Raw genomic sequence first — 123,544 nt, forward strand, 5'->3', positions numbered from 1 at the left:
ACGTGAAATTAGAATAAGAGGATATAAGGATGTGATTAGAAGAGTTGTAGAAGAATTGAGGTTCTATCAGAAGTTTATTTGGGCAACAGATGAGGCAGAATTTTATCTTCGATTCAATATTAATATTAAACGGAAAAATTAACGAGACTTCAACAGAATTCCAAAAGACTTAAACGGAAGAAAAAAAGTTAAGGGCAATGATAAATTTTAGGAGAATTCAAGGAGGTCAAGATCAAAATGTCAAGATTAAGATTAAGATCAAGGGGTCAAGATCAAAATCACGATCCAGTTGAAAACTGGAAGAATTCTAATAGAAGATAAAAATAAGAATATATACACTGGGTTTTAGAAGCGGGAATTGGCGTAGTAGATCAGATATGGAGACAGATGGAGACAATTCTGGAAAGTTAATTTAAAAGTTTGTCCGATTAGTAAAACTAAAAGACGTGAAATTAGAATAAGAGGATATAAGGATGTGATTAGAAGAGTTGTAGAAAAATTGAGGTTCTATCAGAAGTTTATTTGGGCAACAAATGAGTTAAAATTTTATCTTCGATTCAATATTAATATTAAACAGAAAAATTAACGAGACTTCAACAGAATTCTAAAGGACTTAAACGGAAGAAAAAAAGTTAAGGGCAATGATAAATTTTAGGAGAATTCAAGGTCAAGATTAAAATGTCAAGACTACGATTAAGATCAAGGCGTCAAGATCAAAATCACGATCCAGTTGAAAACTGGAAGAATTCTAATAGAAGATAAAAATAAGAATATGTACACTGCGTTTTAGAAGCGAGAATTGGCGTAGTAGATCAGATATGGAGACAAATGGAGACAATTCTGGAAAGTTAATTTAAAAGTTTGTCTGATTAGTAAAATTAAAAGACGTGAAATTAGAAAAAGAGGATATAAGGATGTGATTAGAAGAGTTGTAGATGAATTGAGGTTCTATCAGAAGTTTATTTGGGCAACAGATGAGGTAGAATTTTATCTTCGATTCAATATTAATATTAAACGAAAAAATTAACGAGACTTCAACAGAATTCTAAAAGACTTAAACGGAAGAAAAAAAGTTAAGGGCAATGATAAATTTTAGGAAAATTCAAGGAGGTCAAGATCAAAATGTCAAGATTAAGATTAAGATCAAGGGGTCAAGATCAAAATTACGATCCATTTGAAAACTGGAAGAATTCTAATAGAAGATAAAAATAAGAATATGCACACTGGGTTTTAGAAGCGAGAATTGTCGTAGTAGATCAGATATGGAGACAGATGGAGACAATTCTGGAAATTTAATTTAAAAGTTTGTCCGATTAGTAAAATTAAAAGACGTGAAATTAGAATAAGAGGATATAAGGATGTGATTAGAAGAGCTGTAGAAAAATTGAGACAGAATTTTATCTTAGATTCAACATTAATATTAAACGGAAAAATTAACGAGACTTCAAGAGAATTCTAAAGCCTTAAACAGAACCTTTAGTACAATGCTAGAGAAAAAGATAATTAAGTAGTTTCGTCCAAATTCTAGAATATTCCATTAAGAAAGAAAAGAGAGGACTCGGGTCTCTCGACCTTGAGTCGTGGGTGCGATTCCCGTCCTATTGAAAACCTAAATTACTAAAATAAAATAAAAAAAATACCCTATAGAAGACAATATGTAGAAAAATTTTGAGGTTCTACACGGAGTGTATTCTAAGAAAAGATAGGGTAAAAGTCCAGAAGAAGAAATTCAACTCCAGAACAAAGGTTGAAGAAAGAAGATAACTATCAAGTTTCGTAGAATTTCTAGAAAAAAAAAATTACCCTGCAGAAATGAAAAATTGACAGCCAGTGGTTTCAATGTGAAAAGTTGTCATGGAATTCAAATAAGCCAGTACTTTACAAGCTTTGTAAAATGAAAACAAATATGGTTACTTGTTTACTGTAAATGTTTAGGACCTTAGAATTATGCGTAGTGACCTGATCTAGTCTGCTTTGTGCTACCCTACTCTGATTAACATGATCAGACTGTTCAAGAAATTTACGAACAAAATGACATATTGTTAATAAAATAGTTTGATAAATAAAGGCAGAATGGAAGTTTTGCGAACATTTAATATTATTATAAATAATCCAAAATTAAATTCTCATATAAAATAAACCAATAAAACCACAAATTAGCATAACAATTCTTAAAATTGTTGACAGATCCTGACCACACAACTCAGTAATTTTTAGCATCTGAATCATTAGCTTTTAACATAAAACATTTTATTAGTTATTTACACAAAACTTCTCTTACCTCTAAATAAATAAATAATGTTTTGCTAATTTTCTGTGGTTTCTACATAAATATAAATGTTTCCAATAAATCCGTCGTGTAAAATGTATTACATAAAATTCAACGATAGCTGATTATTGGAATCTAGATCTAGATAATTTAAAGATAAAAATATAAGAAAATACCGTGAAAATTTTAAAATCACGGAAAATCGGAAACGAAAAATAAACCAATAAATAGTAATTTTGAGGTACTTGAACTCAACCAGAAAAATTTGCAAAAACGTAAATCCTAGATGGCAGTTCAAGAAAGTTCCGCATTTTCTGAATCTAAATTAGCAACATTTGTTTAAAAATGGCAGAAATTTTGCAACGCAGTTGCGTAACATTCAAAGAAACCAGCTCGGAGCTTGATTTACGTTATATCATTCACCACAAAAAATGAATATTAATAATAAATAAATAATAAAAGAATATTAACGGCGTTTCTCCTTACACAAATTTATAGCCACCATATTTCTAGTATATTTTCGTCGGACTACCGTTTACCCGTCCATCAATTTATCATCAAAACCAGTAACCCGATATTCCTCATTAAATTCCACAACCACGCAAATAAATTTTAAAAAATGACCCGAGTCCCCAATTCCTCGACGATAAAGTTATAAAAACTTTCATTAATAATTATGGAAACCCACAGGCGAATATTTACGACACCTAACCGTCTCTCGTAACTTATTCCCGATTAAGACATCCATATTTTGTCGAAATTAATTAGACACAGTTGACACGAGATAATCTTCCTGGCGCACCCACATCCCTTTTTTCGTCTTCAAACAACCAATGATTCATTAAATCCGCTAGCAGACGCCCATAATAGTCGTCTGTTTACCATAATTGAGTTAAAAAGATGAAAAGGCCACAAAGCGACATTGTTCGGTAATTACCCGAACAGATGATCCATTAACGTCGAAAACGAGCTCTGTGCCCAAAAACAGAGCCTTTCTGTCAATCCACCATTAACAATTATGGTTTTAATGCGACGTCAAGCGTCATCGTGATTATCACATACTCTTCTGTTTGATTATACAAGAAAATGTTTGTTTGAAGTGGCAAACGTTCACATGGTGAGAGTAAACACTTATGGGAGCAGAGTCTGGGTGGATTTTTCGCACAATGGGAGGAACACTTGTTCTGCACCCTCATGCCATCCCACATCCGGGTCATAGAAATCTCACAGCACAAAAAGGAATTTGCCCTTATCCAATTAAACCTCTCAAGTTTTATAAGTCCGTAAATAGAATCTAAATCAAGATGTGTTTACTAATCGAGTGATTTAAATTGTTCTGTTGTGATCATTACGATAGATGAGGTCGTTACACTCCAGAGGGTGGTCGCTGCTTTTGGAAAGGTCAACCGGGATTATCACCAAGTGATAAAAACTTAAAAAATTCGAGTAATTAGTTTGGGAGAGAGAGGATGTTATTAGTTACTAATTTACTAAGAATCGTGTGCCTTTTGCTCGCTTTATCTACGATCTTGTAACTGTTTTCTTATCTTCTACAAACTTCCTCTCTTTTGTTCCTTTCATTTTTCGATCCATCGATTGTTCGCGGATTTAAACATTTGAAGCGGACGTTCCAAAGTGAGTCATTGATTCCGTTTGATTAGCCTCTCGTTTGTAAATTTATTATGTAGATGGATGGATTAATGCGTAGAAAGATTCTACAAGTTTTTTTCGTCTGGTTTATCTCTGATCAAGGTAATTTTTCTGTAAGAGAATCCTGAAACTTAATGTGAATATTCGAAAGGATCGTGTTGCAAGGCGTTTAACGATCTGATGAATACGGCGAGAGATTGTGAAACCAAAAGTGTTGGGACGGTTTATTAATGGGTGCAATTATTGGGAGGATATCTTCGGTTAATTGAGCGTGATTTATTCAATTAAACACGTGGCCTTTCACTAAAAAATTGTCCTGAATATTTTCTTGTTATTGATTTGCAAAGTGGAAGAGTTTGAGCGTTCTGCCAGGATGTTACCTGTTGTTTATAATATCAGTAGTGATCTGAAGGTTGCTACAAATTTCTTTGAAGGAACAGTTTAGAGTGGAAGCATCTAGGGGGTTTCTAGGCAACACAGTTTTGTTCTTTAATTGGGGAATCATTTATCGAAGTCTGAAACTTACACCTGTCGCGCAGTGTTTTCGTGTGTTAAAATAAGATCGCACCCTTCTTTAACAGCAGTTGTTTGAACGAATACTTGAATAAAGAAAAAACTTTAAATTTGAAAATGAGATAGACGTTTCCTCTACATTCGTTAGGGGTATTTTCAGGAAATTATGACAGACGGATAAAATAGGGAGATGGGTGAAGTTCAAACTCCCTTTTAAAAATTTCGGTTCTAATATAATTAATCATCGGCTAAACGAAATAAATAAACACAAAATTGGTCGAAGGTTAAGCACGTAGAAATTGCCTGACGATTTTGTTTCCTCAAAACAAGGAAGTTATTCTTATTTTATTATTATTATTAAATATAGGCGGGCGCAACATTATTGTATTCTTAAATTTTCGTGAAAATGGGCTGACTCGTTCTTGATTTGATCAATAAAAAATAGTAATTCTAAATTTCTGCGAAAATCTGGATGCCTAGGGTAAAAAATCAAGGCGGATCCATAAAACACAAGTATAAGAGTATGTTATTTTATTAAATTTAAATGACATTTACAAAAAAAATGAGGGTACGTCATGAAAATGTTGGTGGTGATGATTAGACCAATTAGTTAGCGTTTTACCATCTAAACGACACTGCTAACATACATATGAAATTTAACATTCGGTCCAGTAGTTTCGGAAATTATCTGTTAAAAAACTCCAGAAATGTTACCTCTGAAGCTTTTTCTAGTGTTTTCTAGCGTTTCCGGTACCCATCGGGCCCGAAAACACCAAGGAAACCATCTAATTTTAACCAGAAATCTGATTTTTGTCGAATTTTATGGCTTCTGAAGTATATTTCGACTTGTTCTCATGATTCTGATCGACATGATGTACCCACTTAGGATATGAAGAATCCACTTATTTTGCGAAAAAAAGACGACTAGGTTAATTTTCCTCATTCTGGCCTTTGTAGACTGAAGACATTCGTTAAAAACTTGAAAAATTTTACATTTCAAGCTTTTTCTTGTATTTTTTAGCGTTTCTGGGTTTTTAAAATCCACACATAGAGACGACAAGCGAAAAGGGGGGAGACCTAATTTTTCGTACTCTAGGGGTCATGAAACGTTGAGAAAAGAAGAAAATAACCAGTCGCCCGATGGACAATACTTTCTTGCTTTACCTTCTACACAAATATTTTTGCATTTTTTTTTAATACATTGTGCTTAGACATTTATTGAAAATCAGCTAAGTATTTTTATGTTAAGCAAAGATCAAAAGCAATGTAGCCATGAAATACTTTGCGAGGATTGTTTAGTTCCCATTTCGCAAGCTAAATCACCGACTCTGTACTTTTACGTTTTCACGACCTTTCACAACCACTACAGTACGAAGAAATAGGTCTTCCGTTTCCGTCTGTCTGTCCATCTGTCTGCCATCCCGGATTTTTATTAGATAATCTCCGAAAGTACTGGGCCGATTGTTGTCAAATTTTCTGTTTGTACCAGAAATATCAAGTAGATGGTAAAACGCTCACCAAAATTTGTCTAATCATCCCCACCAATTATGTGAAAAAAATTGATGACGGCAGCTCAAAATTTTGCCGAATAAATCTTATCCAAAATGTCCAAAATATGATGAGTCTATACTTGTGATTTAACATTCCATTCATAATTTGTGGATTTACTTAGTTAACTCAAAAAAAATTAATGTCAGTCAATTTATTTTTTTGCAAAACTGAATACTTTGAAATCTTGCAGTCGTTGTAAAGTTATTGTAAGCATGGTAAATTATTAATCAAAATATATCTTAATATATATAAATCTCGTGTCACAATGTTTGTCCTCAATGGACTCCTAAACCACTTAACCGATTATAATAAAATTCGCACACCATGTGCAGTTCGATCCAACTTGAGAGATAGGATAGTTTAAATCTCAAATTATAGTCGCAATTTTAATTTATTGCTAATTATTTGTCTGTTATTATTTGACAGTCACAATTATCTGTTAACTCCAAATGATTCTAACAGATGTCGATACCTTTCGACTGAGTTGAGTAAGTAATCAATAGATGGCGCTGCTATGGTAAATCTACGAACGTGTCATATAAGCTACATTTTAACAGCATAATTACCACGTGTTGTTGACGCTATAATATTAATTAAATTTATTTTGTAGTGAACGTGTCTGTTATTATTTGACAGTCACAATTATCTGTTAACTCCAAATGATTCTAACAGATGTCGATACCTTTCGACTGGGTTGAGTAAGTAATCAATAGATGGCGCTGCTATGGTAAATCTACGAACGTGTCATATAAGCTACATTTTAACAGCATAATTACCACGTGTTGTTGACGCTATAAAATTAATTAAATTTATTTTGTAGTGAACGAAATATTGTGTTCAACGTACTTCCCCTTCAAATCTCAATCCAGTGAATTTGTATACCAACATCAACATTTTCGTCTTTGTTCGTAAATAATTTCATTGTACTAAAGGGTTATAGTAGTAGAAAGTCAAATAAGGAGATCACCATATGTTTTTACAAATACCATCTGTGTGAAAAAGCATAGTGGACTCCGTGACTGATGTTCTCTTATTGTTCCTCTTAGATTGTTTACTATAATGTAATATAACAAAAACTTTAGCCACAGCAACGCGTGGCCGGGTCAGCTAGTCTATAATATAAAAAAATGAGGGAACGGGTGGGTGGGCGGGGCTAAGTTTGACTCTTTGCTACAGAATCTTTTATAAGCAAACAATAGGAACACTCACCCACCCCCTCTTCATTCCAGTGATTACTCTTAATTTTGTTCAGTCGTTTGCCACAATCAGTCTTATCTTAGCAAGTACTAGCCCCCCCCCCCACCCTTTATTTTCTTACAGGATATGTCATTTAGCAAAATCAATCTTATTTTAGAACATACTAGACCCGGCCACACACACTATTCTCATTCTAACGATTTTACCTCTCTTCAATTATTGAGATCCACCTTTTATTCCGAGTAGACAAAATGAATCACTGAAATGGAGACCGGGTGGGTGGGCGAGGCAAATTATATGTTCTTTTGCAAGGTGAGAATAGGAACTAACAGAACGTAGGCGGTTAAAAAAAGCGTTAATCGTATTTTTTTTTTGTTCTACTACTTATTTGCTATTACATTTATTTCTTATTTCTGAAGAAAAAAATGGGAGAATGGGTGGGTGGGCGGGGCTAAGTTTAACTTTTGCATTTAGAATCTTTTGTAAGCAAGCAATAGGACCTCTTTATTCCAGTGCTTACTCTTAATATTGTTCAGTTATTCATCAAAATCAATCATCTTATCTTAACAAGTAGTTGCCCCTCCCACCCACCCTTTATTTTCTTAGAGGATATGTCATTTACCAAAATCAATCTTATTTTAGAACATACTAGACTCGCCCACACACACTATTCTCATTCTAACGATTTTATCTCTTTTCAATTAAGATCCACCTTTTTTCGGAGTCGACCAAATGAATCACTGAAATGGAGAACGGGTGGGTGGGCGGGGTAAATTATACGTTCTTTTGTAAAGTGAGAATAGGAACTAATAGAAAGTGGGTGCCCAAAAAAAATGTTAATCGTAATTTTTTTGTTCTACTACTTATTTGCTATTACATATATTTCTTATTCCGGAAGAAAAAAATGGGAGAACGGGTGGGTGGGTGGGGCTTAGTTTAACTTTGGATTTAGAATCTTTTATAAGCAAGCAATAGGACCACGCACCCACCCCCTCTTCATTCCAGTGCTTACCCTTAATATTGCTCAGTCATTTACCAAAATCAATCTTATCTTAGAACATACTAGACCCGCCCACGCACACTATTCTCATTCTAACGATTTTATCTCTCTTCAATTGAGATCCACCTTTTATTCGGAGTAAACAAAATGAATCACTGAAATGAAGGCCGGGTGGGTGGGCGGGGTAAATTATATGTTCTTTTGTAAAGTGAGACTAGGAACTAATAAAACGTAGGCTGTTAAAAAAAAAGCGTTAATCGTAATTTTTTTGTTGTACTACTTATTTCCTATAACAATTATTTCTTCTGCATTTTTGTTTTTTTTTTACATTGTGCTTAGACATTTATTTTGTTCAAAGTCATCTATGTATTTTTTGTGTTAAGCAAAGATCAAAAGCCATACAACCATGAAATATTTTGGAAGGATTGTTTTGTTCCCATATCGAAAGCTAATGCATTTTGAAACTACGTCTTTTTAAACCATTAAGTATTTTTTTCTTCCCGACTTTCATGATCCTTCTACTTCTGAATCTATAAGTTCTTCTAAAATCACTACTATTCCACAAACATGAATGTCTCAGGTCAAAATATCTTCTAATCGTCCTCAATCTGTTTATCTAGATTTTCAGTTCAATGCTCTTCAGACGATTCTTTTGCTTTCGATGGATTTTTCTAGGACCTTTAATAACCTAGAAGACCTAGTGGATTTCTTACATTCCTCACAACTTCAGAAATTTTACGTTTCGAGCTTTTTCTTATGTTTTCCAGCGTTTCCGAGTTTTTAAAATGCACACATAGAGATGATAAGCGAAAACGGGGGATCTATTTTCTCGTACTCTAGGGGCCATGAAACGTCGAGAAAAGATGAAAATAGCAAGTCGCCCGATGGACAATACTTCCTTGGTTTACCCTCTACACAAATATTTTTGCAATTTTTTAATACATTGTGCTTAGACATTTGTTCAAAGTCATCTATGTATTTTTAGTGTTAAGCAAAGATCAAAAACAATACAACCACGAAATACTTTGGAACGATTATTTTGTTCCCATTTCAAAAGCGAAATCACTTTGAAACTACGTCTTTTTAAACCATTACCTATTTTTTTAATTCCTGATTTTCATGAACCTTCTACTTCTAAATCTATAAGTTCTTCTAAAATCACTACTATTCTACAAACATGAATGTCTCTGATCAAAATATCTTCTAATCGTCCTCAATCTGTTTATCTTGATTTTCAGTTCAATGCTCAAAACGGCACTTCAGACGATTCTTTTGCTTTAGATGGATTTTTCTAGGATCTTCAATATCCTAGAAGATCTAGTGGATTTCTTACATTCCTCATAACTTCAGAAATTTTACTTTTCAAGCTTTTTCTTGTGTTTTCTATCGTTTCCGGGTTTTTAAAATCCACACATAGAGGGGACAGGCGAAAACGGGAGACTTATTTTTTCGTACTCTAGGGGCCATGAAACGTCGAGAAAGGATGAAAATTTTGAGCCGCCCGATGGATAATACTTCCCTGGTTTACCCTCTATACAAATACTTTTGCAATTTTTTTTTTAAACATTGTGCTTAGACATTTGTTCAAAGTCATCTATGTAATTTTTGTGCTAAACAAAGATCAAAAGCAATACAACCCCAAATACTTTGGAAAGATAATTTTGTTCCCATTTCGAAAGCTAAATCATTTTGAAACTACGTCTTCTTAAACCATTAATTATTTTTTTCTCCCTGATTTTCATGGGCCTTCTACCTCTAAATCTATAAGTTTTTCTAAAAATCACTACTATTCTACGAACATGAATATCTCTGGTCAAAATATCTTCTGATCGTGCTCCATTTGTTTACCATGATTTTCAGTTCAATGTTCAAAACAGCACTAAATGATTTTGAAACTACGTCTTTTTAAACCATTAATTATTTTTTCTCCCTGATTTTCATGGGCCTTCTACCTCTAACTCTATAAGTTCTTCTAAAATTACTTCCATTCCACAAACATGAATGTCTCTGGTCAAAATATCTTCTAATAGTCCTCAATCTGTTCATCTTAATTTTCCGTTGGTAAATGTTGAACGGTACTTCAGACGATTCTTTTGCTTTTGATGGATTTTTCAAGGACCTCTAGTAACCTAGAAGATCTAGTGGATTTCTTACTTTCCTCGACTTCTTTTTGACCTTGACCAGACGATCAAGCAGCTAGGTGTTCCGATTTCTTCTTTTTTGGAGAATCCGGAGATAATTCTCCCTTCTTCGCTACCTTTCGAGGGATTTTCAACAACCCGAGAAGATTTTGTGACTTTTTATCTTGAGATTCTTGACCATTACTTGTCTATTTTTTTATTCTTGAAATGCTATTGACTCACCCTCATAAACGGGGGTTCCATGTCTGTCTTACGAATTTTCAACCTTACAAAACTCAAGGCGGATTCATAAATTGCTAGTGGAGGAGTATGTTATTTTATAAAATTGGAATGGAATTTGATAAACAAAATCAACACGATTTTTCTACCATATATATAAAATTTGACAACAATCGACACAGACGACAGATAGACGGAAACGGAAGACTATTTTTTCATACTCAAGGGGTCATAAAACGTCGAGAAAACATGAAAAAAGAGTTCTTTGGATGGACTCGTTACAAAAAACTTCCTTAGTTTACCCTCGGGAAGTAAGAATAAGAAAACTTTGACCTGACCTGACCTGACCTGGCCTTATCCGACACAGTCGTTTACTTTTATGAAGATATTTGTAGCAGTCTAAATTTTTTTATATTTCTCTAGTTTTTGGTGGCCCGTCTAATGAACTTAGCTTTACTGTATTGACCAAAAAATTCCATAATAAATAAGAGAACTGACCTTTTATACTGTGCATCATGTGTGAGAGTTGCGTACTAAATTCCAGCCAAAAGTAAAACCTACGATTGTGATGTGTCTCCTTTTTAAAGCACACACCACACCAACTATTCATCGAGGAATCCATAACCGATATTCATTCCATTACAAAAAGTCCTACAATGACTCAACTACCATCACATTTTTTCCCTTTTCCACCTTATCCTCCCTTTGTTTCACCACTCCATTTTTTCCCCGTCAGTTCCGCTCCGCCGCCTCCATCTCACCGACTCTTCTTTCATCCTCGCCTCCAACGCCGCTAACAAGAAGAAAGAGAATCTGCAGGCACGCGTTGTTGGTCTCTTTAATGGCATTAACGGTACCACTTTTTCCGTGAAACTGCTATAATGATAATTGAATCGCTTCATCAACTCTTAACAGAGCGCCAAAAAAGCGGCTTTTTCCCCATTTTGTCGTCGCAACGTTTGGAACCCATCGACCATGCACGTTTCAGTTTTTGCGAAGATCGCTGACCCTGAAAGAACTAAACGTTCTCGTTCTCCGCAAAACCACATCGGAGTCCTGTCATAGGTTAACCTCAGCCGTCTCGGAAACTTGTTGACATCATCATTATTAATCAAGGAACACACAGATGTGCTTTTTGCCGACATCATGAGATAACCATCGTATTAAATGCACGTCTTATTCACTAATAGGATTTATCCAGTAACGAACTGGAGGCAGTACAAAGCGCTGTTTCATTACAGGATTAGTGAAACTGGAGAAAAAACTAATTAGGACGTTCGGGTTCGTGTGTGAATTCGGAGGAAAAAAAATGTTGGTTATTTGGAGCGATAATCATCTTAATGTTTCGTAAATACAGCCGAGGTGCGTCGGGGACAAATGGGCAATCGGCTGTCTCTGTCTGTCTTGCGACGTGATCGACTTGTTCGTTGACGGCTGGGAGATCGAGGTGGAGATTGGCGTCGAGCCCCGGTGACTTATGGAGTGTAAGGTGTACAAGAAAATGTGGACAGAAGATCGGTATTTTAGATAAAAACTGTCTTAATGGTACAATAACATAGGTTGAAGCAGCAGGACTGGAAACCTGTTGATTTGAATTTTTATTTAGGTGATTAATTTTGATCATTACATGTCTTTACTTGTTCCATGGTGACTTTTACGAGATATCGACTGGTTATGGTGTCGTTCATGGGCAGGTAAATGAGTGGGCGGTGACGATAAATGATGCGAGGAGTATATTACTTCTAATGGTCTTTGAGTTTAACGGTTGGAAATGGTACGTTTGCGAATTTTTCTAGTTTTTGATCAACTGACGATCAATTAAATTAATCGTCGTCGTCTGAGCGTGTCGGTAGCCGGTTACTAATTTGGTGTAAACGACTAAACCCAAGTGGGTAATAAAGTTTATTTAATTGAGTTAGTGGGTAATTACGTTATTATTGTGACACGCTATTTGGTTTAAAGTTTTGCGAACATGTGTCTTAAATCTGGTTCTTGCTGGTTTAACTTTACGCCGCTGGTTTTTGTTTGTAACATAAACATTTGAGTGAAATGAGCTTAAAATGTGTTTAATTAATGGCTTCATTGAAATAAAAAAGACTTTCGTCTTTTTTTGACGAGGTTACAAATTATTGTTTTCACAATATGTCGGCACGAAATCTGGGACGGACTACGAAACATTATAAAGAATCTATAATGAACCGTGAAAAATTCAAGCAATAAATTGCTTAGAAATTCCGGTATTTCCAGGTACATTTAACTAATTTGCAATGCAAGCTTAAAAAGTTTCATATAAAATGCGAAGTTTGTGGATAATATCAAAACCAGAGTTACCAATTTTCCTTACTGCAAAAACGCTGCATAAAAGCTGAACACATTTGAGAAAACATTAGTAATGTCTGAAATTTATTGATTAATTACCAAGGAATAATTATAATAATTATTAGTTTGATATTTAAGTTTACTTCTATCATTAGACAATAATGGAAGTTCTGACAGCATATTTCTTGGTACTAAACTTTGAATCTATTTTTTACTGTTTTCTAAATTTTCAACAAATGGACAGTCAGGCGGACAGGCAAAAACCAATACCAATATACAGCGTGTTTTTTCTACACTGATCCGTTCAATTTAACTAAAAACTACTGTAAGCCTAAGAAACAAATTTGGATACAGAGAACTTGTAAAGAAAAATCTAGATGAAATAAAAATAAATTGGATCCCAGAATTTAAGTGGGACTTGCTGTTGACGTTGAAGTTCCCGTTGCAGCTGCTGTTACCATTTTAGATATGTTTTAAGTTTCTTGTTGTCGAAATAAGTCTACACATATTAAGAAAAAAAAAAAAGGCAAAATGTAGCCCCGCCCACCCGCCCTATCTCAATTCTGATGATTTTTTTATTCTTCCTGAGCCAAGGGGGTGGAGCTTAATTGCAGAATCCTTATTTCTCTACAAGAATACTATGTATTTAACAACAAGCCAAAAATTAAGCCCCACCCATATCCATTCCAGGCTCACTTGTAATGAATTTTTCATTCGTTGTCAGACCGAGCGGTGGTGCCTAATTGCAAAATCCATATTTCCTTACAAAAATATTTACCATTTTAAACGTATTTTAAGTTTGTAAGAAAAAAAAATCATGACAATTGACATGGGGTGGGTGGGAGGGGTTTATATTTAGCCTTTTTTCTTAATATATATAGTATTCGTTGAACAACACGATACTCAAAAACATATTTTTAATTTCTTGTAAAGAAATAAGTATTTTGCAGTTTAGCTACGGTTTGGTTCTCGACGAATCAAAAAAATCATCACAATTGAGACAGGGTGGGTGAGCGGGCTTACATTTTGTCTTTTTGTTTTAATATGTGTAGACTTCTTTTCACAACAAGAAACTTAAAATATGTTTAAAATGGAAAATTTGTATAAGAAAATACAGTATAACCTCTATAATCCGGCCCACCCGCCTTTTATTTTCTTAAAGGATAGGTAATTTGGCAAGTGCTAGCCCCACCCATCCGCCCTTTGTTTTCTTAGAGAGTAGATCATTTGCCAGAATCAGTCTTATCGTAGCGAGTACTACTAGATCTTTCGATTTTTCAACTTTTGAATGTTTCAATTTCTCGCTTTTTAAATTTTCAATTTTTTTTTATCTATCTTTCGATTTTTGATTTCTCTGGACAAGTGAAAAAAACTTTCGATTTTTTAATTTTACAGTTTTGACAGTTTTCCTATTTCTCAATTATTTGATTTTTAAAAATATCCAGTAAATAGATGTTTATTTTTTTTTATTTTCGATTTTTGATTTTGTGTCACCGCGTTTTGGAAGTAATCTGCTATGTTTACCATAACTTTAAAATATGAAAATTTTGTTTCTAATTTTCAATTTTTGGATTTTATCGGTTTTTCAAAATTTCGGTTCAAATAAATTTATTCTTTTAGTTAAAAAATCGAAAAATGACAAATCGTGAAAAGGAATAATTTTAACTTGAGAACTTGAAAAATTAAAAATAAAAAAATTCCAAAATTGTAAAGTTAAAACCTGAAAAATCAAAAGATTGGAATTAAAAACTGCAAAATTGTCAAAGAAATTGTCAAATGAAAGATTTAAAAGTTGAAAAATCTAAAAACTAAATTCCATATTTCAGTTTTTGATTTTCCGATTATACAGTTGTACAATTTTCCGATTTTTCATTTATTCGATTTTTCAATTTGTCATTTTTTTATTTTTAGCAAGTACTGCCCCACCCACGCAGCCTTTATTTTCTTAGAAGAATAAGTCATCTGCCAAAATCAGAGTTATCTAGACAAATACTAGCTCCGCCCACCCACCCTTATTTTTTAGAAGATATTTCATTGGCAAAAATCAGTCTCATACTTGCCAAGATAGAACTGATTTTGGCAAATGACCTATTCTTTATTTTCTTAGAAGAGTAGGTCATTGGCCAAAATGAGTCTTATCGTAGCGAGTACTACTATATTTTTCAGATTTTCGATTTTTCAACTCTCGAATTTTTCAATTTCTCGCTTTATAAATTTTCAATTTTTTGATCGATCTTTCGATTTTGATTTCTCTGGACAACTGAAAAAAACTTTCGATTTTTTAATTTTACAATTTAGACAGTTTTCCTATTTCTCAATTATTTGAATTTTAAAAATATCGAGAAAATAGATGTTTATTTTTTTAATTTTCGATTTTTGATTTTTTGTCACCGAGTTTTTGGAAGTAATCTGCCATGTTTACTGTAACTTTAAAACATGAAAATTTTGTTTCTAATTTTCAATTTTTGGGTTTTTCGGTTTTTCAAAATTTCGGTTCAAATAAATTTGTTCTTTTAGTTAAAAAATTGAAAAATGACAAATCGTGAAAAGGTATAATTTTAACTTGAGAACTTGAAAAATTAAAAATCAAAAAACTCCAAAATTGTAAAGTTAAAACCTGAAAAATCAAAAGATTGGAATTAAAAACTGCAAAATTGTCAAATGAAAGATTTAAAAGTTGAAAAATCTAAAAACTAAATTCCATATTTCAGTTTTTGATTTTCCGATTATACAGTTGCACAATTTTACGATTTTTCATTTATCCGATTTTCAATTTGTCATTTTTTATTTTTAGCAAGTACTGACCCACCCACGCAGCCTTTATTTTCTTAGAAGAATAAGTCATCTGCCAAAATCAGTGTTATCTAGACAAGTACTAGCCCCGCCCACCCACCCTTATTTTTTAGAAGATATGTCATTTGCAAAAATCAGTCTCATACTTGCCAAGATACAGGCGCGGATACAGGATTTCGTTTAGGGGGGGGCAATTTTTGTAGTATTTTATCTCCCAGAAATGCGTTCTAAACAAAAAAAATTATAAAATTTTAACTAGTATACTCTTTTTCACATAATATGGGTGACATTTGGTTGTTTTCGTTACACGTATAGTGTACAGTAGAACCTCGATAATCCGAATTAATTGGGAAAAAGGTGTGTTCGGATTAACGATTTGTTCGGATCAGCGATTTTCCCAAAAATCTGAAAGGAAATTGAATAACAACTTCATATACAGTTGAAAACAAACTTCAAGAAATAAACCTTAATTTTAATAAACAAAATTAAAGAATTCTTAAGCAACAATGGATAACAGATACATTCTAAAAAAATATTACTCCGTGACCATAAACACGCTATCTTTTTGGAATCAACACGCTGGAATCTATACCCTGAATTTTTTCAGAATTACTTCAGAATTTTTCAAAAATGTAATTTTCCATTATCTATTCTCGACGATTTGCGAAATTTAACTACATATATTTTCTTGTAGATTTTGGACCTCAGAAGTCACTTCTCTCTTCATTTCTTCGATAACTTAAACCTTTTTTCCAGATTCGTCCAGTTGAAATACTTGTGGCAATTTTTTAAAATTTCGAAAAATTCGAATTTCACACCGAATTTTCGAAAATATTGCTTGGTTACCATTAACATGCTATATATTAGGAATCAGCACGTCGGGATATACGTATCCCTGAATTTTTTCAGAATTTTTAGGAAATTTTTTCAAAAGTGAAATGTTCCTCATGCAAATTTCGACCCACTTTCGACGATTTTACCTAAATATCTTTTCTTGTAGATTTCGGGCCTCATTTATTCGGTAACTTCAACCTTTTTTCCAGAATTAGATAATTAATTCAGTGCATTGAAATATATCATTTTTTAAAAATTTCAAAGATGTGCAAGTAGGTGCGTGTTTCCAAGTTCAGAAGAAGCATCGACTTCAAATAGCCTGTGTTCGGATTACTGGATGTTCGGATAATCGTGAATTCGGATTATAGAGGTTGTAGCTACTGTATTTACAAAATGAAATGCGATTTCAAAATTTTGAAATTGGTCAAAATAAAGTACCTCGGTCGTGTGTCAGGGGGGGGCAATTGCACCCATTGCCCCCCCCCCCCTGGATCCGCGCCTGCCAAGATAGGACTGATATTGGCAGATGACCTATTCTTTATTTTCATAGAAGAGTAGGTCATTGGCCAAAATGAGACTTATCGTAGCGAGTACTACAATATTTTTCAGATTTTCGATTTTTCAACTTTCGAATTTTTCAATTTCTTGCTTTTTAAATTTTCAATTTTTTGATCTATCTTTCGATTTTGATTTCTCTGGACAACTGAAAAAAACTTTCGATTTTTTAATTTTACAATTTAGACAGTTTTCCTATTTCTCAATTATTTGAATTTTAAAAATATCGAGAAAACAGATGTTTACTTTTTTAATTTTCGATTTTTGATTTTTTGTCACCGCGTTTTTGGAAGTAATCTGCCATGTTTACCATAACTTCAAAAAACATGAAAATTTTGTTTCTAATTTTCAATTTTTGGGTTTCTCGGTTTTTCAAAATTTCGGTTCAAATAAAGTTGTTCTTTTAGTTAAAAAATCGAAAAATGACAAATTGTGAAAAGGAATAATTTTAACTTGAGAACTTGAAAAATTAAAAATCAAAAAATTCCAAAATTGTAAAGTTAAAACCTGAAAAATCAAGATTGGAATTAAAAACTGCAAAATTGTCAAACAAATCGTCAAATGAAAGATTTAAAAGTTGAAAAATCTAAAAACTAAATTCCATATTTCAGTTTTTGATTTTCCGATTATACAGTTGTACAATTTTCTGATTTTTCATTTATCCGATTTTTCAATTTGTCATTTTTTTATTTTTAGCAAGTACTGCCCCACCCACGCAGCCTTTATTTTCTTAGAAGAATAAGTCATCTGCCAAAATCAGTGTTATGTAGACAAATACTAGCCCCGCCCACCCACCCTTATTTTTTGGCAGATATGTCATTTGGAAAAATCAGTCTCATACTTGCCAAGATAGAACTGATTTTGGCAAATGACCTATTCTTTATGTTCTTTGAAGAGTAGGTCGTTGGCCAAAATGAGTCTTATCGTAGCGAGTACTACTATATTTTTCAGATTTTCGATTTTTCAATTTCTCGCTTTTTAAATTTTCAATTTTTTGATCTAACTTTCGATTTCGATTTCTCTGGACAACTGAAAAAAACTTCCGATTTTTTAATTTTACAACTTTGGCAGTTTTCCTATTTCTCAATCATTTGAATTTTAAAAATATCGAGAAAATAGATGTTTATTTTTTTAATTTTCGATTTTTGATTTTTTGTCACCGGGTTTTTGGAAGTAATCTGCCATGTTTACCATAACTTTAAAACATGAAAATTTTGTTTCTGATTTTCAATTTTTGGATTTTATCGGTTTTTCAAAATTTCGGTTCTAATAAATTTGTTCTTTTAGTTAAAAAATCGATAAATGACAAACCGTGAAAAGGAATAATTTTAACTTGAGAACTTGAACAATTAAAAATCAAAAAACTCCAAAATTGTAAAGTTAAAACCTGAAAAATCAAAAGATTGGAATTAAAAACTGCAAAATTGTCAAACAAATCGTCAAATGAAAGATTTAAAAGTTGAAAAATCTAAAAACTAAATTCCATATTTCAGTTTTTGATTTTCGGATTATACAGTTGCACAATTTTCCGATTTGTCGTTTATCCGATTTTCAATTTGTCATTTTTTTATTTTTAGCAAGTACTGCCCCACCCACGCAACCTTTATTTTCTTAGAAGAATAAGTTATCTGCCAAAATCAGTGTTATCTAAACAAGTAGTAGCCCCGCCCACCCACCCTTATTTTTTAGAAGATATGTCATTTGCAAAAATCAGTCTCATACTTGCCAAGATAGGACTGATTTTAGCAGATGACCTATTCTTTATTTTCTTAGAAGAGTAGGAAGAGTAGGTCATTGGCCAAAATGAGTCTTATCGTACCGAGTACTACTATATTTTTCAGATTTTCAATTTTTCAACTTTCGATTTTTGATTTCTCTGGGCAACTGAAAAAAACTTTCGATTTTTTAATTTTACAATTTTGGCAGTTTTCCTATTTCTCAATTATTTGATTTTTAAAAATATCGAGAAAATAGATGTTTATTTTTTTAATTTTCGATTTTTGATTTTTTGTCACCGCGTTTTTGGAAGTAATCTGCCATGTTTACCATATCTTTTAAACATGAAAATGTTGTTTCTAATTTTCAATTTTTGAATTTTTCGGTTTTTCAAAATTTCGGTTCAAATAAATTTGTTTTTTTAGTTAAAAAATCGAAAAATGACAAATCATGAAATGGAATAATTTTAAATTGAGAACTTGAAAAATTAAAAATCAAAGAACTCCAAAATTGTAAAGTTAAAACCTGAAAAATCAGACGATTGGAATTAAAAACTGCAAAATTGTCAAACAAATTGTCAAATGAAAGATTTAAAAGTTGAAAAATCTAAAAACTAAATTCCATATTTCAGTTTTTGATTTTCCGATTATACAGTTGTACAATTTTCCGATTTTTCATTTATTCGATTTTTCAATTTGTCATTTTTTTATTTTTAGCAAGTACTGCCCCACCCACGCAGCCTTTATTTTCTTAGAAGAATAAGTCATCTGCCAAAATCAGTGTTATCTAGACAAGTACTACCCCCGCCCACCCACCCTTATTTTCTTAAAGGATCTGTCATTTGCAAAAATCAGTCTCATACTTGCCAAGATTAGACTGTTTTTGGAAGATGACCGACTCTTCTAAAAAAAAAAGGGTGGGTGGGCGGCACTAGTACCTTTCTTAGAAGAGTAGCTCATTTGTCAAAATGAGTCTTATTTTGGCAAATACTAGCCTGGCCCACTCGCCTTTTATTTTCTTATAGGGTAGGTTATTTGGCAAGTAGTATAGTGTAAAATTTCATTTTTGAAAAAGTTATCTAAAAATTCTGAAAAAATTCAAATAATCCGCCATTTTCCAGACACCCGGTATAGTGCTCCAGGGTTATAGATCCCGACGTGCTGATTCCAAAAATATAGCATGTTTATGGTAACGAAGCAATATTTTCGGAATATTCGGTATGAAATTTGATATTTCAATGGACGATTCTGGAAAAACGGTTTAAGTTATAGAAGAAATGAAGCCAGAAGTGACTTCTGCGGCCTAAAATCTACATCTAAAATTAAAAAAAGTGTATGAAGTTGCTATTCAATTCCCTTTCAGTGTTTTTGGGAAATTCGCTGATCCGAACAAATCGCTAATCCGACACCTTTTCCCAATTAATTCGGATTATCGAGGTTATACTGTATCGATTTTGCAATTAAGCTCCGCCCCACAATTGCAAAATCCATATTTCCTTGCAAAAATGTACCATTTTTTTTAATTTCTCGTTGTGAAACGATGGCTATGTATATAAAGAAAAAAAAAGGCAAAATATAAGCCCCGCCCACCCGCCCTATCTCAATTCTGATGATTTCTTATATTCGTCGTGAGTCTTTTTTGGGGCGAAGCTTAATTGTAAAATTCTTATTTTTCTACGAGAAATTAGCATGTGAAATATGTTCTTAAGTAATTATGTTATACAAAAGAAAACCAAAAGAGAAGCCCCACCCATCTGTCTCGATCTCAAACGTGATGAATTTCATTCGTTGTCAGACCGAGGGGCGGAGCGTAATTGCAAAATCGATATTTCCCTATACAAATTTACCCTTTTAAACATGTTTTAAGTTTCTATTGTGAAAAGATGACTACACATATTAAGAAAACAAGGCAAAATAAGTCTTGCCCACCCGCCCTATCTCAATTGTGATGATTTTTGTATTCGTCGCAAGCGAAGGGGGCGGAGCTTAATGCAAAGTCCTTAGTTCTCTACAAGAGATTTCTGAGTATCGTGTTGTTCAAAGAATACTATGATGCATACTAAGAAGCCAAAAATTAAGCCCCACCCATATCCATCCCAAGCTCATTTATGACACATTTTTCATTCGTTGTCAGACCCAGGGGCGGAGCCCAATTGCAAAATCGACCTTTTCTACAAAAATTTAAGTTTATAAATCGACCTTTACGGATTCACCGAAAATGAAAACAACTTTAACTTTTCTCAAGGAAGCTACAAATTATTGTTACCATAATACGTAAATATGAAATTTACAACTGACCAAGTGCAAGAACCACAAGGAATTTTTGATAAACCACCCAAAATTCTAATAATAACTGCTTCGGGAATTCAAGATACTTTAACGAATTGGCAACACAAGCACAAAATTTCTCATATGAAAGGCAGTTTTTATGACTTTTATTATGAAAATCAGAGCTGCCAATTTGAGTGATTTTCCTTATTTCAAAAACACGACACAAAAACAGAAAAGAATTCTTGAGCAAAACGATTAGTGTATTCTACCAATTTATTAAAACTAAGTACTTATTCTGTCGTTACCTACTACTACCATTAATTTGACATTTAAGTCCACTATTCATTTTCGGTGATAATGAAAGTTTGAAGAGAAGATTTTATCGTCACTTCATCTCTAGCCCTATTCTTCACCGTTTTTCAAATTTTTAGAAAACGGACAGACAAACGGACATGCAAAAATCAATGACAGCACGGATTAACGCCGAATTTTCTCTTTTAAAGAATATGTAGGCTGTTTTTTCTACACTGATTTCGTAAGTTTAAATTTAATTGAAAACTTACAATTTAATATCTAAGTTGAATAATCATAAATTGGACTATAATAGTCACGGTTTCATCAAAAATGAAAACAACTTTAATTTTTCTAACGCAGAAACAAATTAATGTTTTCAATATACTTTAGTACGAAATTTACAGCAGTCTACAAAGTATCCACAATAAGCCGCAAAATAACTTGTTCAGGAATTCACACTACTTGTAACGAATTGGCAACACAAGTCAAAATCTTCGAAAACTTGTGACTTCAATGCACAATCAAGGGACAATTTAACCCTGAAGACCACGCTTAAACGACACTCAACGCAGATTTTACATTTTTGTCAAATTAGCCACCCATGCTCAAACCTCGAATTATTTCACACTGTGCAAATGGCCGTTCTGCTTATTCATCCTCGATAAATATTAAATATGGTGGTCTCCGTAATGACCATAATGGGCCTGATTGTTGGGAAGGCCAATCTGTGATCTATTAAGCCTCTCTTCCTTGAAAAGTAAATAATAACAGGTGTTCTAAATTAAGATTTGAGCGCTGCTATTGTAAAAACCTTATCGCGTCCAACATAATGGCGATTATTGTTTTGTAATTTCGGAACCGGTACTCACAAAATCCTCTCGACGTGTCCAAATATTAGTACCTCTAAATTACCGCCCGTAATTCTCGTAATTTTTTCGTATTTCCGAAAGACCATTTTTCGCTTTGAATCACACGCCTTCCGCTAATGTGTGTGAATCGTACTACAACGGGTTTAGAATACCTGCATAAATTACGTTTAATGAAAACGCTATTAATTACAAGCAATTTGCGCTTGTTTTTTGATGATGGTTTGAAATTATAGAGGTATGTCATTCGATAGTTCGCACATAAAAATTAAAGAGCACGGAACAATGTCTGGTGGCATTCGCCAGCGATCTAGGAACAATGCGAAAAATGCATTTGGTTCAGGAACTTTAATGGTGGCCGTTGAGAGAAGACCGTTAAAATAGTAACATAAAATTCCATGGGGCCGTGTAATTCGAAATGATATTTATTATAGCAGGAATGTGTAATTTCCGCGAAAATTAGTGCGGAAATCTGAAAAATACGAACGTCTTGAGTGAGTAAATACGTTTTGCTATGTAAGTTATTGGGAGCTATTTCACGCTTGTGGTTTCAACGAGTCAAAAGAAACGGAAAAAATTAAATTTTTACTCTTCGGAAATTCGAAGTGCTTTTAACGAAATGGCAACATCGTACGAAATTTCTCACATTATTGACGAACAAAATTGATCTTGAAGGATATTTATTTTTCACACTTTTTCCCATAATTTAGTTCCATACACACATCCACCTGCCCATTTCTTAACCCATTCGCAAAACTCCCATGCACCCTTTCCTCAAACCACACATTTCCACACCTGTTTCTACCTCCCAAACTGCGTTCCCATGCCTTTCCAACAATGGGCTATTTTTTCCCCGTAACACAACACTCGGACCGAATCCTTTCCACCCGAATAAATAAATAATTCAAGTGAGGGTTGAAACCGCCAGGTAACGCCATGGCGAAAGTGACACCTTTTGTACAAACACAAACATCTCCTCTTTTCATCATTTTTATCGTAAGACTGCATCGCAGCGCATTAAAGACGTATAAATTTCAGGACTGGTTTTCCTGTCAGACTCATAGAAATGTGCAAAATTAATGTCTTCACAGTTCATAAAGTAACCGACACAGATTTCAGATAATATTAGCGGGTTTTATGTGTTCATTTAGAAGCGTTTACAATGGGCAAGGTGTTTGGTCGGCATACAGAACGTTTGTTCGAGTGAAAATGATGTTGGATGGTAAATAGAAAATCGGACAAGGTTTAGGCTTGTTTCTTTGTATTTGCGTTTCCTATTGCAGCATATAGAGTGGAGGATATTAGCTAAAGGAATTTTTTCCCAATTAGCGACTAAAAGCTGTTTAGGTTTGTGGCATTGCGTCCGCAAATGTCAAGTTTGATTATAAAATGAATCTATCAAAGACAAATTGTCAAAAAAACATGGCTGCTTTTGATCGTGTTTTTTATTCATAAAATATGACGATTTTAAGTAACTGTTGTAACGAAAACTATAACACTGTTACGTTTTAGTTGCAAATTTAGACAATAAAAATAATAAATAAACACATCTACTGTGTGTTTTTTAAAATTTGACAAAACGTTCGATTGTTACGTAGATATGTCATTTTAAATTTAGAAAATCGTAATTGACTCACCCTGTATGTTTTCGTCCTTCTTGAAGCCACATTGCACTAAACACGTAAAAACAAACTTCCAAAAATGTGTTTTTTGGTAAAACAAAGCACAAATTAAGTTTTCAAAACTTCGTCTGTCACTGATCGCGATAAATATGGTTGCGTCATCTGTCCGAAAAACCCTAAAAGTAATCCAGATCCCTGCATTACCGACACACGCAATTCATACATAACCCCACTTGTCCATTTTAAACGAACGTCAATTCTAGCAATGACTCATAATCAATAACAATCCTCCACAATGTTCAACTTCTTCTCAAAACCGGATCCCAAAGGTAACACAAACCTAATTACGAAAAATCACCAATTTAATTTATTTCAGAGGAACAGCGGCAAGTGGACCGACAACTACGTAAAGTGGGGCGAGATTTGGAAAGGGATCGTCGAGAACTCGACCGAGAAGAAAAGAAATTGGTAAACAAAACATAAAATAATTGACACAATTCACCGTCTGTTTGTAGGAACTAGAGATTAAAAAGTTAGCCAAAGAGGGAAACAATGAAGGCTGTAGATTACTCGCAAAACAACTTGTACAACTACGTAAGCAGAAAAATAGATCATATGCAGCTACCAGCAAAGTGAGAGGGATCTCCGCGCAGAACAAGTCAATGGGGGCTAACGTTAAACTGGCCAACGCCATGGGGGTCGCCGGAAAAACCATGTCCGACATGAACCGGATAATGAAACCTGAACAAATAGCAGCTAATGTGAACGCGTTTACTAAAGAGTCAATGAAAATGGATATGACGGACGAAATGAGTGAGTTAATGTTTTAAAACAAGAACATATTTTTATTCATGTTTTTTTTTTTAGTAAATGATGCCTTAGACGACATTTTGTCAGAATCCGGCGACGAAGAGGAAAGCGACCACATTATCAATCAAGTTCTGGACGAAATCGGTATTGAAGTTAGCGGGAAAATGGCGGGGGCGCCTCTGCCTGAAAAAGGAAGGATTGGGGAAAGTTCCAAAACCAACAATGGCCTTACTGATGAGGAAATTGAGGCACAGTTGGCCAAGTTAAGGGCTTAATTTTGTATGTTTAAAAAACACGTTGTTATATTTTTTGTTTATTGATCACATAAAGGCTTTGTATAAAATGGTGATAAAATAAAATACAAGATTAATAAATTAAAATATATACAGGTAAAATAAAGCGTTGAGCACTGGATACAGTTCAAACTTATAACTGAGATTAAATTAAAATTAAGTATGTCCTTTGCGAAGTTTTTATCGTATTAATTGGGTTCGCCTTTGTCAGAATTAATTTAATGTTTGGTCTTAAATTAACAACTGTAGGCCAAATTGAGAAAAACTTTTGTTCTACTTGTTTCAATGTCGTTTTTACTTATTTTACAATACTTTGGCAACAAATCTAATATAATACAGAAATATTATAGACATAGATTATAGAGTCGTGTCTGCATCTATATTTATCAAACCGTAAATGTCAAAAAGTTGTCCAATTCGAATTTTGAGCAAAACTTGTCATGGTTCATAATGTTACAATATATTTCGATTAGTGCAGCACTGGAGCTCTAACGCTCATATTTCGACAAATAATAATTAACAAAAATGCGAAAATATTGTATATATAATTTAATTGGTAAATTTAAAAATCACATTATCCGTATTTTCAACAATTCAGCATTTATACAGACTGCTTCACCTCAACTGCTTCATTAAAATTACGTACAAAATTTTGATCTTTTTTACACAATACAGAGTTAAGAATAATGTTAAAAAGAAATTCTTAAATCCTACGTACTCAAAAAAAAACTTTGTGTTTTGTTGTGTTTTCAAGAAAAAGTGTTATAAATTTAAAAAAGATGTCTTTCATTTCCAGCGGAACCGAAAGGCTATACTTAAAATGCATTTCCTATGCAAATAAATATTTTGGGGGTATTTTCAACGAATCAGTTAAATGACACACCCTGTATATGTATTACATTTTTTTTTATATCATTACCTTGCCCGTATATCGCTTCTAAAAAGGGCAAATCTTTCTATTAATGCAGCATTCCAGCTCTAATGTTCATATTTCGAGAAATAATGCGGAAAAACAGTTAATTAAATTGCTGAATTTAAAAATCACATTATTCGTGTTTTCTACAATTCTACATTTATACAGAATGTTTCACCTCAATTGGTCCATTAAAACTACTTCAGAAGCTGTGTTTTTTTTTTACACAGTACAGAGTTTTGAAAAATGTTAAAAAGAAATTCTTAGATCCTACGTCCTTAAAAATTTTGTAAAGTGATGAAAATTTGATGTCACTGTATTACAGAATGTTTTCAAGAAAAAGTATTATAAATAAATAAAAAAGATGTCTTCATTTCCAGCGGAACCGGAAGGTTGTAATTAAAATTATTCAGTTTCGAAATTAACGTTATTTTGTAAATTTCTTCTCCGAAATGCATTTCCTATACAAATAAATATTTTGGGGTATTTTCGACGAATCAATTAAATGAAACACCCTGTATATACAATTTTTTTATATCATTACCTTGGCCGTATATCGCTTCTAAAAAGGGGAAATCTTCCTATTAACGCAACATTCGAGCTCTAATGTTCATACTTTGACAAATAATGATAATTATTAACAATGCGAAAAAACAGTTAATTATATTTCTAAATTTAAAAATCACACACTGGTATTTTCTACAATTTTACATTTATACAGAATGTTTCACCTCAACTGGTCCATTAAAATTACTTCAGAACCTGTGTTTTTTTTTACACAGTATAGAGTTTTGAACAATGTTAAAAAGGAATTCTTGGATCCTACGTTCTTAAAAATTTTGTAAAATGATGGAAATTGTAACTGTATTAGATAATGTTTTCAAGAAAGTGTATTATAAATTAAAAAAAAAAGATGTGTTCATCTCCAGAGGAATCGGAGGGCTATAATTAAAATTATATAGTTTCAAAATTGACGTTAATAAAATTATTTTGGGGTATTTTCGACGAATCATTTAAATGAAACACGCTGTATATTACTATTTTTTGTCGTTGCTTTGTAAGAATATCACTTCTAAAAAAGACAAACTGTTGTTTGATCTTGTGTGTACTAAAATCGTTCCTTTTATGTTCCATTTTAGTCGGAAATGATGACAACTTCAGAATAAAATCAAATATATTTTTCGATCTCCTAGTATTAGTCTGGGACGACAGTTTTTGCAAATTTAACTGAATATAATGATAACTAAGTTCTATTTTTTAACAATAGGGAAAAAACCCTAAATATCTACATTTTATGGACAAGAAAATTTATTTACTTTTGAACTATATTAAAAACAACTTTCAAAAATGTGTTTGTTGTGTCAAGAACGTTTTACGTCAACTCATTCAAATTACCTAAAAAATATGTTTTTTTATACATTCCGATGAATGTTAAAAAGGAATTTTTACAACCGATGTACATGAATTATTATCAATTAAAAAACAAAAGTTGTGTTCATTTCCGATGAAATCGAAATTTATATTGTTTCAAACTAGACGTTATTTTGTAAGTCGTCGATAATAGATGCATTTTCTGTAGAAGTAGAAATTTGGGGGTGTTTCCGACGAATAATTTAAATGAAACAGCCTGTATATTACTATTTTTACATCATTACTTTGTCGGAATATCGCTTCTTAAATTGACAAACTGTTGTGTATTGTTGTGTGTAGTAAAACTGTTCATTTTATGTTTCACAATTTATCCGGAAGTGACGACAACTTCAAAATAAAATCAAATACATTGCCGATCTATTACTACTTATCTAGGAAGACACTTTTTGCAAATTTAACTGCATATAATGTTAACGAAGTTCTATTTTTTTAACTAATAGTGAAAAAGACCCTAAATATCTACATTTAATCTGAATTTTTTTAACGAATATGGAAGGGAAATACAATCTTCTGATCTACTTTTGAAAAGTATTAAAAAATATATCCAAATATTTCTACATTTATACAGAATGTTTCACCTCAACTGTTCCATTAATATTATTTCACAAATTGTGTTTTTTTTTTATACAATACAGAGTTCTGAAAAATGTTAAAAAGAAATGTTTACATCCTACATACTCAAAATTATTATCAATTGAAAAACAAAAGTTGTGTTCATTTCCGACGAAACCGGAGTGGCGATAATTAAATTTATATTGTTTCAAAATAGACGTTATCTTGTAACTTGTCCATAATAAATATATTTTTTGTACAAACATCAATTTTGGGGTGTTTCTAAAGAATAATTTAAATTAAACACCCTGTATATTACTATTTTTATATCATTTACTTGTCTGAATATTGCTTCTAAAATGGACAAAATGTTTTGTGTTCTTGTGTGTACTAAAACTGTTCCTTTTATGTTCGATAGTTTATCCGGAAGTGATGACAACTTCAAAATAAAGCCACATACATTTTAACAGTATTAAAAAAATATCCAAAAATTTCTACATCTAAACAGAATGTTCGACTTCAACCGGTACATCAAAAATTACTTCACAATTTGTGTTTTTTTTTTATACAATACAGAGTTCCGAAGACTGTTAAGAAATAATTTTTACATCCTACATACGTTTCCGACGTATCAGTTACAGTTAAATGAAACACCCTGTATATATCTATATATTTTTTTTCATTACCTTATCTAACTAGCGCTTCTAAAAAGGACAAACCGGTTTTTTTTTTTTGTTCTTGTGTATACTAAAATTGTTTCTTTTATGTTCTACAATTTAGTTGGAAGTGACGGCAACTTCAAAATAAATTCAAATAATCATTTTCCGATCTACTAGTACTAGTCTGGGAACACGTTTTTTGCAAATTTAACTGAATATAATGTTAACCAGGTATTTTTTTTAATAATATTGAAAAAACCTTAAATATCTAAATTTTATGGGTATCAAAATCTGAATTTTTTAACGAATATGGAAGGGAAATGCAATTTTCTGATCTTTCTTTTTTGAACAGAATAAAAAATATACCCATAAATGTAAATTTATACAGAATGTTTCACCTCAACTTAATTACTTCACAAATTGTTTTTTTACATACAATACACTGTTCCAAAAAATGTTAAAAGAGAATTTTTACATCCTACATACTCAAAAATATTATCAATTAAAAAACAAAAGTTGTATTCATTTCCGACGAAACCGGGACGTTATTTTATAAGCTGTTCATAATAAATGCATTTTCTATACAAGTAGGGTTTCTGGGGTCCTGTATATTACTTTTTTATATTATTACCTTATCTGACTGTCGCTTCTAAAAAGGACAAACCGTTTTTTTTTGTTGTTCTTGTGTGTACTAATATTGTTTCTTTTATGTTCCACAGTTTACCCGGAAGTGACGGCAACTTCAAAATAAAATCAAATACATTTTCCGATCTACTAGTACCAGTCTGGAAACACGCATCTTGCAAATTTAACTGAATATAATGTTAACTAGGTACTTCTTTTTTTAAATAATATTGCAAAAAACCTAAACGTCTACATTTTACGGGCCAAAAAATCTGAATTTTTTAACAAATATCGATAAGAAAGACAATTTTCTGATCCACTTTTGAACAGTATTAAAAAATACCCAAACATTTATACAGAATGTTTCATTCCAAATGTTCCATTAAAGTTAATTGAAAATTTGTGTGTTTTTTTTTTATACAATACACTGTTTCGAAAAATGTTAAAAGGGAATTTTTACATCCTACATACTCAAAAATATTATCAATTAAAAAGCAAAAGTTGTTTTCATTTCCGACGAAACCGGAGTGGATATAATTAAATTTATACTGTTTCAAAGTGGACGTTGGGATTTTGGGGTATTTTCGAGGAATCAGTTAAATGAAACACCCTGTATATTACTATTTTTTCTATTATTAACTTATCTGACTGTCGCTCCTAAAAAGTATAAACCTTTTTTAGTTCTTGCGTGTACTAAAATTGTTTATTTTATGTTTCGCAGTTTATCCGGAAGTGACGGCAACTTCAAAATAAAATCAAATACATTTTCCGATCTATTAGTACTAGTCTGGGAACACGCATTTTGCAAATTTAATAGAAATCTTGCCTGAATGCCGGTCATTTCCGGGTCAGTGGTGGGTCTTAATAATAAGTGCATTTTCTATACAAGTAGAGATTCTGGGGTATTTTCGAGGAATCAATTAAATGAAACACCCTGTATATTACTATATTTTATATTATTACCTTATCTGATTGTCGCTTCTAAAAAGAACAAACCGTTTTTCTGTTCTTGTGTGTACTGAAATTGTTTATTTTATGTTGCACAGTTTAGTCGGAAGTGACGGCAACTTCAAAATAGAATCAAATATACATTTTCCGATCTATTAGTACTAGTCTGGGAACACGCATTTTGCAAATTTAATAGAAATCTTGCCTGAATGCCGGTCATTTCCGGGTCAGTGGTGGGTCTTAATAATAAGTGCATTTTCTATACAAGTAGAGATTCTGGGGTATTTTCGAGGAATCAATTAAATGAAACACCCTGTATATTACTATATTTTATATTATTACCTTATCTGATTGTCGCTTCTAAAAAGAACAAACCGTTTTTCTGTTCTTGTGTGTACTGAAATTGTTTATTTTATGTTGCACAGTTTAGTCGGAAGTGACGGCAACTTCAAAATAGAATCAAATATACATTTTCCGATCTACTAGTACTAGTCTGGGAACACGCTTTTTACAAATTTAACTGAATATAATGTTAAGCAGGTACTTTTTTTTAAATAATAGTGAAAAAACCCGAAATATCTACATTTTATGGGCCAAAAAATCAGAATTTTTTAACAAATATCGGTAGTGTTAACGCCAATAAATATTGTCGGGATGTTTGAGTTTATTATATGTATCCGCCGCCTAGGCCAGCTGCGGCGGCACCATTTGAGGTGCCGGCCGACAGTGCCGAAAGGGGCGGCTTGTATCTTAGCAGTGCCGAACATGTGTAAACGGCACTAACAGTTGTACTGCAGTCGTCTGGACGAACAGACGTGTTTCGGGAAATAAATGTAGTTCTGTTAAACAACGTTTAATTTCCACACAAACGAATTCTTAAAAAGAATTAAACATTTTGGTCCTTCGAACCGTGATAGTGATTACGAGCTCAACACTGAGCATATCGCAAAAAGTGACGTGATGCAGCTGTGGTAGAAGATTCCCGCGCACGGATTCGCCACCCTTCACGACACAACAAATTACAACAATTCCTCCAAGAATGAACACATCGAAAGGTCAGGTCGTTCCAATTACTCCTAATCACGTATTCCTGTGAATTTTGCAAGCTTTCGTATCTATGTGGCGTTGCATGTTTTAATTATCAGGTCGGTGTTATTTTGTTCAAAATCTTTATAACTTTCGATAAATTACAAAACAACTACCATGCCAAATACGGTTAAAAGTTTAAAAAGCAAACGAGCAGGTGTAAAACAACGTCTTACGCGATTTCAGACATTCATCACTAATCCTAGAAATGTTGATCAAAAACTAGAAATTAGTAGGCGATTAAAGGATGTCGAACCGTGTATGCGTGAATATGAAGATTATCATTTTCAAATTGCAGAATTAGACCCTTCTCAGGTGCGGGACACGGATTTGATTGCGTTTGAAAACGATTATTACAAAATTATTACCGACGCCGAAAAACTTTTAGAAAAAACCGATGAAGCGGTTAGTTTGCCGGACGGTGAAAATTGCAATGTCAAACTACCAGACATAAATTTACCTTCATTCAGTGGGTCATTTGTGGATTGGGTAGGATTTCGTGACTCGTTCAAATCGCTAATCCATAACAATAAATTATTAAATGAAATCCAAAAATTTCACTACCTTAAAAGTAGCTTAAAAGACGAAGCATTGCAAACCATAGATCATTTAACCCCGTCAATTGCCAGTTACAAAACAGCTTGGAGTCTATTGGAAGACAGATTTGACAACAACCGTCTAATCGTACAACATCATGTTCGTGCCATTTTTTCGTTAGCACATGTAACGAAAGATTCAAAATCATTGAGGCAAATGATTCAAACCACAACAACACATCTGAAAGTGTTAGAATCGCTTCAAAGACCAGTCAAACAATGGGACGATTTATTAATACATATAATTTCGTCAAAACTAGATCATAACACGCTTATTGCATGGGAATCTTCACTTGGTCATGAAATTCCTACTTATGAACAATTAGAGAAATTTGTCGTTCAACGTTGTCAAACCTTAGAATCTCTTGAATCGGTATCAATTTCTACCAATAATAAGTTTAATACAAATGTGAACCAAAGTGCAAAACCTATTCAGAAAGGTTACATGACACGACCTGCAACTCATGTCTCCACAAGTTCAATACAATGTAGTATTTGCAATCAAAATCATCAATTATTTCGTTGTAAAAACTTTTTAGAAATGACAGTCGCACAACGTATCAATGAAATTAAAAAACATAAACTATGCCAGAATTGTTTTAAAGCTAATCATAAAGCAGACACTTGTACCCACAGTCAGTGTCGTAAGTGTAATAGAAAACACAACACGTTACTCCATATTGAAAATACTCCGGAAAATGTTGAAGGCTTAACGCCCATTAGTAGTCATTGTGTATCTCTGATATCTCAAACTGTCATTCTCTCCACAGCATTAATAAAAGTTTTTGATAAAAACGGTAAAGAGCATCAGTTAAGGGCATTGCTTGATAGCGCATCAACTTCTCACTTTATTAGCGAAAACGCAGCGCGAAAGTTAGGTCTACAAACAAACAACATTACGTTACCTGTGGTCGGAATTGGAAATAATTCGACAAATATTAGGAAATCTACTTCTCTTAAAATACATTCCAACTATAACCGATTCAGTGACACTTTATCGTGTCTAATAATTTCACGAATAACATCAGACTTGCCTGCCATTACATTCGATAAAACTGCTCTCAGTGTTCCAAAAAACATTAAATTAGCAGACCCTCAGTTCAATGTTTCATCTGAGATTGATATATTAATCGGTGCATCTCTATTCTGGAAATTATTATGCATAGGGCAAATCCAAAATTCTGACAAGGGACCAGTTTTTCAAAAAACTTACTTGGGGTGGGTAATCTCGGGAAATATTCCAGTAATCCAACCATCCGTTTGCAATTTCTCAGTCGCTGCTTTTGACGAATTTGATAACAGGGAGAATAAATGTTTATTGCAAGAGCATGTTGAATGTGAACGATTATTTAAACAATCAGTAACTAGAAATTCAAGTGGTTTGTTTGTCGTAAAATTACCATTTAAAAGCGATCCACCTTCAGTGGGTTTCACAAAACACGCTGCAATAAGTCGTTTAAAAAGTATAGAGCGCAAATTCTTGAGAGATCCCCAACTTAAATCCGATTACACTGCATTTATGCGAGAATATTTAGAAATGGGTCACATGCAAAAATTAAAGGAAGATGATGATGGAACACAGGTTTGTTGTTACATTCCACACCATCATGTTGTGAAACCAGACTCCGAAACCTCAAAAATACGAATTGTATTTGACGCATCAGTCAAATCCTCAAACGGGAAATCGCTAAATGACAACTTATATGTGGGAGAATCATTACAACAAGAGTTATTTTCAATTTTAGTTAGGTTTAGAGTTCATCAATTTATCTTGAGTGCAGATTGCGCTAAAATGTACAGAATGATCTTGGTTGATCCGGAACACTGCAAAAGATTTCAAAGAATTTTGTGGAGATTTAATTCAACAGAAAAAATTCAAACATATCAGCTTAATACGGTTACTTACGGATTTGCATCTTCACCATTTTTAGCTATACGATGTTTGCAAGAATTAGCTAAAACGGAAGCCGTTAATTTTCCAGACTCGTATAAAATCATTTTAAGAGACTTTTATGTTGACGATTTATTAACTGGTTGTGACTCTATGGAGAGTGCATACAAAATTCGCGACGAAGTAACTGAAATTCTCAGAAAAGGTGGATTTGAATTACGAAAGTGGTCGTCAAACATTAAAGAACTACTTCCAAAAAACTGCACACAGTCAAAAACAGTACATCTTATTTCTCAACCAGAGAAAAAAACGTTAGGTTTGTGTCGGAACAGCGAATCGGACACAATTAAATTTATTCCCAGTGATATTCCGTTCAGTAACAAAGCAACAAAACGCACAATACTTAGCACTTTAGCGCATGTTTACGATCCAGTGGGTATAATTTCTCCCACCATGGTCACCGTAAAGATTCTTTTACAGAAATTGTGGTCTTTAAAGTTAAACTGGGATGAATCTATTCCCGAAAATTTATATACAATGTGGGCAAAATTCTTACAAGAATTTAAAATGATGGAACAAATTACCATACCTAGAAAAACAATACCTCAACATCCCACCACAGTTCAAATTCACGGCTTTAGTGACGCCAGTCAATCTTCATACGGTGCATGTGTCTATGTTCGGTGTAAGAATGAAAACGAAACATATACATCACATCTACTTTGTTCGAAACATCGGGTAGCGCCTTTACGTGCCACAACAATACCGAAACTGGAATTGTGTGCTGCAGTTTTATTGGCAGAATTAATGAACAAATTACGAACACTTTTAGATATTAACGTTGAAAAATATTTCTATTGGACGGACTCGGAAGTTGTTTTAGCATGGCTTAAGACTGATCCAGCTAAACTTAAAATTTATGTCGCGAACAGAGTAACTAAAATACAAGAATTAAGCAAAATTACAGATTGGTCGTATGTCAAGTCCAAACAAAACCCAGCTGATATTTTATCACGCGGTATGGCGGTCAAACAGCTGCAGAAATCGTTTCTATGGTGGCATGGACCAGAGTTTTTATTACAACCTGCTAGTAAATGGCCATACAAAAATATCATTCAAGACGAAAATTTGCCAGAAATAAAGCCGTTATGTTGTGTAACACATATTGATGCAACTTTCGATTTTTTATCACGATTTTCGTCATTTACAAAATTAATAAGAGTAACCGCTTATTGCCTACGATTCATTCATTCATTTCAATTACGTTATAGTTCGAAATACAAAAACAACGATTCAACTTCTGATTCCTCGCGTAAAGCGCCCAGTAGTTTAACTTTATCCCGTAACGAACTCAATAATGCACACGACATTATAATCAAAATAAGTCAGCGAGAATCGTTTCACAATGATATTGAATCTTTGAAAAAAGGTAAACCATTATCACATCACAGTAAAATAATAAACTTAAACCCGTTTTTAGACCAAAAAGGACTATTGAGGGTAGGAGGAAGATTGAGACATGCACCCATTCAGTACGATCAAAAACATCAATTAATATTAGCAAAAAATCACAGTGTAACAAAATTGATAATTACATTGACACATATCACACATTTGCATGCCGGGTGTCTTGCAACACTTTACGCAATACGTCAACGTTATTGGCTAATTTCAGGACGAAACGCGGTGCGAAAAATTATACATCAATGCATAATTTGTTTTAGAGCTAAACCTAAGTCTTACCAACAACTTATGGGAGATTTGCCTGAGTCACGGGTCCGACCATCAAGACCATTTCAGTACTCAAGTATCGATTATGCAGGCCCAATATTATTAAAGAATGGTCGTGGTAGAACCACTAAAAGAATTAAGGGTTACATTGCAATTTTTGTTTGTTTCGCAACTAAGGCCACTCATATTGAATTGGTGTGTGATTGCACCACCGAATCGTTTCTAAACGCACTTAAGAGATTCGTCGCGCGCCGGGGGAAGGTTGACACAATTTACTCGGATAATGCTAAAAATTTTGTAGGAGCTGACCGAGAATTAAAATCGCTGTATAATTTATTACAATCACCAAATTTTCAGAAAAAGGTAATAGATCATTTAATAAACCAAAAAATTTGTTGGAAATTTATGCCACCACGAGCTCCACATTTTGGCGGTTTACACGAAGCCGCGGTCAAATCGGCCAAAAACCATTTACGAAGGGTGGTAAAAAATGCCGTACTTGATTTTGAAAGCATGTACACGCTGTTAACGATGGTGGAAGCTTGCATGAATTCCAGACCCTTGTCTCCCCTTTCCTCCGATCCAACAGACCTACAAGCATTAACACCAGGTCACTTTTTGGTTGGCGACTCGTTATTGGCATCAGCGGAAGCAGATTTAACGGAAGTGGCGCCAACAAGGTTGTCTCAGTACCAGAGGTTGGAGCAAATGAGGCAACATTTTTGGAAACGGTGGGCTGCCGAATATCGCAATAATTTGCAACAACGTTATAAATGGGCTACCATCTCCGATCAACCCAAATTGGGAGCCCTAGTACTCCTGAAAGAAGACGACGCGCCACCACTCCAGTGGCCATTGGGTCGCATTGAAGAACTTCATCCTGGGAAAGATGGTTTAACCCGGGTGGTGACTGTGCGAACAGTGCGCGGTGCATTTAAAAGGCCTGTTACAAAAATATGTGCGATTCCTATCGAAGGTGGAGTGCGTGAGTGACAGTATTTCAAACCATTTTGAACACCTTGTAACTGTTATTGTTGTTTTTCTCTTATTCATAGACATTAGAACAATACTATTGTAACATACATATTCGTTGAAACAGTGAACATTTCAACCCGGGGAGCAATGTTAACGCCAATAAATATTGTCGGGATGTTTGAGTTTATTATATGTATCCGCCGCCTAGGCCAGCTGCGGCGGCACCATTTGAGGTGCCGGCCGACAGTGCCGAAAGGGGCGGCTTGTATCTTAGCAGTGCCGAACATGTGTAAACGGCACTAACAATTGTACTGCAGTCGTCTGGACGAACAGACGTGTTTCGGGAAATAAATGTAGTTCTGTTAAACAGCGTTTAATTTCCACACAAACGAATTCTTAAAAAGAATTAAACAGATAGAAAAGACAATTTTCTCATCCACTTTTGAACAGTATTAAAAAATATCCTAAAATTTCTACATTGATACAGAATGTTTCACCCCGAATGTTCCATTAAAGTGAATTGATAATTTGTATTTTTTTTTTATACAATACAGAGTTCCAAGAAATGTTAAAAGGGAATTTTTTCATCCTACATACTCAAAATTATTATCAATTAAAAAATAAAGTTGTTTTCATTTCCGACGAATCAGTTACATGAAACACCCTGTATATTACAAGTTTTTATATTATTACCTTATCTGACTACCGCTTCTAAAAAGGACAAACCGTTTTTGTGTTCTTGTGTGTACTGAAATTCTTTCTTTTATGTTCCACAGTTTATCCGGAAGTGACGGTAACTTTAAAATAAAATCAAATACATTTTCTGATCGACTAGTACTTATCTTTTTGCAATTTTAATTCAATATAATATTCACTAAGTTCTATTTTTTTTATGTAATAGTGAAAAAAACCCTAAATGTCTACATTTCATACGCAGCAAAACCTAATTTTTTAACGAATATGGAAGGAAAATACAATTTTCTGATCTATTTTTGAACAGAATTAAAAAAATATCCATAAATTTCTACAATTATACAGAATGTTTCACCTCAACTGTTCCATTAAAATTACTTCACAAAGGGTTTTTTTATACAATACACTGTTCCGAAAAATGTTAAAAGGGAATTTTTACTTCCTACATACTCAAAAATATTATCAATTAAAAAACAGAAGTTGTCTTCATTTCCGACGAAACCGGAGTGGCTATAATAAAATTTATACTGTTTCACAGTGGACTTTATTTTGTAAGTTGTTCATAATAAATGCATTTGCTATAAAAGTGGAGATTTTGCGGTATTTCCGAAGAATCAATTAAATGAAACACCCTGTACATTACTGTTATTATCTGACTATCGCTTCTAAAAATGACAAACCGTTTTTTTTTTGGTCTTGTGTGTACTAAAATTATTTTTTTATGCTCCACAGTTGATCCGGAAGTGACGGCAACTTCAAAATAAAATCAAATACATTTTCTAATTGACTAGTACTTATCTTTATGCAAATTTAATTGAATATAATGTTCACTAGGTTCTATTTTTTTTTAACTAATAGTGAAAAAAACCTTAAATATCTACATTTTGTAGGCAGCAAAATCTGATTTGTTTTAACAAATATGGAAGGGAAATGCAATTTTTTGATCTACTTTTGAAAAGAATTTAAAAAACATCCATAAATTTCTACATTTATACAGAATGTTTCACCTCAACTGTTCCATTAAAACTACTTCACAAATTGTGTTTTTTTTTTATACAATACACTGTTCCGAAAAATGTTAAAAAGGAATTTTTACATACTACATACTCAAAATTATTATCAATTAAAAAACATAAGTTGTTTTCATTTCCGACCGTTTTTTGTTCTTGTGTGTACTAAAATTGTTTCTTTTATGTTCCACAGTTTATCCAGAAGTGACGGCAACTTCAAAATAAAATCAAATACATTTTTCGATCTACTATATACTAGTAGTTAGGGACGATATTTTCTGCAAATTTAACTCAGTATAATGTTAACTAGGTTCTATTTTTTTTAACTAATATTGAAAAAAATCCTAAATATCTACATTTTATGGACAAGCAAATCTGATTTTTTAAAATGAATATGGATAGGAAAGGCAATTTTCTGTTTGCTAAGAGTATTAAAAATATTAAAAACAATGATTGTGTATTATACATAAAATATATGGAGTGTCCTAACTTTTAATTTTTTCGGGAATGACTTCAACTTTTTTCTAAATAAAGTGCGTTTTTTAAGATCTCTAAATACAGTATTGCTTTAACTTTGCACTTGACATGTACATACCAAGTGCTATACGTACGAAGATACGTTATTCTGTTTGAAAAGAAGAAGTGGATGTCATTACCGACAAAACCAAAAGTGATACAACACATTATATGTATATTTCTTTGTGTTAATTAACCGCTCTACATAACAAAAGTCACACAAAAAGTGAGTTTTTTTTTAATTAAATATTATTATTACGTCTGCTATTTTTGCACTATACAAAAATAAAATATGAAGGTAAAAAAATTATTAAGGTTTTTTTTGTATCCATTGTCATACATTTTGATACATTTTAGTAAGTTTATTTGGCACTAGCACACTTTTAGGTTAGTGGATGATGTATCAAATCTAATTTTATATTTTAAAAATTTCAAATTCCAGCGGACTGACTATACCTAGTATTCACGATCAGAAAACAAAATATGTGGTTAATTTTCTATTACAAATGAGACTTTCAGTTTCACAGCCATCAGGAAAATACACTCAAAGTGAATAATCGTTTGTAAAATTTGTTCGACTAATAAATGAAATTACGTTTTCCTCAATTTGGCCCTTATAGTCGGGTAACTTGGTACTATGTACACAATTAAAAATTTAAAAGCAGCAACCACGTCGACTACGTGAAAAACACCCAAACACCGTTTTAATTTATACTAAAATACGGATTAGTTATTCTTAGCCAGCCCAGATCCCTTTTTTTTCCAAGTGTCGAGTGGACATTGCCGCTTACTCAACGATTTAAGACAACGAAAAATATTTACAACGAAATGTACAATCAGGCACTTGATTTGTCTAATTCAAGTCTGGCGTATTTTGCCTACTACTACGCAAATTATAACGACCCGAATGTGTTTCAGTCAACAAGTGAGGTCTCGAAGAGTAAGTTCTTCTACCTCTAACAGTCCTCTCTGAGTAAGTACCCGTACTACTTTCATCTAAATCTACTTTACTGTTTTTAAGGAACCCATTGTGATTTATACTTTCATTAACAAAGTCAAACTGTTCACTCCTAGGAGAGCTTTCTCTTATATAATTATTATTAATAGTACTCAGTATATCTAGAATTTTCGCATTTTGTGCGCTAATAACATGTAGGAACTTGTTATTCTCGAGACTGATGTCTCTATAACTGAAAGACTGATAAATAAAAAAGAAAATACTAACGCTAATAAAAAAGTACCGGCAGTACCAAATGTACGAATAAATGTCTTGGTACAACAGTTTCGTGTCAACAAGCGCATCCTCAGAAATCAAAAGATAGCAAATAAAACGCTCAATTAAAAAATTCATACACAAAATTAACAAAAGTGGAAACCTCGCCCCAGCACCCCGCTTCACCGAAGTAAAAATAAAAATAAACAACCCCGTCACTACATAAAAAATCACCGAGTCAAACCACGACACCTCCCCGATTACCCACGTCTGAAAACTCGCCACACTTTTCGTCAAAACATTCAAAATCTCCCGATGCGCCTTCGTAGAAGCATACAAATCCCCCAAAACCCCCTCTAGAAGCTTCTCCTGCCGCAGAATCTTCCTCTGCGTCTCCATACTCTCTTTCTGCGCCTCTAACAACTCCTCCTGGTTTTTCGCCGACATCTCCAACTGCTTCCCCACCTTAAAACTGCTCTCTGAGATGGTTTCATACCAAATCTGCCCCCTCAAAAACCAACAAATATTTTGCACGTGAGTGTAAAACTCCGTGTAGGCGTTGAACGCCCGATCAGTCATGCTGTTAATGCAAATGCTGCGCAAATTCGCCTTTTTGTCTAGTTCGCAGTTGTAAGTCTCGTGGCCTGACATTTCGAGGAAGCAGTTAGTGATGTGGAGGGCCATGTCGCTTTGGGTGTCTTCAGAGAGGTTTTTGCACCCGTCTTCGATGTGCTCGATGGCCCCCTTCCAACAGGTGCCGTATCGGGGTAAATTGCCCTTTTCTCTGAGCAGCTTTGGCGTGAGAATTAATTGAGGTGGTGAAAGTTTGGTTAGTACGTACCTGGTATTGGGTTCGACCTTGTTCTATCATCTCGTGGGAGTTGTTTCCGTCTACGAAGATGTCGTCGAAGGCTAGGACGTACACGAACACGTAGATTAGTAGGGTTTCGAGGATTTTTAGGAGCATTTTGTACGTTATTTTGGGGGGTTTGTTTATTTAGGTTATGTTGGAAATGACAGGCGGTGGTCGGATCGTTTTTGTACAGTGGTGTGTGAGAGTGATGCACCAACAAGTTGTGGTTGGGATAGGCAACCCAACATACACTCGTTGTCTTGATTCTTGATTACCTATCTTTTGAATTATGTTGGTAATCTGTGAGTAACCATTAAAATTCTCTATAATGACATAATTGAATTTATAGTTTCATTGTAAAACTGTCTGACAGAAAAAAGAGAACATTGTTAAGGGACGATGTTAAGTAAATTTAATCTTCAGTGACATAAAATTTGATCTGGGGACGAAAAATGAAGTCACATTTACACTGCCAAAAATTTAAATGTGTGATCTTGAAAGGGTTTTAGTGCATATAAATAAATACCATATAATCGGAAAAAAATGTCCTCTAGTATAGACGGTGAAATTTATTTTTAAAATAATTATGTTAGCATTACATTTATTTGACAATAACTGTAACTGTCAAACCGAACAAGGAACACGTTAGTACTGCCAACACCATTATTTTAAAAATAAATTTCATACCCTACTAGGGGACTATTTTTTCAATCATATGGTGCTAAATTACTGTATTTCTATTTGGTACTTTCCTATTATTGTTGAGAAAATTTCTAAATTTCAAGGTTACAACTTTAACTTCAACATTTTAATGATGATTAGGTTTTTTTTTTAAAGCGTTTTTTGTTTTATAGCAGCTACATTACAAAGTTTAGTCAATTTTTAAATTCAGAAACGGCAGAGTATTTAGTACGTGAAGAAAAATGAATTTAAAGTAAAGTAACGTCACGTCTAGTCAGGTCAGGTCATCTCATACTCTATGTTTACAGAGTCATCAAAATTTATTGAGAGGGATTATAGTGCCTGTTTTTGTCGTTAAGTTTAGCAATCTTATGACACATTCGTGTGAGGTTATGTCGCAATTAATTCAGTGGTGCCACAAGAAAATTGCTACAACTTTGATTATTCAAAGTGAATTTTTAAAGGTATTCTGCAATTTTAAGTGTGAAGAAATAACAAGTCTAAAATTCGAAACTTCTAATCTGTCTAAAATACTAATATTTTCTGCCAGACAAAAAATTAAAAAAAGACGCCACTGCGTTTTGAAATTAGAAATTTGAAACCACAAATCTAGCAGTTAATATTTTTCGACATCGTCATAAACCAAATTATACTAGATCAGGTTTACCAACTCTCCCAATCAATTTTTATGACCCTGTATAATTGAGGTTAAAAATACGTTAAGAAAATTAATTTTAAAGTGTAATAAGTCAGATCATGTCAACTCACGTCAAGCTAGGTCATGTCAAGCCAGTTCAGGTTAGCTCCGGTCAAGTCAGATCAAGTTTATGTTCGTGTTGAACGCAAATTTACCATTTTTTTTCATTGAATTGGTACCAATGAAGCGGCAGTCCTGTAAAAGATCTATTCTGTGAAAATTTTCTTGTGCTGCTATTGCCAAACCTGATTCAAATGCTTGACGTCATGCCACTTTGATGACATTTCCCTACTATTCAATAACAAATTTTAACGTAAATAAATTAAATGTCACTTTCAATCATGTCAGTTTTGACAACAGGAAGTAGGTAGAGTGACAGTTTTACCAATTTTGAGAAAAAATCATTAATACCAACTGAGTACTTGTTGATTAGTAACTGTTTCCTGTTATCACTCTGTATAATAGAGGTCAAAAAAGTACATGATGAAAATTAACCTTAAATGTAGTAGGACAGGTCATGTTAACCTGTCAGGTCAGGTCAGGTCAGGTTAGATCAGGTCAGCTCAAATCAAGTTAGTTAGAAAAATTATAATTATATTCACACCCTGTATATGTATACCTATTTATAATATAGTACAAAAATTCTTTGATTAAAATTAATATACCGAGTGATCATTATTAATGTTCGTGATTTTTTTGTCAGGTTGGCAACATAAATTTCATGAAGGCATACCTGATTGTGAGCTTGAAATTTATGCCACCAAGTGAGTAGCTGCAATTTTCTCATCACGTTTGTTAAGGGCACTCATGTCAAAACTAACTTCAGAATTACCAACACGAAAATTTGTTTTAATTATTAATAGTCTGCCGGTTATTATTTTCAAATTGCCATGTACAGTTGGCTCTAGAAAAAACGACAATGGAATTTTTGTACAATGTAAAATGTACCTGTCCCTTACTTGTCAATTTGACAAATCTGTTAAATATTTGTCATCATTTTGACACTAAATTTTTGCAGTGTCATTATTGTTCTAACCTGTTTCAGAATAGTCCCGTTTAAACTAAAAAAATTCACACAGTAATCTGTCATGCAACTTTGACAGTTCCCGTTGTATCAGTTTTAGGTCACCTAACGTCAAGTCAGGTAAGGTCTGGTCAGGTCAAGTGAGCTCAAAGTAATTAGAAAAATGACTGAGTCTATTGGCAATCCTGGATTTTTAGTTGAAATTGATATCATGATGTTTTTATGTATAATTTCCTCTGATAATTTATGATTGTCAGCTGTAAAGATTGATAGATTGTTGACATTTTTAATTTGCAAAATGTATCCAAAACATAACCTAAATTTATCGCATGTCATGATTGACATTTGTCACACAATTACTTCCGTTATGCCAACATAAACGCAAGAAAAATGTACATTTTTGTTTAAAAAGTACAGACCAGAGACTTTAAATACATAGACTGGCTGTTAGTAACATTTCTAATGCATTTTGGTGAAGCCACGGCGCATGGTAGTATGGACGCCATTGCTATAACTTTTATGTCAAATTAAGTGACGTGGTGGTTAGCAGCAGTAGTTTCTAGCACAGAACGTTTCTAGACCTCGAAATAAAAGTGGTTGTGTGTCGGGACTTACGAGATTGTTTGTAAATATGGCCATTAAAAATGATTTGGTAACTAAAATGTTTGCCTTAACTTTGCAAAGTAGGACCATACATTTTTTTTTTCTACATAATGAACATTGTTTAGTATGGATTAGTTGGACGTAAATAATTCTTATTTTAATTTATTGCTTAAATTAATTTTGAGAAATTATTTGACTCTCGGAATAGGTTATGAGTGCCGCTTAAGTACTGAGCGTGAAAAAGCTATCTCTTTAAGACAAAAATTCACGAAATTAATTTTGTTTCAAGGACATTAATATTTTTAAAGGAATTTACATATACATATAGATATTCTTATGCTAAATAAATAATTACAATTTGTTGTCTTTTTTATTTAACATTTTAAATTGCATTTTGTGACCGGAAAATTCAAATTTCGCGCACTTACGGTTATAAGCAATATGGCGGTCGAAAAACTTCACGTTTTTCCTGACACAGCCAGTCTATGTATTAAAGTCTCTGGTACAGACTCAGTCATTTCTGATCGCGCGGTAGTTTTAATAGAGTTAAAAAATTCTTCGATTAAAATTGTACAGTTTTCATTTTAATTAAAATTATTAACTATACAGTGTGTTGATTTCAGAGGTGAAATTAACATACAACCTAGTTTTGTTAAACGGACACCTGATATACTGAGTGGTCATTTGTCATGTTTGTGTTACAATATTTTAAACACAGAGTGACTATTAATGTTTGTGATTTTTTTTGTCAGGTTGACGACTTATTTAAAATTTTGTAATGGTATAATGGCCAAGTCAGTAGTCATATTCTCATCACGTTTGTTAAGTGTGCTCATGTCAAAATTGACAACTGTGAACTGACATACTAGCATTGCTGCCAATAATCCAGAATTACCAACACAAAAATTTGCTTTAATGATTTATTAATAGCGCAATTAACATACAACCTAGTTGTGTTAAACGGAAACCTGATATACCGAGTGATCATTATTAATGTTTGTGTTTTTTTTTGTCAGGTTGGCTACATATTTAAAATTTCATTATGGTATATCTGACTGTTAATTTCAAATTTATACCATCAAGTCAGTAGCTGCGATCTTCTCATCACGTTTGTTAGGTGCGCTCATGTCAAAATTGACAACTATGAACTTGTTGCCAATAATTCAGTACTGCCAACAAAAATTTTGGAATTTTAAATATCTTATTATTTTTCCATTTTTACTGAAAGTTGATTGAAAACAGTGATTTTTTGTCAGGTTGGCGACTTATTTAAAATTTTGTAATGGTATAACGGCCAAGTCAGTAGCTACCACATTCTCATGACGTTTGTATGCTGATGTCAAAATTGACAACTGTGAACTGACATACTAGCATTGCTGCCAATAATTCAGAATTACCAACACAAAAATTTGCTCTAATTATTAATAGTCATCCTGTATAATATTTTCAAATTGCCATATATCAGTTTTATGACATATTTTATTAGAGCATCGTCCCATTAATCTCTCTCTCTCTTTTTTGTTATATTTTCTGTATCCGAAGTTGATAGTTTTCACTACTTTTCAATTTTCTTCCGTAATAGGGACAGTAAATCATCGAGAAAAAAAAATCAAGAACATTAGAATAACTTGGCAACATTGCATCAGAATTTCAAAAATAAATAACAAATTTTATCATAAATTCAATGTCACTTTCAAAGATATCAGTTTTCACAACAGGGAATAAGGAAGTAAGGTGGAGTGACAGTTTTACCAATTTCAAGAAAAATTCATTGATACCAACTGAAACAATACTTGTTGCTCACTCTGTAGAATGTATCAGAAATGACTGAGTCTGTTGACAATCTTGGATTTTTAGTTGCAATTGATATCATGATGTTTTCTATAATTTCTGGTTGTCAGCTGTCAAGATTGACACATTGTTAACAATTTTAATTTGCAAAATGTATCCAAAACATAACTTAAATTTATCGCATGTCACGTTTGACATATTTGTCATACAGTTACGTCCATTATGCCAACATAAACGCAAGAAAAATTCACATTTACATTATTTACAAAGTACTGCCAACAGACTCAGTCATTTCTGATCACGCGGTACTTATAAGAGTTAAAAAATTCTTCGATTAAAATTGTACGGCTTTTATTTTTATCAAAATCATTAACTAAATATACAGCATAATGTTTGTGTTTTTTTTGTCAGGGTGGCAACATATTTAAAATTTCATGATGTCACACTTGATTATCAGTTTGCAATTTATGCCACCAAGTCAATAGCTGCAATCTTCTCATCACGTTTGTTGCCAAATTGACAACTATGAACTGACATACTAAGCATTGTTGCCAATAATTCAGTACTGCCAACTAAACAGTATGGAACGTTTAGTTGATTGACCAGTAAAGTAAGGTTAGAATTTAGAATGCGCGGCAGTTCATAATTCAAAAATTCTACCAGAGATAAATTATCTCTGATTCTACTATGGGTTTCTTATGGGAGCTTGATTTTACAGACAAAATACACCGCACAGGTAGAAATCTTAACTAGTTCATGCTACAAGCGATAAAGACTGTACAATTATCTTCCTGTTACTAAAGGTTTAACTATATAAAAAGCTTGTGTTAAAGAAATATCGCAAATTAAAAACAACGTTGTTCATCAAAGTAACGTACATCGTTTCTAATGCCTTGCGCATGAGTGAAACGGAAAATCCAGAAACACGCCGAACAGAAAAGGAACGCGAATATTTTGGAGGGTTAGTGACGTTTAGATCGTGAAAATCCCCAAAATATGACAGTTGATTTCGTATTTTCATCACAACAAACAATCATAATCACAATTTTTGGATGATATATTAGTTCTGTGATATTGGTTCACATAAGGTTGTATATGTCTGTGGACTGGTTTTATTGTATTTGTTATTAATAATGACAGAAAGACATGTGTTAACAATAGGGGCAATTACCAGTTTTTTTTTTGTTGACGATCGGAAATGCATTGTGAGCGGAGAAAATTCTTTGCAGTCAAATAATGCAGTGAAAGTCACTTGGTATACTGAATTAAATGTGCTTGAAGAGTTTATTCGAGCTAGAATGCGAAATAGCCAATGGTAAGTTAATGTATATTGATAAATTCTGTATCAAGTACAATTATGAGGTATTTTGTTTTATTTTGCATAGATAGTCCTTAAGAGAAGCAACATGTGAAACCACAAGAGGTGCATTTGTATGTCACCATTTGGCTACACCTGCCCTACACGAGCGTTATAATGTATTTTGGACCAATAATTTGCGTTCTTGGGACGTACATTTGAAGAAAAGTGAATCAGCCGAGGTCAGAGCTGTGATCTCTGAAAATTCTTTTAATCCCCAAGTCAACCTAAAAACAGCTAATAAGGAATGTTCATTTTATAAAGCGGACACTGAAAAATTGCTACTAATTCGAGTACTTTGGGCTAATTTAATTTTTTTTGTTATAAAAATGTTTAACAATGTTGAATGAAATAATTATTCTCATTCTCTAATCAATTATATTCAGTAACTATAACATTTTCTAACTATTGCGCGAATACCGCCAATCACTGTTTGCACAGGTTTGTTTGTGATTTTCTTCGTAGCAGGAGGCCACATTTTTTTAAATTCTCCAAGTCATGATGTTGTTCGGCCATCTTTTCTTAACATTGCTTTCATATTTGCCCATTATCGCTCAAGTGGACGAAGCTCAGGACAGTTGGGTGGTTTATCTTCCTTTTTTAAAAACTGTACATTATTGGAATTAAGAAGCTCCTGAGTGGCACCAGCGTAGTGAACCGAAGCCATATCTGGCCAAAACAATGGATGGTTATGATGTTTGCAATAAACAGGCGATAATCGCGTTTTTATACATTCTTTCCTGTAATCATCGCCCCCAATTGTTCCAATCGTAAAAAAAACTAAAACTTTTTGGCCCACAAGAACAAATCGGTTGCCACTCTAAGACTTTTTTCCCAAACTTTTCATTTTTTTTTTGTTTTCATGTCATCGAAGACATCTTCCCCTACGACTGCATTATAAAACTGGGAGCCGGGTAGTGTATTGCATTCCATTTTAACCTTCGTTTGGTTGTCCATCAAAACACAACGATTTTTGTTCCTGACCAAAATTGTTTATAACTTCCTGCTTTTTTTTTGAAACTGTATGCGCTGCTTTTCGCTTCTTTTTGGGATTTTTTGCTTTAATACGTTCTAATGTTATTCCGAGTTTTTATATTTTGTACAGTACCTACGGTACACCTTGCTTCTTCGGTATTTCCCGCACAGACATACATTTCGTTAATTTTAGCAGTTTAATGATGTCTTCCTCAATATTTTCGTTAAGCGGGCCTTTTCTCGGTCTGGATTTGAGCAAATCTTCTGAAGTATTAAACTCCCCAAACTTTTTGATTATTTGGAACACTGCTGATTTTGAACATTTAGTTATTTTAGGCAGTCCCCCCAACGGAAATTTTTCGTAGCATCACTTTTGCAAAGATAATTTTCTTGCCCCAATGGCGATTCGCTTCATTTTAAAAAGAAATAACGTTATTTTGAAAACAAAAATGGCATTTAATAGAGACAACTTAAAGCTTTCATATATAAAAACTAGAATAATTTAGATTAAAAATTAGAAAAGTGGCGTTACTTTAAAGGTGTCCGTTTAATAAAATGAACACTCCTTATTGAGGTACAACTTTATGAAAGCTTACGACAAACTGATGGGAGCGAAGCACTGCTTTGGCTATTGGGCCCTGAACCAGAAAGATCTGAAGAAAATCTACTTCACAGTGTCGAAGAACTATTAGTGTCCGAGGACTATTTAAATGGCTCATTAATATAACAGTTTGTGGGTCAGTTTTTCAACAAAAGTGAATCAGATTTTGCATTAGGCGGTGCAATTTTTTATTGTAGAATATATTTTTTTTGTTTTGAAATAAATTGGTCTTTAAATTGTGATTTTTTTTAAATGGGTGTTTCAGACCCAATTCGTACTAAAACGAAAGTGATTTTTACTTGTACATGAAAGGTTTAATCACGAATGCTAAGTTTTTCATTTTCTACCAAAAAGTGTGAAAAGAAAAAAGCTTGGGATTGATGATGATTCTTAAATCAAAATTTGGCAATTGATTGAAAACATTTGCAAATATGAGATCTCCTTTATGTATTATTTTAAATTCACAGCCGCATCTGTAGCATCTCAAAATCAAAGCCATTTATGTGGAGGGGGAAGTCAATGGCAGTATGAACCACTGTACGACATACGTTCGAGGCAAATGTAGTGGTAAAAGTTGAATTTAAATATTTATTAAATACCACCGGTTCCGTTCATGTTTGGTATCAAGATCAACAGTAAAAATATCAGTCTTAATGGTACAAGTAGTGGTATATATAAGAAAATTACTTTAATGGTAGAATTTAAGCGTTAAAGTGACGCCTCGATTTCACCCATAAGGATTACACGGGGAACTGAAATTCGGGTCTCGTGTTATGAACTGAGTTCAAATTTCGCGCGTCATTCACTTTACTGGTCAATTGAGAACGGTTTTTAGTTACAAAATTGTCTGAATATGAACGTTGACAAATTTATGATCAACAAGTAGTGTTTCAATAGAAAAGGCAAAAACTATATTTAAAATTTTAATTCGACGATGTCAAGTTATTCCAATTTTATTTTTTTTATTTGTGTTACAATATTTTAAACATGGAGTGACTATTAATGTTTGTGATTTTTTTGTCAAGTTGGCGACTTATTTAAAATTTTGTAATGGTATAATAGTCAAGTCAATATCTGTCATATTCTCATCACGTTTGTTAAGTGTGCTCATGTCAAAATTGACAACTGTGAACTGACATACTAGCATTACTGCCAATAATTCAGAATTACCAACACAAAAATTATTATTAATAATAGTCAGCCGGTATATTATTTTTAAATTACCACGTATCAGTTTTATAACATATTTTATTACAGCATCGTCCTTTTATTTTCTGTCTCTTTTTTGTTATATTTTCTATATCTGAAGTCTGAAGTTGATAGTTTTCGCAACTTCTCTTTCCGTATTAGGGACAGTAAATCAAAAAAAAAAAAGAAAAATTTCAACAACATTAGAATAACTTGGCAACATCGCATCAGAATTTCAAAAATAAAATGTGCCGCTAATAAGAGAAGGAAATCCTCTTAAAAAAACTCAGTTGTGGATGCTGAGATGATGTCATCAACTTTCAGAAGGGATCAATTATTAAATTTCAGTTAACATAAATGTCAATTTTTTGTGTAAAATTTGAAATAAACAGTAAAATTTGATTATCAAAGCTTTATATTGTGTTTGTATTGGGATCATCATAATTTTTGTTTTACTGTTCACTGAATTAAGTTGGCACCAAATAAAACTCCTTAATTAAATTTTTCACTGGCAAGTTGGTAGTACAAAAAACTTCAAATTTGAAATTTCATGACAAAAATGTCAAAATAAAATAAATAAAAACTACGTGTTTTGAATGAAAGGCATGATCATCCTAACCTCAATTTTTTAGACAGGACATTTTGCCACCAAAAAATCTCCCTAGACAATGTTGCCGTTTTTAATTTTTGAACAGATAATATATTATCTACGATATGTGGATCCGTTTCAGCTTTTTAGTCTTCATCACTAATTTGCAATTCTATTATAATAGTTGTGTTAGAATAATTCATATGTGTAACGGAGAGAAATTAAATTATAGCAAGAATTACGTCATCAATTTTTTCAGAGGAAAATAGACAAAGTATTGCAATTTAACTCTTCCATAGATTTTTGGTGCATATAAGTGCTCAATTTTAGTTTCTAATAGATGAATTTTGAGAATTTTTGTCAATTTTTAGACATTCTAGTACCATTGTAACACAGTTCCCATAGGTCAGTTACACCTAATACGTAACACCTCATCGCAAATCCATAAAAGTCAACCAACCTTTACATAACCCATTGTTTAACCTATCCCGTCCAACATTTACATCCGTTTTCAGTGCAAGTAGTACCTTGAACTAAATTTTTCCCTCACTTTAAGCCAGCTTAACTTTTTTTTTTAATTCGTAAGTAAAAGTGTCTTAATTTTCCAACACCACAAACAATACAACGGAATAATTGGATAAAAGAACATTCTTCCACATAGTACTAATTGAAAAATTTAATTACCACAAACAAAAAACAAAACACTCCTTTGTGACGTAACGTAATTCATCCATTTGTGTGCCGAAGAGATCGAATTTACATGCGATTTGGATAAACATGTAATGAATCATTGTCCATTTGGTTTAATTTAGAATAACCGAGGATGACGCTATAGCCATACGTAACGAGAATCGAGTGTTTTCGAGAATGGTACCAGTGAACACTTCCAAAGGAAAAGTACTTTAATCAGATTTCCCTAACTCATGCTTTTGTAAAGAAGAACTTACACAACAATAATGTAAGTTAAAAAATCTACAATCAACCTGATTTTTTTCTTTGTTCTGGTACTCATAACCAGACTTGCAGTACCGACAAAGCAACATCGTTTGCATACAATAACGAACCAAGCGCAAATTAAATTATAACGATAGCGATATAAACAATTGCTATTTAAATTTTCAGTACTAACCGAAGTACGACTTCTGAATAAAATCGCGTTTCTGATCTTTCACATTAACTGCATCTTGAATCACTTAATAACGTAATTGCTTGCAACAAACACCATTTCATAATGAGCCAATCCTTTTTTTTTGTTAATAATCGCAGCGAACCCAATTTTTGTGCAAAAATCTCTTACGACACACTAGAAATTGTCGATTTTGATGGCTTTCCCTTAATAGTAAAAATATTGCCAACATATGAGCACGTAAATATTTATCCATCATAACACACATGGCGGCTTCATATAGGAATATTACATTGTCGTAAATACCCCAGAACGTTCAAACGCAATGTTTACAAGAAAAAATCTTTCATTTTGATTGGTTATGTCAACGACTTAAGTCTGAACTTGACAGGTGGGAGAAAAACGCAAGGTTACTTAGACGAAGTCTATATAACTGCAATCCAGATAATCCTCGATGATTTTCCTTTAGTACCAATAGTGTCACAGTGTGATAATGCGTGCTGCCGTAAGTACCCACAAAATTTTACGTGTTTAGAAACTAACTCGTTTTCGATAGATCATCATTTTAATTTGTGCCGCCACCGTCCTTTCAACCCATGGGTACGCCATCGGGTACTCTGATCTCGTCAGCTCGGAAACTTCGTCTTCATATGGGTCCTACAGCCAGGGGTACACTACTGGTACCGGATATTCATCCATGTACCCAATGTACAGTGGGTACATGTCTTACCGTCCAATGGGGAATTACGGGTATAATGGGATCGGTTATGGTAGCATGTACAGGCCGTACTATGGGTACAGTGGTAGCTACTACAGGCCTTACTCCAACTACATGAGCTACAGTCCGGGTTACTACGGCGGTCTTTATGGTAGCTCGCTTGGTGGACTTTATGGTAGTTCGCTTGGTGGTTATGGAAGCTACTACGGAGGCTACGGTACCAACTGTGTAGGCATGTACCGACCAGGCTGCTACGGGTACTACAGCTACTATAAAAAATAACCATATTTTGTGATCATAGTTTAGGTTCGACTTTGTACGCCATTTTGTTATTACGATTCATTATAATAAAAGTTGAAAAATGTTTACGTACTTTCGTGGTACTATTACTACTGGTTACGTCGCAGATTAAATTTAGAGCGGAAATACTTAAATGGTATATTTGTTTAGTGAATTAGCGCCGATTTATTGTTATTTGGGGTTTTATGTTTATTTAATTATTATTTTCATGATGTTGTTAATGAAGTGTTATCATGTGGTGCTTAAAATTTCGGCATTGACAGTTTTAGAGGTAAATACTGAAATTAAATAAATAGAGCGGCGCAGAAGTTTTTAATGGCGGTGTTTTTGGGTCAAATTAGTTCGTAAAAATTATTTTCACGGGAGATTTGATCGTAAAGTTTGCAGGACCGGATTAGGTGTAGACGGTGTGTAGTAAGTGATCATGAAAGTAGAAAATTGGTTTGAATTTGAATTAGAACAAGAAATTGAATTATTGTTGAGTAAAATACTGAAGTTACAGATAAGTGAGTATAAAGCTTAGTACTTACCCTTTAAAGTAGGCTAATTAATTTTTAGTTAAAGTTAATTCCATAAAATAGAGAAAACACAAATTTTTAAAAATAAATTGTCACGCTATAAGAAGTACTCTTATAAAATAAAATCATTATAAAAGATGGCACATTAAGTTGGCTTTGGAATTTTGTGATTTGCCGCCTTGTTATGATAACTGTTGTAACCCAAACGTCCCGGTAAGCTTGGAAAAGCACCCTTAATAAATCAAAGTGCAAATTATTTATTTGTTCATTCTGGAGAGGTAAAATTTGGAAATCAGCTGTCTAAAAACTTTAAAAAAATTCAGGGTAATAGATCTCGACGTGCTGATTCCAAAATATAGCGTGTGTATAGTCACGGAATAAAATTTTCGAAAAATTCGGTGCGATATTCGAAAATTTTGAATTTTTAAAAAATTGCAGTGTTTCAATGGGCGATTCTGGGAAAACGGTTGGAGTTATTGAAGAAATGGGACAGCAAGTGACTTCTGCGGCCCGAAATCTATAAGAAAATGTATTTAGTTAAATTTCGAAAATCATCGAAAATGGGTAACATTGTAGAAAATTTCATTTGTGGAAAAGTTGTCTAAAAATTCTCAAAAAATTCAAAGTTATAGATCTTGACTTGTTGATTCCAAAAATATAGCGTGTTTATGGTCACGGAGTAAAATTTTCTAAAAATTCGCGGCGAAATTTGAAAATTTTGAAATTAAAAAAAAATGCTGTATTTCATTTGGCGATTCTGGCGAAATCTACAAGAAAATGTATTAAGTTAAATTTCGAAAATCGTCGAAAAAGGTATACATAGTGGAAACTTTCATTTATGAAAAAGTTGTCTAAAACCTTTCAAAAAATTCAGGGTAATAGATCTCGACGTGCTGATTCCAAAATATAGCGTGTGTATAGTCACGGAGTAAAATTTTCGAAAAATTCGGTGCGATATTCGAAAATTTTGAATTTTTAAAAAATTGCAGTGTTTCAATGGGCGATTCTGGAAAAACGGTTGGAGTTATTGAAGAAATGGGGCCGGAAGTGACTTCTGCGGCTCGAAATCTATAAGAAAATGTATTTAGTTAAATTTCGAAAATCGTCGAAAATCGGTAACAGAAAATTTCATTTGTGAAAAAGTTGCCTAAAAATTCTCAAAAAATTCAAAGTCATAGATCTTGTTTTGTTGATTCCAAAAGTATAGCGTATTTATGGTCAAGGAGTAAAATTTTCGAAAAATTCGGTGCGAAATTCGAATTTTTAAAAATTTTAAAAACTTTGATATTTTAGTGAAAATACGGTTGAAGTTACGGGAGAAATGAGGCCGGAAGTGACTTCTGCGGCCCGAAATATACAAGAAAATTTGTTTAGTTAAATTTCGAAAATGGTCGAAAAAATGCAGAAATGGAAATTTTCATTTTTGAAAAAGTTGCCTAAAAATTCTCAAAAAATTCAGAGTTATAGATATCGACGTGCTGATTCCAAAAATATAGCGTGTTGAGGGTCACGGGACAAAATTTTCGTAATATTCCGAGTGAAATTAGATTTTTTTTTAAATAGCGAATATATCGAAAATGGGTCGAAATTTGCATTATACATTATTATTTTAACAGTGAGAAATGTATGACGTGTCAAAAATTGTCACAGTTTTCAAAATCCTACGTTTAAAATATTTGAAATTTTAGGTCACCTGATGTTTTATTTTTGCCAAAATCACTTTTCTTAGGGGTTGCCTCATTTGCCAAATTCAGTTTTATTTCAGAAGGTACTAGCCCCGCCCACCTACCCTCTCTTTTCTTAGAGGATATGTGATTTGCCATAGTCAGTCTTATCTTAGCAGGTACTAGCCCCGCCCACCCACCCTCTCTTTTCTTAGAGGGTATTTCATTTGCCAAAATCACTATTAGCTAGTACCAGGTAAGATAAAACTGATTTTGGCAAATCACATATCCTCTAAGAAAAGAGAGGGTGGGTGGGCGGGGCTAGTACCTGCTAAGATAGGAGTGATTTTGGCAAATGAGATACCCTCCAAGAAAATAAAGGGTAGAAGGTATCTCATTTGCCAAAATCACTCTTATCTTGGCAAGTACTAGCCCCGCCCACCCACTTTCTCTTTTCGTAGAGGGTTTATCATTTGCCAAAATCAGTTTTATTTTAAAAGGTACTAGCCCCGCCCACCCACCCTTTCTTTTCTTAGAGGGTATGTGATTTGCCATAGTCAGACTTATCTTAGCAGGTACTAGCCCCGTCCACCCACCCTCTTTTCTTAGAGGGTATGTGATTTGCCACAATCAGTCTTATCTTGGCAGCTGCTAGCTCCGCCCACCCACCCACCCTCTCTTTTCTTAGAGGGTATTTCATTTGCCAAAATCACTATTAGCTAGTACTTGGTAAGATAAAACTGATTTTGGCAAATCACATACCCTCTAAGAAAAGAGAGGGTGGGTGGGCGGGGCTAGTACCTGCTAAGGATAAGAGTGATTTTGCAAATGAGATACCCTCTAGGCAAACAAAGGGCAGAAGGTATCTCATTTGCCAAAATCACCCTTATCTTGGCAGGTACTAGCCCCGCCCACCCACCCTCTCTTTTCTTGTAGGGTTTATCATTTGCCAAAATCAGTTTTATTTTAGAAGGTACTAGCCCCGCCCACCCACCCTCTCTTTTCTTAGAGGGTATGTGATTTGCCATAGTCAGTCTTATCCTGGCAGGTACCAGCCCCGCCCACCTACCCTCTTTTTTTTTTAGAAGGTATGTGATTTGCCACAGTCAGTCTTATCTTGGCAGCTGCTAGCTCCGCCTATCCACCCTCTCTTTTCTTATAGAGTATTTCATTTGCCAAAATCACTCTTAGCTAGTACCTACTAAGATAAAACTGATTTTGGCAAATGACATATCCTCTAAGAAGAGAAAAGGTGGGTGGGCGGGGCTAGTACCTGCTAAGATAAGAGTGATTTTGGCAAACGACATACCATTTAAGAAAATAAAGGGTGGAGGGGCGGGGGTAAAACTTGCTAAAATAGAACTGAGTAATATTAAGAGTAGTCACTGGAATGAAGAAGGGGTGGGTGGGCGGGGCTACTGCTTGCTCATAAAACTTGAAAAAAGCTAAATCAAGAACTGAATCGCTTTGGAGAGAATGAAAATAAAAAATATGACAAAAATGGAATGTTAATAGAAAGAACAGAGAAGTGATTAACCTCTAAATATACACCATAAAGATTTTTTTATAATTTTTTTTACATAACGTATTCTAGACTTATTTCCGCCATTTTCCAGACACCCGGTATAGTGTTCCAGGGTTATAGATCCTGACGTGCTGATTCCAAAAATGTAGCGTTTTAGGGTCACCGGGCAATATTTTCCAAATATTCGGAGTCATTCGATTTTTTTGAAATTTTTAAAAATTGCGATATTTCAGTGGGTGATTCTGGGAAAATGGTTGGAGTTGAAGAAATGACCCCGGAAGTGACATCTGCGGCCCGAAATCTACAAGAAGATTTATTTAGTTAAATTTCGAAAATCGTCGAAAATGTGTCGAATTTACATTAGTGGACAATTTCATTTTTGAAAAAGTCGTCTAAAAATTCTCAAAAATTTCAGAGTTATAGATCTTAACTTGGTGAATCCAAAAATATAGCGTGTTTAGGGCCACGGAGTAAAATTTCGTAGTATTCGGAGTGAAATTCCAATTTTTGGAAATTTTTAAAAATTACAATATTTCAATGGGCGATTTTGCAAGAAAAGTTTGAGTTATGGAAGAAATTAGGCCGGAAGTGACTTTTGTGGCCCGAAATCTACAAGAAAATGTGTTTAGTTAAATTTAGAAAATCGTCGAAAATGGTTCGAAATTTGCAAGTTAGTGTAAAATTTCATTTTTGAAAAAGTCGTCTGAAAATTATCAAAAAATTCACGGTTATAGATCTCGACGTGCTGATTCCAAAAATATAGTGTGTTGAGGGTCATATTTTCGAAATATTCGAAATATTTGGAGTGAAATTCGAAAATATACGAAATAAGTAATGGATTTGTTAATTTTGCGGTCATATGTTTAAAAAAATGACCAACAAGTGAACAAGTTTTGATGTAGACACACAGAAATGAGAAACTTGCCTTATCGTATTCTACGAGATGTGAAATAAAAGAAAGCGCGATACTATACATTCACTAAATGGATCCCCATTATAGTACAGCGTGATCAAAAAGTACTGTTTGAGTTGTTCATAGAAAAAAAATTGTCAAATCTGATTCAAATGCTTGGCGCCAAACATTTAGGGAAGTAACGTGACAGTGACAGAACTACCAATTTCAAGTAAAATTAATTGTTTCAATATAACGTATACTAAAACATTTCTGGCTCATTTTTTATCTTAGAACTGAATCTAAAAAATACAATTAATGGTTTAATATATAACAAATAAACGCGTTGAGAAAGAATTCAAGTTGCGTGAGTCTGTGACGAAAAGCGGCCTAAAACCAGCCCTGCAAATATGTATATATAGATCATCGTTTTTTTCGTGGAAGCGGCAGTTGATGTTATGTAAGGATTGCAGATTAGGAAAAGTCAGTGGGAAGTTACCAAAAAGAAATAATAGCGTGGGATTTGACCCACTTTTCACTATCCGCACATTAATAGGCATTTAAAAATTCTTCGATTATTAAATTAATGGACAATACACAACTCCGACACGATAAATGGAATGCGACACCTCTTAAATATCCCTCTTGACATAAAGAATTCGACAGAAAGTGAAACCACTCTTATCACACGCGAGAGAAAATGGTTCCGCCGGGGGAATCCCGAATGTCGCAACACAAATTTTCAAAAATGCAGAAAACTATGCCTTTAAGGCATCACTAATAGTGGCTCCACCACCACATGATATAATTTTTATGTAATCTCCTCCTATGACTCTCACTTCTGGCTTGCGAGATGAAATGCGAAATGCTTTCTTCATTCGATGTAGCGACCGCGCGTAATAACAACCTTTATTTCTCTAGTGGCTAAACAACCACCAAACACACAATGTTGCTAAAAACCGTAAGTAAATTCCGATTTTATTATCAAACCTAACTCAAAAGTCACTAGGTGTTCTACATCACAATATTAACGAAAATCGTTCTTGCGATCCCTCCGAACGACAAAGCTTTGTATGACAACCCCGAATCTCGAATCCACAAAAGACGCCGCCCTTGTAGAGGCCGAACCCCCGATGGACGCACCTTTTTTGATTGGTCCCTCCAATACGTTGACGTTAATTACAACTACAACTACAACATCAACTGTGGAGGCGGCGGCAATGGCCAGCACGGTGGAGGCGGCAATGGCCAGCACGGTGGAGGCGGCGGCCCCCAAAAACCCATCCTAAGCGGCCTACTACAAGGGGGTAAGTTCCACCACTTTGTGTATTTTTTCTAAAATTTTTCGTTGTCTAGACAATGGTGGTGGTGGTTCTCAACATCCCGTTTTGAGTGGGGTACTTCAAGGGGGTAAGTGGTTCTTTCCATCAGTTAATGCCATTGGTACTTGGTTCATGTTTGACGTACCCTTTCAGTAGGTAACGTTGTTTCTGGGGGTGACCACCCCGAAAACGGTCTTTTTGGCAGCAACGGACCAATCACCTTCGTCCAGTCGCAAGTGCAAGGCATTTTGGCAAACCCTCCCAATTTTGGCTCCGTTTTGCCCCAAAACGATGGTACTAATGGGGGAGGGGGGTTAGGGTCTTGGTTCCCGAGCGGTCTTTTCAACGGTCAAGGCATTCTTTCTTTGTTTGAAAACGGTTTGTTTAGCGGTATTTTTGATAACAATAGGCCGTCGAATCCGAGTTTTCCGAGCTCCCCGAGTCGACCCCCTAGTGTGCCGAGTCGACCACCCAGTGTACCCAGCAGGCCCCCAGTTATTATAACCACCCCCAAACCTGATGTCCAGGACCCCGACGATATTATTTATAATGACGAAAAGCCTGTACATGAAGATCATGATGATGTTTTTCCAGATCAGTACAACAGACCGGGTCAGTATCTAGTGGCTTCGAACCCGATTTTTGGGGACTATGTGTATAATTTAAATGGGAATGGAAATGGGTATAACAGGAATAGGATCACTAGGCAGTTTAACCGGGAGATAAATAGGCTGCACAGGGACTTTGTGTCGCTTTTTGGGATATAAGTAAGTAATTTTCATAAGCTAACCTTACCTTTTTGCTAAGTTTGTGAAAATTGCTTACTATTAAGCAAAAATTTCGTATCACTCACCTAAATTTGCTTGCTTGTCTACACTCTGCTTAGTTATGCAACCAATAATACACATTGATATGTCAAACATGTATATTAAATTGGCAAATTGTTACAGATCCCTATTACAGCAGACCTAGACCTAGGCCACAAAGACCATACCAAAACTATCGTTCAAACAGAATTAGGTTTACATAGGTACCTAATCTTCGTACAAAATCAAACGTATACATTATCAAAATAAAAACTACAAAACTATTTTTCGTTTTCTTCAAACTCGGAAGATTCACCCCTGTTGTACGTATCCAGGAAATTTTCAATCTCTTGTGGTTGGACACCCCCCATGAACGGCTTCAGCATGGGTCCAGACAAAGTAAAACTAGTCCCAACAGTCCCATCATCGTCTTTCTTGCGCTGATGCTGAAACATCTCTTGAGGATCGGTCACACCCTCTTTGTTAATCTTGACAGTCTGATTATACATCCTCTCAAACATCAAAGGGTTGATGGCCCCTAGAACATACCCCAAATCAGAATTATTAAGACCATCATCATGGGTTGACCCAGTCAATTCTTCATAGTGATTCTTCGACGCATCGTCTTTTTTGTCCAGATTGTCACCATTATCCCGAAGGAAGCTCTTTACGTCCGCTTCCGACGCCCGCCCCATGAACGGGTGCAGAAGCTCGGGCGAAAGAAACATTCTATCCCCTACAACTTCATTCTCGCCCGTTTTTCCGTCTTCTGTGCGTTCGTCGTTTTTTGGCTGCGGCTTACTTCCATCAAACAAGGTTTCAATAAAGCGCCCCATTTCCTTCGTCTCTTCTTTCTTCTTCTTCTTTAGGGTCGGTTTCTTCTTGTACTCAACTGGTGTACCTTGGACCATACTAGTCAATTCGCCCCTCATCTTCACGAGGAAATCGCGCAAATCTTTGGCCCCTACTGATATTTTCGCATCTTCCAAGGTACTAATCGCCTCACCAACAGTTTCCACATCGTCGTCATATTTGTGTCTAAATTTGCTATAAAGTTCGGCTAGTTTTTCGTCGGCGCGGCCCTCACTGATACCTCGAGGTCCAAAAACTATTTTCTGCAACTCTAGACTTTTCGGGTTGGGTTTGGAAATCCCGACAGCGTCCATCAAGTGTCCCAAACGAACAAAGTTGGGTCTGGAATCTGACGATTTTCGAGTTTCTTCGGCTAGATCTAGAATTCTTGGTGTTAGCAAAAGGGCCTTGTTGGGTCTTGGTCTACGGGTGTCTTGAAGAGCGGGAATTTGTGAGTATGGGATGATCAATCTGGGGGCTGAGTGTCTAGCCGTGCTAAACATATTTTTAGCACTGTGGGCCACATCACTAAGGTGGGCTGCCGTCTCTTGACCCGATTTGATGCTATTTCTTACCATTTGTCCGACTCTGGTGAAAGTATGAGAAGACGGGTCATCATCGGGTTCATTATCGTAAACACCACTTTCCGAAGATCTTACTATTTCGTAGTCCGAAGGTATGATCATGTTCTGAGGCGGTATTCTCATGGCAGAAAGAAGTGCGTTTTTTGAGGACCCAATCATGTGTTTGAGGTGGTACATCGGGGCTCTTTCATCTTCGAATGAGTGCTTGGTAGCGGTCCCAAAATTTTCAACCGTTTGTGGAACATCGAGCTTGACTTTAGGGTCACTGATCAATCGGGTAATAGGAATCGACCTTTTGCTGATCTTTCGACTCTTTTCTTCTAGATCTGTCAGCGTTCTGTTGCTTATGTCGGCTACTAGTTTCAAGTCTTCGTCGTTTTTTGATTGGTGTTGGAGCGACTCTACAATCTGGCGTTGTTGACCCAGAATTTGGTCCAGTTGTTGCTCGGTGGATCTCTTATAGCCCGAAATGCTTCTCCGGGCAGGAAAATCGAACAAGAAATTCGAAGAAATGAGGTCTTCTAAGTCGTCATTTTCGTCTCTTTGGCGACGCTGGTCTTCGATATCTTCGGCTTCTCTGTAGTGCCCTGATTGGCCGTAGTAGTGTGGTTGTTTATTGTACGTTGGATAGTAGACTGTGGTAAATTTTGGCTTCTTCGAGTGGGTGGGACTGGCTTCTCGGCTCATAAAAAGTGAAGAAAGTAGGTCTTCAGCTGAGGCAAGCTGATCATTCTCGTCGGCTTCTCGGTAGGGGCTGTAGTGCGATTTTTGGTGTTTTTTCTTGTGGTGGGTTGGACTAGCTTCTCTATCTTCGGCTAAAAAATCCCCTTCTTGTTCGGCTTCTCTGTATCGTCCATAAGTCGGACGTGGATAATAGGAGCTATAAGAAGGATAACTCTGATAAGGTTGGTGCTTCATCTTCTTCTTTTTCTTGTGTGTGGGACTGGCATGTCTGGATTGTCCCGACGGCACTTCTTCCTCATCCCCAAAATTTGCCCCGTCTTCATCGAAAGTTTCTTCTCCAGATCTGGACACACTAAAGCCTGGAATGGCCGACTGAAAATTGGGGGAATCCGGATGAGTAAAATGACTTGGGAGAGTGGAAGGATTAGGTTGACGTTCAGGACCCTGAGCTTCTATCGCATCGGGTGATGCCGCAGACTGCCTTACTTGGAAAACTGGTTGCGTCTGGGTTGAAATGACTGCACTCTGACTTGGTAAAGAATGACTTAGCGGCGACACGATTCCTCCGGGAATAATGGGCCCAATTCCTCTATGCAAACCCGAATTTAAACCTTGATTGACATTTTGGTTCTGGTTGATGTTCAAATTCAACCCGGGTGTGATTACTTGAGTCGCAGGTAAATGTAAACCAGAAGTAGAAATATGTGTTGGTGGAAAGGGAAGTCCGTGACCGTGAACAGTGGAGTGGAGGTGAGTGTGAAAACGGGAATGTAAATGAGGATCTGCCTCTGCATCCCTAGTTTGATCAGTGTCTTCAGGATCACCACCTTGAGTGTCGAATTTCACTATGGGGCCTCTATGTTCGGGTGCACCTGGCTGAGGACCCTTTGGCTTAGACGGCTTTCGTGTTATTACAGTAACGTTAACTGGTGTCGTTTCAGCTGGTAAAGTTTCAGCTGGTAAAGTTTCAGTTGGTAAAGTTTCAGCTTCTCTTAACCCATCAAACCCGCTCAAAATATCCCTCACGTCGGACAACTCTTCCAAGGCTCTGTCTAAGGGTCGTTCGCCTTGGGACTCCTCCAGCCACACATTCATTGCTCGAGCTTTATCATCAAACTGTTCACTTTCTCGTGGAACGCCGGGAAAAGCTTGGTCGTGGTCCCCAGAGAAGTGGTGAAAATCGTGTGATTCTTCTTCTGGTTCTGCGTTTCTTGCGTATTCGTCGTCTTCGATGGAGCAGATGTGGACGGGGATTGGTTCTGGGTCTTCGTATGCGTAGCTTTGGGGTGGTGGCGGCGGCGGTGGGTAAGGGTATGGTTCGTATTGTGGGGCGTATTGTCTTTTGGAACGACTGGGTATGGATGGTCGGCCATGGGTTGTGAATCTGGCAGGGTTTGCTCGATGTTTCGCACGGTTTGCAACAAGGCGGGCCCTGGCTTCGGTAATTCTGGACATGGCTTCTGCACGGTCGGGCGCAGAGAGAGCTGGTAGGAGGATGCTGAAGAGGAGAAGTGTGTGTAGCAAAATCTATGGAAAAAAAAACAGTAACTAACTAACGTTTATCCTTCAAGGCGTGGAGTTGAAGACGTAGATTGAAAGAACTAGAAAAAAGCTTTTGGACGAATTTATTTGAAAAAAGAGAAGAGTTGTGGGATTGGCGTTGAAGAAAGAAGTTGTAGTTAATGTGGTCAAGAAAATTTGAGAAAAACCCTATTACCAACTGGGAAAGTTCGATAGTTTAGAGTAAATCTGTTATTAGAAAATGCGCTGAATACATAAATTCAAAAAGAAATATTTGTAGAGGTCTGGAAATTATAGGTACTACAGTATCTGAAGAAAAAAAATTGGTCTACATTTAGTTATACAGAACTTCTCTCGCCCCTGATGCATTATAAAAAATTATAAAATTAAAATTTGAGAGTTAATTTTATGACTAAATGACTTTATAAAGGATAGATCTATCAATTTTTACAAATTCAAAGTTAAATTGCCAAATGTTATATGTATAATTTTGATTTTTTTTTCCTCAAAAATCTGGATGTTTGGGGTAAAATCTCAAAACGGATTCATAAACCACAAGTACAGGAGCATCTTATTACATAAAATTTAAATAACATTTACTAATGTGAATTTTTGAGATGACGTCATCTCATTGTTGGTGAAGACGACTGGACAAATTTTGGGTCCAGTAGTTTCGGAGATTTAAAAATTGAAATAGACGACAGACAGATGACAGACAGACGGAAACGGAACACCACCTTTTCCGTACTTTTGGAACAGGAGATTCTGGAAAACATGAAAGTAGTCGGACGCCCGATGGCCATTACTACGATATTTAAATTCGCTTACGTTCAGGAAGAAATAAAGCAAACTGTGACCACGAAGAAAAAATATATAAAAAATGGTGAGGTCATTTCAAGTCGCGGAAGGCAGGTCAAGTCAGGTAAGGTCACATCAAGTCAAGTCAGGTCACGTTAGGTCAGGTCATGTCAGATCAAGTCAGGTCAAATCAAGTCACGTCAGATTAGGTCACGTCAAACCAGGTCAGGATTTGTTCAAACTAGGTCAGGTTCAGTTATTTTATTTCGGTTAGATGAATAAAATAGGTTTGAGGATTATGGTGTTATGAGGATTTGGCGGTTGTGGTATTTTGAGGATTTGAGAATTATGATGTTTTGAGGATTTGAGGATTATGCTGTTTTGGGGATTTAAGGATTATGGTGTTATGAGGATTTGAGGATTATGCTGTTCTCAGGATCTGAGGATTTTGGTGTTCTAAGGATTTGAAGGTTTGTGATGTTCTGAGGATTTGAGGATTGTGGTGTTCTAAGGATATGAGGATTATGATGTTTTGAGGAGTTGAGAATTCTGGTGTTCTGGTGATCTTTTTACACGGGCTGTTTTTTAGGTCTAATTTTCAGAAATTTTGACTTCCATTTCCAAACAATCTGAACTGAACTGACCTGACCTGACATTAAGGAAAGGAAGGAAAAACTAAATAAGAAAAAATATATAAAAAACGAAATGAAGGAGATCGGTGGAAGAGAAAAATAATATGAAAACCTGAAAATTGAAATAAACCAAGAAGCGAAGAGATGGAAGGGATCGAATGAAAACCTTAAAGCTTTGACAGAAGCAAACAGAAAACTCCAAAATTTTCATTAAAAACCTATTAGTATCATTCAGTGGTTTATTATCAAATTTTCTCTATCATATTTGGAAAAAAAATCATGGGTGCATTTAAAAAAGAAAATAAGTAGTGTTTAAAATTTTGTAAACCCTCATTTTGAAAATCCTTGATATTTGTGAATATTTTTTAACACCTATAGTGCTATATTTTTTCGTTCTAAGGACAGCAAATGTCCAGAAAAAGTACACAATTGTTCGCATTTTTTTACAAGGACAATTTTAAGATGTAATTTTTAGAAATTTTGACTTCGATTTCCAAAATTTTGAAAATATCAATACTTTTCTAAAACAAAAACAACCTACCTTGATCTGACCTGAACTGACCCGACTTGACTATCCTGATCTGACCACAAAGGAAAGAAAGGAAAAAATAGGGAAAAATATTTACAAAGAAAAAAATGAAATGAGGAAAATAGGTGGAAGAGAAATAATCTGAAAAACGGAAAATTGATATAAAGCCAAAAAGAGACCTGATGAAAAGGCATTAATGCTTTGACAGAAGCAAACAGAAAGGTCCAAAATTTTCATTAAAGACCTATTAATATCTTTCAGTGGTTCATTATCAAATTTTCTTTATCATATATGGAAATAATTCATGGGTAAAATTAAAAAATAAAAAACTAAATTGAAATTTTGTAAATCCTCATTTTGAAAATCCTTGATGTTTGTGAAAATTTTGAATATATTACTATATTTTTTCGTTCTAAAAAGGGCATCAAATATTCAGAAAAGTATACAGTTTTTCACAATTTTTACAAGGGTTATTTCTAAGATGTAATTTTTATAAACTTTGATTTCAATTTTCAAAATTTTGAAAATATCAATACTTTTCTAAAGCAAAAATAACCTGACCTGACCTGACCTGACTTGACCCGACTTGCTTGTTCTGACCTGACCACAAAAGAAAGAAATAAAACATTAAAAAATAAAAAAAACTAGAATTTAAAATTTTGTAAACCCGCATTTTGAAAATCCTTGATGTTTATGAAGATTTTTCAATACATATTACTATATTTTTTCGTTCTAAAAAGAGCAGCAAATGCCCAGAAAAAGTACACAATTGTTCACAATTTTTACAAGGGCTATTTTTAAGATGTAATTTTTATAAATTTTAACTTCAATTTTCAAAATTTTGAAAATATCAATACTACTCTAAAACAAAAACAACCTGACCTGATCTAACTTGACCTGACTTGGCCAGTCCTGACCTGATTTGACCTGACCCTGAAGGAAATAAAAGAAAAACTAAATATGGAAAAATATATAAAAAAAACCGAAATGAAGGAGATAAGTGGAAGAGAAAAGTAATCTGAAAAACTGAAAACTGAAATAAACCAAGAAGAAAACAGATAAAATGAAAGGCGTTAAAGCTTTGACAAAAGCAAACAGAAAACTTCAAAATTTTCATTAAAAACCTACTATGTCCTTCAATGATTTATTATCAAATTTTCTTTATCATATTTGGAAAAAAATTATGGGTGCAATTAAAAAAGAAAAACACTAGAGTTTAAAATTTTGTAGGCCCTCATTTTGAAAATCCTTGTGATTTGTGAATATTTTTTGGTACCTATATTGCTATATTTTTCGTTCAAAGGGCAGCAAATGTCTAGAAAAAGTACACAATTGTTCATAATTTTTTGCAAGGGCTATTTTTAAAATTTAATTTTTAGAAATTTTGACTTCGATTTTCAAAATTATGAAAATATCAATACTTTTCTAAAACAAGAACAACCTGACCTGACCACAAAGGAAAGAAAGGAAATTTTAAATAGGAAAAAACATTAAAAAAAAAACGAAATGAGGAAAATAGGTGGAAGAGAAAAATATTCTGAAAAACTGAAAATTGATATAAAACCAAGAAGAGAACAGACGAAAAGGCGTTAAAGCGTTGACAGAAGCAAACAGAAAGCTCCAAAATTTTCGTTAAAAACCTATTAATATCCTTCAGTGGTTCATTATATCTAAAATTTTGAAAAAATCGATACTTTTCCAATGAACCACAAACAAAAAATTGAAAAATGTGTACATTAAATTGTTTTGTGATCTGTCCAAGCGTACTGATATGTTTTTTAATACTTGATTGAATTTACGATGCCCTTGACATGAAATGAAAAATTAAAAAAATCCTTTGTAGATTCTTCTCATACAAATACAAATTTTATTTTGATTTATCCTGTTCATTGGTTAATTTTTTTCAGAAAATTATTTAAGAACACTTACCATTTTCTAAGTTCGTCCAGTCGCTGGCACCACTTCTAACGTAATAAAGAAAAATTCGCCGCAAATGCATTTGTCGCTGACCTACTGAGCAAACTTGAAGAAAAAATTTCGCAAGTTGCAACTCATCAATATATCCATGTCAAAGCACCACTTAATTAAATACGTTTATTTAAAAATATGTTACATAAATAATACATAGTTAAGTATACAACAACGTAGAGCAGTATGACACCTTATATACAACAGCATCAAGAAAATTGCATAAACGACTAAACGCTTAAGTAGTTTTGAAATAAAACAGAACAATCCTTGCAAGATTTGATTAACTTTAAAAGAACCGAAACGGGTATTTACAGCAATTAACCAATCTTACGCTCATACAAAAAAGTTGTTTGTAAAATGAAAACGATTCTGCAAAAAGCAAAACAGCAAACTTGTTTGAAAAAGAAAAATAGCTCATTTCGACATGATGTTGTGATGAGAAAATCTTTAATCCCTGTCATCAAGACGATAACTTCAGAATATTACAGATCTGATTGATCGGGACCTAAAACACAAAAGACAGAAGTTACTTCAGGCCGAGCGCCGCTGGCAGCTGAAACTTTTGAATTTTATTTGCATTTGAAACAGAGTAACTATAGTTTAGTCGAAACCGGTTATTCGTTATTCAAATTAAAATCAGATCAAACAACATGCTGACGCGGTGTATGAAAATGCTGAATTAGTCCAAACTTCATTAATTTGTTAAGGAGTCTCTATAAGCAAACTACACCTTTCATTAATTAAATTATAAGGGGGTCAAAACTGGAAGTCACTATCTCATCTAAAGCCTTATCCACCACAGAGTGTTAATTGATTAAAACTGATTTTAGTGCTGCTCTTAAAGGTGCTTGGGATTACGACACATAGTGACTTTATTATCAAATGCAAATAAAACCGACTTGTGAAACCAAATTAAGGTGGAGTTTACTCCATAGAGAGAAGAATTTAAACATTGGACCATCCAGGAATCTACCTCACTTCAGTCTGCTTACATAGATTACTGGACCAATGCGGTTTAAAGCCTACCAGTCGAAAAAAAAAAGAAAATAAAAATAAAAACGCTACAAAATAAAAGTCTACACGGAACAGTAGAATAAAAAAGGCAAAAAGACCAATTCAATAGTGTAGGTACCTCATCGCAAAACCGGGTCCGTGTCAATAAAACAATTTCGATTATTCCACCTCCTCGTTTCGATCAAGAAGCACTCGTGACCTCGCTTGGTTCAAGGGATTTATCAGTGGAAGGAGATTCACAGGATTCCTCCATCAATTTCAACAGTTCTTGATGGACGTTTTTGGAACTCAGAATTTTCGGACATTTCGCCAACAACCCGGCTATTGCTCCCGTTCTATTCGAACCCGAATGTTCCTGTAACAATCTGAAGGCCTTCGACGGCAAAATGTCGTAATTCTCGTTGTACAAAAAATCCGCGTCGCTCCAAGTATCGTAATATTGCTTATAGTCGTTGTAGAACTCTTGAGGGGTCTGAGCCGGCGTAGAACTCTCAGTGTTGTTCCGCAGAGGCGACAAAAAACTACTATCGGGCGTGGAAGAGTCGTCAAACTCTTCCATCAAGATTCTTCGGGCAGCGGCTTGAAGCTTCTCTCGAGGAACATTTCGGAAAGCTTGACCCTTTTTACGTTTCAGGATACTTTGGACTAACTCTGACACTAGTTTTTCGCTGACGGGAGACCCTGGTGATGTAATTCCACTAGAGCTGAAACTTTCGTCACTCGTGTTGTTCAGCGGCAAACTCAACTGGTCGCGCCGCATCGTCGTTTCTTCTTTTTTCGTCTCAGGAATTTGTGTATCAGTTTTTTCGTTACCATCGTCTTCGTCGTCAGAGTCTTCTTCACCCTCACAAACTTCCTGCAATAACTTAAACAACCTCGAATGAGTCGCTGCACGCTGATATCGAGTCATTTTCTTCAACTCTGGGAATTCTTCATTGTCAGAAATGTGTCTACTCATGTCTGAAGTAACCCCAGAATCTCCCTCTTCTTCGCTAAATTCTTCAAACGACTTCACACTGCTCTTAGTCGACGTCGTCTTACTATTCTGCATAGTACCAGACTCAATAGCCGACACTTTCTGCTTCACCGACATTTTAATCTCACTATCTTCTTTAACTCTCTCCGATTTACTATTAATACTATCTTTAAGGGCTCGAATGCGTTCTTTGATCGACAACGGCTCAGGAACGCTCTCTTGATCCTCTTTCGCGTTGTTGTTAACATCGTTTATCTTCTCCATCTCGCTGTCTTCATCCGAATCACTATCGTCCTCTGATTCTGAAGACGAATCTTCACTTTCCACTTCCTCTTTCTTCGACGCGGATGAGCTCTTACTCGAGCTGCTATCACTAGAGCTGGTAGAACTCGCGTCGTCTTCTTTCCCTTTCTTGTCACTAGTGACGTGTGGTTCCGGCTTGTACGGTTCGTACCTCTCCGGCAACACCGGAACGACAACATCACTCTTTTCTTCTTCAACAACAACTTCCACTTTATCTTCTTTTTTCTCTTCTTCTTCTTCGTACGGTTCATATTTCTTCGGACGAACGGGAAGAACATCGTCATCTTTGTTCAAGATTCCCCACCAGTCTTGCTCTTCCTCTTCGTCCTCTTTTGGAATAGTTTTGTCATCATCACTAGCACAAATCACAGCTTCGGTTTCTGGTTCGGTCGCTTTCGCAACCGACTTGATAGTGAAGGCGGCGAATGTATCGCCTGTTTCGTCTTCACCATCTTGGTCATCTTCAACTTTGATCTCGCTTTCACCCACGATCACAGTGGTTATCTCCTTGTTGTCCGTCACCTCGACCTTGAATTTCAACGGTAACTTGACGCTAACAGCGGTCGAGTTTTCTTCATCTTCGTCTTCTTCACCGTCGCTTTTGTCAGCGATGGTGGTCGAGTCGCTCAGCACGCTTGATTCCCGTTTCGAGTCGCTCCGCTCGCTTTCTTCAAAAATGACGCTCAGTTGGTGAGGGATCGTTTCCTCCTCTTCCACCACGTACGAAATCGAATCTTCATTGTCTTCCGTTTCTTCCGAACAATCATCAGCGTTTTCTTCCTCGTCGGAGTTCTGTTCGTCTTCATTGTCGTAAATTTTGATGTCTTTGACCGACGGGATGGCTTGTAGCCCGTTAGAACTTTGGCTGCGTTTCGTCTGGAAGCGTTCTTCTTCAGTTTCCACTTCCGTTTCTGAGTCGGACTCGGAGGAATCGCGCTCGGATTCGGTCTCTGGTTTCGGGTGGTTGAATTCTTGAGGCAAAGTCGGAGTTACCAAGATTTTGGGGGTCTTGGAAGCCTCTCGTTCCGACTCGTCTCTCTCGTTTTTGATTCTTTGACTGAAGTACGCCATTTCGTCCGTGGACGAGTACCCTGCGGTTTCTTCACCATCGGTTTGTTCGTAGAACGGATACGGTGAGTACACTGGTGGGTACCCGTAGTAGTAGTAGTACGGATCCCAGTACGGCGGGTACTGGTACGGCGGCGGTGGCGGTGCGTAATTCTGCTGGCTGCTTTCTTCTTTTTCCGAGTAGTACTCTTCGATTTCTCTGCTCGGAGTCGGCGTTGGTGCGTAGTACGGAGGGTAGTACCCCCACGGCAACGGCGTATTTCTAGCGGTACTACTCTCTGATTCTACGTCTGGTGTTCGGAGAGGGCGCTGCACGTACGGGTAAGGCGACGGCGGGGGGTAGTACCCCCAGAACGGCACGGGTGTCTGGCGCATGTCTCTTTCGCTCTCATTCTGTTCCTTACTCGGGTAATAATAATTGTAATAGTAATCGGGCCAGTATGGAGGGTAAGGGGGAGGGTAGTTGGGGTCGTAGCCCCATTGGTTATACGAGGAGGGGTCGTAGTTTTCGTTTACTTCATTGGCATTGGCTACAACAAAATAATTTTCGTGTTCAAATTTGACGTGTCGGCAAAAATTTGGGTAGGCTTCAAAAAATCACTTATTTATATCAGTCTTTAAAATTTCGTCAATGAAATGATCAAGACAGTTAGTTGGACTAGAGAATGAGTGTACCATGCTCGTCTTCTTCTGTTTTGTCTGTACTGTTTATATTACGTGTATCGGTTTTGAGAGGAGAGTCGCTCGGAACTTACCACAACTATCAGGCGCAGTCATTGCCTGTAAGATCTTGAAAGACCTGCTCGGTATTGAGCTACCTGTGTATTTCTTGGGCTCCGGGACGGTCTGTTCGCTCGGATGGACGTAATTCTTGGGTTGGTCGTCCCCTACAAACACGTTAAAAACGCCACAAGTGAAGACTTCTCTTACTTACTTTCTATCTGAATCGGTATGTTCCTGATCTGAGGAGTTCGGTTCCCGGTGGGTGTAGGCGGTCCACGTGAAACTACACAAAAACAAGTTGAAGAAGATGAATACCTACGCGCAGAATTTGCTACTGTGTTAGTCTAAGAAAGCGAAAAATAAAACGGTTAGAAGAAACTCCCACAAGCTTCAAATTATCGTACCAGTGGCACCGACAGGAGTATCAGAAGATCCATCAGTCATTGATTGAAGGAGTTTAAAAGCTTTTGATGGGATAGCCGGACCCCGATATCTCGGGTCTACTTCGTTATGAAGGGAAGTATCATCGTCTACACCTAGTCAAAGAGTAGTGCGTTAGTCAGAAGCGTGTTAACAAGTATACTAGAGCTAAGTTGCCCTATTCCACAATTAAAAGTGATCAAGAAAAGCGACAGAACCCGACACCTAATTATAAAAATTTCAAGTACCGCTTTCGTCAAGAATTCGAAAAACTCGGGATGGTATGAGGCCGCCTCTATACCTCGGGTCTTCCTCCTCTTTAACAACACTCTCATTATCAACGCATTTTCCTCTTAACTACGTTACCTTGTCTGAATCTATTCATCAATTCTCTATCACCCTCGGACAACTTCAACTTCCTCATCTGCTCGACCGGTGGAGTCTGCTGGAACTGCTGCGGGTACCTGGGACCGTGCTCCACAACGGGAGCGTTCTCGTCTTCTTCGTCACCCTCGGTCTGGGTGAGCTTCTGGAGAACCTTGAACGAATTCGACTGAGTCGGGGTGTTATTCCAGCTCTGTTGACGATTCAGAGACCTAAAAGCCCACGAATAACCACACGATTGTGACCCTCCACCACGAACCTGTCATTTCCAGGAGTTACAGGAGTAGCAGGAGTTTTTCTTTCAATCTGTACAGGTATAAGTACGGCTCCCTGTTCATCTCTTCTTGGTTGTTGTTGTTGTTGTTGTTGTTGTTGACGATTCGGCGGAGGCCCTGGATGTTGAAACACCAAAGGCTGAGTAACATAAACAGCGTTGGGACTGGGCTGTTGTTGAACCGGAGGTGATCTCGATTGAGCTTGAGGAGGTGGCCTTTGTTGAGGAGGTGCAGCCACCGGTTCTTTCTTAGCCCATGCTGGTAATTCCTCTGGCTGTTTCTGCTGCTTCTGCCACGGTCGTGGTGCTTCTTTTAGTGTCGGCGTTGACGGCGACTGGATTTGAGGGGACTGGGGGTCACGTTTTGGAGGCGGCGGAGGACTTGTCACGTTTCTTTGCTGCTGCTGCTGCTGCTGTTGGTTGATCGGAGGTATATAGAGCGACCCCAAATGAGCAGTGCTTGTTTTGATTGGTTCCTCCTGACTAGGGACCCTTTCGATGACCTTCGGGTGGTACCGCTGCGGTTCCGGCTGCACTGGAGGACTCGCCTGGACTGGAGGAGACGGCTGCTGAGCTTGGTACCTCGGTACTTCTTGCACCGGCGGGGACCACTGCTGCGGCGGCGGCGGCGGCTGGTTGTGGTTCTGTTGCGGCCACCTCGGTCCTTGTTGCACCGGGGGTGACCTCACCGGCGGCGTCTTCATCGACTTCTGCCCGTACAGTTCGTCGATGAAGGAATCCCTAGGTTGCGGCCCCCCGGTTTTCCGTAGCATCATCATCGGGTTATCAGGGATGATTTTCGTCATGTCGGGTCTTTCGAGCACCTGGTTTTCGGATGTGACGACCTTTTGTGTGGGTAGAGGCCCGGATGGTGGAGGCGGAGGAGGCGGTATGTTGGCTGGGGGAGGTGGGGGTGGGGGAGGAGGGCCGCCTCTGGGTCCGGGTGGTGGTGGCGGCGGACCCGTGGGGAAGACTTGGACGTGCATTTGGGGCTGCATCGCCGCCAAAGCCGAGGGCGGTAAGGGACCGACGGGTTGTTGTGCAACGGGGCGGGGGCCTTCAGGGGCGCCGGTGTAGTTGGCGTTGCGTTCTATTCTTCGGGCCATTCTTGGCGATTTGATTTCGGACAGGTCGATGCCGCCGGGGGTGTAGGTGAAGGGTTTCTTGTCTTGTTTCATCATGGCGTTCTGGACACATGGTGGGGGATCCATTTTTATGTCTTGTATCTGAAATAATAATCAATAGCAGCAACAGATTAAAAAATCATTAAGACGTGTAAATTTAATAATTAACGTTTAGTTTCGGTTGCCGCTTTAATTATTTTCTTGGCATTTCTAAGAAAAATTATGTCGTTAATGTCTGTTCAACAAGGTGTGACAACGAGTTGAGATGAAGACGATAACATTGTGCAGATTCATTTACCTCTGAGCCGAGTTTATTACTAGGAATGTGTCCGTTTGGCGGCGATGGTGGCGGTTGTATTCCTCCAAAAGATGACTCGAAGCCAGGGCCTGCTCCAGGGAGCCTTGACTGCTGCCTGTAACAAGATTAACCGATTCAAAACGAATCCATTTCCTTGATTAATTACTTAGAAAACAACACTTTCATTAGCGGTAACTACTAGTCGTTAATAATCGGATGTTCGATCTTATCGCCACCTCTGTATATTACTGCGTGTAATTAACTACACACCACTTCTTCGTGGCGTGCCACACTTTAGCAATTCGTGCGTAAAATGCATTTTTCTTTGGTATAAATACGGCGAGGAGCTCTTGGAAGGTCATTCTCAGCTTGGTTTGCTTATCTTCTAGATATAGCAACATGGGAGCTTTGGTAAGAGAATAAGACTGTTAAGACTAATAACTGATTTTTTTCAGGTGATGACGAGTGTGTTCCTGCTGGGCCTAATAGCAACCGAAGCTAGAAGCCTGTCTGAAGAAGACGGCGTGACGTACATAGCTCGAAGCATGGCCATAGCACCTCCCCTACATAGCGCATCACCACCAGAAGACCCAAGATTGATAGCAACAGCAACTAACTATCAACCTTTTCCTATTAAAACTTACCAGTATTCAAGTTACGCACCAAACTACGAAATCCTCGCACCCACATATAACCCCCAAGCCTACCAACTCGACAGCGAATACTCCAAAGAAGCCAAAGACGATGACTTTGAAAACACAGAACACTTCCTCGGTGACCTCCAAGGCTACACCCACTACAAAACCTCCAACAGCTTCAACCTCGAAGGTCCCCACCAGCTCGAAACCATCAACACCAAAAGCTACCACAAAGAAGTAGAACCATATGACGTTTCCGGCTATTCTCACGACCAACACGACCACGACGAAGAACACGCAGAGGTCCACTACCACCAGCACAAACACGTCCACAAACACAACCACAAGCAAGAACATGTTCACCAACACAAAGGTCAACACCAGCACCAACACGGTCACAAACACCAACACCAAGGACAACACAGTCACAAGCACGTGGGTGACCACAAGCACGAACATCAACAGAAACACGTTCATAATCATCATGGCGAACACGACCACAAACACCAACACGGGCATCAGCACAGCCACCATGGCGATCACAAACACGACCACAAGCATCATCAGGATCACAAGCATAGTCATCATCACGGGCACAAGCATTCTCATCATTCTGACCACAAGCACGAACATCATCAGGACCATAAGCATGATCATCATCACGACCATAGTCACCAGGGGAGTCACAAGCATCAGCACCATCACCAGGGGTCGCATAAGCATCAGCATATGCATAAGCATGAAGATAAGCACCACCATGGGCATAAGCATGGGCACTCTCATAAGCAGAGCCACCACAAGCACTGATTTTGTTGTTTTTGTTTTTAAATGTTGTTGTCTGTTGGGACTTTTATCCGCAAATAAAGGATGATTTTAACAAGTAACTATTTTTGTGTTTTCGTATAAATTTTCGCCTTGAAGTAACAACATTTTTCTTGTTTATGATTCGATACTTCAACCACCGATAGGCCTATAATTTTTTGAAATTTCTGCTCTAACTAAAATACTGAACTGTACACATTGATCAGGGCCAAAAATTCACAAAATTTTGTGAAATTATGGATCTCTAATTAAAAAAAATAAATGTAAAATTTCAGTGGTTTATCTTCACAAACAAAAAATTTATTAAAATTAATTGGAATTCCTTGAAATGCATGTGTAACAAAAGAAGATTAATTTTTAGTTCCGTTTAAACAAAAATTTGTTTTTAAATTTAACAGAAAGCTTCTTTTGTTTCATTTTTACATTATATTTATCTCTTTTTGTGTGATTTTTATATAAAATAATTTCAAAAGAAATCTTGAATAGTACAATATCAAAAGCGAAATAAGTGGAAGATGAAATAGTAAGGGACGAAAAGTCAATGTCGCAGCGACATCAAAACAGGAAATTTGTTACGAATATCAAGAAAGAAAATCGTTTATAAAATATCGTATGAATGGAAACTTTGGTTCTTCAAGATCGGGAAACTTTAATATTTCTTTACAAAAAGCACTTCAATGTTTTCAAAACTGGTAGCCCTAACGATTTGAATTTAACGGAAATATTTCGATTCGACGATGTTCGTGTCTCTTGGGTTCTAACAGCAGAATTAACAGACGACGCAGGGGCAATGAAAAAGACAGCCTACTTATTATGTAACTGAGATTACGAATAACTATTTAAAATATGAAAATTTTAATATTAATGGCAATAAAAAAAATAGAAACGTTGAAAAAAGATGCGATATATTCTCCTAAGTCTCATATTTCAAAATATAAACATTAATTTTAGCTTAGATTTTGTACCTAGTATCACTTTACCGAAAGTTGTAAATTTTTCTTTTTCTTATATATACGAATAATATACAGGGTGACTTACTAAGTGCATATTCTCCGATATATCATTGATTATTAGAGACAGAAAAAAGTCAAAAACCAAAGTTGAATGGGTCTTTCGGGAGTATTTTTAACTATACAGGGTGTTATATTTTTAAAGGGTCACGCAGAACTTATTTTGTTAAATAGAACACCCTACATATTTTTACATGTTTTGTTTGACCTCTTTCTAAATGCGACGTTGCCAAGTTATTCCAATTTTTTTGAATTTTTTTATCAATAGAAGGAAGGGTTCACAAAAAAAAAGCGCAATTCAGTTATTTTTAAAATCTGTGTTACACTATTTTGTGGAAAAATAAATAAAAATATGCGCTTTGCTGTGGTATAAATAAAATTGAATCTTCATATAAAGAGTGTGCAAAAATGCTTATTACAATTTTCAAATATCGATATTTCAGTTTTTTCAAATCGAACACTTTGCATTTTATTACTATTTTATTTTTGTCTATCTTTTTTTAAGTATTTTCTACGTTTATATTTAATAGTTACTATGATTTTTTACTTTTTCAGACTTGGACATCGGACTTTGGAAGAATGAGGACAAAAAATAGAGTAAGGTACAGTAATAAAATACTGGGTGTTCTTTATGAAAAATCTGAAATATTGATATTTGAAAATTATAAAATTTTGTGCTTTTTTAATAAACACCCAGTGTATTAAAATTTGATTTAATTGATACAACAACAAAGCGCGTACCTTTATTTATCCCTGCACAAAGTATTGTAATACAGATTTTAAAAATAACCCTATATTTTTTTTTGAACCCTTTCACTACCAAAATATTTCAGGAAATTGGAAGAACGTGGCAACGTCGCAATTCAAAAATAAGTTAATCTAGGAAAAGGCTAATAAGAATACATAAAAATATAAAGAATGTTTCATTAAATAAAATAGGTTCTGTACTACAGAACACTCTATATAGTTAAAAATAATTTTTGAGTATAGTCCTCAAAGAACCGTACAACTTTGGTCTTTGTCGTTTTTTGCTTTGTCAAAATTATTTAAGTTTATATATGTATTATATACAGGGTGAGTTACTAAGCGCGAGTGTCCTGTTTTTAAAGTATAACACAACTTAGTTTTTTCACATGGAACACCCTATATATTTTTACATATTCTGATTGATCTCTTTTTGGGTTTTATAACTACAGTTTATTTTTGAAATTCGGATGCGACGTTGTCATGTTGTTCCAATTTTTTTGAAATTTTTTGCCAATGGAAATACAAAAAAATCACAACAAGGTTATTTTTAAAATCTGTGTTACAATATTTCGTGGACAGATAAATAAAGGTAAGCGTTTTTTTGTAATATAAATAAATTGAGTCTTAATATACCTAGGGCTAACAAAAATAATTAAATTATTACAATATTCAAATATCCGTATTTCAGTTTTTTCAAATAAAACACAAATAAAGTTGATAGTTACAATGATTTTTTTTTTTTTGAGTGAGACACTTATATATTCAAAAAAGGATGTGAAAATATTAACGTTTCATTATTATTTTTTTTTTTTTGGAAACACTATATATTAAAATTTGATTCAATTGAGACCAACCACAACGAAGTGTGTAGCTCTGTTTATTTCTGCTTAAAATATTGCACCACAGATCTTAAAAATAACATTACTGTGTTTTTTGTGAACCTTAGCATTTCTAAAAACAAAAAACCTAAAATGACGTGGCAACGTCGCATCAGAATTTCAAAAATAAGCAAAAATGCGGCTTTAGTGAGTCATCCTGTATAGATATAAGAAAATATACATTTTTTAAATGCTCTCCTTTCAGAACTCATACAACACTGGCCTAAGCATAAGTGACCGACTAATGTTCTTCTCATAGTATTTCAGCTCTAGTTCTGCGAGTCTTCTAAATGAGAACATGGAATATAAATCATGAGGTTATTTAGCTTTTTAAAAGGTTCTTTAATTTCATTTACAGTGTAGAATAGTGTATTTTTACAGTTTCCAGGCACAAAATAATAAAAAAATGAAGCAAAAAACATTGTTTACAAGATTAGCTCTCTGTTATTGATTGAAGACATATTACGCAAAATTTAACTAGTCGAAAATGAAGCTGTCATAAAACGCTGACTCCAAACTGAAAATTTAAATGAATTTGAATGAAGGAAATAAAAAAAATAAAATGTTATATTATTTTCAGTGAGCAGCGTAAAATCAAAAATATAAAAAAAATACAAGACCAAAAAATTCAATGCACGGAATTGAAATTCGTAAACTAGGCGTTACCCAAGGAAAAATTAATTCGAGAACTGAAATATTAAGTGAAGAATCTATGTATAAACAAGAACATTATAATAATGATGTGAAAAAAGTGATGACAACTGCATTTCTTTTTTTCCACTTTTTTTTTCGAGATGAATTGAAATTTTCGGCTTGACTCAGATACGAAAAAATACGTTACTAACTAATGGAGCTACTATAAAATACAATTTTTCACGTTTTTTTTTTCAGAAGTAATGATGTTCACATTTAAACCATTTAAAAATGTATTTAAAAAAAACTAGTTCCTTGAAATATTTGAACTACATTTAACTGGAAACAGGACCTGCCTGAGCAGATAACCCTTGTCAGTTACAGAAGATAATTATAAAAAAAATCGCTAGATACCGGGTGACTTATAATGATTGTGATTTTTTTGTCAAGTTGGCAATATATTCAAAATTTGGGATGGCGTGCCTGATTATCCAAGCGAAATTTAGGGCACTAAGTCGTCTTTCCATCACGTTTGTAAAGTGCAAAATTGACACTGCCAATAACTCAGAATTACCAACATAAAAATTTGTTCAATCATTAATAGTCATACTAATTCCTCCTCGTAAAATGAAATATGCCTGAGCACAGCATTTTCAATCCCCTACATTATGCTTCCATGGAAGCTAATTACGTCGTAAATTTAATCAATAAAGATAAAGAAGATTTCTGCCGCTAAAACCAACTGGTTCGCCAATAAAATAATAAAATTAGTGCGCATCGAAGCCAGTTGATTTTTTATCACATTTATAAAGTTTTAAAATACGAGATTACTATAAAGGTATTCGGTTTAAAATCGTTACGTCTAGCCGTTCAACTACAAACCTCACCACAAGTAGTACTACCCATTACGATCCAACCGCTAATTACAAATGCAAATTAATAACCGCATGTAACACCACACTAATAATTACAGTGAAAACAAACGGGAAATTGGCGCAAATCGTGAAAAATCAAAACCGATACAAGATTGATGCGTTCATTAAAACTGTCAAACAATTAACGCACGCATCCGCTAGATTAATTTTTAATAACAATCAAAGAACAATCAGCAACTTACAGCCGTCTTAATGAGTTCCTCATCAATAACCACAAGAGCGTGCTTTTAATAAACGCTTATCACGACAAAACACAGGAAAATAACAGCGGTGTAGGTAATTACTTTTTGCATTAAGGTGCATTTTGACAATTCGTGCGTAAAGAGTTCGTTAGTAGAAAATTGTGTAGAGGGATTGAGTTATATATAAAAGGGGGAAGGTGGAGAGGATCTTCACTCTCAGCTTGGGTGGCTAGATCTACACGTTTAGCACCATGGGAGCCAACGTAAGACAAAAAACTGAAAAGTTAGTACCTAATTGGGTTTGTTTCAGGTCGAAGCGAGTGTGCTTTTGGTCAAGCTTTTCCTGACTGGAATCGTAGGAGGGGTTACTGTTTTGACCACAGGCGAAGAACCCAACTACTTCCAGTACTACCACCAGGAGCACCCAGTCAGCTATGACAACCTCCAGTACTTGCACAGCGCGCCGAACTACATCACCAACCCCATAGTCGACAACTATGAAGTACTACCAGCTAAGAAACTAGATTATAGTAACGACAAACTCATCTATGATGCCGACCACAGAGAAGACTATTATGACGAAGACGACAAACACCTGATGCAAAGGTACGACTTCAAGAAAAACAAAAAGGAAGTCCACTACCATAAACACAAACACGTTCATGAGCACAACCATAAACAAGAACACGTTCATAAACACAAACAGGAACATAAGCATGGTCACAAGCATGGGCACAACCATGGCGACAAACACTCGCATCAGCACGCCGGGCAACATCAACACAGTCACCAACATAGTGGCCAGCACCAGCACCAAGACCTCCACAAGCACGCCCATCATGGTGACCATAAACACGAACACCGGGCTGAACATAGCCACGGGCATCAGCATGGTCATAAGCATGAACATAAGCAAGAGCATTCGCATGACCATGGTCACAACGGTTCGCACGGTCATGACCACCACCATGGCCACAGCCACCACCACTCCCACGGTCATAAACAAGACCACAAACACAGCCACCACCACGACGGGTACCACAAGCATGGCCACCAACATAAGCATGGCCACGGTGGCCACCACGACCACAAGCATAGCCACTCACATGTCAAGCATCATTAGTCTCTGTAGTCGTTATTGTTGTTGTTGGAATTTTAACCCAAATTAAACGTTTTATTAGTTTTATGTTGGTGTTAATGAAAGCGTTGACTTTCCGTTGTAAATATTTCACTTCTTGTCGTTCAGGTTCCCGCAGACTTGAGTGGGAGGATTAAAATGCGGCTGGCTAGACAGATTTATACGGTTCGGATTGGTGCTTATGAGAATTAAAAATGGGCTTAGTCACTGGTACACCTAAGTATGTGACGTTTGTGTGAGGAAATTGCGACACAGGTTTTTGTTGTGTGCATGCGAGAAATTACTTTAGTGTTGAATGGTGAGTGCTTTACACAAAGAGAACAGACGACAATAGTATCTGGGATATCACTTTGTTGCTTGTTTGAATTTATTCAAGATGGTAAAAACAGTCGTCTGGAATTCAAGGTTCGAAGAAGCGGCACCGATGAAACATGAAGCTCGCAGACAATGCAGTTTTAAAAAGTGCTGCGAGTTGTTTTGTTGGAGTTTTGATGAATGTGGAAATGCTGGTGTCGGTTGTGGGATTTATTCACCGAAGAACTTAATCTATATAAATATTTTCAAAAATTATATTAAAGTTAAATTCGAAAAGTGCTTTACATTATGTTAGCCACTAGTTGTGACTTAATATTGGGCTTAAAACTAATCAAAGTTAACCACGCACTTTTGGCTCTTTATTTTAAGAGATGAAATTTATAAAGCTTGTCAAGAGTGTTTCTGGGTGTTCGCCAACTCTAATTAAACGTTTGCAAAATATGGATTTTGTTAATCCCTCGTATTCTTCTTTATGATTTATGTGTAGATTAAAAGCGGTTTGTACATATTTTTGAAAAATCCGATTTATATAAATCTGAAAGAAATATCGTCTGCAATAAAAATTGAAAATTTTTGTAAATTCAGAATGTAGGTTTACGTTTTGGCTCGTTGTGGAGCTCTTGAGAGTCCTTGATTATCTAAACGTGCACGATTTATGGATACAGTTCGAATCCAAAAATTAGAAAATAATTGGACATCTCAAATTAATGGGGTAAATTATGTGACAGTAAGTGCAACAGCTGACGAAAATACGTTTGGAAAATGTTCAGATTAATTAAAAGGTCTCTTATTTACAAACGGAAGAGGCCAAAAGAAATTGACTTAAACAAAATAAAATAGGATAAAACGATAATGAATTGCCGCGGTTAATCTTGAAGGATTTTATAAACATTAAATTAAAATTAAACTGTTGTATTATTGTACTTAAATTTTGTAAAATAACACACTCCTATACTTGTAGGTTATGAATCTGCCTTGATTTTTTTCGTCATCACATTTTGGACAAGTATAAGAGCACGTATTGGAAGTGACATGCATGTTCTTGTTGAAATCTTGATCGTAACTTTTTCCAGTGCAAAAACTACGCACGATTTATCAATGCATTCATTCTTTTAGAGCAATCGTTTGGTTGTTCACCCGATTTCCTCGCATTCCGCGCCAGATCAAACATATACAAGTTAACAGATTGTGTTTTCGTAACATAATACGTTCGAATCAAAGGCAGTGGCGGAGTATTTTTACTTTCCATGCATAAGCTACTTTTTATAATGTATAGCGATTAGCACAAATAAAATGATTTTATTCTTTCTAGTATCAAAATCTAAGCATCTAAATCAATATTCTAAACAAATTTGCTCCTTATAATTTCTTTATAAACATTAATTTCTGCATCGTCCTAGTTCACATTTTTAAAATATTTTTTGATTATTTTAAAAGCGTCTGCGGTGGACGTAAAAGCGTCCGGACGGGTCCACTGGAGAATTTAGGGGGAAGACACTGTTTCTCATCGTTAGATTCTTCTTAGGTTTTATAACCGCAGTTTAATTTTAAAATATCGATACGACGTTGCCACGTTATTTCAATTTTCTTGAAATTTTTTGGCAATGGAAGTGTTCACAAAAACATCGCAGTACAACATTTTGTAGAAATAGTATATATATAGTGTTTTTAAAAATTTCTAAAACTTTACAATTTTCAACCGTCGATATTTCACTTTTTTCAAATAGAACACCCTGTATTTTATTAATGTAATATAAAATAATATAGAAATTTTTTAACAAAAAAAGCTGAATAAGATGCAGGGATAAAATATAGGATGTGTTCGAAAAAATTAAAATATCGATAATTCAAAACTGAAACAATTAAAACAAACACTCTGTATATGAAAATTTCATTTCAGCTATATCTCAACTTACTTCGCTCGACTTCTCCGCAAAATATTGTAATACACATATGTTAAAAATAACCCTACTGCAATTTTTTTGTGAACAAGTCCGTTGCTAAAAAATTTCAAGAAAATTGGAATAACGTGGCAACGCCGCATCAGTATTTCAAAAATAAACTGTAGTTGTAAAGCCTGAGAAGAAACCGATCAAAATATGTAAAAGTGTATAGGATGTTTTATTTAAAAAAACAAATTGTAGGCCACTGGTTAGAGCCGTAATGACTTTCATACTGTCATAAGCGATAGCTCAATATGCTCTTCTCATAGTATTTCCACTCTAGATAAATGAAATACTCGAAGCAATCTAAAGCGAAATAAAAACAGAAGTGATATTACTAAAATGGAAATAGTTTGAGAAGACACGAATAAAATGGCACAGTGGACGTAAAATTATGAGAACACAATATGCTCTTCTCATGGTATTTGCACTCTAGATAAAATCAAATATTCAGACGTAATTTATTTTAACAACCCGTCCAACTGCAACTGAATTTTTTATTTTATCAGAAAAAATATATTGTATTTTTGACTCTTTTTGAAAGAAGAAATAACACCATAAAATGAAAATCCAAAGTAATTTGAAGATAGCGTCCTTGAAATATTTATAATTCAGAACTGATTATTTTGATTATTAGAATGGAAATAGTTTTAAGAACACAGGAATAATTAGAACACCGCAGTGTACGTAAAAAAGTCCAGACGGGTCCACTTGAGAATTTTAGGGGAAGACACTCTATCGTTCTTATACTGAACAGAAATAGATTTAGTCGTTAGGATGAGACAAGTGGGGGTGGGCGGGCTACCACTTGCTAAGATAAAACTGATTTTGATAAATGACATACTTTCCAAAAAAATAGAAGGCGGGTGGGCGGGGCTTGTATTTGCTTCAGATAAGACTGATTTTGGCAGATGACATATCTTCCAAGAAAACAGAGGGTGGGTGGGCGGGGCTAGTACTTCCTAAAATAAGACTGATTTTGGCAGATGACATATCCGTCAAGAAAATAAAGGGTGGGTGGGCGGGGCTAGCATGACTTTTGACATTTTAGACCGTTTTTCAACCATTTTCGAAAATTAGCTTGACATTTTCTTGTAGATTTCGACATCTAGGAGTCATTTTCGGCTTCGTTTCTTCGAAAATTTCTACTGTTCTTCCAAAATCGCCAATATAGCAATTTTTATAGTTCTAGTAGCAAATAGTATAACAAAAAATTTACGATTAGTGTTTTTTTTTACTATTTTCACATCCTAGATTCTATTAGTTTTCACTCCCACTCCATTGGAAAACATAATTAGCTCCGCCCACCCACCCTGCCTTCATTTCAGTGATTAATTTTATCCGCCCTAAATGAAATAAATGATCTTATACTGCACATGAATAAAATTAGTCGTTAGAATGAGAAGGGTGGGGGGGCGGGGCTAGTACTTCCTAAAATAAGACTGATTTTGGCAGATGACATATCCGTCAAGAAAATAAAGGGTGGGTGGGCGGGGCTAGCATGACTTTTGACATTTTAGACCGTTTTTCAACCATTTTCGAAATTTAGCTTGACATTTTCTTGTAGATTTCGACATCTAGGAGTCATTTTCGGCTTCGTTTCTTCGAAAATTTCTACTGTTCTTCCAAAATCGCCAATATAGCAATTTTTATAGTTCTAGTAGCAAATAGTATAACAAAAAATTTACGATTAGTGTTTTTTTTTACTATTTTCACATCCTAGATTCTATTAGTTTTCACTCCCACTCCATTGGAAAACATAATTAGCTCCGCCCACCCACCCTGCCTTCATTTCAGTGATTAATTTTATCCGCCCTAAATGAAATAAATGATCTTATACTGCACATGAATAAAATTAGTCGTTAGAATGAGAAGGGTGGGGGGGCGGGGCTAGTACTTGCTAAGATAAAACTGATTTTGGTAAATGACATATTTCCCGAGAAAATAGAGGGCGGGTGGGCGGGGTTAGTACTTGCTAAAGTAAGACTGATTTTGGCAAATGACATATCTTCCAGGAAAAGAGAGGGCGGGTGGGTGGGGCTAGTACTTGCTAAAATAAGACTGATTTTGTGGAGGGGCGGGGCTAGCATTCGGTAAGATAAGGCTGATTTTGGCCCTTTTGACATTTTCGACCGTTTTTCAACCATTTTCGAAAATTAGCTAGATATTTTATTGCAGATTTTGATCTCTAGGCGTCATTTTCTGCTTTTCTGCTGATTCAACTACAACTCGATTTTTTATTTTATCAGAAAAAATATATTGTATTTTTGACTCTTTTTGACAGAAGAAATAACACCACAAAATGAAATTACGAAGTAATCTGAAGATAGCGTCTTTGAAATATTTATAATTCAGAACTGATTATTTTGAAACACCGCAGTGTACGTAAATAAGTCCGGACGGGTCCACTTGAGAATTTTGGGGGACGACACTGTATCGTTCTTATACTGAACAGAAATATGTAGATTTATTACTCGTTAGGATGAGAAGAATGGGGGTGGGCGGGCTACCACTTGCTAAGATAAAACTGATTTTGATAAATGACATAATTTCCAAAAAAATAGAGGGCGGGTGGGCGGGGCTTGTATTTGCTTCAGATAAGACTGATTTTGGCAGATGACATATCTTCCAAGAAAACAGAGGTGGGTGGGCGGGGCTAGTACTTCCTAAAATAAGACTGATTTTGGCAGATGACATATCCGCCAAGAAAATAAAGGGTGGGTGCGCGGGGCTAGCATGTTGTAAGATAAGGCTAATTTCGACCGTTTTTCAACCATTTTCGGAAATTAGCTAGACATTTTCTTGTAGATTTCGACATCTAGGGGTCATTTTCGGCTTCGTTTCTTTGAAAATTTCTACTGTTCTTCCAAAATCGCCAATAGAACAATTTTTACAGTTCCAGTAGCAAATAGTATAACAAAAAATTTACTATTATTGCCTTTTTTTACATTTTTCACATCCTAGATTCTATTAGTTTTCACTCCCACTCCATTGGAAAACATAATTAGCTCCGCCCACCCACCCTACTGCTACGCTCTTAACAATCATCTGGAAAGTCTGGAAAAAATAGTAAAAAAAAAATCCTCCTCACATTTTGGTGGAGTTATAATGATTTTAAAATTGGTTCTTTTGCTATGTTTAACAACTAAAAAAACATATTCGTTATCACAATTGTCATTTACCAATTTCACTTTTATCTATCAGCTACTAGCCCCGCCCACCCGCCCTCTCTTTTCTTGGAAGGTATTTGATTTGCCAAAATCAGTCTTATCTTAGCAGCTACTAGCCCCGCCCACCCACCCTCTCTTGTCTTAGAAGTTATCTCATTTGCCAAAATCAGTCTTATCTTAGCAACTACCAGCTACCAGAATTAAAAAAAATATACAAATATATGAAAATGTATTTTTCAGAAGGCCTCCATTTCAGCACACAAATTATGCGTCACTGGTTAGAACCTTAATGACTTTGAGATTGTGATAATTCAATTGCTCTTCTCATGGTATTTCCACTCTAGATAAAATTAAATATTCAGACGTAATTTATTTTGACAGCTCATTCAACTGTAACTAGAATTTTTATTTTATCAGAAAAAATATATTTTATTTTTAGCTCTTTTTAAAAGAAGACAACACCACAAAATGAAATTCGAACGTAATCTGAAGATAACTTACTCGTTGTCAAAACTACCGAATTAAAAAAAATATAAAAATATGTGAAAATATATTTTTCAGAAGGCCTCCATTTCAACACACAAATTATGTGTCACTGGCTAGAACCTTCATGACATTGAGATTGTAATGATTCAATTTGCTCTTCTCATAAAATTTCCACTCTAGATAAATCAAATATTCGAACCAATCTAAAGGGAAATAAAAACTCAAATCTTGTAAAGCGTCTTTAAAATTTAGTTTATATTGCAAAAGTGATTTTGTTAGAATGGAAATAGTTTGAGAAGACACGAATAAAACGCCACAGTGGACGTAAAATTGTGAGAACAAAATATGCTCTTCTCATGGTATTTCCACTCTAGATAAAATTAAATATTCAGACGTAATTTATTTTGACGACTCATTCAACTGTAACCAGAATTTTTATTTTATCAGAAAAAAATATATTGCATTTTTAACTCTTTTTAAAAGAAGACATAACACCACAAAATGAAATTCGAACGTAATCTGAAGATAACTTACTCTTTGTCAAAACTACCGAATTAAAAAAAAATATAAAAATATATTTTTCAGAAGGCCTCAATTTCAGCACACAAATTATGTGTCACTGGTTAGAACCTTCATGACATTGAGATTGTAATAATTCAATTTGCTCTTCTCATAGAATTTCCACTCTAGATAAATCAAATATTCGAAACAATCTAAAGGGAAATAAAAACTCTAATCTTGCAAAGCGTCTTTAAAATTTAGTTTATATTGCAAAAGTGATATTATGTTAAAATGTTAAAATGTTCATAACTCAAATCTGATATTACTACAATGAAAATAGTTTGAGAAGACACGAATAAAATGCTGCAGTGGACATAAAAGTGTCGACTGCAGACTTCGAGATTGTAATAAATAACATGTTCTTCTCATAGTATTTCCACTCTAGCTAAAATCAATATTCAGACGTAATTTGTTGTAACACCTCACATAAAATTGCTAAAATAAGTACAAAAAAAAAACTATGAAATCATCAATAATAATTTTTGAGCAGCAAGCCTAGCTTTTTTTGTACAATATAGGTACAAATTTGGATGCTTAACGAAAGCTTGTGTAAGAAAATTTGAAAAAAGGTACATAATGGACTTTTTTAGAGAAATACAAAAATTGACACAATGTCGTACTTAGACTAAAATTCAATTATTCATCCCCTCCAGAAAATTAATGACGTCATGATAAACAATTATTAAATAAATCTTTACATAGAAAATAGTTTTATTTTCTAAAATTGCTTAGGGCCGAATTCTGTAAAGTATAAAGGCACTTTGGTAAAAGGATTGTCCTTTACATAAAGATATTCCTATTCTCTAAAACATAAAGGACCCTTATAGATCCGTTGCATAAAGGTGAACTCCTTTATAGTTTCCCTTGTGCAACGTGTGGTCATATGTGTCACTTTATGCAAATTATCTGTCAGTTTCATTAGTTTTAATAGTGACCGTTTCTTAAATAAAAGGGAAGAAATGGAGAATCTGTGATTATTTATCCTAGAGGAATTACAATAAAAGTATATATGAGTCAGAACAATGATGTCTTTGTCCAGTTTTATAATTTCATGGTTTAAATTTGTTAATATTAGCAAAAAGCACTAATAATCGTCGTATTAAAGTTAATTAAGCCCAATTTGGTGCAAATAGAAATACTTTCTTACTCCTTTGAAGGGGTCTTCAATTAAAAAAGCCCAAAAGATCCATTAAAAGTCAGACTCCCCTGACCACACTGGCATAAGGGGCCAGTGTTGATATCTCAAAAAATGTGCATGATTTCATAAAATGTTTAATTTTTTTTAATGTTACCATCATAAATAAATAATATTTTTACTATATGTCAGACACAAAGACCACGACAAGAATTTCATATCTCATACATTAACAAAAGCTAAGTTTAAAAATCTCCCGAGCCCGTCACACCAACCATACTGACATTGTGAAAATTTGAGGTTATATACAATAGATTCCATCTCTCTCGACACAATGGTAAACGCAAGCGTTCCTTTTCTAAAAGTATATACTATCATAGTAAAAACATCCGTTCGTTCGTTTACATAAAGTCGAACTGACGCACAAGTTTCTCCCCAACGGATGCAATAGAGGATAAGATATTAAAGGATTCACTTTTACATTTCCTTTACGCTAATGCCTTTTACAAACGGATCCCTTATTAAAAGGTTAAGTTACAGAATTCGGGCCTTAATCAGCTTACTTGAAAAAACAAAATTTTTGTTGTTTTTCAAAATTAAAAAGTCTTATAAGATCTCATTTGGGTCTTTTTAATATAATTTTTCTTGTTTTGAGTTACCAGATTACATTTTTTACTGAAAAAAAAAAAACAAAATTTTGCTGATTAATTTAATAGTGACGTAGTAGCGCCTACAATATATGTATAACAATTAATAGAAACAAAACACACATAAATAAAACAGTAGACTAGACTTAAGTTACCTTGATTCTTATCGTTTTTTTTTTAACCAAGTTCAACCAATCGCACGAATGCCGCAATACTTTAATTTTAATGGACCTTTTAAGTGATTTATGACGCGCAAACTAAGGTACTACACGCGAAAAAAAAATTGGGCGTGGACCACACCACACACAACGCGTGAATCCCACGTGCAATACTGCTTCACATTTCACTTTCACTGCCCGCCACTCAATCCACTCTCAGCAATAAACCTCAACACTTCTGCATCTTCCCAATCCCGAACCTAAAAATACTCGAACAAAGATAAAGCTTTTCAGCTTGAAGTGCAGGTCGAGATGTCCGACTGATGAGTCCGCAACGAGGTCGAAACCTGTATTTAGTCCACCGAACACCTTGTAATTAGAACACAAACCAAGCGGCCAGCCGTTAAAAAAGCCAAACGTTTTACCTCAACCATCGGAAAAAAGCGAAAAAGCTCACTTTTCCTCAGAGACCCAGTTGGAATGACCCCGCGTCTGGAGGAGCGCCGTCGTGACCGAGTTGGCTTTAACAATCGGAAGCGGATGGATTTTCTCAGCGTAACACCTCGTGCGCTATTTCGAGCATGTGTGCACGAATAAAACGTATTCAGAAATATTTACCAAAATTAGAGCATAAGTCGCGCGCCGCTGCACCGGATTTACACGCTTACACACGTAAACATCGGCGGGTACTGCCAAACGTGAGGTTTGGTGCCGCTCCAAGAAGCCTTGCCGGTGTCCATCTGGTAAATGGTACCCTTATATGGTGCTCAATGTCGCTACTTGGAAGAAATCTCTCTTTTGCAAAAATGAGGTTTTTATGGGACTTTCGGTGTGATGAGATGGCTCGCGTGCATTTGTGTCGAGGAGAGGCAGTGGCGGAGGTGCTGGGATGGGGGTTCAATTAGAAAGGAATTCGGGCCGAAATGTACTTAGTAGCAGTGGCAACGGCATTTAAGTAGTTGTTGGCACGCCCACATGACTTAATTTAAGATTTTCGTTTTTACTGCTTATCGTTTAACCATTCTTCCGCAACAGACACAGGTGTCTCAACATAAAAATTAATTGAAACTTATGTAATATTGCCATTTACGGATAATTATTTTTGTCGAATACTTGAAAGGTTAACCAAACCTGATTAAAGTAAACAAATATCTTTCTAGATTGTTCTCTAGATATATAATTCCACTAATGAAGCTGAATTTATTCAACCCAACATTTCCCTTACCAGGATGTGTTTCTGAAGTTTTATAACTTCCTTAAAATTTGCAGTGTACTAAATTAAGGTTCCCCCTTCAAGCTAAGAGCGATAGCGTTTACCGAATTTCAAATTCTCTATCAATTCAGAAGATTAAGGCCGCCGAATTTTATGTGGGGTTCCTGTACACTCTACATAAAATAAAAAACCGTTCAATTTTGAAACTCATGATTTTAAATTAACTATACCCACATTTTTTTTTAAATTGGAAATATTAATCTATCTCCTGTGCAAGTACTAGTTTTGAACTTATTTTGGAAAAATTTTAAAATGAAACATCCTGTATAAATGAGACATGAAGAAAACTTTTTGACTGTTTGTTAGTGGAACTCGTAGAAACGGTAGAAAATACGACGTTGAATAGAATAATAAACAAAAAATTGGTTTGATGTTAGTAGACAGAATTTCCTTCGCCCCGTAAGAAAAAAATGGCCCATGAGGGAATCGACCCGCGACTCTAGTTATTGAATCTATTTGAGCTATCCAGATCTACCGACATTTACTCTCATATCAGTATAAAAATCTGGACGTGCAAGACGGATTCATAAACCACTAATACAAGAGCATGAATTAAAAAAAAAACTTTATAAACTTTATAGAAAACAATTACAGTAGATAAAATCGATTCTACAATTATTATTATTATAAATAAATAAATAAATAAAAGCATTAATTTGTAAACTAGTAACTTAAAAAAGAAATTGAGGACTCCAAGATTCTTTTAAATTAAAAAGAAAACCACCAAGAATCTCAAGATTTTTTCAATTTTCTTCAAAAGTCAAACATTACCGGCCGCCAAGATTTTTTCATATTCTTTCAAAAACAAAACACCCGTGGCTTCAAGATTTTTTTAGATTCTAAAAAAGAGACCCTGGGTCTCCAGGATTCTTTTAAACTATTTCAAAACTAGACAGCGGCGGCCTCAAGATTTTTTACATTTTTAAAAAAAGACAGGGGACTGCAGGATTCTTTCAAATTCTAAATAAAACACAAGGGGCCTCAAAATTCTTTTAGAATCTTTCAAAGATAAAACTACCGTGGTCTCAAATTTCCTTTAGACCCTGTAAAACAAAAACCTGAAGAGTCCAGAATTATTTTAAAATCTAAAAAAAATAATGCTATGGACTTCAAAATTTTTTACAAGTTTTTTTCAAAAATGAAACATTACGGGTCCCTAAATCCTTTCAAAATCAAAAAATACTCTGGGGACTGTGAGATTATTTTAAATAGTTAAAAAAACACAAGGGACCTCAAGATTCTTTTAAACTCTTTCAAAAATAAAATATCCGTGGTCTCAAGATTTTTTTAGATTCTTAAAGAAAGACACTGGGGACTCCAAGATTCGTTGAAATAAAAAAAAAAACACCAGGGACGTCAAAACTCTTTCAAAATTCTTAAAAAATGAATCACCACAGGCCCCTTGGATTTTTTACATTGAAAAAGAGACAAGAGAACTCAAGATTCTTTTAGATTCTTAAAAAACCCTTGGAGACTACAATATTCTTTTAAATTCTAAAAAAAAACACAAGGGATCTCAAAATTCTGTTAAACTCTTTCATAGACAAACTACCCGTGGTCTCAAGGTTGTTTTAGATTCTTAGAAAAACCCTGGGGACTCCAAAATTCTCTTAAATTCTAAAAAAGATAATACTAGGAACGTCAAAATTCTTTTAATTTTTTTCAAAAAATTCTTACAAAAACAAAACACACGCGGCTTCAGATTTATTTAATTTCTTAAAAAAAGACACTGAGGACTGCAGGATTCTTTCAAATTAAAAAAAAGAACACAAGAAATCTCAAGATTCTTTTAAACTCTTTCGAAGACAAAACACCTGAGGCCTCAAATTCCTTTCAGATTCTTAAAAAAAATCTGGGGACTCCAAGAATCTTTTAAATTCTAAAAAAGATAATACTAGGGACGTCAAAATTTTTTCAAATTTTTTCAAAAAATTCTTTCATAAACAAAGCACCTGCGGCTTCAAGATTCTTTCAAATTCTTTAAAAAAAAAACACTGGTGACTACAGAATTCTTTCAAATTCTAAAAAAAACCACAAGGAATCTGAAGATTCTTTTATACTCTTTCAAAGACAAAACACCCGAGGCCTCAAGTTTTTTTCAGATTCTTAAAAAAAATGGGAACTCCAAGATTCTTTTAAATTCTAAAAAAATAATACTAGAGACGTCAAAATCCTTTCAAATTTTTTCAAAAACAAAACACCCGCTTCAAGATTCTTTTAATTTCTTAAAAAAAGACACTGGGGACTTAAGGATTCTTTCGAATTCTAAAAAGAAAACACAAAGAATCTCAAGATTCTTCAAGATTCTTTTAAACTCTTTCAAAGACAAAACACCCGTGGCCTCAAGGTTCTTTTAGATTCTTAAAAAAAAACCTGGGGAGTCCAAAATTCTTTTAAATTCTAAAAAAAATAATACTACGGACGTCAAAATCCTTTCAAATTTTTTCAAAAAATTCTTTCAAAAACAAAACACCCGCGGCTTAAAGATTCTTTTAATTTCTTAAAAAAAGACACTGGGGACTTAAGGATTCTTTCCAATTCTAAAAAGAAAACACAAGGAATCCCAACATTCTTTTAAACTCTTTCAAAGACAAAACACCCGTAGCCTCAAGTTTTTCTTAGATTCTTAAAAAAAACCTGGGGACTCTAAGATTTTTTTAAATTCTTAAAAAGGTAATACTAGGGACGTCAAAATTCTTTCAAATTTTTTCAAAAAATTCTTTCAAAAACAACACCTGCGGCTTCAAGATTTTTTTTAAATTCTTTAAAAAAAGAAACTTGGGACTTCAGGATTCTTTTAAATTCTAAAAAAGAAGACTAGAAACCTCAAGATTCTTTTAAACTCTTTCAAAAACAAAACACCAATGGTCTCAAAGTTCTTCTAGATTCTTAAACAGAGACACTGGGGAGTCCCAGATCCTTTTAAATTCTAAAAAAAAGACACTAGGAACGTTAAAATTATTTCAAATTTCTTAAAAAATGAATCATCACGGGCTCCTAAGATTTTTTAAAATTTTTTCAACAACTAAACAACCGTGGTCTCAAGTTTCTTTTCGATTCTTAAAAAAAACCGGGGGACTCCAAGATTCTTTTAAATTCTATGAAAGATAGTAGTAGGGACGTCAAAATTGTTTCAAATTTTTTCAAAAAATTCTTTCAAAAACAACACCTGCGGCTTCAAGATTTTTTTTAAATTCTTTAAAAAAAGAAACTTGGGACTCCAGGATTCTTTTAAATTCTAAAAAAAGAAGACTAGAAACCTCAAGATTCTTTTAAACTCTTTCAAAAACAAAACACCCGTGGTCTCAAAGTTCTTCTAGATTCTTAAATAGAGACACTGGGGAGTCCAAGATCCTTTTAAATTCTAAAAAAAAGACACTAGGAACGTTAAAATTATTTCAAATTTCTTAAAAAATTAATCATCACGGGCCCCTAAGATTTTTTTAAATTTTTTCAAAAACTAAACACCCGTGGTCTCAAGTTTCTTTTCGATTCTTAAAAAAAACCGGGGGACTTCAAGATTCTTTTAAATTCTATGAAAGATAGTACTAGGGACGTCAAAATTCTTTCAAATTTTTTCAAAAAAATTCTTTCAAAAACAACACCTGCGGCTTCAAAATTTTTTTTAAATTCTTTAAAAAAAGAAACTTGGGACTCCAGGATTCTTTTAAATTCTAAAAAAAGAAGACTAGAAACCTCAAGATTCTTTTAAACTCTTTCAAAAACAAAACACCCGTGGTCTCAAAGTTCTTCTAGATTCTTAAATAGAGACACTGGGGAGTCCAAGATCCTTTTAAATTCTAAAAAAAAGACACTAGGAACGTTAAAATTATTTCAAATTTCTTGAAAAATGAATCATCACGGGCCCCTAAGATTTTTTTAAATTTTTTCAAAATCTAAACACCCGTGGTCTCAAGTTTCTTTTCGATTCTTAAAAAAAACCGGGGGACTTCAAGATTCTTTTAAATTCTATGAAAGATAGTACTAGGGACGTCAAAATTCTTTTAAATTTTTTCAAAAAATTCTTTCAAAAACAACACCTGCGGCTTCAAAGTTCTTCTAGATTCTTAAACAGAGACACTGGGGAGTCAAAGATCGTTTTAAATTCTAAAAAAAGACACTAGGAACGTTAAAATTATTTCAAATTTCTTAAAAAATTAATCATCGCGGGCCCCTAAGATTTTTTTAAATTTTTTCAAAAACTAAACACCCGTGGTGTCAAGTTTATTTTCGATTCTTAAAAGAAAAACCGGGGGACTCCAAGATTCTTTTAAATTCTATGAAAGATAGTACTAGGGACGTCAAAATTCTTTCAAATTTTTTCAAAAAATTCTTTCAAAAACAACACCTGCGGCTTCAAGATTTTTTTTAAATTCTTAAAAAAAGAAACTTGGGACTCCAGGATTCTTTTAAATTCTAAAAAAAGAAGAGTAGAAACCTCAAGATTCTTTTAAATTCATTCAAAAACAAAACACCCGTGGTCTGAAAGTTCTTCTAGATTCTTAAACAGAGACACTGGGGAGTCCAAGATCCTTTTAAATTCTAAAAAAAAGACACTAGGAACGTCAAAATTCTTTCAAATTTCTTAAAAAATGAATCATCACGGGCCCTTAAGATTTTTTTAAATTTTTTCAAAAACTAAACACCCGTGGTCTCAGTTTCTTTTCGATTCTTAAAAAAACCGGGGAATTCCAAGATTCTTTTAAATTCTATGAAAGATAGTACTAGGGACGTCAAAATTCTTTTAAATTTTTTCAAAAAATTCTTTCAAAAACAACACCTGCGGCTTCAAAGTTCTTCTAGATTCTTAAACAGAGACACTGGGGAGTCAAAGATCGTTTTAAATTCTAAAAAAAGACACTAGGAACGTTAAAATTATTTCAAATTTCTTAAAAAATTAATCATCGCGGGCCCCTAAGATTTTTTTAAATTTTTTCAAAAACTAAACACCCGTGGTGTCAAGTTTATTTTCGATTCTTAAAAGAAAAACCGGGGGATTCCAAGATTCTTTTAAATTCTACAAAAGATAGTACTAGGGACGTCAAAATTTTTTCAAATTTAAAAAAAAATATTTCAAAAACCAAACACCCGCGGTTTCAAGATTCTTTCAAATTCTTTAAAAAAACACAAGCAATATCAAGATTCTTTTAAACTCTTTCAAAGACAAAACACCCGTGATGTCAAGTTTCTTTTCGATTCTTAAAAGAAAAACCGAGGACTCCAAGATTCTTTTAAATTCTACAAAAGATAGTACTAGGGACGTCAAAATTTTTTCAAATTAAAAAAAAAATATTTCAAAAACCAAACACCCGCGGTTTCAAGTATCTTTCAAATTCTTTAAAAAAACACAAGCAATATCAAGACTCTTTTAAACTCTTTCAAATACAAAACACCCGTGGTCTCAAGTTTCTTTTAGAACCTTAAAAAAAAACCTGGAAACTCCAAGATTCTTTTAAATTCTAAAAAAACATTAAGGATATCAAAATTCTTTCAAATTTCAAAAATTAAATATTACGGGTCCCCAAGTTTCTTTTAAATTCTTCGAAAAACAAAACACTCGCAACCTTAAGATTCTTTTAGATTCTTAAAAAAAGACACTGGGGATTCCAAGATTATTTTAAATTAAAAAAAAAAAACTCTAGAGACGTCAAAATTCTTTCAAATCCGTGATTTCTTTAAAAAAATTTAAAAATAAAACACCGGCGGCTTCAAAATTCGTTTAGATTCTTAAAAAAAGACACTGTGGACTCCAGAATTCAAATTTAATACATATTTCGGACATTAGTTTTTTTTCACATTTCTTGGTCTGTTGTTATAGCCTTTTGTGTCGCCTTCTTTAATGACCTATTTTGTCGCCTTCTTTAATGACGTTTTTTCGCCTTTCTTTGTCGCCCCTTTTTTGCCGCCTTTCCAGGAAGTATTGTAATAGGATCCATCCGACAAACCGCGACTTTCATGTTCTCTCGATATTTCATGACCCGTAGAGTATGAAAAAATAAGTATCCGTTTTCCGTGCGTCTGTCTGTCTGTGTGTCTGTCTGTCTACCGGACTAATAGTTGTCAAATTTTATACGCATTTTAAAATTAAATTTCATAAAATAACACTTCTGTTGTTGTGGCTTATGAATATGCCTTTATTTTTTGCCTTACACATCCAGGTTTTTAAATTTTATATTGGTAGTGTAACGGAATGCCACACTTCATGAATTTTGAACTCTGTACTTTATAAGCGACCTGTATCATACTTTGCAAATTCTGAACGCCGTACTTTATAAATTTTTAATGTCGTACTTATTTTACAAAGTAATATACATTCAATTTTTTGTCTGTTTCATTATGGGTTATAACTGTTTAATTAACGGTTTAACACAGTCGGTATGGCTCACGTTTCCAACTTTCCTGCTCTCATAAAAAATTATGTACTTTTTTATTTGATTCATAAACTATTATTAATCTGTTATTGACCTTAGGTTATCAGAAAAAAAGTTTTTATTGTCGTCCTGACCTGATCCCTGTGTGATTATTGATTATTTACAAACGTCTATGACATCACCAGGGATTATTGTTACCACTAATCACAGACATTCAATTTTTATGGCCCAAAATAACATTCAGTTCGAGGTCTGTACCTTTCTTGAAATTTTTTTTAAATTTTTTCGTCAAAACCCATCATACAAAAATTACAACTAAATAAATCTCGAAAACACAAATCAGACGATTGATTTTGTATCTATAATTATTAAACTAGCACGTAAAGGTGCATGAACAAACAATCGCCAGGTCGGTCAACTTTGATAGTACACACTCCTACCAACCTAGAATCACGCCAAACCAACATTAATCATTCTTACAGAATCGCAGATAATTCCGCCTCCCAAAGCAAACAAACCCATCTCCACCACTGCCAAGAAAAGTAAATAGAAGAACCTTCATCGTGAAAGTTGTTGATTGAAAATGAGCCAAGATCGTGCCAAAAGCGACCGCGCGAATCGTGTCTTATCGAAATTTCGCTCGTTAGACAAGACATGAATCCATAATTTATTGACGCATTTTCTAAATTTAACGCCAATAATAATGAGCGCTAAAATCGACAATAAAACCGAAATAACCGGCGAGCATTATTTTAAGCGAAACGCGTCAAAATAGAAGGATGATGAGTGCGCTAGGCTCATCAGCTTAATTTAGGCAAGGGTGGCCCATTTTTCGCGAAATTAGGTTAAGTCTCATTGTCACAGCACTGAGTGCAACTAAAAGCCCACAAAGTCGCGCAAATTTACGATACACAGTAGTGCCGCCATAAAATTCATAATCGATAAGTTTGACGGGTTTATGACGTTTCCCGGATCGGGAGCCGGCCCTGGAAGCGTTATTTACGAGGCCGTGGGCGCATTAACATTGGAACTATACAGTTTTCCGTTGCATTGTGTAAACAATTTTACGGTTTTTTAGAAAATTCGCTTAATCATTGTAATAAGAAGAAATAAATGTGAGTGTACACAATTTTTAATACTGCAGCTATTGGAGTCAAAAATTTCCACTATAGCCACCATCAACACACGATCGATTTTTTCTTTATGTTTACGTTTTCGAAAACGTGTCGACAAGGGGATATAAATTTCCGTGTTGTGACCTTAGGCTCTCTAAACCCGGATTTCCTCTACCACCAAATTTACACTCGCATTTGTCGATTTGGCACCACTACGTGGAACAACTGCAAACTTTTATAAATTCGAGTGTTTGATCCTAAACAAAACATTAAACCTCGCTCTAAATGTTTGTTTTTCAATAGTTTTGATTTTTTATTTAAATCGGGCTGACCCATTTGCCACAATTTGGTGGTTCTGCATGCGACTAAATTTGAACGGCGTGTTGTAAAAATATCGTGTGCAAGTACTGCTTTTATTTACTTTTCGGAGCGAGTTTACAAGAGTTGGCAAAGACCTGATTTTTTCTGGATTGATGCGAAGAATTTGAAAAATTTCGGTAAATATAAAATGTACAGAGGCGTTCCATTCAGCGTAAGCGGCGGTTATGGCATCTAATGGATGTGGATCAGGTGGTTCGGTGCAGGAGTGCCAATTTTTGACATAAATCGAAATTGTTGGGATTGTGGTGGAAGTAAAAATAAGTCAAAGAAAAATTGGAGTGGATTAATTTAGAGCGTCTAGACCGATTTTTCAGAGTAAAAAAGCAAGGGAAATGGGTAAAAGACGTGTAAAAAATGTATGCAGAGTTCTTTCTTTCGACGCGTCGTTTTGAAAATTTGAATAACACGATATGCGAACCAAAAAATCGTTTTTGGAAAAATTCCGAAGTTTTAAAATAATGTTCAGCACGTTAAACACTGCACAACTTCAGTCGGAATCAAAAGTAATCGTTTGTTTATCTGAAGAGTAGACTTAATTAATTTACTTAAGAATCAACAAACTATTCTAAAGCGATTTATTCTTGACGGAAATTTTGCTAAATTCCAAAACGTCATTTGACATGAATTCGACGCATGCAAGTTTTGCATAAATTATGAGTTCCAGCAGGCAACCGTAATTTTTTCACACCTGTCAGGGTTAGATTTCAAGATATTTTAAAATCAAAAACGAATTTTTGCCGATTTTTGCCATAGAAACACATTAGCAGCACTACATTCGAGTACGTACTTTAAACTTGAACTTTAAATGTTATCAAGCGATAAAATTCAAGTCCACAAATAAATATGTACTTTTTAAATGTTGCATTCAGACGTTAAAACATTGTGTAATCATCACGAAAAAAAAAATGATGAGGTAATATATCAACGCACTGTTACATAAATTTCATGTTTTTTCGTAAATCATACAAAAATATAATGTTTTTGTTTTTTTTTTAAATTATGAGTGTTTAATTTATTATAAAACCCCTTAAATATAAGTTTGTCCGAAACACAAACTTTTTCAAAAATAAAACACAAGGGATTTTTTTTTACGTTCTTCTTACAAAAAGAGACTGAAGAACATGAAGTGCTTTAAATTCTGTAAAAAAACATCAGGAAAATGAAAAGTCCAAACACCCTCAAGATTCATTCAAATTCGTTGAAATTTTAAAGATCACACGCCCCGAGTGTTTTAAAGTCTTTCAAAAATTATACACTAGGGACTCCCGAGATGTTTTCAGTTTTAAACACTTGAGGTTCCCAAAAGTGTTAAAAATTCTTTAAAAAATAGAACACTTGGAACTGTCGAATTTTTTTCACATTTTTTCAAAAAAAGAATAAAACTTACGAAAGTCTTTAAATTTTTTTCAAATTTAAACATTAGAAACTTTTAAATTCTTTTAAAAATAAAAGAGATTCCCGAATTTTTTCACATTCTTAAAAAAATACACTAGGAACCCAAGGGCATTTCAGATTTTAAACATCGGAAGCCCCTAAAGTGTTTAAAATTCTTTCAAAAATAGAACACCAAAGCCAGTCGATTTTTTTTTCAAATTTTCAAAAAAAAAGAGGAGACCAAATACGTCAAGAGACTTACAAAATTTTTCAAATTTTAAACATCAAACGCCTTCAAGAATGTTTTTAATTCTATCAAAAATAAAACAGCAGGAACCATCGATTTTTTCAAATTTTTCAAACAAAATACTGCGGAACCTCAAGAACTTTTCAAAAATTTTCAATTTTAAAACACTAGGGGTCTTCAAAAGCGTTTAAAATTCTTTAAAAAATACCAGGAATTCCTGAAATTTTTTCACCTTCTTCAAAAAATAACACTACACAAATTTTAAACATTTTGCGCCCACAAGAGTCTTTAAAATTCTTTCAAAAATAAAACACCAGGGACTTCCGAAATTTTTTCACATTCTTCAATTAAAAAGAAACTAAAGATCCCCACGAGCCCTTCAAGTTCTTTCAAATTGTAAACATCAGATCCCAAAGGTGTTTTCATATTCTTACAAAAAAACACTAAGGATCTACAAGAGTCTTTCAAACTCTTTCAAATTTTAAACACTTGAGGTCGCCAAAAGTGTTTAAAATTCTTTAAAAAATAGAACACCAAGACTGCCGAATTTTTTTGACATTCATTAAAAGAAGAGGAACAACTCTCAAAAATCTCAAATTCTTTCAAATTTCAAATATTAGAAACTTTTAAATTGATTCCTGAAATTTTTTCACATTCTTAAAAAAAGACTCTAGTAACCCCCAAGAGTATTTCAAATTTTAAACATCCGAGGCCTCCAAAGTGTTTACAACTCTTTCAAAAATAAAACACCAGAGCCCGCCGATTTTTTTTATATTCTTCAAAAAAAAAAACAGATCAAAGACGCCAAGAGTTCTACAAAATTTTTCAAATTTTAAACATCAAACGCCTCCAAGAACGTTTTTAATTCTTTCAAAAATAAAACAGAAGGAAGCAGCGATTTTTTTCAAATGTTTCAAAAAAAATACTACGGAACCTCAAGAATCTTTCAAATATTTTCAAATTTTAAACACAAACGCCCACAAAAGTGTTTTAAATTCTTTAAAAAATAAAACACCAGGGATATTCTTATTTTTGCACATTTATCAAAAAAACCCCAAGATTCTTCCAAATTCTTTCAAATTTTAAACATAAGATGCCCCAAGAGTGTTTAAATTCTTTCAAAAATTATACACTAGGGACTCCAGAGGTGTTTTCATATTCTTAAAAAAAAAACACTAGGGACCTACAAGAGTTTTTCAAACTCTTTCCAATTTTAAACACTTGAGGTCCCCAAAAGTGTTTAAAATAAAAAAAAATAGAACACCAAGGACTGTCGAATTTTTTTAACATTCTTTAAAAGAATAAAAGAAATCCTAAGTCTCAAATTCTTTCAAATTTCAAACATTAGGAACTTTTAAATTCTTTTAAAAATGAAAGATGCCCAAGATTTTTTCACATTTTTAAAAAATGACTCCAGAAATTCCCAAGAGTATTTCAAATTTTAAACATCAGGCGTCCCCAAGAATGTTTTTAATTGTTTCAAAAATAAAACACCAAGAACAATCGATTTTTTTCACATTTTTCAAAAAATTTACCACTGATCCTCGAGAATCTTTCAGATGCTTTCAAATTTTAAACATTAGGGGCCTCCAAGAATGTTTAAATTCTTTAAAAAATGAAACACCAGGGATTCCCGAATTTTTTTCACTTTCTTGAAAAAATAACACTACACAAATTTTAAACACAAGCGTCCACGAGAGTGTTTTAAATTATTTCAGAAATAAAACACCAGGCACTTCCGACATTTTTTCACATTCTTCAAGTGAAAAGAGTCCAAAGATCTCCAAGATTCTTTCAAATCTTAAATATCACACCCTAAGAGTGTTTAAAATTCTTTAAAAAATGTAACAGCAAAGACTGTCGAATTTTTTTCACTCTCTTCAAAGAAAAAGACCAAAGACGGCTAAGAGTTTTATAAAATCTTTCAAATTTTAAACATTAGGCGTTCCCAAGAATGTTTTTAATTCTTTATAAAATAAAACACCACTATCGAATTTTTTTCACATTTTCCAAAAAAAATTACTACGGACCCTCAAGAGTCTTCCAAATTCTTTACAATTCTTTCAAATTTTAAACACTAGAGGCCTACAAAAGTGTTTAAAATTCTTTGAAAATAACAAACCAAGGATTCCTTTTTTTTCACATTTATCAAGAAAGATAATAAAACCCCCAAAAGTGTTTCAAATTCTTTCAAATGTTCAACATTTTAAATTTTTTGAAAAATAAAACACCAATATTTTTAACATTCTTTAAAAAATAGAACAAAAGCCCCCAAAAATTCTTTCTAGTTTTAAACACTAGGTCACCCAGAGTGTTTTAAATACTTTGAAAAATTTAAACACCAGGAACCTCCGATATTTTTTCTTATTTATTCTTAAAAAGACACCAAAACCCTCATGAGTCTTTCAGATTCTTCCAAATTTTGAACACCCGGGGCCCCGAAAATGTTTAAATTTTTTCAAAAATAAAACACCACAGAATGCATAGAAAAAGAAACTAAAATCCCTAAAAGTCTTTCAAATTTTTTCAAATTTTAAACATCAGAGATCCCAAAGTACTTTAAATTCTTTGAAAAATAAAACACCACAATTTTTCACATTCTTGAAAAAAAAAAAAGAGAATAAAATCCCCAAAATACTTCCAAATTCTGTCGAGTCTTAAAGATTAGAAACCACCCAGAGTGTTTTAAATACTTTGAAAATTTTAAACACCAGGGACTCCCGAGATTTTTTCACATTTTTAAAAAAACACGAGGAACCCCCAGCAGTCTTTTAAATTTTTTCAAATTTTAAACACCTGAGGCCCCCAAAGTGTTTAAATTTTTTTTAAAAAATAGAACACCAAAGAGTGTCGATTTTTTTTCACATTCCTCAAAACAAAAGATCAAAGACTTCAAGAATCTTACAAAATTTTTCAAGTTTTAAACATCAGGTGCTTCCAGATTATTTTAAATTATATGAAAACTAAAACACCAAAATTTTTCACTTTCTTTAAAAAAAGAAATTAAAACCTTAAAAAATTCTTTCAAATTCTATCAAACTTTAAACATTAAAAACCACCCAAAGTGTTTTAAGTACTTTGAAAAATTTAAACACCACGCACCGCCGAAAATTTTTCGCATTCTTAAAAAAAACACTATACTAGGAATCCCCAGGAGTCTTTCAAATTCTTTCAAATTTTAAACATCAGGCGCCCCAAGAATGTTTTTAATTTTTTCAAAAATAAAACACCAGCGACTATCAAATTTTTTTCACCTTTTTTAAATATGACTACTGACCCTCAACAGTCTTCCAAATTCTTTCAAATTTTAAACACCAAGGGCCTCCAAGAGTGTTTAAAATTTTTTGATAAAGAAAAACACAAGGGAGTCCCGAAATTTAAATTCTTTGTAAAATAAAACATCAAAATTTTTCACATTCTTGAAAAAAAAACAGAATAAAACCCTCAAAAATTCTTTCAAATCCTATCAAATTTTAAACATTAGAAATTACCGAGTGTTTTAAATAATTTGAAAAATTTAAACACCAGGGACTCCCGAGATTTTTTCACATTCTTAAAAGAACACCAGTAACCCTCAGGAGTCTTTCAAATTTTGAGAAATTTTAGACACCTGAGTCCCCCAAAGTGTTTAAAATTCTTTCATAAATAAAAACACCAGGGAGTCCCCACATTTTTTTAAATGCATAGAAGAAGAAACTAAAATCCCCAAAAGTATTTCAAATTTTTTTCAAATTTTAAACATTAGAGATCCCAGAGTACTTTAAATTCTTTGAAAAATAAAACACCAAAATTTCTCACTTTCTTTAAAAAAAGAGAATGAAATCCCTAAAAATTCCATCAAATTCTGTCAAATTGTAAACATTAGAAACCACCCAGAGTGTTTTAAACACTTTGAAAATTTTAAACACCAGGGTGTGTGTTTTTCACAATCTTAAAAAAAACACTAGGAACCCCCAGGAGTCTTTTAAATTTTTTCAAGTTTTAAAAACCCAAAGCCCCAATATGTTTAGTTTTTTTTTTCAATAATAGAACACCAAAGAGTGTCGAATTTTTTTCAAATCCATCAAAAAAGGACCAAAGATTTCAAGAGTTTTACAAAATCTTCAAGTTTTAAATGTCAGGCACCCTCAAGAATATTTTTGTTTAATTCTTTAAAAAATACTCGAGCATTTTTTCACATTTTTAAAATATGACTACGCATCCTCAAAAATCTTCCAAATTCTTCCAAATTTTAAACACTAGGGGCCTCCAAAAGTGTTTAAAATTCTTTCATAAATAAAAACACCAGAGAGTCCCGATTTTTTTTATATCCATAAAAAAAGGGAATAAAATCCCTAAAAGTCTTTCAAATTTTAAACATCAAGTGTTCCCAGAGTATTTTAGATTCTTTGAAAAATAAAACACCAATATTTTTGACTTTCTTTGAAAAAAGAGAATAAAACCCTCAAAAATGTTTTCAAATTCTTTCAAATTTTAAACATTAGAGGCCACCCAGAGTGTTTTAAATACTTCGAAAAATTTTAACACCAGGGACTTCCGAGATTTTTAGCATTCTTAAAAAAGCACCAGGAACCCCCAAGAGTCTTTTAAATTTTTTCAAATTTTAAACACCCAAGGCCCCGGAAGTGTTTGATTTTTTTTTTCAAAAATAGAACACCAGAGACTGCCGATTTTTTTTCAAATATCAGGCGTCCTAAGAATATTTTTATTTAATTCTATAAAAAATACTCGAGTTTTTTTTCACATTTTTAAAATATGACTATGGACCCTCAAGTCTTCCAAGTTCACTCAAATTTTAAACACTAGAGGCCTCCAAAAGTGGCCTTTAATATTCTTTCACATTAACATCAGGGACCCGGAGTGTTTTAAATTCTTTTAAAAATAAAACTTCACGGACTCTGGAAATTTTTTCACCTCCTTCAAAAAATCACACAAGACAAATTTTAAACATCAAGCGCCCACAAGAATGTTTTAAAGTATTTCAAATTTTAAACACCAGGAGCCCACAAGTGTTTTAAACTTCTTTCAAAAATAAAACACTATGCGTATTTTACAAATCAGGTTCCCGCAAGATTGTTTTAAATTCTTGTAAAAATAAAACACCAGAGACCGCTGGGATTAAAAAAAAATAACACTAAGTTTTAAACATCAGGCGTCCCAAGAATGTTTTAAATTCTTTACGTTCTTCAAAAAAAGACACTAATGATCCCAAAAAGTATTTAAATGTTTATTTATTATAAAACCCTTTATAGATTCGTCCGAAGCGGCAGCCACTATTGTCACCAACGACGACACAATATAATAATAAATTATTATTATTATTATTATTAATTATATAAATATTACATTTTTGAAGACCAGAAACAATATTTGAAAAAATGTAGAAGTAACTTTTAAAATAACGTTTTTATCCAAAAAAATGAAGTGAAGTGAAGGATCTACACCACAAAATCAGTTAAATAATCTATAAATTTTATAAAATCATTCACAAATAGTCAATAAACCCTAAAATAAAATACCGACGACAAAATGGATAAATCGGTCAACCAAAAAAAAGTGTCTTACTTTTACAAAATCCCTCGTCATCACCAAGACTGCCAAATTGTAAACCGGTTACAAAACGCGTTTTTGAAACCGTTCACAATGTGTGCACCGTTTAATAAACACACAACTAAAAATAAATCAGCAAACAATCAAACACAAATCAAAGCTCTATGAAAAAAAGTAGCAACGAATACAGTCGTTTGAACACTAAACAGCAGTCGTTAAACGCAACTTTGTACAATATGTGGAACCATGCCAAAGAAAAAAAGTGAATTTTGAATGAGGCCGATGAACTGTCAAAACTTACCGCCACGATCAGTGCACGTTCGATTAACCCATTTTTGCAAAAATATTGTCAATATTGTCAATCAAGTGGGTGGGGCCGCCTCATTGTCAAACCAAGCAATTAACGTTGCGGATACCGCAAACGTGTAACATTTCAGTATCGCTGCCATCGGCGCTATAAAACATAATCGGTCAATGGTTTCAGATCGCGGTTTAAATTATTAGAAGGTTTGCTCAGGATAAACATTTGCACCTTGGAAATATTTTCACAGCAAGTCAGCCGTTGGTATTTCATCCCACCTCCGACTGGACATAACTGACATTTTTTGCGAATATTGTTACGCGGACGAAAATAACGACTTTTCCCACTAATTTAAATTCTCGGGTTTCCTTGCATTTAACAAGAATGCGAATCCGCGTTTCCAGCTTGTCTAGTTTTGATGTGGCGTGTAAGCAGCGATTATATAATTTTATAAATTTAAATAAATTAGATACGGTTTGTGGGCTCAACGAAAGTTGGGTTTTATGCAGATCCGTGAGGCACACTAACAGCTTATTTGTCAACTGATGCGCCACGACGTGGGCTGGTTTCAACCTGACGACAAGACGAAGATAGTTCCCGTAGGCGAGGTAACTCCGAAACAATGGGAAAAATGTAATGAGGTTGACGTCCGGGATATTATTCAAATTGTCGTTGCAGATTTGATCTCGTTTAAATTATGAATTATCATAATTAAAGACTTGTTCGGTTGGGTTTTTATTGATTTTTGAGCTGTTCGAGAAAAAAATGTTTATCAGGTTTACTAATTTATGAAAAAGTAGTTGCATGTAAGCTATTTGTCTTAACCAGATTGTAATTAATAATGTGATTGTCTCCCTATGGAAACAATGGCTTAACGGATTAATATACAACATGACAATATTGTTATAGATTATGATTAATGCCTTCATTTGCGAATAATAAATAACGCGATAAGAAAGAACCGAATATTAATTTGCATTTTATCAAAGACTGATAAAACCTAAGTTTACAAACAATTACGAAGTGTTTACCATTTTTTTACTCTTCGTCATATTTTAGTTGGCAACAATTTTGTTTCAGTTTTAACTTATTAAATTGTTAAATATAATTTTGAAGTTCTGACTTGTAAAACTATTTTTGGGTGACTTGGCACCACTGGACAAAACATCCTTTTTCATTCTATTTTTTTTTTTTGCTTTAGATACTATTTCTTTCGTAAAACTATATATATCGTAACGGGTAAGAAAAATTATCTATCGATGTACAAACCTGTGTATTTACAGAGGTGACTACTATTTATGAGTTCGGTACACTCTGGCTAGTTCCGCTTTCGCAGGTCGAAATTTTGACCTCTAAATTTCGAGTTTTAAAAATAAGCGAAATTTTGACAATTAAAATATCAACTTTTTCTTTGAACTCTCGAAATTTTTAAGTAAAAAGCAGTTACAAATAAAAACCTCTATTAAACTAAATTTTCAATTACTTGTACAATTTTTTACGTGAAGTGAAATAATATATAAAAGTTGCCTTATCATTATGTGTTTTACATGTTATTATATGTTATACAGGGTGGCCTCGTTTATCTGTTCCACTGTAAAATCTCAGTTAATTGAAAATACAGAAATAATTAAAATATTAAATTATATCCCTAAGCTTTCGGAAATGATGTCAAGTTTTTCTTATCAGGTAGAATAATGTGTGTTTTTTGAGAAAATTAAGTAGAATCATTTTTAATCATTTCAATGGTGTATACTTGATGTGTATCTGGAGTATTATTTTAAAGATAAATGAATAATAAATATTGGTATTCACCTTGACCTGTTCCAGTTTAATTAATATCTCAGACAATTGAAAAAATATAATCTGGAAAATAGAAATTTAAATAATTTATTGTGCCAAATTTCAACCTTTGCAACTAACTGAGATCTAGTAGGTAACTGAAATATTAATTATTACGATGTACTCGTATTAATTGTTTATTAACCTATATCCGAGAATTTTTTGTGGATTTTTAGCAAAGTTTGCCAAAAGCTAGAATTTTCAAAATTTTGAAATTTAAATTAAACTAAAATATTAAATTAACGTAAATGACTGAACAGTATTAAGAGTAATCACTGAAATGAGGAGAGGGTGGGTGGGCGGGGCTAGTACTTGCTAATATAGGACTGATTTTGGTAAATGACTTATTTATGGTCGAAAATGGTTCGAAATTTGAAAATTGGAAAATTTTCACCTTTAAAAAGTTGTCCAAAAATCCACAAAAAAATCTGAGATATAGATCTCGACATGGTGACTCTCAATCTTACAATTGGCATATTTCAATGAGCAAATCCGAAAAAATAGTGGGAGTTTTTGAAGAAACGAAGCTGAAAGTAACTTATATTCGGATTGATATCCAATTTTTCTTTAAATCTTAAAAATTGCCATATTTCAATGGAAGATTCCAAAAAAATGGTAGGAGCCATCGAAGAAACGAAGCCGAAAGTAACTTCTAGAAGCCGACGTCTACAAGAAAAGGTGTTTGGGTAATTTTCGAAAATGGTGGAAAATAGGTCTAAATCTTCATTAGGAAAATTGAGATTTTCAAACAGTTCTCAAAAAATCAACCAAAAATTCTGGAATATAGATATCGACGTGTTGATTCCAAAAATATCGAAATATAGCGTGTTGATGGTCACGAATCAATACATATTCTCGAAAAAAATTAATAACAAATCTAATTTTTTAAAACTTCCAAAAATTGCGATATTTCAATGGGCCATTTTGAAAAACGATTGGAGTTATATGAGAAGCAACCACGGAAGTGACTTCTGGAAATCGAAATCTACAAGAAAACGTATTTAGTTAAATTTCAAAAATGGTGGAAAATGGGTCGAAATTTGAAGATTATAAAAATTTCACTTTTGAAAAACTTGGCCAAAAATTCACAAAAAATTCTGAGATATAGATCTCGACATACTGATTAAAAAAATATAACGTGTCAGTGGTCTAGGATCACGATTTTCGAAAAATTCGGATTGATATCCAATTTTTTTTAAATCTTAAAAATTGCCATAATATCAATGGGAGATTCCAAAAAAATGGTAGGAGCCCTCGAAGAAACGAAGCCGAAAGTAACTTCTAGAGGTCGACGTCTATAAGAAAATGTGTTTAGGTAATTTTCGAAAATGGTGGAAAATAGAGCTAAATTTTCAGAAGGCAAGCTGAGATTTTGAAAAAGTTTTAGAGGTCGAAATTTAAAAGAAAATGTGTTCAGATAATCGAAAAATTTTCAAAAATTCGTCGAAATTTTCATGTTTACTGGAAAACTGAGAATTTCAAAAAGTGTCCATCTACAATTAATTTATGATACGGATCTCGATGTGCTTATTCGTAAAATATTGCGTGTTTATCGCCCCGGACAAAATTTTAAAAATGTTTTATTTCACATCCTAAAATTTCAAGTCCTAAAATTTGCCATATTTCAATGGGCGACTCCACAGAAATAGTAAAAGTTATCGAAAAAACGACGCTGAAAAGAATTTCAAGAGGTTGACGTCTACAAGAAAATGTGTTTAGGTAATTTTCGAAAAATGGTGGAAAATGCAGGTGGAATTTTTCGTTAAGGAAAATTGAGATTTTGAAAAAATTGCAAAAAAAATCGACAAAAAATTCTGGGATGTTGATCTCCACGCGCCGACTTGAAAAATATAGCGTGTTTGTGTCTCGAATAACGATTTTCAAAAAATTCGATTTTAAATCTTTTTTTTTGTTTAATCCTAAAAATTGTCATATTATAAAGGATGATTCCGAAAAAGTGGTAGGAGTTATCGAAGAAACTAAGCCGAAAGTAATTTCTATTGTCCGAAATTTACAAGAAAAGGTGTTTAGGTAATTTTCGAAAATGGTGGAAAATATATCCGGAATTTTTCGTTTGGGAAAATTGAGATTTCGAAAAAGTTGTCAAAAAATGCAGAAAAACTCAGTGATGTAGATCTCTACGTGCTGATTCGAAAATATAGTCTGTTTGTGATCTCGGATTATAATTTTCGAAATATTCGACTTGAAATCCAATTTTTTTCGAAATCCTAAAAATTGCCATATTTCAATGAGCGAATCCGAAAAATAACAGGAGTTTTCGAAGAAACAAAGCCGAAAGTAAGTTCTACAGATCGACTTATACAAGAAAATGTATTCATGTAATTTTCGAATATGGTGGAAAATAGGTCGAAATTTTCGTAAAGCAAATTGATTTTTTGTGTTTAATCTTAAAAATTGCCATATTACAAAGGATCATTCCAAAAAAATGATAGGAGTTATGGGAAAAACGAAGCCCAAGGTAATTTCTACTGGTCGAAATTTACAAGAAAACATGTTTAAGTAATTTTCGAAAATGGTGGAAAATGAGCCGAAATTTTCATAAGGGGAAAATTGAGAATTTCGAAAAGTCGTCAAAAAAAAACACAAAAAATCTGGGATGTAGATCTCAAAGTACTGATTTGAAAAATATAGGGTTTTTGTGGTTTCCGATTACGATTTTTGAAATATTCGGCTTGAAATTCAAGTTCTTTCAAAATCCTAAAAATTGGCATATTTCAATGGGCGATTCCGAAAATATAATAGGAGTTTTCGAAAAAACAAAGCCGAAAATGACTTCTACAGGTCGAAATCTACAAGAAAATGTATTTCGGTCATTTTCAAAAATGTTGAAAAATAGGTCAAAATTTTCGTATTGGAAAATTGATATTTTGAAAAAGTTGTCAAAAAATCCACCAAAAATTCTGGAATATATACCTCGACTTGCTCATTCGAAAAATATAATGTGTTTGTGGTTCTGGGCAAAATTTTAGAAATATTCGGCTTGACATCCGTTTTTTTATCCTAAAAATTGTCATATCACAGTGGGCAATTCCGAAAAAATGGTAGGAGTTATGGAAGAAATAAAGCTGAAAGTAATTTCTACTGGTGGAAATTTACAAGAACATGTATTTAGGTCATTTTCGAAAATGTTGGAAAATATAGGTGGAATTTTTCACTAGGGGAAACTGAGATATTGAAAAACTTGTCAAAAAATCCACAAAAATTCTGACATTCTCCATATCGAGATCTACTCTCCACATGCTGATTCGAAAAATACTCTGATTACACAATTTTCGAAATATTCCGGCTTGAAACCAATTTTTTTTTAATCCTAAAAATTGTCATTTTTCATTCGCGAAAATTTGGATTTTGAAAAAGTTGCCAAAAAATCCATTAAAAAATTCTGGAAGTCACAATCTCCGCGCGGATTAAAAAAATATAGCGTGTTTGTTATCTCCTCTTACGATTTTCGAAATATTCGGCTTGAATTCTGATTTTTTTAAAATTATAAAAATTGGCATATTTCAATGGGCGATTCCGAAAATATAGTAGGAGTTTTCGAAAAAACAAAGCCGAAAATAACTTCTACAGGTCGAAATCTACAAGAAAATGTATTTCGGTCATTTTCCAAAATGTTGAAAAATAGGTCAAAATTTTCGTATTGGAAAATTGATATTTTGAAAAAGTTGTCAAAAAATCCACCAAAAATTCTGGAATATATACCTCGACTTGCTCATTCGAAAAATATAATGTGTTTGTGGTTCTGGGCAAAATTTTAGAAATATTCGGCTTGACATCCGTTTTTTTATCCTCAAAATTGCCATATCACAGTGGGCAATTCCGAAAAAATGGTAGGAGTTATGGAAGAAATAAAGCTGAAAGTAATTTCTACTGGTGGAAATTTACAAGAACATGTATTTAGGTAATTTTCGAAAATGTTGGAAAATATAGGTGGAATTTTTCACTAGGGGAAACTGAGATATTGAAAAACTTGTCAAAAAATCCACGAAAATTCTGACATTCTCCATATCGAGATCTACTCTCCACATGCTGATTCGAAAAATACTCTGATTACACAATTTTCGAAATATTCCGGCTTGAAACCAATTTTTTTTTAATCCTAAAAATTGTCATTTTTCATTCGCGAAAATTTGGATTTTGAAAAAGTTGCCAAAAAATCCATTAAAAAATTCTGGAAGTCACAATCTCCGCGCGGATTAAAAAAATATAGCGTGTTTGTTATCTCCTCTTACGATTTTCGAAATATTCGGCTTGAATTCTGATTTTTTTAAAATTATAAAAATTGGCATATTTCAATGGGCGATTCCGAAAATATAGTAGGAGTTTTCGAAAAAACAAAGCCGAAAATAACTTCTACAGGTCGAAATCTACAAGAAAATGTATTTCGGTCATTTTCCAAAATGTTGAAAAATAGGTCAAAATTTTCGTATTGGAAAATTGATATTTTGAAAAAGTTGTCAAAAAATCCACCAAAAATTCTGGAATATATACCTCGACTTGCTCATTCGAAAAATATAATGTGTTTGTGGTTCTGGGCAAAATTTTAGAAATATTCGGCTTGACATCCGTTTTTTTATCCTCAAAATTGCCAAATCACAGTGGGCAATTCCGAAAAAATGGTAGGAGTTATGGAAGAAATAAAGCTGAAAGTAATTTCTACTGGTGGAAATTTACAAGAACATGTATTTAGGTAATTTTCGAAAATGTTGGAAAATATAGGTGGAATTTTTCACTAGGGGAAACTGAGATATTGAAAAACTTGTCAAAAAATCCACGAAAATTCTGACATTCTCCATATCGAGATCTACTCTCCACATGCTGATTCGAAAAATACTCTGATTACACAATTTTCGAAATATTCCGGCTTGAAACCAATTTTTTTTTAATCCTAAAAATTGTCATTTTTCATTCGCGAAAATTTGGATTTTGAAAAAGTTGCCAAAAAATCCATTAAAAAATTCTGGAAGTCACAATCTCCGCGCGGATTAAAAAAATATAGCGTGTTTGTTATCTCCTCTTACGATTTTCGAAATATTCGGCTTGAATTCTGATTTTTTTAAAATTATAAAAATTGGCATATTTCAATGGGCGATTCCGAAAATATAGTAGGAGTTTTCGAAAAAACAAAGCCGAAAATAACTTCTACAGGTCGAAATCTACAAGAAAATGTATTTCGGTCATTTTCCAAAATGTTGAAAAATAGGTCAAAATTTTCGTATTGGAAAATTGATATTTTGAAAAAGTTGTCAAAAAATCCACCAAAAATTCTGGAATATATACCTCGACTTGCTCATTCGAAAAATATAATGTGTTTGTGGTTCTGGGCAAAATTTTAGAAATATTCGGCTTGACATCCGTTTTTTTATCCTCAAAATTGCCAAATCACAGTGGGCAATTCCGAAAAAATGGTAGGAGTTATGGAAGAAATAAAGCTGAAAGTAATTTCTACTGGTGGAAATTTACAAGAACATGTATTTAGGTAATTTTCGAAAATGTTGGAAAATATAGGTGGAATTTTTCACTAGGGGAAACTGAGATATTGAAAAACTTGTCAAAAAATCCACGAAAATTCTGACATTCTCCATATCGAGATCTACTCTCCACATGCTAATTCGAAAAATACTCTGATTACACAATTTTCGAAATATTCCGGCTTGAAACCAATTTTTTTTTAATCCTAAAAATTGTCATTTTTCATTCGCGAAAATTGGGATTTTGAAAAAGTTGTCAAAAAAATCCATTAAAAAATTCTGGAAGTCTGGATCTCCGCGCGGATTAAAAAAATATAGCGTGTTTGTTATCTTCTCTTACGATTTTCGAAATATTCGGCTTGAATTCTGATTTTTTTTAAATTATAAAAATTGGCATAATTCAATGGGCGATTCCGAAAAAATAGTAGGAGTTTTCGAAAAAACAAAGCCGAAAGTAACTTCTACAGGTCGAAATCTACAAGAAAATGTATTTCGGTCATTTTAAAAAATGTTGAAAAATAGGTCAAAATTTTCGTATTGGAAAATTGATATTATGAAAAAGTTGTCAAAAAATCCACCAAAAATTCTGGAATATATACCTCGACTTGCTCATTCGAAAAATATAATGTGTTTGTGGTTCTGGGCAAAATTTTAGAAATATTCGGCTTGACATCCGTTTTTTATCCTAAAAATTGCTATATCACAGTTGGCAATTCCGAAAAAATGGTAGAAGTTATGGAAGAAATAAAGCTGAAAGTAATTTCTACTGGTGGAAATTTACAAGAACATGTATTTAGGTAATTTTCGAAAATGTTGGAAAATATAGGTGGAATTTTTCACTAGGGGAAACTGAGATATTGAAAAACTTGTCAAAAAATCCACAAAAATTCTAAATTTCTCCATATCGAGATCTACTCTCCACATGCTGATTCGAAAAATCCTCTGATTACACAATTTTCGAAATATTCCGGCTTGAAACCAATTTTTGTTTAATCCTAAAAATTGTCATTTGTCATTCGCGAAAATTGGGATTTTGAAAAAGTTGTCAAAAAAATCCATTAAAAAATTCTGGAAGTCTAGATCTCCGCGCGGATTAAAAAAATATAGCGTGTTTGTTATCTCCTCTTACGATTTTCGAAATATTCGGCTTGAAATCTGATTTTTTTAAAATCATAAAAATTGGCATATTTCAATGGGCGATTCCGAAAATATAGTAGGAGTTTTCGAAAAAACAAAGCCGAAAGTAACTTCTACAGGTCGAAATCTACAAGAAAATGTATTTCGGTCATTTTCAAAAATGGTGGAAAATGGGTTAAAATTTTCATTGGAAAATTGGGATTTTCAAAAAGTTGTCAAAAAATCCAAAAACTCTGGTATATAGACCTCGATGTGCTTATTCGAAAAATATAGTGTGATCCTGCGCAAAATTTTAGAAATATTCGATTTCAAATCCAATTGGTTTAAATCTTGAAAATGGTCATATTTCAGTGGGAAAATAGTAGGACTTATCTAAGTGAGGTCAAAATTAACGTTTGGTGGAAATCTACTTGAAAATGTCTTTTGGTAAATTTCCAAAGTTGTCAAAAAAGTAGTTAAAAAAATCCCTTCAACTTACTTTTGAAAATATTAAACTTCAAATTTGAAGAATTGACTTTGGAATTCTGATTGTTTCAATGTCATTTTTTATTGTTGACAGATGTTAGACTGTCAATTAAATTCACATTAAAACATGGAACTACGAAGTTAATTCGTCAATTTGAAGTTTAAAAAAAATATTTTCATTTATTTGGTTCAGGGACTTTCTTTAACCATTTCTTTGGTGTTCTTCAGAGTCTTCTTAACAATGTACTTTCGAGCGTTTCCGTCATTTTTGGAACATCCTGTATATCATTTCCTTTTGAAAAACGGTTCGAAATTGTCACAGAAAATATATAATAAATGAAATGGGTAAACGTAAACATCCTGTATATTATTATTAAAATTTGATTTGAGTTTTTTAATTTTTTAGAAGAAAGTTCCTTGTTTTAACATGTTAAACTTCCAAAATGCACTTTCATTTTTTAACTTTGATATTTTTAACATTTCAGTCATGTTCATTTCATAGTAGCAACTTTTGGACTTACGTTTAAACAGACATTAAGAGAAAAAATTAAAACCTACAGAAAAATATCAATTAAACCAAGATAATAAAAAAATGGTCTCTCTCATCCCCTATCGCTCGGATGTTCTTATGACGTCACGCGCAAATCTGGCGCCACTTTATGCCTCCTCCAACTTGAAAACTACCCACGTTTTTCACTTGTTTTTACATATTTTTCTATTTTTAGTACAAGTTTTGGCGTATTATCCCTCTAATTTTATTAGAAACTCGACTGAAGCATCTTTTCGTTGAAACAAAAAGTTCAAAATGATAAACCTGTGAATTCGTAAGTTACGTAACCTATTTGAAAACAGAACAAATTTGTATTAAAGGAAGTCGTGGACAATTCGTTATCAGCACAAGTTATCAAAGTTAGTTCGTTATCGGGAAATCTGTACTTCTCGATTTACGTCAAGCGGAATAAGATAAAAATACCAAAATTTGCACTGTCATATGTAAGAGCACCAAAAAGGTGACAATCGTGTAAAATCGAACATAGGCATTCCAGACAGATTTAGTCGCTTTCGATACATATCGTACAGAAATTTAATTTCGTTCACTTCCTGACTTTACAACACTGTGGCCACACAATGGCATTGTTGTAGATAAATCGTCCGAATTTTTACTACAACAATAGGGTTATCGGAATTATCGCAATCAACGCCAACTTGTTACAATTCTCTTCGAAAGTGCACTCTGCGCGTCACGTGGACGAAATTGACCAATAATAGCCATTCCGATCCGCTGAGGCCGACATGAGCACAAAGTGGAGATTTGGCAAGAACTAAATCAAATTGTCATCCAATATAATTGGCCTAGATTTACGACAGCTACAATACACAATCACCGCAAACGAATTAAAAGCATTAATGACAACCTGCTATTTAGTTTAAAAGCAGCGCTACTTTTCCATCTATAAAAAAGCAAGCAGCCATTCTAGAGCCTATTTGTGTAAACCCGATCTATTTTTACGCCCTGGTGTCAATACTTGATGTCGTTCTATTTTTCAAAAATTATCGAGTAATTGCTTATGCAAGCCTATTTATAACCCTTAGCTCATCCGCCCCGTTTAACCCATTTTTCCCGTTTTTTCGCAAAAAAAGGAGCCAAAACCGTCAAAAAAAGCCAAGAACTACTCAAAACAGTCCAAAAGCGCCATAAAACCACCACAAAAAATACTCACTTAAATTATGCCAATGCCAACAAAGTCTCTAAAACTAAAGTCTCAAAATAGTAGCATTTCGCATAAAAACTGACATTTGGCGCAATGATTCACATTGCATGATCGGGCCGAAGATTCCCGACCAATTCCAAGCGGCGACGTGGCTAAATTTGGAAATGGACGCGTCCCGACGCTTTCATTTACACATAAAACGTCATTATCATCGGTCACGTGACCGCCCAAGACAATTACCGGCCGTCTTGGGTATTTGGACGTCGGAGATTCTCGGGGACCCGCCGAAAATTGCATTTTCGGACTTTGAAGCGCCATCTGCCGACGGGCGCGCCAACCTCGATTTGGGCCGCAATTAGGACAGGACTGTAGTGTCGAAGCGCGACCACGCATCGGCGTCGCGGTATTAATAGACGGGGATTCAGTGGCGGGTTAAACGACGTGTTATTATTAGACGGACACCGAGTTTGACTTATCCGGAAATTTTTTTCGAAAATTTTTAATAGTAGAAGAAATCGGACCATGCTGTAGAGTTTCACAGGGGGTGGTTGCTTGAAAAAAACGTGTTTTTGAGGGTCATCTCAGTACTGAAATTACCATAAGTGTTAGAGTCAAAATAAGAATTTTTTTACTTTTGCGCGCCAATTTAAATTTTCCCGCCAAAAAGTGCTAAAAAGGCGTCAAAAGGTGGAAAAGACCCGACAAATGTGAAAAAAAGTAATTAAAATTGGGCGGGAAAACGAAACAAAGAACAACGAAAACAGATGACAAAAAAGAGCCAAATAAATGTGCCAAAAAATGCGACTAAAAAAAAGTCAAAAAGGTGTGAAAAAAATTTAAAATGGCATAAAAAGGCCCAAAAAATTTAGAAACAAACTCAACCGAAAAAAAGAGGAGATTAAGAAAGGCGACAAAAAAAATGGGGCGATAGAAAAATGACAACACAAAAAGGCGAAAAAATGCGATAAAAAATGTGTCAAAAAACAACGATAAAAATAGACAAAAAAAGCTTCAAAAGAAACGACCTAAAAAAGAGACGTTAAAGAAAAGTGTCAAAAAAGGCAAAAAACGCAAATAAAGGCATAAAAAAGCGACAAAAAAATTACGATGCAAGAAGATTGAAAAAAGAAGTCAAAAAAAGTGCGAAAAAATGACGAAAAAAATGACAAAGAGGCCATTAAGAATGTGTCAAAAAAAAGGTAACAAAAACATGAGAACATGCTACAAAAAAGGACTAAAACACGTTTCGAAAAAAGACTGAAAAGGAGAAGTCAAAAAAGGGGTGACAAAGAGAAAAAAATCAAAAAATTGTAAAATTGAAAAATCAAAAAATTGAAACAACGAAAAACTGAAATAGCGAAAAATTAGAAAATGTAAAATTCAAAATCGAGAAACCAAAAATTCTAAAATTGAAAGTGGAAAAAAGGGAAAAACGAAAAATTGTATTAAAAAAACACGTCAAAAAATCCGACAAAAAAGGAAACATGGCAAAAAAATAAGTGACCAAAAAGAAAAGAATTTCGAAAAGAAAAAATGCTAAAAAAAAGCAACAAAAAAGTGGCACAAAAAAAGACGATAAAAAACGCCTAATAATGACGACAAAAAAAGTGACAAAGGTCCCGGAAAATTTGTGACGCAAAAAGATGGAAAGGAGTCAAAAAGGTGACAAAAAATGTTCAAAAAAACAAAAAAGGGAAACAAACAAGACCAAAAAAAGACCACTACAAAGGCGACAAAAAACACAAAAAAGGGCGAAGAAAAATGACAAAAAAGCGATTAAAAATGTCTCAAAAAAAAAAAAGGTAAGAAAAAGTGACAAAAAAAGGCAAAAACGACAAAAAACAAATTAAAAAATAAAAAAGGGCGATAAAATCAGCGATTAAAAAATACGAGGTGACAAAAAAGGGCAATATAAAGAATCTCGAAAAAATGCAAAAAAGCACCAAAAAACGACATATAAAAGGCATAAAAAGCGCCAAATAAAGGCAAAAAAAGCGCGATAGAAAAAAGGCAACACAACAAATTGCAGAATTGAAAAATCAAAAAATTAAATATTGAAAAAGTGAAAAAATTGTAAAATGCAAATCGGAACGGTAAAAAACCTTTCATTAATTATCTAAAATTGTAAAACGAAAAACCGTAAAATAAAAATCAAAAATGGAATATCAGAAAAATCGAAAAAAATCGAAAAATTAAAAATCGAATCTTTAAGTAATTAAAAATTAAGCAATTGAAAAATTTAAAAATTTAAGAATCGAAAAATCGGAAAATAAAAAACGGAAAATCAAGTAAGTAAGTAAGTAAGTAAGTAAGTAAGTATTTATTAATGACCGTTAGGGTACATAAGTCAAGTCAGATGAAATTACAATATAAAGAGTTTAAAATTATACAATTTACAAGATAATTCAAATCGAATGGTAAAAACTACACAGGACATCGCTACAATTTAAAAATTCATCGAGAGAGTAAAATGCGTTTTTTAATAAAAAATTTCTTATAGTACGGCTAAATTGCGAAAAAGGTAAGTTAGCAATACGTTTCGGTAATTTATTGAATAATTTGGGCCCATAATAATTGATGGCATTTCTACTTCTACCTACACGATAGAATTCGGTGTAAATGCTATGGGTAGATCTCGTGATTAATGACATATTTGTGAGATTATTATAAGTGGTGAGATTAGACTTCACATATAATAAAGCATATAAAATATAAAGACAGGGCACGGTGAGAATACTTTTTTCTTTAAAATAATTTTTAACACAAGCTCTGTAAGATAGACCTCCAATAATTCGAACTACTCGGCGCTGCAATTTAAAAACGGTTTTTAAATGACTGCTGTGGCCCCAGGTTATAATGGCATAGCTAAAAATACTTTGAAATAAAGAGTAGTATATCATCATAAGGATCTGCTCACTAACCTCATATTGCAAATTCCTAATAAGAAAAGTTGATTTGGACAATTTTTTACAGATATCAATGACGTGATTATCCCAGCATAATTTCGGGTCCAGTGTCACACCAAGAAATTTGACACACCTCGGATTGTCAATCTCAGAAATGTAACGAAGGGAAAACACCATTTTTTGAGTTTTCAGTACATTAAGCGTTAATCTGTTTGAAGTAAACCATTCACTAGCAGCATTAATATCTTGTTCCATCCTGTCCAAGAGAGACGGGATGTCTGAGTCCACACTATAGCAAGTAGTGTCATCCGCAAAAAGTATGATTTTATTGTCTAGATGTTTAGCCAAGTCGTTAATGTATAACAAAAAGAGCAACGGACCTAAAATCGAGCCTTGTGGCACTCCTATGTTAACTATTGTCATTTGGGAGTATACATTATTAAACAGAACAACCTGCTGGCGATTGTGGAGAAAACTAAAAATAAGCTGTAAGGCTCCATTTGACAATCCGTACAACTCAAGCTTGTTTATTAGAATGTTGTGATTAATACTATCGAAAGCTTTTGATAGATCACAAAATGTGCATCCTAAGAATTGTTTTGTTTCGAAACAGGTAATGACCTCATCAACAAGCCTATTAATAGCCATGGTTGTACTTTTGCCATGTTGGAAACCAAATTGGCGTTGGTTCAATATGTTTTGTTTAGTAACGTATTCCTCAAGTTGTTTAAGCATAATCTTTTCTAAAATTTTCCCAAAAATAGGCGTTATAGAGATTGGTCTATATTTATCAACATCATCTACGTTGCCCTTTTTGTGGATAGGGATTACTTTGGTCACCTTGAGACAGGATGGGAAAAGATTTTCATTAATACACCGATTGATCAATCTTGTGAGTGGAACTAGAATGAGATTCTTAATATTCCTAACAATGGTGATACTTATGTTGTAGTAGTCCTTACTTTTCTTTTTTTTGATGGAATCAATTGTATCTCTTACTTCATTAAATGTTATCTCTCTGAAATTGAAAACAGAGTTCACCGGAGTCAAATTTTTGTGCATTAGCTGAATTGGATCCGTATTTGATAATTTTAAATTATTCTCCAAATTATGTGGGATATCACCAAAAAATGTAGAGAAGTCCTCCGCAGTCAGTTTTTCTGAATAATTATTGCTACTAGCTAATCGTTTGCTATTGATTAATTTCCAGCTGTCCTTTGCTAGATTAGTAGAATTTTTAATTAGGTTGTCATTAAAGGTTTTTTTTCTTTTCTTAACTTCGGTTCTAAACAATTCTCTATATTTTTGAAAATAGGTCACAAAAGTTGGGTCATTAGGATTTTGATTGTGTAATTCGTGTAGCAGGTCTACATTTTGTTTCATTTTATGTAATTTCTCATCATACCAGTAAATATCATCCTTTTTAACATTTTTTATTCTTTTTACTTTTATAGGAAAGGCCATGTTTACTTTATCAGAAATTAATTTGGTGAATAAGTTAAATTTGGTATTTGTATCAAGTCCAGCATCATTGATAAAATCAAAATTGCAATCACTAATAATATTAAAAAAATTAAAGAAACGAAAAATGGTAAAATTAAAATATTAGAAAAATTAAATATCGAAAAGCGAAAAAACCACAATTAAATTGTTTAAAAATTGTAAAAATGAAAAATTGTAAAATAAAAATCGAAAATAAAATAGTGCAAAATCGGAAAAATCGAAAAGCCAAAAATTTAAAAATAGAAAAATTGGAAAATGACAAATTCAAATTCGAGAAACGAATAATCGTAAAACTGGAAGTCGAAAAATTGTGAAATTGATAAATCAAAAAATTAAAGCAACCAAAAATCGCAAAATAAAAAAATCGAAAAATTAAATAACAAAAAAGTGAAAAAAATCGATAAATAGTTTTCTAAAAATTGTAAAAACGAAAAATTGTAACATAAATTCAGAAAATGCAATAGTAGAAAAATCGTAGAAATCGAAAAATTAAAAATCAAGATTTTGAGAAGTTAAAAATCTAGAAAAATTTAAAAATTTAAAAATCGAAAAACGAAAAATCATCGTAAAATTTGTATATTGTAAATCAAAAACTAAATATCTAAATATTACAAAAACGAAAAACTGTAAAATAAAAATCGGAAAATGGAAAAGTTGAAAAATCGGAAAATTAGGAAATGAAAGATTCATAATAGAGACACGAAAAATCGCAAAACTGAAGCTGAAAAAAATGAAAAAACGAAAAATCACGTCAGAAAATCCCACAAAAAAAGAAAAATGAACAATAAAATAAGCGACAAAAGAGCAGCGACAAAAAAGGGCAAAAAACGACACAAACAGGTTAAAAAATGAAAAATAAACACGACAAAAAAGGCAACAAAAAAATTGAAGCAACTAAAAATTACAAAACGAAAAAATCCAAAAATTAAATACCGAAAGAGTAAAAAAACGATAATTAATTGTCAAAAGATTGTAAAACGAAAATCACAAAATAGAATAGCGGAAAAATCGGAAAAATCGAAAAATTTAAAATCGAGTTTACGAAAAGTTAAAAATCTAGAGATGAAAAAAATTAAAATTTTAAAAGTAGAAAAACTGGAAAATAAAAAATTGAAAATCACGAAACGGAAAATCGTAAAATTGAAAAATCAAAAAATTGAAGCAACTAAAAATTGCAAAATTAAAAAACCGAAAAATTAAATATCGAAAAATGAAAAACCGATAATTAAATTGTCATGGAATAGTTAAAAATTGGAAAAATCGAAAAATTAAAAACCTAGTAATCGAAAAACCAAATTTAAAAATAGAAAAATTGGAAAATGACATTCAAAATCGAGAAACGAAAAATTGTAAATTTTAAAAATCAAAAAATTCAGGCAATCAAAAATTAAAAAATCGAAAAATTAATTGTTGAAAAAGTGAAAAGACGGTCATTAATTGTCAAAAATTGTAGAAACGAAAAATTGTAACACACAAATAAAAAAATGGAATGGTCGAAAAATCGAAAAAATGGAAGAATTAAAAATTAAGATTTTAGAAGATAAAAATCTAGAAACGGAAAATTTTTTTAACCTTAAAATCGAAAAATTGATCGTGAAATGAAAGATCGCAAAATTCGTAAAAAATGACTAGTAATCTTAAAAATGAAAAAAATACATACTACAATTTCAAAAAACTAAAATAGAAATCAAAAAGTTGAAAATATGAAAAATCGGAAAATTCGAGAAATTGGAGTCAAAATTAAAGATTCGTAATCAAGAAACGAAAAATCGCAAAAAGTGAAAGTAGAAAAAATGAAAAAAAGAAAAAATGAAATAGTGCAAAATCAGAAAAATCGGAAAGTCAAAAATTTAAAAATCGAAAAATTGGAAAATGACAAATTCAAAATCGAGAAACGAATAATCGTAAAACTGAATCTGAAAAAATTTAAAAAACGAAAAATCGCGTCAAAAAATCCCACAAAAAAAGAAAAATGGACAATAAAATAAGCGACCAAAAAAAGGTAACAAAAAAGGGCGATAAAAAGAATCTCAAAAAAAATTAAAATAATGGCAACAAAAACGCTAAATAAAAATGACAAAAGGGCAGCGACAAAAAAGGGCAAACAACGACACAAAGAGGTAAAAAAATGAAAAATAAACACGACAAAAAAGGCAACAAACAAATTGAAGCAACTAAAAATTACAAAACGAAAAAATCCAAAAATTAAATACCGAAAAAGTAAAAAAACGATAATTAATTGTCAAAAGATTGTAAAACGAAAATCACAAAATAGAATAGCGGAAAAATCGAAAAATTAAAAATCGAGTTTACGAAAAGTTAAAAATCTAGAGATTAAAAAAATTAAAATTTTAAAAGTAGAAAAACTGGAAAATAAAAAATTGAAAATCAAGAAACGGAAAATCGTAAAATTGAAAAATCAAAAAATTGAAGCAACTAAAAATTGCAAAATTAAAAAACCGAAAAATTAAATGTCGAAAAATGAAAAAACCGATAATTAAATTGTCTAAAAATTATCAAATCGAAAATTTTAGAAGATAAAAATCTAGAAACTGAAAATTTTTTTAACTTTAAAATCGAAAAATTGATCGTGAAATGAAAGATCGTAAAATTCGTAAAAAATGACTAACAATCTTAAAAATGAAAAAAATACATACCTACTAAAATTTCAAAAAACTGTAAAATAGAAATCAAAAAATTGAAAATATGAAAAATCGGAAAATTCGAGAAATTGGAGTCAAAATTAAAGATTCATAATCAAGAAACGAAAAATCGCAAAAAGTGAAAGTAGAGATAATGAGGAAAAGAAAAAGTCCGTCAAAAAATCCGACAAAAAAAAGAGTGACAAAAAGGGCGATAAAAAGAATTTCCAAAAGAAAATAATGCAAATAAAGGCAGCAAAAAACGCCAAATAAAAATGATAAGAAGGGGCGACAAAAAAGGGCAAAAAAATTACGACACAAAAAGTTGGAAAAAGGAAAAGTGACAAAAAACGAGATAAAGACAAAAAAAGATAATTAAAATTGGGGAGAAAATGCAACAAAAAAAGAGACCAAATTCGTAAAAAAATAAGCAAAAAAGACACAAAAAGTGACATAAGAAGGGTGAAAAAATGAAAAGTAAAGATAACACAAAACGTAACAACGCGAAAAAATATGGCAAAGGGAACCCAATAAACGCGCCAAAAATTGTAAAGTAATTTCGATAAAAATCAAGGCGGATTCATGAACCACGAATGTAGGAGTATTTTATTTTATAAAATTCAGATAATCGTTACTACACAACATGATGAGAAAACGTGTCCAAATTCTTGATAGTGGTGATTAGAGAAATTTTGGTCAGTAT

The 123,544-nt window shown here is 33.9% G+C and overlaps 9 protein-coding genes across 16 annotated transcripts; 6 read left to right on the forward strand and 3 right to left on the reverse strand.

The window, feature by feature from the left end:
- The first annotated feature begins 24,027 nt into the window (after window positions 1-24,027).
- Window positions 24,028-24,999, forward strand: LOC135132747 (charged multivesicular body protein 2b-B). Its single transcript, XM_064060939.1, has 4 exons — window positions 24,028-24,138; window positions 24,186-24,277; window positions 24,325-24,622; window positions 24,677-24,999. Exons 1-4 carry the CDS (start codon window positions 24,105-24,107, stop codon window positions 24,892-24,894), a joined length of 642 nt encoding a protein of 213 aa, XP_063917009.1. The 5' UTR covers window positions 24,028-24,104; the 3' UTR covers window positions 24,895-24,999.
- Window positions 25,000-31,242: 6,243 nt separating this feature from the next.
- Window positions 31,243-36,336, forward strand: LOC135131698 (uncharacterized). Its single transcript, XM_064059544.1, has 4 exons — window positions 31,243-34,757; window positions 34,884-35,041; window positions 35,093-35,144; window positions 35,337-36,336. Exons 1-4 carry the CDS (start codon window positions 31,243-31,245, stop codon window positions 36,334-36,336), a joined length of 4,725 nt encoding a protein of 1,574 aa, XP_063915614.1.
- A 2,495-nt stretch (window positions 36,337-38,831) lies between these two features.
- LOC135132985 (uncharacterized) lies at window positions 38,832-40,777 on the reverse strand. The gene is made up of 2 exons (XM_064061206.1): window positions 40,592-40,777; window positions 38,832-40,542 (listed from the first exon to the last, which is right to left on the reverse strand). The coding sequence occupies exons 1-2, from the start codon at window positions 40,715-40,717 to the stop codon at window positions 39,391-39,393; spliced, it is 1,278 nt and encodes a 425-aa protein (XP_063917276.1). The 5' UTR covers window positions 40,718-40,777; the 3' UTR covers window positions 38,832-39,390.
- Window positions 40,778-50,975: 10,198 nt separating this feature from the next.
- On the forward strand, window positions 50,976-52,325 carry LOC135132715 (keratin-associated protein 19-3-like). 2 transcript variants are annotated; one of them, XM_064060898.1, is made up of 3 exons: window positions 50,976-51,067; window positions 51,627-51,740; window positions 51,792-52,325. In XM_064060898.1, the coding sequence occupies exons 2-3, from the start codon at window positions 51,729-51,731 to the stop codon at window positions 52,233-52,235; spliced, it is 456 nt and encodes a 151-aa protein (XP_063916968.1). In that variant the 5' UTR covers window positions 50,976-51,067; window positions 51,627-51,728; the 3' UTR covers window positions 52,236-52,325. The 2 variants fall into 2 exon arrangements, with proteins under 2 accessions (XP_063916968.1, XP_063916969.1); XM_064060899.1 differs by lacking the exon at window positions 50,976-51,067 and having other exon boundaries at window positions 51,593-51,740.
- A 5,409-nt stretch (window positions 52,326-57,734) lies between these two features.
- Window positions 57,735-59,264, forward strand: LOC135131652 (uncharacterized). Of its 3 annotated transcripts, none has more exons than XM_064059495.1 (5): window positions 57,735-57,813; window positions 57,862-58,159; window positions 58,209-58,262; window positions 58,328-58,941; window positions 59,125-59,264. In XM_064059495.1, the coding sequence occupies exons 1-4, from the start codon at window positions 57,799-57,801 to the stop codon at window positions 58,939-58,941; spliced, it is 981 nt and encodes a 326-aa protein (XP_063915565.1). In that variant the 5' UTR covers window positions 57,735-57,798; the 3' UTR covers window positions 59,125-59,264. The 3 variants fall into 3 exon arrangements, with proteins under 3 accessions (XP_063915565.1, XP_063915567.1, XP_063915566.1); XM_064059497.1 differs by having other exon boundaries at window positions 58,328-58,786; XM_064059496.1 differs by having other exon boundaries at window positions 58,331-58,941.
- Window positions 59,086-66,594, reverse strand: LOC135131634 (uncharacterized). The gene is made up of 2 exons (XM_064059468.1): window positions 66,510-66,594; window positions 59,086-62,627 (listed from the first exon to the last, which is right to left on the reverse strand). Exons 1-2 carry the CDS (start codon window positions 66,510-66,512, stop codon window positions 59,262-59,264), a joined length of 3,369 nt encoding a protein of 1,122 aa, XP_063915538.1. The 5' UTR covers window positions 66,513-66,594; the 3' UTR covers window positions 59,086-59,261.
- A 66-nt stretch (window positions 66,595-66,660) lies between these two features.
- LOC135131633 (uncharacterized protein) lies at window positions 66,661-115,907 on the reverse strand. Of its 5 annotated transcripts, none has more exons than XM_064059462.1 (9): window positions 115,800-115,907; window positions 73,136-73,250; window positions 71,699-72,939; window positions 71,422-71,651; window positions 71,040-71,171; window positions 70,847-70,918; window positions 70,668-70,799; window positions 67,684-70,442; window positions 66,661-67,056 (listed from the first exon to the last, which is right to left on the reverse strand). In XM_064059462.1, exons 3-8 carry the CDS (start codon window positions 72,922-72,924, stop codon window positions 67,747-67,749), a joined length of 4,488 nt encoding a protein of 1,495 aa, XP_063915532.1. In that variant the 5' UTR covers window positions 72,925-72,939; window positions 73,136-73,250; window positions 115,800-115,907; the 3' UTR covers window positions 66,661-67,056; window positions 67,684-67,746. The 5 variants fall into 5 exon arrangements, with proteins under 5 accessions (XP_063915532.1, XP_063915533.1, XP_063915537.1 ...); XM_064059463.1 differs by lacking the exon at window positions 71,040-71,171 and adding an exon at window positions 71,304-71,372; XM_064059467.1 differs by lacking the exon at window positions 115,800-115,907 and adding an exon at window positions 98,666-98,669.
- LOC135131651 (histidine-rich glycoprotein-like) lies at window positions 73,471-74,634 on the forward strand. The gene is made up of 2 exons (XM_064059494.1): window positions 73,471-73,546; window positions 73,591-74,634. The coding sequence occupies exons 1-2, from the start codon at window positions 73,535-73,537 to the stop codon at window positions 74,578-74,580; spliced, it is 1,002 nt and encodes a 333-aa protein (XP_063915564.1). The 5' UTR covers window positions 73,471-73,534; the 3' UTR covers window positions 74,581-74,634.
- Window positions 79,205-80,164, forward strand: LOC135131653 (histidine-rich glycoprotein-like). Its single transcript, XM_064059498.1, has 2 exons — window positions 79,205-79,243; window positions 79,291-80,164. The coding sequence occupies exons 1-2, from the start codon at window positions 79,232-79,234 to the stop codon at window positions 80,101-80,103; spliced, it is 825 nt and encodes a 274-aa protein (XP_063915568.1). The 5' UTR covers window positions 79,205-79,231; the 3' UTR covers window positions 80,104-80,164.
- Window positions 115,908-123,544: the final 7,637 nt, after the last annotated feature.

The sequence above is a fragment of the Zophobas morio genome, unplaced genomic scaffold, assembly GCF_036711695.1.
Source record: "Zophobas morio isolate AGI-343-1 ecotype UQ-CSIRO unplaced genomic scaffold, CSIRO_AGI_Zmor_V1 ptg000021l, whole genome shotgun sequence".
NCBI lineage: Eukaryota > Metazoa > Arthropoda > Insecta > Coleoptera > Tenebrionidae > Zophobas > Zophobas morio.

Bases quoted from the DNA above. Each gene is read 5' to 3' on its own strand.
- LOC135132985 (XM_064061206.1), bottom strand. From the start codon at position 40,717: ATGCTCCTAAAAATCCTCGAAACCCTACTAATCTACGTGTTCGTGTAC. The intron at 40,543-40,591 runs GTACGTACTAAC...CTCACGCCAAAG, and splicing joins AAGGTCGAACCCAATACCAG to CTGCTCAGAGAAAAGGGCAA.
- LOC135132747 (XM_064060939.1), top strand. From the start codon at position 24,105: ATGTTCAACTTCTTCTCAAAACCGGATCCCAAAG. The intron at 24,139-24,185 runs GTAACACAAACC...AATTTATTTCAG, and splicing joins CTCAAAACCGGATCCCAAAG to AGGAACAGCGGCAAGTGGAC. The intron at 24,623-24,676 runs GTGAGTTAATGT...TTTTTTTTTTAG, and splicing joins GGATATGACGGACGAAATGA to TAAATGATGCCTTAGACGAC.
- LOC135131633 (XM_064059462.1), bottom strand. From the start codon at position 72,924: ATGGATCCCCCACCATGTGTCCAGAACGCCATGATGAAACAAGACAAG. The intron at 71,172-71,421 runs GTAACGTAGTTA...CTCTTTGACTAG, and splicing joins GATGAATAGATTCAGACAAG to GTGTAGACGATGATACTTCC. The intron at 70,443-70,667 runs GTAAGTTCCGAG...ATTTTGTTGTAG, and splicing joins GACTGCGCCTGATAGTTGTG to CCAATGCCAATGAAGTAAAC.
- LOC135131652 (XM_064059495.1), top strand. The intron at 58,160-58,208 runs GTAAGTTCCACC...TTCGTTGTCTAG, and splicing joins AAGCGGCCTACTACAAGGGG to ACAATGGTGGTGGTGGTTCT. The intron at 58,263-58,327 runs GTAAGTGGTTCT...GTACCCTTTCAG, and splicing joins GAGTGGGGTACTTCAAGGGG to TAGGTAACGTTGTTTCTGGG.
- LOC135131698 (XM_064059544.1), top strand. From the start codon at position 31,243: ATGCCAAATACGGTTAAAAGTTTAAAAAGCAAACGAGCAGGTGTAAAA. The intron at 34,758-34,883 runs GTTATGTTGTGT...ATTACGTTATAG, and splicing joins AATTTGCCAGAAATAAAGCC to TTCGAAATACAAAAACAACG. The intron at 35,042-35,092 runs GTAAACCATTAT...ACCCGTTTTTAG, and splicing joins TATTGAATCTTTGAAAAAAG to ACCAAAAAGGACTATTGAGG.